Here is a 121,896-nt window from a genome sequence, read left to right as displayed (position 1 = left end):
GTCAACACATCATCTTCAAAAACTGTCTGTTCACTTGTTACCTAATATATCCCACCCTTTGGCAGGTGCCATTGAAACAAGATAATTAATGTTACTCACTATCACCTGTCAGTGGTTTTAATGTTGAAGCTGATGGGTCTATACAACACTAAGGACTAGAAGCGGAAGCCAGTATTACACAGCACTCCTCAGGGCCATTTGTTGTAATATGCAAGACAGGATGGAGTGACAGGATTGCATAATGACAACCATTCCGCAGTGACAATTACAATCTGTGACCAAGACAGACCTCTGTTGCACAAGACAGTTCAGAAGCAGTGCACAAAGGCACTTAAGGCCAGTATGAGTGACAGTATTTCATGAAGACATGTGGGAAATGATGCAATAACTCTCCAAACTAGATGCAATTAGAGGAGGGCATAAAATCAATTGTCCCAAATGCAGCAAGCCACACTGGACAAAGAACCTCAAAACTGGATGCGGTCATAGCCAGTGCACAATGACTTTGAAGTTAGATTGGCAGTCATCACAATGATTTCTGTACCCTCCATATCTGAAGATAATAGCACAGTCCATAGTCCTGAACAGGACACAGTTATTTAATGGACAGTCGGACAAGATTAATCACTGGGTTTGGTTTAAGACTTTCAGCCCAGTAGGTGATATTTTATTATGGTTTTTCAGGAAATGACAGCTGTCATTCATCAATGATTTGTAGTTTATGACACTTTATTAGCAATAACTGCCGTCTCGTTATCTCCCGTCTGCAAGTCCCTGGACTGTGCTACCCCCTGGTGGTGATGCGAGATGAGGCCCATTTCCTGTTATTATCCCCAGCGGAAGCTTTGCAGAGTAAGAGCGAGCGCTCGTTATTCGTGCGCTGTGGCTTCCCGAAGAAACCTCTGGTATTTGGGTCCTTACGTGCACGGATTTGCAGGACGTCTGCTTCGATTTAATCCTAGCTGGCCGGAATTGTCAGGGCGAGCCTCGGAGTTTCCTTTCCCTGGGCTGAACTGAGAGAATGTCCTCGTCTCTCTTCATATACTACGGATACCGACAGTCTTGATCCGAACAGTGATCTTTGCTGTGAATCAACGAAGCTGGGGATAGAGCTGCGAACGCGACTTAGCAGTCGCGATGCATCGGGTGACTCCCTTGGAGGAAAAACAGGTAGGTCCTTGCATGTCTGAATTATTGTGTTCGGAGCCCGAAGACGCCGGATCTTGACTTGTGTTATAACAAGGGAGCGCGGGCGGGGCCGTGCCATGAGTGTTCCTAAGAATCCGCTGCACACCACAAGTGGCAATTTGGGAAGTGGTCTGGAGCGAGTGGAATCGCCGGAGTGTGTGCGGTGAATGAAGGTTTACTCTTCCAAGTGGAGTTTTAACTGAGGACTAGCGTCATATACCAAACTCTAATGTAAGTGCAGCATTAATATTTCTTACTAACTGCCCTTTTTAACTTAAGTCTATGATATATTGCAGAAACAGCCTTGCACGATGTGAAAGAAAGGTTAGGAAATGCCGGCAGTTTGTTTATCGCTGTTGCACTGATCTTTTCACGCCGTGTCCTCCGAGCAAGCAAGCGAGTGGGGTCTTCCAGAACAAACGTGAGCCAGTAGGGGCTCTCTCATTTTCCAGGGAAGAAACCCCCGAGGTGGTTGTGGTGGAAGAGTGTTTTTTTTTTTTTAAGGGAGGCGGTGAGGACAGCGACAAACTTGAGCTAGACAGGCCCCGCAAAAATCGATGATACGCGTTTAAGGCTGCGAAGCGACCTTCAAGTTATAAAGTCGGGGCCGTCTTTGGGGAGAAGTTGTCCTCGCTAAAGTGAAATAGTAACCCACTCCAGGCAGACAGCGCTTTCATAATTGAAAACCTGATGCGCGCCTTCATCGAGATGTAAAAAGAAACGCGTTAACCTGCACCAGACACATTCCAACATGTCACTGTGGGAGTTAATCATGAGACATGAGTTGGATGAATTCAATTAGCCCGTGCATTGACTAGGGTGGCAGCACAGGGGCAAAAGAAGACGCACTACAACACCCATTCTGCCAAAGCCTAATTGTCTTGACTGAACTTTTCATCGGAGGTTGATTTTTGTCGTAAATCCTCAGTTAGTTTCTCTTAAGTTTCTAAATTTCGAGAGAGGTTTAGAAATACCCAGCTGAAGTCTTTCCACATTTCCCGTTAGCAGGATATTTTGTTTCTTCAGTGCGTTTGTAAAGTGTCTTATTTCACTCACGGTGCTCTTGTGATCTAGAAACTCAAGAGTATAAGGTAGGACAGCTCTTTGTTATCATAATACATAAAGTGCAGTTGATTCACACATCAGCTGGTAAAAGCCAGAAGCAACAAGCCATTCTGATCAAATGGTGCCAGAGCATAGTCCACAACCTGTCTATAGTAGGCAACAGCTACACCATGCTGATGGTAACAGACTTGGGGCCAAGGAATGAACAAGCTCTGGACAAGAGAACAGTCGGTAACAGGGCATGCTCATGCATTCATATCTAGATGGGCTGTTTACAGTTTACAGTTAACCTGTCCTGCACGTCTATGCTGACAACACTGGAGTTCCAGCTGAAGAACCTGTGAAGAAATAAGGAGAATGTGCATTCCACACACACACACACACACACACACACACACACTGCCAGGATTTAAACCCAGTCTCCCGCCACATGAAGAGAGTTATGAGCGGTGTTAAAAATGGAAGAGCCGCAGGAGAATGAACATAGCAACTCACCTTGGGGCTCTTCTGTCAACAAACAAGTTGATGATATTAAGTAAAAATAAATGCAAATCAGAAAATGCAAATATTCACACACTGGCATTTGTATAATAGAAAACATGACCACTAATAAAGCAAGTGGTTCAGTTAAGGCACAACAGAGGCCCTTGTTAAATGTGGCTAGAATGAAATCTTTCATACTTAGAACCCATTGAGGAGGTTTACTTGACAGTTATGTTATAAACTTTCTTGTAGAGGTCTGAAGAAAAGAGCCATAAAGCCGAATTATCTTCTAATTACTAGATAATCTGGAATAAAACTAGCAGCTGCAGTGTCCTTCTTGGAGTACAGTATGACTCACTTGTTCTAAGGCTTTGTTTACACTGCAGAAGTAAACACAATTCTGTTACTTCATTTCTTCTTCTGACTGCTTATACATAACTTGCATTTGTTCCTTGAGTTTTTACAGACTACAGTATGAAATAACAACGTATGTTAAAAATGGAAAAAAGACCTTAGGCCTATGACGCCATATTTATATCTGAGTAATGAAGTAACAAGGAACATACATAAAGGTGATAATATGAAAGCAGGAGTTCATTTCATTTTTTTATTGTTCAGTTTTAACCATCATCATTGGTTTAATGAACATTTTCATGGATTGTCCAAGTTACTCAGTTGCATGCCAATTTTTTTTTTCTTCACTGTCCATGGTCTTCGGCAACCTTTGGGATAAGACCCATTCTGACACTACTTCCAGCTATATCTTTTTTTAAGGCCAACTCTAGGTCTCATCTACTACACCTCCAACTTATTGCAAGGTTTCATCCAGTCATCTTCTGCCTTTCACTCCATATTCCTAAACCTCCTTAGTCTGTTTCACTTCAGCGCTAACACTTTTTGCTTCCACACAAGTTCTTACTCTTAACTGGAGCTTTCTCTGACACTGTGACACTCCACACATCAATCGGATTGTTCTTATCTCTGTTCTGCTAAGCTTTGCCTTATGCTCCAACTTCATCAGCCATGTCTCATTCTTATAGAGCATACTACCCCTCACACCAACTTTCATAAACTTTAAGGTTTAATGAAAGAGTCTCTTTTAAGTTCAAATAGAGGGTATCTAGAATTACTTCCATTTCACTATCTCTACTGTTCTATCATGTCCATCTGCATGCGGCATGTTGCTTAAGTAGCAGAACTTGCTTACTTTCTCCAAGACAATTCTATTTTAACTCTGTGACCTGGGATTAGAATAAGGTCACCATCTCTCTTGCTAGTCATAAAAGACATCCCAATGAGGTTGGTGTCAGGATTGACATCTGGCCTTAAATATTTTTACAGCATTATCCCCTTGATGGTTAGATACAAAGATTCAGCTTTTATTCAAACAATTTTTAATTTATGGAGAATGGCAAAGTAAACAAGTAGAAACAAACAAAAACACCCACCCCCAGATCTCCAGTGAGCTCTAATGACAAAAGAGGCTTTCAGTGTTTTCTGCACACCTTCTAATTATCTACAGATTGACAGGGTAAACCTTTTGTGCTTGTTTGCACTCTTACCTGTAAAGCTGTTCAAGCTACTTGGTTTACTGTACAATATTTACATTATTACCATAGTAAATGGTTGTTTTCATTCCTGAACAATAATTGATTTCACTTTTTTTTGCTTCATTAAGAAATAGTAGCTAAGATGTAAAACCTGTTTTGAGATACCTGTTATTTAAAATTCCCCTGCATTACACTCCCACATCATATCCAGTCTTATCGCATTCATTTCTTTAATGATAGCATATAAAATATTAATAATCAACAGTCTCTGGCATGTTCTATTTTGTACTTTGTTTAAGGAAATTAAGCATTAAATGTTGTTAGTTTAGTTTAACTAGAAGCAATTCATGACTATGACCACTGTGATGATAAAAAATACCAGTCGTTGTGCAGATGCTTAGCAGAAAAGGAAGTTCTGCCAGAAATGTTTAAGCCAGTTTCATTGAATAGAAGGTAAATGAACTCACTCCTCAATTCCTCCCAGAATGTTTGTGGATTTCCTCCAGCTGTTCTGGTTTCCTGTTGCAATCTAAGGACAGGCTTGTAGGATAATGGACAACGTCGAATGAGCCTGTGTGCTTGACAGAGTATTTAAGTCTGTGTGTGCCCTGGGACAGGCTGACAGAACCTTCTTACTGGATGGATGATTGCTCTTACAATTCCAAAATGTTCTTGTAAGCCATGGTAAGACTTCAGGGTGAATTGACCAAAATCAGTTTTTCAAGCCCTAGAATACCCTAGAGGTCTTTTGTCTCCTCTATCATACTGTCAGTTCTATTTACTGCTGTCATTTGTGGTAGAAATCGACATCTTAATTAAAGAAAGAAACGTATCCTCAACCAGGACAAGTTTGAAAACCATTTTTTCAGACAGTAATGAGACAGGAGAAAGCTTGTCCATCTGTGTCATTTATTACTCTTGTAGCACCATGGTGAAGAGGGAGCACTTATCACAATAGTCTGTTACAGAGTGGTCAGAATGATCAATGGAACAGAGGGTAGAGGTTCATTGGTTTACACCCAAATAACTTCTATTTTATATAAGTTTTATTTTATTACATCCTTATTCTTCCTATGTCTTTAGGTTTAGCTTCTATAAATTTCTATGTATGTGACAACTGAAAATTCTTGCTTAAAGGACATCTGATGATTTCTTAGTCATCTTTTAGTTCATTTTGTTTATTACATCTTTGTCTTTGTTGTTCACTTGACCTTTGTCTGGTTTCCTGATATGCCTGGACAAGTTTCTGACATTTTTTTTTAACCCTTAATGTTATTTCTTGGGGTGGCGCAGTGGGTAGTGCAGCTGCCTCGCAGTAAGGAGACCTGGGTTCGCTTTCCGGGTCCTCCCTGCGTGGAGTTTGCATGTTCTCCCAGTGTCTGTGTGGGTTTCCTCTGGGTGCTCCGGTTTCCTCCCGCAGTCCAAAGACATGCAGGTTAGGTGCATTGGCGATCCTATATTGTCCGTAGTGTGTGCTTGGTGTGTGGGTGTGTGTGCCCTGTGGTGGGCTGGCACCCTGCCCGAGGTTTGTTTCCTGCCTTGTGCCCTGTGTTGGCTGGGATTGGCTCCAGCTGTGACCCTGTAGTTAGGATATAGCGGGTTGGATAATGGATAGATGGATGTTATTTCTTTAAGATGAATGCTGTGTTACCCTAAAATTATCCTCTCACATTATTCTTGATATATTTAATTTTTACCTAATTTTTTTCCTCCTCATTTTTGAGCTTTATCTGGGAAAAGTGTAATTGACTACTGTACTTTGAAATTGACATTGTGTTAAGATTAATTTGCTGGCAGCCATTTTTGAGCAGTTAGTTTTTTTTTTTTTTTTTACATGGTATTTACTTGTATTTTATTGTTAAAGTTTCAGCAAAAGCTAATGTGTTATATTATTCAGTGGTTAGTTTTGGGAAAGATCTTTGTTTGTAACAGGGCTGTGGAGTTGGTACACAAAACCTTTGACCTCGGCTACCTAATTTATGGTACTGCCGGTTGACTCTGAAGCCCTCCCCAAAAAAAAACCCACCTTCAGTTTCTTGAAAATTTTTCACGCAGAACAGCCTTTTTCCTTCAAAAAAAAGACGTTTCTTGCGACAGAGAAAAAATTTTGAATACACAACTGCAGTGCCAATACCTTGCAACACGAGTGAACAGAATAATAGGTTTCAGCTGTGCTAATGCAATTGGAAAGATTTACCTGATAAATAATTAGCATGTAACCGTGACTAATTCAGGATGAACTAAGGGGTTTTGCCATTAGGACACTGAAGGAATAGATGCTGAAAATGGGGCTTTGCAGCCACACGTGAACAATAAGTTACAAATAAGTAATTTCAGTCTGTAATAGCCATTATACAAACTAGTAATACCTTAAATAAATAAATGCATTATTTACATCACAATTTCTGGGTGACCCCAAACCATTGAACGGTAGTATATTTAGTATGTTAACTTGAAAGCACTTTATTGCTGCCAACTAAATCATGAGGGTACTTTTTAGCACCCTAACCTGTTAAAGTTTGGGTTTAAAGGCTGTAGTGATGCTGTTTTGGCTTTTTTATATTATTTACTAAAGAAATGTGAAATACTGCATATCATTAAACAAAAGACAATACTTACAAAATGAAAAAGAGGTTATATTTTCATCAATCGGTTAGATGAAAAAGTTTATTTGCATTAGAGTATGTGAAATTGAAAACTTATATTACAATTTACATTTAGTTGGAGTTGTTACTTTTTTTTCAGACTCCAGTAACCCAATAATTGCTTCTGACTCAGATTCCACAACCCTCGTTCAAAAGCATAGTTACAGATGATTAAAACAAATAAAAGCATGATTATCTTCCTACAGTTAGGTCCATAAATATTTGGACAGAGACAACTTTTTTCTAATTTTGGTTCTGTACATTACCACAATGAATTCTAAATGAAACAACTCAGCTGCAGTTGAAGTGCAGACTTTCAGCTTTAATTCAGTGGGGTGAACAAAACGATTGCATAAAAATGTGAGGCAACTAAAGCATTTTTTTAACACAATCCCTTCATTTCAGGGGCTCAAAAGTAATTGGAAAAATTAAATAACTGGAAATGTTCATTTCTAATACTTGGTTGAAAACCCTTTGCTGGCAATGACAACCTGAAGTCTTGAACTCATGGACATCACCAGATGCTGGGTTTCCTCCTTTTTAATGCTCTGCCAGGCCTTTACTGTAGCGGCTTTCAGTTGCTGTTTGTTTGTGGGCCTTTCTGTCTGAAGTTTAGTCTTCAACAAGTGAAATGCATGCTCAGTTGGGTTAAGATCAGGTGACTGACTTGGCCATTCAAGAATTTTCCACTTCTTTGCTTTAATAAACTACTGGGTTGCTTTGGCTGTATGTTTTGGGTCATTGTCCATCTGTATCATGAAACGTCACCCAATCAATTTGACTGCATTTAGCTGGATTTGAGCAGACAGTATGTCTCTGAACACCTCAGAATTTATTCGGCTGCTTCTGTCCTGTGTCACATCATCAATAAACACTAGTGTCCCAGTTAGGGCTGCACGATTAATCTTTTTTTTCTCATGATAACGATATTTATGACCCACGATCAGTTAATAAATATCGTTGCGATTTTACAGTATAAAGACCAAACTGTTTTTTATGGGCTGAGTTTACGGATTGGACTGCGTCACTATGACGTTACTGCGTCTAGATTGCAAGCGCTTTCTGAAGCAGTAGAAGTCAATAGCAGCAATAACAGTCAGTCAGAATAAACATATGATGGCGGAGCAACGTGAGGAAGGTGCAGAAGTGCGATCGTTAGTTCCTAAAAAGGGGTCATACTCAGTTGTCTGGAACTATTTCGATTTCGAGGAATGTGATGTTGATCAGGTACGAGTCTTGTGCAAACTTTGCTCCTGTTCCGTCCAAACGTCCCAAGGTAACACAACAAACCTCATCAACCACCTTAAAAGCCACCACAAAGTACACTATCAAGAATTTCAACGACTGAAGGCACAAACAGCAACAACAAAAAATTACCAGCCATCCACAACACAGACAACAATATCAGGGACATTGTTCAACGCAATACCATATCTGCCTAGCTCGCAAAGACACTGGGAAATAACAGAGGTGATCACGTACCATATAGCCAAGGATATGTGTCCAATAACCACCGTGAGCAGTGAGGGGTTTAAAAAAATGATCGTAACACTTGATAAAAGATATAGCATTCCCTCACGCAACCATTTTTCCAATGTTGCGCTGCCCTCGCTGTATGCGAAATGCCGAAAAGAAATAGAAAGAGAAATTCTCAGGCTCAGCCTTGAATATTTTGCTGCCACGACCGACTTATGGTCAAGCAAAACTGTGGAACCGTATTTGAGCTTGAAAGTTCATTTTATTGACAGCGAGTTTGAGATGAAAAGCAAGCTATTGCAAACTTCGTTTTTCCCACAAGACCATACAGCGGAGTTTATTGCAGTGGGCCTCAAAGAAGCGATGTCCGCTTGGGGCTTGGTGGAAGAAAGACTTGTGTGCATCACAACGGACAACGCAGCTAATATGATTAGGGCAGCATCTGTGAATAACTGGCCGAGGCTACACTGCTTTGGTTACAGACTTCATTTACCAAAGGAATAATCGTCATTATTAATCGTGATAAAAATTTTGAGCAAAATAATCGTGATAATCATTTTTTCTGTTATCGTGCAGCCCTAGTCCCAGTGCTACTGGCAGCCATGCACGCCCAAGCTATCACACTGCCTCCACCGTGTTTTACAGATGATGTGGTATGCTTTGGATAATGAGCTGTTTCACGCCTTCTCCATACTTTTTTCTTGCCATCATTCTGGTAGAGGTTGATCTTGGTTTCATCTGTCCAAAGAATGCTTTTCCAGAACTGTGCTGGCTTTTTTAGATGTTCTTTAGCAAAGTCCAATGTAGCCTTTCTATTCTTGAGGCTTATGAGTGGCTTGCACCTTGCAGTGCACCCTCTGTATTTACTTTCATGCAGTCTTCTCTTTATGGTAGACTTGGATATCGATACGCCTACCCCCTGGAGAGTGCTGTTCACTTGGTTGGCTGTTGTGAAGGGGTTTCTCTTCACCATGGAAATGATTCTGCGATCATCCACCACTGTTGTCTTTGCATTGCTGAGTTCACCAGTGCTTGCTTTCTTTCTCAGGATGTACCAAACTGTAAATGTTGCCACTCGTAATATTGTAGCAATTTCTAAGATGGGTTTTTTTCCCATTTTCGCAGCTTAAGGATGGCTTCTTTCACCTGCATGGAGAGCTCCTTTGACCGCATGTTGTCTGTTCACAGCAAAATCTTCCACATGCAAGCACCACACCTCAAATCAACTCCAGGCTTTTTATCTGCTTAATTGATAATGACATAACGACGGACTTGCCCACACCTGCCCATGAACTAGCCTTTGAGTCAATTGTCCAGTTACTTTTGAGCCCCTGAAATGAAGGGATTGTGTTAAAAAATGCTTTAGTTGCCTCACATTTTTATGCAATCATTTTGTTCACCCCACTGAATTAAAGCTGAAAGTCTGCACTTCAAATTTCTAGGCGCAGCCAGGGTGTTGAGGGGGTCCGGTTTGGTGGACTCAGGATTGGGTCACTGCTTTTTGCAGATGATGTTGTCCTGTTTGCTTCATCAGGCCGTGATCTTCAGCTCTCTCTGGATCGGTTCGCAGCTGAGTGTGAAGCGGCTGGGATGGGAATCAGCACCTCCAAATCCGAGACCATGGTCCTCAGCCGGAAAAGGGTGGAGTGCCCTCTCAGGGTTGGGAGCGAGATCCTGCCTCAAGTGGAGGAGTTCAAGTATCTTGGGGTCTTGTTCATGAGTGAGGGAAGAATGGAGCGTGAGATCAACAGGCGGATCGGTGCGGCGTCCACAGTGATGCGGGCTCTGCATCGGTCTGTCGTGGTGAAAAAGGAGCTGAGCTATAAGGCAAAGCTCTCAATTTACCAGTCGATCTATGTTCCTACCCTCACCTATGGTCATGAGCTATGGGTTGTGACCGAAAGAACGAGATCGCGAATACAAGCGGCTGAAATGAGTTTCCTCCGCAGGGTGTCTGGGCTCTCCCTTAAAGATAGGGTGAGAAGCTCAGTCATCCGGGAGGGGCTCAGAGTAGAGCCGCTGCTCCTCCGCATCGAGAGGAGTCAGATGAGGTGGCTCGGGCATCTGATTAGGATGCCTCCTGGACGCCTCCCTGGTGAGGTGTTCTGGGCACGTCCAACCGGGAGGAGGCCCCGGGGAAGACCCAGGAGACGCTGGAGGGACTATGTCTCCTGGCTGGCCTGGGAACGCCTCTGGATTCTCCCGGAAGAGCTAGAAGAAGTGGCCAGGGAGGGGGAAGTCTGGGCATCTCTGCTCAAGCTGCTACCCCTGCGACCCGACCTCGGATGAAGCGGAAGAGAATGGATGGATGGATGGAAGTCTGCACTTCACCTGCATCTGAGTTGTTTCATTTAAAATTCATTGTGGTAATGTACAGAACCAAAAAAGTTGTCTCTGTCCAAATATTTATGGACCTAACTGTATATGCTTTTTAGTTTTCCTCCACACAGGGACTAATGGAATCTGTTTCTGATTACATAGTTTAACAATCATATGGTTTCCACTATATATTACCCCCAAAACTCATTTAATAGGGTAGACAGATGACAACATCAGTAACAGGGTTTATGTGAGATGTGTTAGTCAAGACAACAAACAGAAGCCTTCATAGTGCAATGTTTTGCAGTTACATCTTGCTTTGTTACTTACTTGCTTGCTTTGTCTGGTACCTTTGTCTAGAGTTGTTTCCTGCCTGTTACCAGGCTGGGATAGGCTTTGGCTTCTTATAAGGCAAAAAGCATCTTTAAAAATATTTTTGTACTGCTTTGCATGGCTCAACAATTTTTACAATTTTTTTTTATTTGAAAATTTTGGTTACTTCCAGTGGTGTAGCTAAGGTCTGAGCCAGAAATAGAATATAAACCTGTGAGCATCCACTGGTTTCATAACTGTCTGATGTGAAACACTGAAGGGTGAAGATTTCAGGTGCAGCATATTTATATATATATATATATAAAAAAAAAAAAAAAAAAGGCAAAGCACCTGACACTTAACAAAAAAATATGGCCCTTATTCTGTTTCATGTAGTATAAAGTGAATATTCTGTCATAGTATAATGTTTCCCATAATCCATTTCAGGGTCATAGGAGACTGATGCCCACCCCAACTGTATCAGGAGCAAAGCAGAAACCAGTCCATTGCAGGGTCCACTTACTGACATGCCCACACTCACACTAGGCAAATTTAGAATCATTTTAATGTTTAATTGCTAATATTGTAACCTGAGATCAAGCACAAGTGGAAAATATATTTTTATATTAAACAGGTAGTATAAATCTGGAGCAAAGTATACTCGTACTCTTGTAGGCTATATTGATATATTGATAATTGGATTAATTCCTACAGACATATGCATATAAGGTGCTGTAATAATTAAAAATAAAAGTAAAGTCAAAATGGAAAATGCTGTTCTCCTTACATCACTGATTAAAGTGCTGTTAACTAATAAAGTATAAATTTCAGTAGTAGCTTAGTAATAACAGCCAGAAATGATGACGATCATACCAAGCACAAAACATATCTCCAGTAAAGCTATAGAACTATTATAAAACTATCTATACTGTAGTATGAGATGGTAACAGTACAGCATATTAGCTTTTGGTCAAAACTGTCTTGCCTGAAGAAGGGGCCTGAGTTGCCTCGAAAGCTTGCATATTGTAATCTTTTTAGTTAGCCAATAAAAGGTGTCATTTTGCTTGGCTTTTCTCTACATTCATAATGGCTAACACAGTACAACACCCTAGTACTACAGACAGTCAAAACTGAGTGAATAGAAAATTTTGCATTTCGAATTTTACATGCAAGAGTGCATTTAGTTGTTTGACTAAAATATTTTTGCATGTTGTTCTTATGCTTAATTGTTTTAACTAATGTCATGCACCTGGGAAGAATTACAGTACATAATTTGCCAATTCTTTCAGTCACATGCCTTAAGAAATATGCAAATTGAAAACCTGCAAGATGAAAATATTTAGAACCACACTCTTTTGTTCATGAGATCAACATTTAGAATGTTTGTTTAAAATAGCTTTATGCAAGTTAAAAAAAATACATATAGCACTAATAAAAATGGTTTTCCTTAAAGAAGTAGACCAACCCTATCTACTTATGAGACTGACATGTAATGAACTAAAGCATTTTTTTGTTTAAAGGAATACACCCTCCAAAAATATTTTATTTACATATTATTCCATGTGTTTTGTAGTAACAGTCAAAAAACGATTAATCTCATGTTTGAATATATTTGAAAATTATTTTAAATTTGAATATTCAGACCTTATTTTTATGGTAAATCTGGCAGCCCTAATGTCCGTTATCCGTTTGTATGGTCACAACTTGCAAAATATGTACATTTTTTGCTAAAATATTATTAACGGTTACCTCCTAAAAAGTCTGCATTTAATTTCAACATTTTGCGTTGCTCTAAATGAAAACGAGAGATTAAAAAATGTTCTTGACTGAAACATGTGTTGTAACAAACATTTAAACAAAATATAATTTTTGGGTGGAGTATTCTTTACTTACTGAAATATACGGTGGGTAAAATAACAGAAAGAGAAAAAATATTGATAAAGGTTATAATAAGTAAGATATTTCTACCAAGTAGCCAGAAATTTGTATTTTAAGACTTAAAAATGAGAGAGTCACGTGTTTGTTGGAGACTCTGTTGTGTTTAGAGTTGAATAATCCAGTGTCCATCCTACGGACTTCTGGATGGCTAAAAATGATCCTAATAGGCACAAATTAATTTGAAACACATTCCACAACTTATAGCAGGGCATATTACTACACTAACTCAGTCAACATATTCATTTTATGATACGAGATAAGAAAACCCACACACATAAGGACTCACAAACATGCCCACTGATGTGAGTCCAGAGTGTAGCTGAATGTGGGTCCCTCAAAGGATGAGAAAGCAATGCAGACCACTTAAAAAGTAAATTTATTTTGTATTTTTTGATATGTGATTCTTTTTTTTTTGTTTGTCCCTTTTGGCTTTTATCAGCACTTTAAGAAAATATATTTGTTTTGTGGTCCAAAGGTTTTACTTTGTAATCAGTATTGCTTAGTTATAAACCTGTAGCATTCCAAGTAGAAAAATTAAGTATGTTCCTTCTATGAGATGTATTTTATTGTCATTAAAATTGTAATTAGATTGCTTTTGAATCTATATATTGTGCTTCTAATCCTTTAGAATGAAATGTTATGTTGTTCTCGGCATTAGCAGTACTGTTTGTGAAGTACATTTTACTTTAAGCTGACCCCAGCCAGTTCAGTAAAATAGAGAGATGCACTCTTGTTAAGTTTGACATTAGGGAAAACTTTAAAAATGTTGTTTGCTACAGGGATACTGTCATTTTTGCAAAGCTAATCATTATAGTTAATACTACTGGGAAAAGAAAATCAGCTCATTAAAATAAAATTTAAAAAATGACTGTTATCCCGCAATCTGGCCTAATGTTAAAATGTTGGACTTGAACCCATAAGACATGCTTGTGCTTCTATTGCAGAAATGTGGAAGCAATACTAAACATATAGCCTGCATAAGGATGGCATTCAGTATGGATTCTGTATTTTCATGTACAGTATGATAATATATAAAAGGAAAGAAACATAATTAGTTCAAATTCCATTTCTGGTAACTGGCCACTTCACCAAGTAGTTTAATGCCTCTAGCATTAGAGAATATGCATGTTATAAATTTTACTGCTCATTTCAAATAGGTTTGAATAATGTTCTCTATAAAAGAGACTATATCAAACAATGTTCAACAAACTGCAGAAATATTAAAACATTTTGGTTTACATGAAGATGTCGCAGCTTTCCTTATTTCAAAAGCTGCAGCTTAGTCAGTTTCAAACCGAAACTGTACAAACCTCAGCTGTGGTTTTGCAATTTCACCATACCCACAGGCATTTTCAGTATTGCACACATACAGCTTTTTGTCTTTAGAAGTTGTTGTATGCCTAAAAGAAAAAGGACTTTTTTTTGTTTTGTTTAAAGGCAGGAAAAGTATTGGCAGGTATATTCTTTTCTGTTGCTTGTTTACCTTTAACTAAATTAAACCCTTTTTCTAACCACTATCACTTGGTGGCTTCAAGGCTTGGCTACTGGTTATATTATGAAGTGAATTTTGTAAGATATGCTAAAAATAGCATTTAGTCAATTTTTGTGAAAAACAGCAAAATGAATACTGTTTTTGTTCCTTTAAGGGAATAAATTGTGTTTTTTTTTTTTACCCATTAGTCCACCGTGCCGATTATGCTTTACATAGCATAGTGTGTTAATATATTATGAATGGTGTATATTGTATACTATCACTGTGCTTAATTGCTTAATTTTCATGATGTGTGCTTGTTAGAATTATTGGTGGTTCCAAGTTTGACTCAAGCATGGCGTGTACAAGAGTGGCCTTGATTATAGATTGTCACTCCATCTCAGGTTGGTTCCTGCCTTTCACCCAGTACTGCCAGGATAAGCTTTAAACGCCTCCACCCAACAAACCAGCAACTGTGAAATGCATAAAATCAGAATGATGTTATTTTATTAACAATTTCTTAAGTTAAATACTTTCTTACAGGCTACAGATGAAATTTTTGAACAGAAAAATATTTGTGCTCATTATATAGGAGTACTTATAATGTTTCATATTTAGTAAATTACGCAGTTCTAGAAATTTCAGCTTAGTTACACCACTCGACAATGTTTAAAAAAAACAGGAAACATATTTTAAGTAGTGAGTTGATAATAGGATGTTAAACTCCTCTTGTTATATTAAGAAATCGGTTTATTTGAAAGCGTCACTGTTTGCGCCATAGTTAGTAACAACTCAGTAGGTGACAGTTTTTGTTTCTGAATTTGTCTTGATTAAGAGGAATTGTCTTAAGGTGCTGGCTAATAATAAAGATTTTGTGTCACTCTCAGGCAGTGGCATTTCAGCATTAGCAAAGAGCACTTTAAGTTATATTAAAAGAAATCTCTCCTCAGAACTACAATCTGAAACAGGCTTTTTCCATTTGTACTGGAAATGGCATCCTGTAGCCAAGTTTGCCAAGATGATACTTTGGTCCAAATTTTATCTGTTTTATGTCTGACTGCCCATTGTTGTTTTTAAGCAATTTATATCTGTCCATTTGCACTAAACAAACCATGTCCAGATGTTTGGTGCTGTAGATTGTACTGTTTATCCTGCAGCTGGTATTTGTTCATTAGCAGCAATACATGTTTTTATATACCAGTTAAATGAGACAATGACACGGTGGGTGGGTTTTTGTAGAGAAAGGAATAAGTTTTTCAAGAAGGTATAGCACTGGGATTTTTCATTTTGTATCATTAATCAATTATTATTTTGTGTAGTCAAGCCTTAATAGACACTTGTATTAGCTCTTACATACACCACTTTACAGTTTGGTGGATTTTACCGTCCTTTTTCTATTTATGTACATACAAAGCAAGCCTTTTTGAAATAACAATTCAATTAAAATATACTTTATTCTCCAAAGCTCACAAGCATTTCCAGAAAGGTCCATCAGGTCACATTTCCATAAACACCATAACTGCATTACGTTTTCTATGTGGTGTTAAAAAACAAAGTCTTAAGCATTACTGACCAAACTAGTGTTCTCTAGTAAGAACTAGAAATTAAGGTAAGTCTTGGTAAACATCTTTTTTTTTTTTTTTTTTTTTTTTTTTAACAAGTTAACCTAATATGCAGCACTATTTGGATCTTTAGCATGTAGAAAATGAAAAGTAAATGTGTTTTAAAATTGTCATTTGTAAGGGCATACATTTTATGTAGCTGATATTACTGTTGTAAAGTAATTTCCCAAAAATGTGTTGCCTACTGTTGAACCACATTTACCTTGCTGCTTGTTTGTATTGACAAAAACATCTAGTCTTTCTTCTTCACTAGGATCTACTGTATTACACGGTGAGCTTCTGGATGTTTTTTCTTTGTGCTTCTTGAAAATGATATAATCTATAAATCAGTGTGGGAAAAATCTTTTTTCTTCATGTGGCGCTATAGGCACATCTCAATTGTCTTTACCGCAGCATGAGTAGTTACGGGTTACTTTTTGATTTTCTTGGATTTGCATTAATTAAACTTTACATTCCAACTCTAAAAAATGGATGGGTGGAATTTAAAAATACAGCTGTTATTATTTTTCACTTCAGCTTCCAGTTAACTTTAGAGTTACTTTCTAAATACTGCTTTAAGGTGGTTGATGTCGACCAGTTGGTATATTTCTGCCAAGCTATTATTTTACTTTTTGCAAATGGACCTGGAACGCCCCATATGATCCTTTACTTTGAAATGCCATTAAGTAGAATTTTTAGTTTTACCTCTCCTTTATTGTCAATTTATCATATACTTTGTTTATGTTATGTTAGTATGATTTCTATTAAATCTTAGCTGAAGTGTGTAGATCTCAGTAACACATATACAGTGGTATGAAAAACTATTTGCCCCCTTCCTGATTTCTTATTCTTTTGCATGTTTGTCACACAAAATGTTTCTGATCATCAAACACATTTAACCATTAGTCAAATATAACACAAGTAAACACAAAATGCAGTTTTTAAAAGGATGGTTTTTATTATTTAGGGAGAAAAAAAATCCAAACCTACATGGCCCTGTGTGAAAAAGTAATTGCCCCCTTGTTAAAAAATAACCTAACTGTGGTGTATCACACCTGAGTTCAATTTCCGTAGCCACCCCCAGGCCTGATTACTGCCACACCTGTTTCAATCAAGAAATCACTTAAATGGGAGCTGCCTGACACAGAGAAGTAGACCAAAAGCACCTCAAAAGCTAGACATCATGCCAAGATCCAAAGAAATTCAGGAACAAATGAGAACAAAAGTAATTGAGATCTATCAAAATGGTAAAGGTTATAAAGCCATTTCTAAAGCTTTGGGACTCCAGCGAACCACAGTGAGAGCCATTATCCACAAATGGCAAAAACATGGAACAGTGGTGAACCTTCCCAGGAGTGGCCGGCCAACCAAAATTACCCCAAGAGCACAGAGACGACTCATCCGAGAGGTCACAAAAGACCCCAGGACAACATCTAAAGAACTGCAGGCCTCACTTGCCTCAATTAAGGTCAGTGTTCACGACTCCACCATAAGAAAGAGACTGGGCAAAAACGGCCTGCATGGCAGATTTCCAAGACGCAAACCACTGTTAAGCAAAAAGAACATTAGGGCTCGTCTCAATTTTGCTAAGAAACATCTCAATGATTGCCAAGACTTTTGGGAAAATACCTTGTGGACTGATGAGACAAAAGTTGAACTTTTTGGAAGGCAAATGTCCCGTTACATCTGGCGTAAAAGGAACACAGCATTTCAGAAAAAGAACATCATACCAACAGTAAAATATGGTGGTGGTAGTGTGATGGTCTGGGGTTGTTTTGCTGCTTCAGGACCTGGAAGGCTTGCTGTGATAGATGGAACCATGAATTCTACTGTCTACCAAAAAATCCTGAAGGAGAATGTCCGGCCATCTGTTCGTCAACTCAAGCTGAAGCGATCTTGGGTGCTACAACAGGACAATGACCCAAAACACACCAGCAAATCCACCTCTGAATGGCTGAAGAAAAACAAAATGAAGACTTTGGAGTGGCCTAGTCAAAGTCCTGACCTGAATCCAATTGAGATGCTATGGCATGACCTTAAAAAGGCAGTTCATGCTAGAAAACCCTCAAATAAAGCTGAATTACAACAATTTTGCAAAGATGAGTGGGCCAAAATTCCTCCAGAGCGCTGTAATAGACTCATTGCAAGTTATCGCAAACGCTTGATTGCAGTTATTGCTGCTAAGGGTGGCCCAACCAGTTATTAGGTTCAGGGGGCAATTACTTTTTCACACAGGGCCATGTAGGTTTGGATTATTTTTTTCTCCCTAAATAATAAAAACCACCATTTACAAACTGCATTTTGTGTTTACTTGTGTTATATTTGACTAATGGTTAAATGTGTTTGATGATCAGAAACATTTTGTGTGACAAACATGCAAAAGAATAAGAAATCAGGAAGGGGGCAAATAGTTTTTCACACCACTGTATGTGTGCTTATATTTTTAAATATTTCATGGTTATGTACGTCGGTTGCTGATTTATATTTATAAATCTGTATAAATCTCTGAGCTTGATAAACATGATGTAGAAGTAACAGTTTGCTTTTACTTGAACTGTGTGGGAATAGTTTTTTAGACCGGTAGGGGGCTGTATCTGAAGCTGAAGTGATTTGGCTGCATAATATATTTTTGATGTATGGGGAAAGTCATTGATGAAGACTTTGGCCTTCTTCCAATTTCTGTTTCACATCCAAGGGCAGATGCATTTATTTATTTTTTTTCCAAATCCTTCAGGTTTTTTCTAACAGTTGTGAAATGTTGATTGGGGGCCATATAATAAATACATTTTGAGAACTGCAACATATTAGTCATGCTATTTGCAGTTTATTCTCTTTTATCCTTATATGGACATTTTAGTGGTTACAGAAATTTTTATTCTTCATGAAATTATTTTTTAATGGAAGTTCTGAAATTTGTTTTGTCACAGGTAATGCTGGACCTTCTCATTTATAGTCTTGTCTTTTTCTGTTAATTTAAAGAACTGAAAAATGAAAGATTTTGCTCTTTTCAGCACAGTATTTAAACATACAGTAATATTAGGGAACATTGTGTAAAATACTCTTTATTGAAAAAATGAGTAGGAAAATTAATCCTGCCCTCTGTCTGATGTTTTTATAGCAGTGTTCAATTTCTCTTCATGTGTAATCTCTATAGGGAGAAATTCCTTGAGAGTAGACTTATGTTCAACAGATGATATCATTAGGTACGATTAATTACTTACAACATTGAAGGAAGTTACTTTGCCGATGATTTGAACCACTTGACTGAACATGTTTACACTAGTCAGTTGCATCCCAATTGAATACAGGTAGGCTATAAAAGCATTGTACTCCGATTGCATTTACATTAAATTTGTCTTTAGTAGACAGGTAAAATTCCAATTGCATTTTTCCATGCAAAATGCAAATTAGCAATCTGTTTCATGTATTTTATTGATAGCCCACAGAAAAAAAATCTGTGCGACATATTATTAAGAGTAGACAAGAAAGACAGAGAAGGTTCTATAATGTTTGCAGCTGTTGCAGTACTGAAAGTAGCAAGTGTGCTGCAGTCAGTCTGGATGCATGAACAGGGTCAAGATTGGTGGGATAAAATCCGTTTGGATCATTCAATGACTGTGATTGGCAGTCCAGTCTCTGTAGGCATTGCTTCAAATATTTCTATATTTGCTAAAGACTACACCCTTGAAAAACATGAGATTTCAAAAGTATGTGCTGTATCTGTCAAAGTGTGTCATAATTGCATTATGGTGTCCTGCCACTGGAGATGGCTTTGATATCCTATCCAGTCTTTATGGAGCAAGCAAGCCATCAGTAAGACAGTATGTTGGGAAGTTTTATGCTCTTCACTCAACACTGTAGGAGACATACAGTATATCATTCTCACAACAGAAGTGATCCGTGAAATTGTAGGTAGCTTTGACAGGAGGAAAGTTTCCATCCAAGAGTAGTAATTTTCAGCATTACCATTGAGAGTCTTTTGTTTTAAAAAACATTCTATATTTATTTGATTTAAAGTCAGTCGAATGAAATACCTAATGTTTGGCCAGATCTGTTTCTGTTCAGGTGGGGGTTGCAAAGAAACCATGAGACTTGGAATTTCTGTGAGTGTGTTAAAGAACTGTTTTTATACCATCAATGTTAATTGTGATTTTTTTTTCTGCTTTAAAACATTATATCTAAAACATTACAATTTGCAGAGCAATTCATCTTGTAAATCCAAGATGAGGCAGTAAGCAATAATGGTGCAATAATTCAACGAGATCACACAGGTAGCTGTTAAAATATAAATGGTTAATTATGATAAAGAAAAACAATTATCATTCCAAAGTTAGCTGGAATGTGCTGGAGTGTGGTGTGTGTGACTTGGCAATGCTCCTGGATTTAAAGAGTAGTATTTGACACTGCTGAGAACTACTTTCTTGTATCTGTGAACTTTAACCTTGTTTAAACATATTTATGGTGCAATTTATTTGCTTACACATTGACACTTCCTCTCTTTTTTTTTTTTTTTTTTTTTTGTCTTTTTCTAGTGCAAGTCCTGACATGCCAGATTTAAATTTTTTCCCTCACAATTGTAAACTGAAGCCCATTACACAGAGGACCTGTTGGCGAAGAAGAAGATTCACCTCTTCATATAGCACAAGACAATGGATGAATGTTCAGCTGGCTTTGAACCCTTCATTCATTTTAAATGGGGCTAGAAAATTCAATTGTTTTTAGAGCTTTCATAGGTCAAGTGCAAAAGACAGCTTATTCATATTTAAGGTAGTTTGTTTCACAACTGATAATGAAATGCATCATTTGTGAAATAAATTATCATTTGGCATTAGTATTACAGCTACAGTTTTGCTTTTGTGCATTGTTGCACATGTTGTTGCTTGACAGTGTCATAATAAAAGAAAAATTTGCAAGAAGTGAGGCATGGAAACAGGTTCTTCCTGGTCAATGAAATCAAAATGAGGACTGCCCAAATTATTTTTTTCTCCTGATGAACTGCTGCTGATCTATCCCTGGGAGTAAAGTTCAGTTCCGGAATTCGATGAAAATATTACAGTGTGACGTTCATGGCAGCTTTTTCTTTGCTTGCTCTGCTTTCTCTATCTCTTCTTAAAAAATGGGCTGACAACTAGTTGACTCTTGTCCTGCTCAGAAATGAGTTCCAGTCTGTTGCGGGGCAAGCAGTTCTACTGCCGGGAGTGGGCGCTTTTAAAACTTCAGCATTGGCTGGAAACTCGATCTTCCGGCCGTGTTGCAGGAGTTCTGGTAACAGGAGGGTCAGGTAGTGGAAAAACAGCTTTCTGTACAGAGATTCTCTGGCCCACTTCTGAGACAGGAAAAAGTGTTCATCTTGCTTCCCGCTGTTTGGCTTATCACTTCTGTCAACAAGAAGATACCAGAACATTACATGTGCACAGATTTATTCTGGGACTAGTTGAGCAACTTCGTCAGAGTCCATTATTGCAAGGGTACAATGAAAAATTAGAGGATCCCTCTGTGCAGGCGGCTTTGGAGCCAATCCAGTGTGAAAGAGACCCTGATGAAACCTTTAAAAAGTAAGAAAAATTATACCTTTTTCTAATGCACTATTAAGTATTTATATATAACTTGCAGTTAATAGTTAGACACGAAAAGTAATAATTTCCTAAATATCTGAAATATGTAGGTATTGTTATTAGAAGTAGTCTTTTTAGTTTAATTCTGTTGGTTAAATTGCCAAATTAATAAGCATTTGATCTAGATATGTTTTAAGTGACTCACCCATTCTAAAATACTTGCTTTGTGTGATTTCATGGAGTTGCCATTGGTAACATATTTGTGTAGGAGTTAGAAAAAAGTGATGCCAACCTAGTATGAAAATCTTCGGTTAGTCTGGGATGATGTATCAGTAAAGGGTTTCTTTTCACATGGAAGCTGTGAGAGAGTTTATAGTCTATAAAGTCTTAGTAACTTTCAATATTATAATTTTCCTGTTAAATTCCCGTATCCTGTGTATAAATACAACGGATTGTAGTGTTCTAAAAGGCACGGATCATCATTTCAGGTAAGCAGATTTACAACTGACAGACTATATTGTTTAAGAGCAAAAGGAACATTGTACCAACTGATCACACCTTATAATGACACCAAAGAAATGTGTCTTTGATTATATATCTTTCTCATCTTTACTATAAATTAAAACCAACAAAACTCTGTTATCTCTTTAAGACTTCTTACATTGATCTTGAACCTGTTTTTGTGTAGATGGGGTAACTCACCAAATTGTACACGTTAAATCTTACACAAAATCATTTCCTTCTTTTGTCTCTTCCTCCACTATCTCATGACCCTGGCCCATTCCTTGCCTTAGCTTGCCTCCTGTCATGATCTGACATTTATTTTTCATTTTCTTACAGTTTCTTCTTGGCCTTAAAAAGTAATTGAAACTTTGTTTTAGAGGTTTTAGAAGTCAAGGAACCTAGTTGACACATTGTTTTTTGAATCAGATTTGTTTTTAATGGTGTTTAGAAGTAAATTTGTTTTCCGAGGTGCCATCTTTTTTTCATTATGGGTTCTGCTATGTCTTGTGCCTGTAGTTCTGACTGCATTCACAGGTTGCCAGGTGATGTCTCGTGTCCAGTCATAAAGTGGCTTCATTATCCAAGTTTCATACAACCTAATACCTAGTGTTTTTGTTTTTGAGCATTTAAATGAATCTGTTTTATAAAAATGAATGTCCCTCAACTAAGACTTGTATATAAAGTTTTGGCTTTGTCTCTATTCATTGTTTTTGGTTCCTGACATTCTTTCTATACTTTGTTACTTTAGGATTTTTGTCTCATGTCTCATGTTTGCTAAATCTTGTCTTAACCAGTTTTGATCTTGGCTAGTTTATTATTTTACAATCCATCTTCTGATTCAATCTCTATTCAAAATGATTACTGCACTGTTCAGTGAGTACACATCCAGACTCCGGACTTTGCAGTAAGGCAGCTCTAAACGCACTCCAAAGATTCACAAGCACTTCTTCGGGCAAAGGTGGACATAAGTTTCCAAGCCACAGTGTCTCTCTGATAGCTCCTAGGATAACTGCAACCCTGAGGCTTCTTTAGCCCTCAAAGAGCTATACAGGTATCTAATGTGAATTTGCCATTTGCTAATATCCAAAAGATTTTAGGGAAGTATCTGGGGATCCATGCATAGCGCTGTGCATATAACTTAGATATGGAAAAAAGTGGAAATGTTCATACGCACAAAAAAATTCAGATGTATAAAACCGTGTGTAAGCCAACTTTCACGCACTTAAGATCCATAAATCCCTGTCAGTGTGAAAAGTAACACATGTGCCTGCCGGCCCACCCCGACTCCTTCCAGAATTTTGTATATTTTAATATGGAAATCAATATAAATATTACCCTCCCCGTTCAGTGTTTGGTTAAAAGACAGTGACAAAAGCATATGGGAAAAAAAGAATTTCAGCAAAATATATTATTTGTTGGATTAAGCAGTGGTATAAACAACAAAAGGAAGTTGATTGAGTGATACAGAGTGGCGGAGCAACTCGGAATTTCAAGTTCAGAAAGTCGCACAGTGCCCGAAATAAAAAAAGGAAGTGGTCAGATATCAAACTCACTGTGAAAAGGCGAGTCATAGCCCAACATCTGAATGTCTTACAGAAGCGTATTAGGGTATAGAGAAAAGTAAAAAAATAGGGACAAAGTGGGGGAAAAAAAGGTTGAAATGTCCACTTAAATCTCGTAGTTTATTTTGTCATTAAAGTAGAACGTCTTACAATCAATGTTAAATTTACTAGAGTCTCTCAGATCCCATAGTAACTAAAGTAGCACATTAAATGCTGGTTATTGTATTAAGTCCGAAAATACCATTTTTGGAATTGTGTGTGTGTGTGTGTGTGTGTGTGTATGTATATGTAAACATGATAACTGAGTACGCTTTCAGTTAGGTCAACTAAATTTTGCATACAAGTATTAGGTACAAAACATAGATTTCTGTCTACCTTTGGGTTATTTCCATTAACCAGAAGTGGTACTTTACCTTTTATTCATGCAGCTGCAGAGTCCGATTTATTCAACTTTAATTTTATAATAATTGTTCAATATATTATTTGTTGTTGATGGTTCTTTAATAGATAGATACTTTATTAATGTACATAATGTAAAAATATAATCACTCTCCTGTGGTGTAATTATTAAATATCCATCTCCATATCTAAGTATACGAGAAAGTCTAGGGGAGACCACTCATGATTTTTTTCTTTTGATATTGGATAATGTTTTGTAGATTAGCTAGAAACATTCTTTCTTTATTGTAAGTTTAGAAACTGAGAGAATAAAATGTTAAAATAGTTGAGGAATGAATATTTTTTCAAAGCACTATGTATGGTATGTTAACGAATATTTATGTATGCATACACTAGCATTCAAAAGTTTGGAATCACCCAGAAATAGTCATGATTTTGATAGAAATCAATACTTTTTTATCAAGATACTTTTATATTAATTTACAAATATAGCCAAGACATTACTAATATTACAAATGGCTATTACCGCTAGAAATTATTAATTTATACTTTCTTATGACGGCAAACCCCATTTTCAGCACCTTTTAATCCAGTGTCCTAATGATAAACTCTCTTAGCTCATCATTAATTAATTATGTCTAAATGCTATTTGGTTATAAAAGAAACTTTTTAACTATCTTAGCATAGCTGGAACCTGTTATTGTGTTCAATAAACCAAGGAAGTTGCCTTTAATGGGGTTGCAAGGTACTAGCATTTCTAAATTTCAGGTCTGGGTTCAAAATTGACCCAAACAGATTTCTGAGGAAGCAGTTATTTTGTGAATTGGAGGTTATTCCATGTCACAGATTGCCAAGTAACTGTAGATTTCCTTCAGAAGCATCCAGTAATATTTTAAAAGTAGAGGGCAAACTGGACCAGGATAGGAAAAGAAAGTGCCTTCATGCTCAACTAAAGAGTGTGTAGTTTGAGAAGCAAGGTCCTCAGTTGACAGGTTTTTAAAATCATGTATGCCAGAGTATCATCTGCAGCAGTGATCTCACACACATCCTCTTCTCCCACCTGTGCAACCACCACTAATTCAACATTTATTAAACCAAACTTGTAAGAATGAACTTGGGAAGCTAGACTGTGGCAAAAGGTGAAATAAATCCTGATTGTATACAATCAGTTAAACAAATGAAGGAAACAATAAAATGTTTGAAAAGTATTAGTTTTTTTAATACTGAATTTGGTCTTCTGTTCTTCCTTTGGAACTGTTGTTTTGCTGAGTTTCTAAAATCCTTGTAAAACATTTTCTAGAGAGTGAACAGATGACTGCGCTGATTCATAGCACATCCTGTTATAAATTATTCATAATTCATTTGGCTCAGGTTGATTTGATCACCTTCTTGAAGAGTTAGAATGCTTCAGTGGATTGTTTGCTTATTTTTAGAAGTGGTTAAAGTACATTTTTGTGAACTGTTATTATGTAGTTCAATATAATGTAATTGGTTGAATTATTTAGAGTCCGTCTATTCATACTTTATCTTGGTTCAGGTTGTAAAGTAGGAAAATTAACAAAAAAAAATTCTAACACTTTGTTAAACCAAAATAATTTTATAGTTTTGATGAAGGTATATATTTTTAGATAAGTTTACCTTGCATCAGTTGTATAAGGTCTTTTTGTTTACTTCACGTCTACAGTGTATTCCCACTTGACAATTTTATAATGAAGTTTCAGAAACTTTACTCTTCCAAATGTTAACTGACCCAATTCCATTAATCTTATACTGCAATTACAGGAAATAGTATGTGAACCCTTTGGCATTACCTGGTTTTCTGCATGGATTGCTCATAAAATGTGACCTGATCTTCATCCAAGTCACAAGTATAGACAAAGAAATATGCTTACGCTAATAATTCAGAAGGTATTAAAGTGTTTCGTGTCTTTTTTGAACACACCCATCAAACATTCACATTGCTGTGGAAAAAGTAATTGAACCATTAGATTTAATAATTGATAAAACCTTGTTTGGCAGCAGTAGCTTCTATTGAGTGGATCTTATTGCTGCATATCAGACTTGTATAACATTCAGGAGGAATTTTGGACCATTCTTCCTTACAGAGCTGCTTCAGTTCAGCCATATTCTCGGGATCTGTGGTATGAATGACTCTCTTCAGGTCATTACACACCATCTCAATGGGGTTAATGTCTGAGTTTTGACTGGGCCCTTCCAAAAGGAGGATTATTTATTTATTTATTGAAGTAAGATAGTTAGGAAACTAGTTAGGAAATTGTTATGCTGCATCACCACTTTCTACTGAGGTTCAGCTGGTGGACAGCCAACCTCATACAGTATTATCCTGTCAGACACCTCAATAAGCTTGGGAATATAAGAGCAATCTGCCAGGCCTTGGGCAGCAAAGCAGCCCCAAATCATAATGCTCCCTTTACTGTATTTTTACCATTGTGATGATGTTTTTATGTTGGTATGCAGAGTCCTGTTTATACCATATATACTACTGTGTATTTTTCTGAAACAATTCAACCTTAGTTTCTTCAATACACAAAACATATTCCCAAAAGTGTTATGGAGTGACTAAGTGTTGTTTGGCATACTTCAGGAATGCAGCAATGTTTTTTTATTTTTTTGGAGAGCAGTGGCACCTTCCCTGTTCAGTTTTTGCATATGGTAGACTCGCGAATAGAGATGTTAGCCTGTTCCACTCTAGAGTTCTTTTTTTTAATTCATTGAGCATTCTACATGTCTTCAGAGTTATCTTGGCTGGAGTAGCCATAGTACTAAATCATCTCAATTTATATATAGTTTGTGTAACTGTGGACTGATGAATTTCTGAACTCTTAAAAAAAACTCTGAACCCTTTCCAGCATTATGCAAATCAACAATTATTGATGGTAGCTCTGAGACCTTTTACTGAGAAGCTTCTTTTGAATAGCAAACTCAAAATTTTTGGGTCTTTTTTTAATTGTCAAAGTTTATCTAAACCACACCTCTAATCTTGTTTCATTGATGCCAAACGTTACTCTTTAACAATCTCTATATGATAATGTGTGTTGAACAAACAGGTATCGCTAGCTAAGTGGAGGCAAGGTATGCTCCAACATGTGGCGAGAGGTACAGTGACCCGAAAGGAGCCTGGCACGTGAGTGAGGATGGCCCTACCTGCCCCCCTACTACTTAGGTCATGCCTTCCCTTCCCATCAGCCCGCAGCCTTTCTCTCAAATTCTCGTGAATAAATTGGTGCTCCAACCGAACTATAATACACAGGGCGATGAGAGAAGGTGCAAAATCAACCAGAATGTTCAAGCAAATTATAGAAAAAAGCCTGATCTAAATCCATTAAGTAGTTCTCTGGTGAAAAGCAGACAGACAGACAGACAGACAGATGTTGGATTTTTATATCTATATATAGATATAGATATAGAGAGATGTAAAAGAACAGTACAATAAGTTGTGTGTAATTAAAGTAGAATGCGTTTGAACATTTTTGTAACATAGATTAAGATCAGACTGTATTTAAAGACCAATTTATACATAAATATAGGGTTTACATACATTTACATGCCAGTGTATACTCACAGAAATCCAAGAGGTGCAGAGTTTTCCCACAAACCGTGAATGTGTGATGGGAACTTTCCATGATTGAGATTATTTTGGTTTGGTTATGCCTGGATACTGTATGCTTTGTTTCTTTGGTTCTAAAACCACATTCAGTAAGGTTGATGTTTCTTTGTCATTAATTGCTTACTGTATTAGGGCAGTCAGGTTGAATGTCACAATTCAAGTATAATTTGAATGTGTGTTTAAAAAATATTAGACAACAAAGATGAAAAGATACAAACCATTGCAACTGGGACGTCACAAGTATGTTTCTTTGTGTACTTTTCTTATTTTTTTTTCTGTTGCTTGAGAGAGTAGAATGACAGTACCTGACCTACACAGTCAACACACCACTTGTATTATTGTGCAGGCTTCCATGGTTCAAGGCTTCCACAATCCCCTTGACGTGATCATTGACAGTTGCTGCATTATGAACAGTGCCCAGGGAGCTAATGTCTTTAATTTGTGTACAAGATTAACAGTCATTTTGCCATGCACCAACTTGCACCATAGTTCAGGTGACAGAATTCACCAGGCATATCACAGTTGTTCAGTTGTGCAATTCCTTACGCATCAGTTTCATTGTTTGTATCAATGTATAATGACCACTTCACACTGCCACTATTATTGCTTAATTCAATTAATGGTTCAGTTTCAGTTTGTTTTAAAACTGTCTTTATTGCTTCTTGTTTATATGCCAGTTTTGGTTGAAGACTCTGCTCCAAACATTATTTCTCATGAGCTCCCTTAGAATGGCAACCTGCATGGAAATAGTCATGATTTTTACAGCATAACATTTTTTTTATCAATTAAATGGCAGCAGAATACTGACCTGAGAGTTACTTTGACTTTTCACTGTAAAGTGGATTGTTAAACATCACCCCGAGGCTGGCTTGGGGTTAACTGTAATTACATAGAATTCTGAGCCCAAGTCATGCTTGGGGTTAATGATAAGAGTTTTAAGACATTGACAGAGCTTATTTTAGTTACCTCTGCCATCATACAGTTTAGCTGTCTCCTGACATGGCAATCAATGCCTGAAACAATGAGGTTAAATAGAAAAAAATATTCAGGTCCACCTGTATTACATTTTTGCTTAAACTGTAAAGGAGAGAAATCCCATATGTTATTCCTTGACCAGTTGCTGCTTCCTGCACTGTAACATATCAAGTTGGAGTCTGTCATCATGCGTGTGTATTTTTTTTATCCTAGCCATGGAACTAACTACAATTCACATTTTTTGTGCATTACTTTAATATTTTGTTCTACCTTTGTTGATGTGGGAGTGTCCCAATAAACACTCAAACCAACTGAAGCAATGTTCTGTATAAGTTGCTTTAAATACAGGCATCAACTAGAAAAGTTATAATAATGAAGTGGTAATACTTAGAACAGTTGCAATGCAACATTTACTATATTATTTTATTTGTAAACCAAGTAAAGAAGGTGCTGTACTTTATATAAAAGAAAAATAGCTAGGGAACATTGCCTTTTGGAAGTGAAGCATAGATGGAGAAAATAAAATGACTAATAACTGAGTTCAGCGTGTTTGAGCACTCACAATTGATTTTTTTGTCTTGGTTTCTTAAGTGAATTTGAGGTAGAAGGAGGCAATGAGCCGGCTACACTTTCCTTTAGATTATATCACTTTATACTTGGACTAAACTTAATTTTTGTGAAGGGTTATGTTTCAGTTGTTACATTCATTTGAAAACTGCAGTTTTCACATCTGTCTTTAATTGAAATGTGCACGAGTCAAACACTTCATGCTTTACAGACAAGAAAAAGCTAAAAACTAAAATGGAAAAAAAATGGCACATAAGATAAGCATGCAGCACCCAGAACATTTAAATGGTGTTTGAATATGTTAACATATGTGCTTATTTTTAATATGAATAATCAAATGGCAACCAACTAGATTACTTATATACAGTAGACCCCCGCGAAGTCACGGTTTCAATGTTCGCGGAAATAATAGATCGCTATTTGGAACACATGCATTTCATGTGTGTTCCGTTTCTACAGTAATCTGTGTAAACACATTTTTAAAACAGAAACTTTTTCATATTTTAGTAGTAAACTAGCAAAATACCCGCGCTTCGCAGCGGAGAAGTAGTGTGTTAAAGAGGTTATGAAAAAGTAAAGGAAACATTTTAAAAATAACGTAACATGATTGTCAGTGTAATTGTGTTGTCATTGTTATGAGTGTTGCTGTCATATATATACATATACACATATACACACACATATACACACATATACAGATATATATACATATACACATATATTTTTTATATATATATTTTTTATATATATATATATATATACAGTATATATATATATATATATATATATATATATATATATATATACACATACATACATACATACATACATACATACATACATATACACACATAGATGCACTTACAATAACATAGAAATCAATATAAACAACATTAACATCATTATCATATGAGAATATGAAGTAATATATAAGAAGCACATTTCATATAAATATAAATTATTAAACAGTAAAATCTTCTTCTATAATTTGCTACCGTGGCTTTTCGTTGGTCTGTCCAGGATTTTAAATCACATGTAGCTTGCAAACCGTTTCACGTATTGACTTGAAATGTGGTACACATATAATACGTCACGTCTGCTATCCGCTTTATGGGTGATGAATGTATTACTCTTTTTATGTTTATTTTATTTTAGAATCAACTCCTATCTGCGCACACCAGGGCGGCCGTGGGCAGATGCGTATGGTGTATTCACTCCATGTTATCGTGCATTGCGCTGTCACTGGTATTTTGATAAAAGAATTTGAACAATATATAAGAAGCGTATAAATTATTAAACAGTAAAACATTAACATTTAAGAAGTAAAGTTACATTGAGTACTACTGCAGTGCCTTCGGGTATACCTCATTTTTTCTTTGCCCATTACATGCTTAAATGTATACATTTTTTGGTGTACCTACCCGAGAACACGCGACATATAACCGACCGTGGGAGAAGCATGGATTTTAAACACGCGTTGAGTTCATCTGCTGGTCTCCCTCGTGGAATAACTGGTAATGTTTGACTAAAATCTACAGCGAGTAAAACGACATTACCTCCTTTTTTTTTTTTTACGATCTCTGAGATCTTGCTTTTTTCGGTTCAAGGCTTCATAAGCTCTTTTATGTTCAATGTTGTACTTAATAAGTACTAATTATCCCAAACCATCATCTTTGAATGTTGCAAGACTTTCACCTTGTATGTAGATCGGGGTAATTACATTCATTGCATTCCTAGTCTGAATCACAATCTGATTGTATGGGTGGTTACCTGGCACTGTAGGGTTGCCACCCGTCCTTTAAAATACGGAATCGTGCCGCGTTTGAGAATTAAATTGCGCGTCCCGTTTTGAATCAATACTGGACGGGATTTATCCCGTATTTTTTTTATCATTTTTTTTTTAAAGCAGCGTCTCATGCAAATCATCCCACACGCATTTTATGAAGATGCCTCCTTTCCTACTTTTGATTGGGTAATACTTGATGTCATCGTTAGTTTGATTGGTGTTTTTAACTGTCCAGTGAGGAGGGCGTGTCTTTTAAGTACAGTCTGCAAAGTGTTGGCACTGAGATGTTGCGTCAGCGCCATAGTTGAAGCCCCTAACGTTGCGGTCAGCAAGTCGGCTAACATCCGCCATGTGCCGTCTTTCAGTTTCGAGAAGCAGATCATAGAATGGTTGAAACTGTTGCCCCTAACGTTGCGCCACGGCGTGTGCTTCGTTTATACCTCGTGTCTTCTCATTAAACTTTTATCTCGCGAATATGTTATTGCAATCCGCAGCGGGAGCGTTTCTATAAACTTAATTTAAAGTTACGTTTTACACCGTGCTTTGTTTCCCTTATGAACATGCTTGTATGCTTAACTCGCTCCGTTCTCAATTGTTTAATTAATTTTTTGCTCTTCGCTGTTTGCGGCTGTTCCTCCATTTCCCCCTACTTCGTTCTTTTATCTCGCGAATATGTTATTGCAATCCTTAACGGGAGCGTTTCAGTAAACTGATTGAAAATAGTTTTGCATTTACCTTTTTAGTAAAAGGCGAGCTTTTAAGCCTGAGAAATCACCCCGTAAATGCACACGTTTAATTGGACATGTGTTAATATGTATGGTTACACAGTATTAAAAGACAGTGAACAACGTCAGTTACCTTTCTTCCCGCGTTTGATAAAAGGTGAGCTTTTAAGCCTCAGAAATCACCCCGTAAATGCACACGTTTAATTGCACATGTGTTAATATGTATGCTCACACAGTATTAAAAGACAGTCAAAAATTAACGTCATTTACCTTCGTTCCCGCGTGTGACTCGTGCTGTAAATGTCTTCCTTGTTTTTAGTTCACGTGATTACGTAGGAGGCGTGATGACGCGATACGTGACTCCGCCTCCTCCATTACAGTGTATGGACAAAAAATATGTTCCAGTTATGACCATTACGCTTTGAATTTCGAAATGAAACCTGCCTAACTTTTGTAAGTAAGCTGTAAGGAATGAGCCTGCCAAAATTCACCCTTCCACCTACACGGGAAGTTGGAGAATTAGTGATGAGTGAGTCAGTGAGTGAGTGAGTGAGTCAGTCAGTCAGTGAGGGCTTTGCCTTTTATTAGTATAGATGACAAAGTGTAGGCATAAACTATACAGTGTATGAAGCCTGAAGTCCAAAGATCAAGTAAACACTTTCACAAAAGGTTCAAGGATGATACAACAGCTTCCGTGGCGTAGCGGTAAGATTTGCTGACTTATAATCAAGAGTCCCCGGTTCAATCCCCACTCACTCCTATATTTGCCGTTTTCAGTAGTGAGCTCCTCATTTTGTTAATATTATACAGTACACACATACATTTGGTTTGCGTCTATAACACACGGTGCGCATTTATAGGACTTGTGAAAGTTAGTTTTTTTTTACTTCTCTCTAAATCACGATCACGATACATACTACCAACCCCCACCCAGGGATCTGACACTGTTATTTTTCATTTGAAATGGAATAACTGGAGATTTGAGTGGTGTTTTGAAACAATGGAACTGGACATTCTCTCATCTGGAGGGATAAAAGCTGACACACAAACGCTGGTGAATCTGCCTTCTTCATATTTCACTGACACTTGATTTTTTTTTATTCAGTTTTACTGAGTGTTCCTGCTCATGCTGAATTAGTGTGCACCTTATGGTGTATGACGTCAAAAAAACACAGACGTAGGTATATATGATATTTGGAATTATTCGTTTTATGACCTGTATAGTACATTTCAGAAAACTTTGTGGCACGGATGCAACATTCATATTATTCATATTCATTTGCATAACATCTTGCGGTTTGTAATCAGTGACTGCGTGTTTTTTTCCCCTATCTTGCCAGTCCCCACATGTTGCTGTATGCTGTTTCTTTTGTACTCCAGGACATGCAGAGGATAGAATAGTACAGAGCAGTAAGTTCAGCGCTATATGCAATCATCAGATTCAAATGTTAACTGTTCACACACACGCAAGGATAGTCTTTCCTACATTTACAACGTGTGTACCTGTTACAATGTACACGCTTCTCTCTATGCTGTGGTTCCTATTACACACCTGAAAGAAAGAGACAATATATGTGAAAACATCATCGCACTAATGCAAAATTATTTGAAAATGAACAGCGTCAGATCGGGTGTGGATTTATGTTGGCGCTATTACTGAAAGAAAAAAAAGATAAACATGTGCGTTGATCCTGCAGCACTGAATAAGCTCACGCGCTGTAACATCCCCCCCAAAAAGAGCAGCTTACTACTGAAAACGGCAAATCTAGGAGTGAGTGGGGATCGAACCGGTGACTCTTGATCACACTTGGTTTGCGTCTGTACTTGCGCTGTTTCCTAGAGTCAGATGGGGGGGTTGGGGGGGTGGGGGCGGTAGTATGTATCGTGATCGTGATTTAAAAAGAATAAAAGTAAAAGAAAAGTTAACTTTTAGAAGTCCTATAAATGCACACCGTGTGTTAAAGACGCAAACCAAATGTATGTGTGTACTGTATAATATTAACAAAAAGAGGAGCTCACTACTGAAAATGGCAAATATAGGAGTGAGTGGGGATCAAACCGGGGACTCTTATATTAGCCTTGAATCTTTTGTGAACGTGTTTACTTGATCTTTGCACTTCAGGCTTCATACATTATATACAGTAATCCCTCGCTATATTGCGCTTCGCCTTTCGCGGCTTCACTCCATCGCGGATTTTATATGTAAGCATATTTAAATATATATCGCGGATTTTTCGCTGCTTCACGGGTTTCTGCGGACAATGGGTCTTTTAATTTCTGGTACATGCTTCCTCAGTTGGTTTGCCCAGTTGATTTCATACAAGGGACGCTATTGGCAGATGGCTGAGAAGCTACCCAGCTTACTTTTCTCTCTCTCTCTCTTGCGCTGACTCTCTCTGATCCTGACGTAGGGGGTGTGAGCAGGGGGGCTGTTCGCACACCTAGACTATACGGACGCTCGTATAAAAACGCTGAAAGATTATCTTCACGTTGCTACCTTCTGTGTGCAGCTGCTTCATGAAGTGACATGCTGCAAGGTGCTTCGCATACTTAAATCAATACGTGCCCTTTGAGCTTTTTTCTCTGTCTCTCTCTCTCTCTCTCTCTCTCTCTCCCTGCTCCTGACGGAGGGAGTGTGAGCTGCCGCCTTCAACAGCTTTGTGCAGCGGTGCTTCGCATACTTAAATGCCAAACAGCCCTATTGATTTGTTTGCTTCACTCCTTTGAAGAGGAAGATATGTTTGCATTCTTTTAATTGTGAGACGGAACTGTCATCTCGGTCTTGTCATGGAGCACGGTTTAAACTTTTGAAAAAGAGACAAATGTTTGTTTGCAGTGTTTGAATAACGTTCCTGTCTCTCTACAACCTCCTGTGTTTCTGCGCAAATCTGTGACCCAAGCATGACAATATAAAAATAACCATATAAACATATGGTTTCTACTTTGCGGATTTTCTTATTTCGCGGGTGGCTCTGAAACGCAACCCCCGCGATGGAGGAGGGATTACTCTAGTTTATGCCTACATTTTGTCATTTACTACTAAAATATGAAAAACGTTTGTATTAAAAATGTGTTTACACAGATTACTGTAGAAACGGAACACACATGAACTGCGTGTGTTCCAAATAGCGATCTATTACTTCCACTCTAAAACTCCAGCAGTTCAGTCACTCCCAGATAATCAAACAAGGCATGATCTGGGAAAACTTAGTGAACATTCTGCGGCGGTGGGGGATGGAATAGCTGGCTGCTTGCTGCTCGTGTTAATGGGTACATTTAGAAGACAAAAGAGAGGTGAGAACGGTTTTAAGGTGGGCCGGATCTACGAGTTTTTTCATAGGCTCTGGTAATTCTAGTGTTAAACAACTTCTTGGAGCTTTTAACATGTGTCCCGTGTATCTGTCTGTTGGGTTTAAGGGGCAACAACGACCCTTGGCGTCCACACACCATATCATTTTTATGTGCTCGGTTTCAGTGCAAATTCAGATTTCTAGTTATTTCAGTTATGAGATTCTTTAAATAATATAAAATTGTGAAAATCATGTGCAAATAGACAAAAACACAGATAGATAGATAGTAAAAGAGAACAGAGAGAATAAAGTAAATTGAATAAAAAAGATGAACAAAATATTTTGTTATCCAGTAAAAGCTGCTATAAGCCTGTACTGTACTACTTACAAGTACATGTCCACTTTTTGTAGCTCCCCTAGCGTTTTTTTTTTTTTTTTTTTTTTTTTGCCTCTGGGTCATATCCTTGTGTTTGGCTGCAAAGCATTGATTAATTACACTGTTATGCCACAGGGGATGCACAAACCAGTGTGTTTCTTCATGCTGGTCCCAAGCCCGGATAAAGGGGGGAGGGTTACGTCAGGAAGGGCATCCAGTGTAAAATTTTGCCAAATCAATATGCGGATAACAATACAAATTTCCATACCAGATCGGTCGAGGTCTGTGTTAACAATGGCCACCAACAGTACTGTTAGCCAACAGGGTGCTGGCGGAAATTGGTCTACTGTTGGCTGAAGGAGAAGAAGAGGGGGGAGACGTGTCCAGAGGCAGGAGGAGAGGAGGAAGGTAAAGAGAGTGGAACTGAGGGTAGGAACTTTGAATATTGGCAGTATGACTGGTAAGGGGAGAGAGTTAGCCGATATGATGGAGAGAAGTAAGGCCAGGTGGATCGGAGGTGGATTCAAATTGTTCTGTCATGGTGTGGATAGGAGGAGAAATGGAGTAGGGATTATTCTGAAGGAACAGTATGTCAAGAGTGTCCTGGAGGTGAAAAGAGTTTCACACAGAGTAATGATTATGAAGCTGGAAATTGGAGGTGTGATGATGAATGTTGTTAGTGCATATGCCCCGCAAGTTGGGTGTGCGATGAATGAGAAAGAAGATTTTTTGGAGCGAGTTGGATGAAGTGATGAACAGTGTACCCAAGGGACAGAAAGTGGTGATTGGAACGGATTTCAATGGACATGTTAGTGAAGGGAACAGAGGAGACGAGGAGGTGATGGGTAGGTATGGTGTCAGAGAGGGATGAAGAAGGTCAGAGGATGGTGGATTTTGCCAAAAGGTATGGACATGGCTGTGGTGAATACATATTTTAAGAAGAGGGAGGAACATAGGTTGACGTACAAGAGTGGAGGAAGATGCACACAGGTAGATTACATCCTATGCAGGAGAGTCAATCTGAAGGAGATTGAAGACTGTAAAGTAGTGGCAGGGGAAAGTGTAGTTAAGCAGCATAGGATGGTGGTCTGTAGGATGATGTTGGAGATCAAGAAGAGGAAGAGAGTGAGGGCAGAGCCAATGATCAAATGGTGGAAGTTGAAAAAGGAAGACTACAAGGTTGAGGTTAGGAAGAAAGTGAAACAGGCACTGGGTGGTAGTGAAGAATTACCAGAGAGTTGGGAAACTACAGCAGATGTAGTAAGGGTGACCGCAAGAAGGGTGCTTGGCGTGACATCTGGACAGAGGAAGGAGGAAAGGAAACCTATTGGTGGAATGGGGAAGTACAGGAGAGTATACAGAGGAAGAGGATGGCAAAGAAGTGGGATAGTCAGAGAGATGCAGAAAGTAGACAAGAGTACAAGGAGATAAGGCGCAAGCTGAAGAGAGAGGTGGCGAGGGCTAAACAAAAAGCGTATGATGAGTTGTATGAGAGGTTGGACACTAAGGAGGGAGAAAAGGACATGTACCGATTGGCTAGACAGAGGGACCAAGCTGGGAAAGATGTGCAGCAGCTTAGGGTGATAAAGGATAAAGATGGAAACATACTCACAAGCGAGGAGAGTGTGTTGAGCAGATGGAAAGAGTACTTTGAGGGGCTTATGAATGAAGAGAACGAGAGAGAGAAGAGGTTGGATGATGTGGAGATAGTGAATCAGGACATGCAATGGATTAGCAAGGAGGAAGTAAGGACAGCTATGAAGAGGATGAAGAATGGAAAAGCCGTTGGTCCAGATGACATACCTGTGGAAGCATGAAGGTGTTTAGGAGAGATGACAGTGGAGTTTTTAACCAAATTGTTTAATGGAATGTTGGAAAGTGAGAGGATGCCTGAGGAGTGGAGAAGAAGTGTACTGGTGCTGATATTTAAGAATAAGGGGGATGTGCAGGACTGTAGTAACTACAGGGGGATAAAATTGATGAGCCACAGCATAAAGTTATGGGAAAGAGTAATGGAAGCTATGTTAAGAAGTGAGGTGATGATTAGTGAGCAACAGTATGGTTTCATGCCAAGAAAGAGCACCACAGATGCGATGTTTTCTCTGAGGGTGTTGATGGAGAAGTATAAAGAAGGCCAGAAGGAGTTGCATTGTGTCTTTGTGGACCTTGAGAAAGCATATGACAGGGTGCCTCAAGAGGAGTTGTGGTATTATATGAGGAAGTCGGGAGTGGCAGAGAAGTATGTATGAGTTGTACAGGATATGTACGAGGGAAGTGTGACTGTGGTGAGGTCTGCGGTAGTAGTGACGGATACATTCAAAGTGGAGGTGGGTTTTACATCAGGGATCGGCTCTGAGCCCTTTCTTATTTGCAATGGTGATGGACAGGTTGACAGACGAGATGAGACAGGAGTCCCTGTGGACTATGACGTTTGCTGATGACATTGTGATCTGTAGCGATAGTAGGGAGCAGATTGAGGAGACCAAGGAGAGGTGGAGATATGGTTTGGAGAGGAGAGGAATGAAGGTCAGTAGGAATAAAACAGAATACATGTGTGTAAATGAGAGGGAGGTCAGTGGAATGGTGAGGATGCAAGGAGTAGAGTTGGCGAAGGTGGATGAGTTTAAATACTTGGGATCAACAGTACAGAGTAATGGGGATTATGGAAGAGAAGTGAAACAGAGAGTGCAGGCAGGGTGGAATGGGTGGAGAAGAATACCAGGAGTAATTTGTGACAGATGGGTATCGGCAAGAGTGAAAGGGATGGTCTACAGGACGGTAGTGAGACCAGCTATGTTATATGGGTTGGAGACTGTGGCACTGACCAGAAAGCAGGAGACAGAGCTGGAGGTGGCAGAGTTAAAGATGCTAAGATTTGCATTGGGTGTGAGGAGGATGGATAGGATTAGAAATGAGTACATTAGAGGGTCAACTCAAGTTGGACGGTTGGGAGACAAAGTCAGAGAGTTAAGATTGCGTTGGTTTGGACATGTGCAGAGGAGAGATGCTGAGTATATTGGGAGAAGGATGCTAAGGATAGGGCTGCCAGGGAAGAGGAAAAGAGGAAGGCCTAAGAGAAGGTTTATGGATGTGGTGAGAGAGGTCATGCAGGTGATGGGTGTAACAGAACAAGATGCAGAGGACAGAAAGAGATGGAAGAAGATGATCCACTGTGGCAGCCCCTAACGGGAGCAGCCGAAAGAAGAAGTAGTAGTTGTCAAATGCTTTATGTCATCTGATTCCGTAGAAATTCAGTCATCCATTCATGTCAGGTAATTTGCACAGTAAAATTAGGTTGTATTAACTTTAGTATAAAATATAGCAAACACTTGTGGAAACGGATAATAAAAACAATAATGGAAAGGAATAGTCACATTTTCATTGTAAAAACACTGCTGCAGGTATGCAGAATGTAAAAAATGAAACACAAAAACCCCTTTGAACTGAATACATTTACTGTGAATTGGTGCCAAACTTATTTGCAAATATGTATACCTCCTTCTTGTAGCACTGTCCCTTACTATTAGATTAGAACATGCTTTACATAACATATATTATGCATATCAAAAATCATTCTACACCACAGCAGACACCCATTTCATTTGTACAAAGGCACAACAAGTGATGGTTATTCACAAGAAGAACAGAACATAATCCCAAAACCCGCCCACACATCTGGCACGGTAACTGAGTGCACCTGTATATACTGTATTTACACACAGAAATCATTTGTAAAGCACATAAAAATAGTAAGAAAGTAAACAGACAAAGAGAGGTATATGTTATTTATGAGTATATGTCTGTTTTTGCATGTAAATACATATATACCTACATTTCTTTTTTTCTCTCCGCTGAAGTTACTTTTTCTATTGCTGTTGGGATAGATTGTGACTTTCCATTAGAAACCAGATGCAGGAAAGAACTAAATTAAACTTTTAAACATTTACAATAAAAAGCAAATAATACTGCACCTCAAAGACTATATTCACACTTTTTCAGTTCCTTGTAGTATTTCAACCTCATCATTGCACAGGGTATGTGCGCCATACCAGTAAAATCAATTATGTCCCATTCCTCTCATTTATATGACTGCAAAAGGGCAGAAACCAACAAAAAAATAAACATTTTGTATTAGCATTTTTTGTGGAGGTGAAGCAAGCCAATAGGGACCTGCACCTGGCTATTCCCTAGTAAGGGAGCACTGCTAGGTGCTGTGCAGGAAAGTTAATTTTTTCGAGCTCTGACTTCTGCAGAGCACTGTCTTCATTGACCCTTCCTTGAACGACCAAGCAAGGTAGTAGGTTTTCATAATCGATCAGTGGAAAATTAATGTATCTAGTTATAAGTAATCAAATGTATGTGCACATTATTTGCTAATGGCATATTTTACATAGCATAACTTTGTGTCACTAAATCAGTCACAACACTGCTACATGTAAGGATACTGTATGTCGGACTCACTGCTGTGCTGCCTTCAGTGGGATCATATATGAGAGCCAATACTAAAGCAGGCATTGTAGTAAACAGAACACCAATACCATTATACACCTCTTACAGATCAGCAAAATATTTGCTTGGGGGGAAAAAAGTGTTTTTTTTTTTTTTTTCTTGGAGAGCTGTAAATTACTTACAAAACTGGCAGACAAATGCATGCAAATGCAGTGCTTGAAAGCAAAAAAAAATATTCATAGTCGCACAATAAAAACCTAACATGAACATAACGTTTTATATTAACTAAACCTGAGAATAATGTTATTTAGGTTAGTCCCTTAGGCTAGACAAGGGGAAAGTGCACATTAAATGTGCATCTCTTGATACATATAGGTGTTACTCTAGCCTACGGGGCTAACCTAAATATTATTGTGCTAAAAGGAAATCGTCATAGATATAATGAAAATATCAACTTTTAGAATTAGCATAAAAGACAAATCATAAATGTATATTTTTATGTGGAAGCTGACAAAATCATAAAAGTAAATATATAAGGGGAAAGTTAAAATTTAGGGATTACAAAAGATCTTTTTGATTTTAGGAATGTTTAGATGAGTTCCTGGGTACTCAGGGTATTTTGGAATGGTGTGTTAGCCTTTGGTTTCCATCAGATCATAAAATCAACCTTTATCTTGGAGAACACCCTTCATAGAATACACCAGTTGCAGAGCTGAATAAAGCAACAAGAATGCATTACAAAGGAAAAAGCATTAAAATTAACAATGTTGAATACATGATAAACTTATAAGAAACAAATTTAAGTGTGCATAAGAAAAGATTAAATGAATAGGAATTTTGAGTAGATGAGCAATGCAAAATGAGAGTGTAATGAGTGATTGCACTAATATGCAGGAGCCAAGCTGTAATGAGGAGGAATCACACTTCTTCTGCACAGCTGAAGTTCCTAAAAGAACCCATTTTATTTGTTTGAGCTGTAGCACATTGCTAGATATTTATTTACTGAATTACTTGTCTCATGAACAACAAGGACAGATCTTTCTGTAGAGATGAATATAGGCCACATAAGGTAGTGAATGTGAGGTCATACTGCCTGAGCAGACCGCTTACTGTAGATTTTGAAAAGAGGTTTACCAAGCACCTTACAGAGCATTGTAGAAGGAAGATTGTAAAGAACTTGTTTTACCAACAATCATAACATTATGCATGCTTCCCAAGAGACTTGGGCATAACCAAGAATAGCATGTTTCAGTAGGCCCAGAAAAGTAGCTAAAGCACTATTCTAGTGTCCTGACTAATAGTATTGATGACAATAGTGCTGTTATCTAAGGTCATGCACGTGTTTAATAATAGGTCATTTTTAAATTAATTTAGAGGCTTTAAATTATGGTTAATGTTTATAGTTTTAATTTCATAATGAGATATTCAGATTTAAATATTATGATTTTGCCTATTGTGCATTATAAAATTATTCCATTTGGTGAAATGGAAGGGGGAAAAAAAAATCTGCATCCTCATATATAAGTTAAAATGGTCATGTGAATTATCTGAATTTCAGAAAAAGTTGTTTTAATGATTACGTGAAGTAATGAGTTTTGTGATTTTTCTGATTTTAACATAAGACATACTTGAAATGCTTTCTTCAAAAATAAAATTTAGAGTTCCTTGAATGGTCAGGCAATTGGGTGAATAATAAAAAAAAATGCTATATATCTGCCAATATGTTTTAGGACTATACCAATCACCAGTTCCACGTCATTACAATTCACCAACAAACATGAAATTATGTATCCTTCTAAAGGGACCTGGGCATAACCAAGAGTAGTTGATTCTGATTCAATTACTGATTGTCTTTACATTTTTTACACTACATATTTCCATAATTATCCATGTATAAGCTCTGAGGTCATATAAGCATGGGGATCGTGACAGATGAGATTAGACAGGAGTCCCCATGGACTATGATGTTTGCTGATAACATTGTGATTTGTGGCAAGAGTAAGGAGCAGGTTGAGGAGACCCTGTAGAGGTGGAGATATGCTCTAGAGAGGCGAGGAATGAAGGTCAGTAGGAACAAGACAGAATATGAGGGTTGTCTGGGTTCTGCGCGGAATTTTATCATTTGTTGAGTGTCATTCTGTCGAAACCTGTTCTGCTGTGTAGAGGGATTATTCAAGTGGTTGCATGTTTTTGTTCAGATGTTTTGCTCCCTCTCTTCCTTCAGAATGAACATGAGAAGCAAACAAACTGAGAGTGCGCACCCGGCGCTAGCGGCGAAGCTCCCGACTCCGTACGTGTGTGACTTTCGAGTGATGATTTTTTACGACTTTTCTGATGGTTTAATCTGCTTGGTGGAACGCGCCATGTTTGCCATCTTTTTCAACATCGATGGTATTGTCGCGTCAATTCCGCTGATGGAGAGGACAACTGTGACCTCTGAGTGGTACACCGCTCAGTGCCTGCCTGACGTTTTTTCTGCGATGGCTAGAGGCTGGTCCAAGAACTTGCGAAGGCACTTTTTGCATCATGACAATGCGCCAGCCCACACGGGTAATGCGACGAAGCATTTCATTGAAGACAGTGGTGTCAATGTTTTGAACCCGCCACCCTACTCGCCTGATCTTGCACCATGTGACTTTTGGCTCTTCCCGAAGGTGACAGAACCCCTGCGAGGCCACAACTTCGAAACTCGAGAGGAACTGATTGCAGCTGTCAAAGAACAGCTGGACAACCTCCCAAAGACAGCCTTTCGCGAGTGTTTTGCGCCGTGGGTCAGAAGAGCCCAAAAGTGCATTAATGTTGGTGATGAATACTTGGAAAAAGTTTAAAAAGGATCGAAGTACATGAGAAAAATAGAGAAAAAAAATCCTTGGCTACTTATTTCGAGTGATTCCGCGCGGAACCCAGACAACCCTCGTAGAGGGTTAGAGCTGCCAGGGAAGAGGAAAAGAGGAAGGCCTAAGAGAAGGTTTATGGATGTGGTGAGAGAGGACATGCAGGTGATGGGTGTAACAGAACAAGATGTAGAGGACAGAAAGATATGGAAGAAGATGATCCGCTGTGGCAACCCCTAACAGGAGCAGCCGAAAGAAGAAGAAGCCATGTATAAGCTTTATGTTTCATGTTAAAGTGTTTCTTGGTACTTTTTCAAATCAAATAGACAACATTCAGCGTTAATTTTTTATGAACATTTTGCTCAGTGATGATCATATTAAATTTGTTAATAAAATTCTTTAAGTACTTTTTTTTTTTTTTTTTTTTTACTAATAAAACATGCATGCAAAACATTTAGTTTAAAACACGATACATATGCATGTAGTATATGCTGTACCTTTGCCATTAACAAAAAAAGCTTAAACAAGAAACTTTCCCTAATAACACTCCACAATTCTAATGAAATAAAATGTTCCTAGGATATTTACCAAGACTTAACAGGGTTGGCAAGTTTACATTAACCAGCCTATTTTGGCTCTTAAGCTAACAAGCCTATTGTTTACAAAGCAGCCAGGGCAGATTCTTTTTGTCAATATGGGCATCACTGTTTTTTTAAGCCTATTTGTTCCTCTTCTAATTCAAATGTGAGCTGCCATACACTGGATGACCACAATTGTACGTGGAGAGTTCATTTTTAATTAAAGAGCAAATTGAGAAGGTATGAACTCTCAAATGGAGCTTATCTTTTGGTCTGAGTGCAAGATGTGCAGCTCTAGAGAGTACAGGCCCCTTTTCTTTCACTCTAAGTCAGGGGTTCTCAAGGTCGATCCTGGGGGCCCACTGTGGCTGCAGGTTTTTGTTCCAACCAGATTCGTAATCAGTGACAACAACTAATAACCCTGATCTCAATTAATTATCTGGTATTTTTTTTTCTTTTCTCGTATTCTACATTAAGAAAGCACAGCAGCATGATTTTTACATTTATAAGACATTTAGAAATATTTCTGCTTTTGTTATTGATTTAAATGCTTAACTCTCTTTTGTTGCTTTCATTATATTTTACCCTTTCTCAGTGCAGTATCCCCCCCTTCATTGTATCTCAGTAATGACAATTAAAAACGGGACAGAGCAGACACCCAGGTGATCAACACTGAATCGTGAAAGGCTGCAACTACTTTAGCATCAGACCCTTTAACTAGTAAATAATGGATTAATTAAACAATTAGAACACCCGGAAAAACAGAATGAACATCAAGATGAAAATATTGCTACAAAGAAAAAAAAGTTATTCCCATATAACTGCTTAGTACATTTTAATATTTTTTATTTTATTTTTTTTTTTTTTACCAAACTTAGTTTTCTAATTTCTATAGTGTTCCCAAAACACAGAACTTGTTAAATAAGAGTTCACTTAATTACCCCAGGAGTCCAATTAAAAACAGAAGCTGGTTGGAACAAAAACCAGCAGTCACAGGGGGTCCCCAGGACCGACGTTGAGAATCCCTGCTCTAAGTAGAGTTGAACAACGTATTTCCCTGTCTGTCCTCTCAATGCACAGGACTTCTCTTCAGATTTCTGGTCTCAAGTTGCCGCTCATCTTTCTTTAATGTGAAAGCTAATACTTCTGTCTTCTCTCTCCTAAATAACTCCTCTTTTACTACATGCCACCTTCTGAGACCAGAACTACATGCTTACTTACATGGTTTGCATACAGGAGCACTTCTATAATGCTTAGAGAAGCACAGGCTAAAAATTGTTTCTTGAGACAATTTGAAGACTCATTTAATTGGACTCTTGCAGTTCGTGGTGAGAAGTGTTTTCTTGTACATTGTACTTTATTTATCTGAATATTTTACCCTCCTTGGTGGTGAACAGAGCTTCTCCTTTAGTTGGTTCGTGATGTCACCTTAAGTGAATCACAGTGCATTACCATTTTGGATGATTGTTTCCTAACTTTCACAGCGATTTAAAGTTGCATAATACACTGTATGAGTAGCGCAAGGTTTGGGTCACTTTGAGAGCCAACTGACATAACATGCTGAAAATAAGAACGGAGCACTATTCATCAGTTTCCATGTCCCCCTTTTGCAAATTCACAGTGATATAATAAATCAGTTTAATTCTCTTCAAGATTAGATGCTACAATCCATTTAAACCCCATATATAGTGATTGAGGGATCTAAATGGTGGCAGGGGATCAAGATTGCTTGGCAGTCCGCCTGTCAATTTCAGTGGCAGTTGAAACATTAAACTTGAAACCTGTTCTATTCATGTCACACATTGAAAAACATCATCTGCATCACATATAGAAAAAAGAAAACCCTCTCTTCGTTCTGTTCAGATGTGGCTTGGCTCTGTCAATTATTTTGCTTTTTTTTTCTTTGCTTCTTTAACTTGAAAAAGCACTTAATGTTTGATATTAAGAACTTAATGATGATATGCACGTGGGAGCAGTGTTGTCTTTTTCAAAAACACAGACTATGCACTGATGATAATAATAATAAAAAAGTAGTGTAATCAGTTTAACTAAGATTTACTATCACATGTGACACACTCCCCCGGTCCAGAAAGTAATTGACATTGTTGTGTGATATTTTTCCTTGTTTCAGACTGGGTCCCAAAGCTACAATGGTTGAGAAAAACTGCTTTTGGCGTGTGTTTTACATATATTAAATACCTTTCTTACTATATCATTTGTGCAAAATTTACTATGCTCACTGCCATGATGCCTGGCAAGCTCTTTCTAAATGTGTCTTCTTTGAAGTTTGCTAAAATTTTCTCCTTTCACTTTGCTTCTACAGATGGCCTACATTTGAATAATATGGCAGGCCTCATTTTTCCATAAGGTTGCTGTCAGTGCTTTGGCAAAATGGGGGACACTTTGTGTTAGAATGTCCCACTTGCTAGAGCACCAATTTTCAACCGGTGTGCCTCAGCCTACCAGGTTCACAGGTGTGCTGAAAGAATTTTTAAAACAAATTAATGAAAGGCTTCTTGAAAGAAATACGACACAAATTTTTTACCATTTTATATTATTTATATTTCATTATTTTAAAACTATACACATACTATATGTGAAATATAAAGCAATAAATGTTATAAATGCATGAAAATATACAAGTTTACATGTCTGAACTTTTTAAAAAAATAAAAATTATTTTGTATAATCAATTTAAGTGAACTTTTACTTCAGTAACACAGTATATACTTTATATTTGTATTGTGTGCACACCATGCTGTGTAATTATTATTATTATGAACACATTAAGTGTCCATATTTATCCCCCACTACACCGTGGCTGAATCTGATCATGCATACACACATATACAAAGTATAGGCACCTGATACTTTACTGCTGTACATTATGTCCTTGAGTAACGTACGTAATTGTCATCACAGTGCATCCTAAGAAGTGATGTAAGTTTTTCTAAATATAGTATCGTTATCAGTGCAGTATGGAAGCGTATCAGGGCCACAGAGAAGAAAAAAATAGCGACATAGCGAAGGAAAAAAGGTCTATTTCGAGATTAAAGTTGAAATTATGATTTTAATCTTGAAATTTCTACTTTAATCTTGTAGTTTGTTGTGATTAGAGACAAAATGTCTTTGGTCTCGAAATAGACCTTTTTTTCTTCTCTGTGTCACAAATTCGCTTCTGCAGTGCTGAAATTTATTGTGTATCCAATGTTTTCAGTTTGTATGTTTAGAAACTTTTATAGATGGTGAAATGGTTTAAGTTGTGTAAGATTTATTTAATTTGAACAGTTTAGAACTTTTGACAAGTGCATTCACAAATAAGTAATACCCACATTTTCTTTTGACTGGTAAGAGTTTTTTTCTTTTTTCAATTCAATAGCATCCCATTTAACATGGACAAATTTCTAATAAATAAAGAACATTAGAAGACAGTGAAGGAAATGATGCTAGTACTTGAACAAAAAGCCTTTTGAATTTTTTAAAACGCTTGTACTGGATAAGACTAATCAAGCAAAAAAGACGGACTAAATTTATAACAGTATCCGTAAAAGCACAAGAAGCAAGTTACGCAATTACAGAAATTGTTGCTAAAAAAAAAAACTGAAATCGCACACAGTTGCAGAATCTGTTATTTTACGAGCACGCTGTAAAATGGTAAATATCATGTTTGGGAAAGAATATGAAAAGGAAGTCTTAAAAATTCCAATTTCAGTTAACACCATTTATCGACTTATTCGGGATTTTTCCCAAGATGTTGAGTTGCAAGTGATATCTCATATTAAAGAAGTAGATATGTTTGCTGTTCAGCTAGACAAATGAACTGATGTCACTGGTAAAGCTTGCAATTATGAGAAGCATTTTTTCTTTCATGTCATATGTATTATGGATAGATGTCTTCTCTACATATTTGATTAAACTATGTATTTTAAGGGAATTTATTTTAGTATGGTCACTGAATACTGCCTATAGAATTTTGTTTTGTTAGTAACACCTGCGATTTATGGTTTAATTATAAAAATACCAAACTTAAAACTTTAGTAGTTATACAGGAGCTTAGTATGCTTTTTTTTTTTTTTTTTTTTTAAAAGAGATGAGAAAAAAAATCTGATTTGGCCGATCCAGTAACATGATATCAATGATTGTGTTGCCCTAAAATAACCTGATCGGAGCATCTCTAGTTTGTTGTGTTATGTGTTGTCTCCCAAAATTGATACCAGTCTTCAACATTTCTTACACAGTACTTTCTTTTGACGTACATCTTTTTGAATTCAAAACACTCCCACACACACAAGGTGTGTCATCAAGATGTCTTTTTTTATTTTCCAAAATTCCACCTTAATGTTTATACAGCCAATGTTACACAATTCTTTGTTAATTTTTTTTTTGTATATTTTATAAAGCTTCCCTATTTTTTAACAGCAAAGTGTTTTTTGTGCATTATACATGTATGAGTAATATTAAAATTCAGGTATTTTAATCCTTTCACTGTAATTAATTCAATGCCTGGAGTATAGCAGTCTTAAGTTTAAAATTTTTTTTTTTTTGTTTCAACTTAATTCTTACAGATAAATATGAAGTCTACAGGTCTATGATATATGTCTTGATATCCCATTTTAAAATTAGATTGCAAGTAATACACTGAACAAAATATTAATGTTTTGTTATAAATTGTGATCTTTACTTTATTGATTATTAAAGTTTAGCTTTGTATATCTGTAGTTTGCTAACAGTGTCAGCCAGGAAAACTCAAATTCTCCAGTCCTCAATCATAAATACCTCTCTCTTGCCTAAACAAGTTTAGGGCAGGACCTGCAACCTGAAGAGAGGAAGGTGAAAAAGCAGTATGTGGTTACGAAATAATGGCATTTACAGTCAATGAAGGAGAACTGAGAGGAAGGCATGCACACTGTTCGCCAAGCTAATCTTATCAGTCAGGTGTTTCCTAGCAGTCAGTTACTGATGTAGTTTAGGAAAATGGCAGATATATAAAAAAAAGCTGTAAAATGAAATAATTTTGCATGATTCAGACTGAAGTGGGTTTTTGTTTGCATGAATCATCTAATAGTGATGGAAGTGCACAAGGTTCTGAACCAAAAGCAGTAGTTAAAATTGTTTATAAACACACTTAATATACAGTATGCATATGCAAAATCCAGTGAAAACTAAGCAGTACTCTGCATAGTGCGCAGCAAAGATCACACTGTGAATGATCAATGGATGCTGAAAGACATAGCAAATTGTTTACCAACCATTAGTTTAGTATCTATTACAAACAGAATGTATTACATTACTTAGTTAAAGGGGTGTGGGACAGGTCATACACTTTAAAGGGATGAGTAAAGCTATGGCAAAAGTTTTTTTTTTGTAACATTGTTTATGAAGCCTACTGCAATAGGTGTTGATCCCACACATGTATGTGCTGCAGGGTGTCACACTTGGGTCACAGAATTGCACAGAAACACAGGAGATTGTAGAGACAGGAACTTTATTCAAACACTTCAATCAAACATGTCTGTTTTTCAAAAGTAAAACAAGTTCAGTATGCAGTTAGATCTCAATTAAAGAATAGACAAACATCATAGGGGAGCACAATGAGAGCGGGACCCCCAACAGGAGCAGAGGATGTCTGGGGGAGGAGAGAGAAAAAAGCAATCGGCCAAAAAGGACAGGTGCTGTTCAGGCTTTAAGTAACCGTAGCGCGAGAAGCATATCACGTGACAGAGCAGCTGCAAGTAAGGGAGCAATGTGAAGGTAGTCTATCAGCGTTTTTTAAGAGGGTTTTTTTGAGGAGTGGCCGTGTCTTCTAGGGGTGTGTTCAACCCCCCTGCTCACAAGGGATTGGCAGTGGTCATGAGCTGGCTGCTCAATGAATGTATGGCACTGAGTGATCAGCTTCTGCGTGCTCGCAAATGGCACTGGGAAACAACTATAGCCGGTTGTGGCGGTTTAAGGGTTCAGAGGAGCAAAATGGAAAACACAAGAACACTCAGCTGGAGATGCATCACAGTCAATCAGCAGCAAGGAGAAATGAATAATGCTGTAGCGGTCCGGTGTCACTAAGATTCACACCATCGAGAAGACGGTGATTTACTTTTATCGTGGAGATTCCAGGGACACACCCAGCTTTGGCCCGACCCGCACGCACTCACAAACAGAGACAAAAACAAAGCAAACCGGTAAACAGCAAATAAAGAATGTAATGAAAACAAATGAAAACGATACCACCCCTGTTCCCCTTACGGAGATTACACTTTAAATACAACAAAGCACAAAGAAAACACACACAGTAAATCATGAAAAACGTTCATGTAAAAACTTCAATGGATGAAATGTAATGATGAAAATAGACAGTCCAGAGATCCGCATGTTGAATGGGAATGTAAAGATAGTCCTACCGCTAGTTCCTGAAATGGTGAAGATGGGTGGACGGGTTCAGGAGCGCTCTTTTCTTTGCAGGATGGCCATGAATCCACTTACAGCCCTTATGTACACAGCCAGACGGCAGACATTTCAGACGCCAATCACAAAACGATCCAGGACAAAACGAATAAGTACAGGTAACCCAACAGAAGGCAGACAGACAGGAACTTGAAAAACAAATTACAATAACTTTTTTTTTTTTTGGCTTTTGGTCACCGGCCCCATTTTTAAAAGCCGCACTGACATCCTTTGATCTCAATAGCCCCAGGACCCTCAGCAGAAGACCAATCGGAGCCACTGCAGGGACTGCTGGGAGTTGCAGTTTCAAATTCTATTGGCTACTTTCACCATCCCAAGCTGCGTTTTCCTCTACAGTTGCTTCCTGTTCCCTCTAAAGTAGAGTATTTCCATGAAAAAAGCCATAAAAATTGCGTAGGATATTTGCGGTTTCCGCTAACAATTATTAGATAGGTTCTAAGGAAAAATCCATGAATGACTGAGGACGCGAACTCTGAACCGCGACTTCGCGGGGGTCTACTGTATATTTATTTATGTGTTTTGGGGATACAGTAGTCTGGGGTTGGGGGGGTCAGATGTTATTCTCAAATGAGAATACACATCTGGGAACAATTTGCTTAAAAGTTTATAGTGAATAGCAGAGAAATCCTCTGCTGCAAAGGCAATGCCCACAGGGCTTCTTTCTAAAACATCCACCCATTACTCCAGGAAAAGAAACTGCATGCACACAGATAACCAGGTTAAGGTAAATAAACCGCTTAAGGCAGAATCCTGGTTTCTTAAAAATCTGGTTTGATATGTGTAAGTAGTCTTCTGGAGTTTTTCTTAGTCATAACACACCAGAATCATTTAATCGTGTGAGAAAAAGAGTCAAATGTCATCGACCACTGTGAATCAGAAAATATTTTGTAGGTTTCTGTTACCGGATGGCACAGAACACACTCTTTTCTACTGGCCAGTGAGATTGAGCCCTAAAGGACCCAATGTGTGCGTTTCTTGCCCTGTGCTGCTGGAATTGTAATAGTGTAGGTATTTTTACTTCAATAAGTATTGCGTTAGGTTACTTGATACCTTTAACAAGTAATCGGACTATACATGTTAACTTTTAACGTGTTACCGTCCAGCTCTAGAGATTTTGTTACTTAGTTTAGCAATGTATATTTAGCTCATCTACATAAATTTAGCAATTTGTTCAATATTGAGACAGATTATTCCACCTTCTGGCTGAAATTATGTAATTGCCTAAAAATTTAGTGGACGGTTTTACCCGTGGCTGCTGAAAGCGTGTGCGAAGCAAATACATGTGCAGGCTGATAGAGTGCAATTAACATATGCAGACTACAAAATCATTAACAGTAACCCGGTTAAGAGTTTATATAGACAAATAATTGGGTCATTCATGGAGAAGTCTACCTCTTTTAACCAGGTTCCTCGGCTGGCCTATAACCTGATTTCTCTAATTGGAATAAGGGTTTACATGGCATTTTAGTAACCAGATTACTATGAGCAACCCTGCTATTGAGGTGCATATAGATGCACCTACTGAGACCAAATAAAAAATGGAAACTGCTGTTATAACTACAGGAACTCAGTAGCATAAGGTAACAGAAGCTTAATGATTAATTTGTACATTGTGATGAGCACTGCAACAGAAGAAACATGCACACCACTTCAGTTGCTTTTCTCCATGCATTTGAGAAGTGCTTTTGTCTGCTACAATAGCTTTCTGTCGTTTTGATTATTATATCTCTATATGGCGTAACAACAGCAAATCGATTGTAGATAAACATTGTGGTTTATGTGTATACTATATCTCAAAGCACTGCGGCTATATTCTGGCATAGTATGTTTGCATTTCCAAGTAGACAGTAATTTTAATTTAGTTATTTGTTTAGACGTGCAGTCAGAAGGTGGATGTTATGCAGCCATATTTTTGGTTCTACTGGTGGTATTAAACATATTTACTGATTCAGATTTTTTGAGTACTAAAATCTGCATGACCTGTGGCTCTTTATCAACTCTGTTGACGGCAGTTCTTTTCTTTTTGATGGGCTGTGAGTTGTGATGTATTGTTTACTTTAAATGCATTTCCTGCAATTCTTTCAACCTTACTTTGACTCCTACACTATTGCCATAACTAAGAGACAGAGAGCGCACACAGCACTTCAAAATGTGAAAATGTATTGTTCACTTTTACCACTAATTCCTTCGAGTGTCAATGTATGATCTGAACGTTAGAAAAATAGGTTGCAATAGATTATTATTATTTTTAATAAATGCAGTGTGCTCTCCGCACACGCGACAACCATTTATATGTTTAATAGTGTTTTTGTTTTTTTTATGTAGCTGGAGACGGAAGTGACGTCTTCCAGGCCAGAACCGAAAGCAGGCATAATTTCCCCATTTTTGATCTGCAGAGATAACCAAGAAAGGATTATTGTGCCCCAGCACCCTCTGGCCTGGCATGCAATTACCTTCACCTGGTCCTTTTAAATGCCTCATAATCGCACGCGGGTGACACTATAGATAGATCATCATAATCTGAAGTTTGCTCTCTGTCAGATCAAGTTAACGACATCAGCATTGCTATCTGCAATTCAAAACCTTCATGGATTGAATTGATTTAGAATTGTGACACTAAAGTGAAGTATCTAATTGTCCCCACCCGGTTTTAAGCAACATTCATTTATGGATGCTTCTTGAAATATATATTATGTGTTTGCCTCAGCAAGATTAAGCATACAGTAGCCTGTTACTCTTTATTCCACTTACATTCAATATCTAATATACATATTTATGTAAATTATCAAGTGTTTGCTATCATACTAGAGTGCAGAAATTGGAGAGGAGTATTTGCATCACGTTTGGTTTAAGACACTGTAAACGTTGCCTTTTTAACAGTGGTATAGACATTTGGCATTTATTATTAGGAATGCCAGGAATCCATTCCATGCAGTTAAACATAGATGAAAGAAATATTTGCAGTTTTCTGCATTACATAAAATGAATCAAGAGTTAACATGGAGATTTATTTGGTACTTCTAACTCTTCTTTCAAAATACTAGAAGTACACAGTATGAATATTGCCATCAGGTAAAATGTTTTTGCAGTTTTTAGGTTTTATCTCAAATGGATTAAAAAATAGTACAGTAATCCCTCCTCCATCGCGGGGGTTGCGTTCCAGAGCCACCCGCGAAATAAGAAAATCCGCGAAGTAGAAACCATATGTTTATATGGTTATTTTTATATTGTCATGCTTGGGTCACAGATTTGCGCAGAAACACAGGAGGTTGTAGAGAGACAGGAACGTTATTCAAACACTGCAAACAAACATTTGTCTCTTTTTAAAAATTTTAAGCTGTGCTCCATGACAAGACAGAGATGACAGTTCTGTCTCACAATTAAAAGAATGCAAACATATCTTTCTCTTCAAAGGACTGCGTGTCAGGAGCACAGAATGTCACATAGATAGAGAAAACAATCTCTAGCAAACAAATCAATAGGGCTGTTTGGCTTAAGTATGCGAAGCACCGCGGCACAAAGCTGTTGAAGGCGGCAGCTCACACCCCCTCGTCAGGAGCAGGGGGAGAGAGAGAGAGAGAGATAGAGAGAGAGAGACAGAGTTTGTTTTTCAGTCAAAAATCAATACGTGCCCTTCGAGCTTTTGTGCAGCATGTCGTTTCAGGAAGCAGCTGCACAAAAGATAGCAACGTGAAGATAATCTTTCAGCATTTTTAGACGAGCGTCCGTATCGTCTAGGTGTGCAAACAGCCCCCCTGCTCAATCCCCATACGTCAGTATCAGAGAAAGTCAGCGCAAGAGAAAGAGAAAAGTAAGCAATCTAGCTTCTCAGCCATCTGCCAATAGCGTCCCTTGTATGAAATCAACTGGGCAAACCAACTGAGGAAGCATGTACCAGAAATTAAAAGACCCATTGTCCGCAGAAATCCGCTAACCAGCAAAAAATCCGCGATATATATTTAAATATGCTTACATATAAAATCCGCGATGGAGTGAAGCCGCGAAAGGCGAAGCGCGATATAGCGAGGGATCACTGTATTTTACAAAGTGTAGATGTGTCCAGTTCATCACCCAGTAGACATTTCTTGGAAGTTTGCCTTAGCTTTGGCAGTATTGTTGTGTCAAGTCAACCACATGACATGAACCTTTTATCTCATAAAGTATGCCATTTTATTCATCTTAAGGAATAAATATTGAGTGTGTTTGTATGTCAAAAGTTTTAGAACACCTCAGGTTTTTCAACTTTTTCAGAAATGCATGCAGTTTAATGTCTTAATGTTTCATGAAATCAAGGCATAGTACAAATAAACAATGGCAAATAAAACAAATAAATCGAGAAATCATGAAGTGTACAAAATTTTATTCAAACTTTTGATTCATCAAAGTAGCCACTTTTTGTTCATATAACAGCCAAACTGTGGTAACCCTTTTGATTCAAAATACCAGTCACCAACTCTGCCTCCAGTAAAAGAACCACAGACCATCACACTTCTTCCTCCACGTTTTACATTTGGTGTCACACACTGAGGAACTATCCTTTCACCAACTTGACAGCATATAAACACCCTGTGTGATGAACCGAAGATTTCAAGTTTTGACTCATTGGTGTATAACAATTTCTTCCAGTCTGAAGTAGTCCACAGCTAGTATTTCAAAGCCCTATTTTGTCCTTTAAGGAATGGCTTTTCTTACTGCCACTCGTCGTGTCAAACTTGCAGCACAAAATCTCCTCTTCACATTAGAAACTGAGACTTTTTTGACCACTGGTAAGCAATGCTTGAAGCTTTTGTGCTGTGAGGCACCTATCATGCAAGCTGGTGACCCTCAGAAACTTGTCTTCTAATTGGGTTGTGACTTTGAGTTTGTCAGATCTCTTCAAATTCCTTTGGACTGTGTAGGACACCATACTCACTGACACTTTTTTTTTTTTTTTTTTTTTGCAGATTCTATAAATGAAAGGCCTATAGTTCTAAGTGTAGTAATGCTCTGTCTCATTTAATTTAATTGCCATTATCACTGGAATTTACATCTTTCTACAGAGTAATACTGTGCAAGTAGTACTTCAAAGAGTGTAGTAACACAGTCTGTTCCAACTCTTCTTTTGAGGCACAGAGGGTTTTCAAATAATGAACAGCAGTTGGGACACTTATGCAAATTGTTTGTTTTAACTTGCAAGGCTTAATTTACTTTAATTGCTGCAAACGTCTGTAGGTATTAGTTGTTCTCTGAATGAGGAGTTCTAAAAACATTTGACAGGTAGTATATGTGTTGTATATATTTTATCAGTAGCACACTGGTTACCTCTGCTGCCTTAGGTATCCAACATTCTGGCTTCATATCCAGTGCTCAGTTGTTGTCTCTGTAGAGCACACATGTCATACTCCAGCTTTCATCTAAAATCACCAAAGATATAAAAGTTAGGATAACTGGTTACAGTTAGATACCTTTGTATGTGTTTGTATGCACTCTGTGGTGGACTGGCATCCTGTCTAAGGCTGTTTCTTGCCTTGTGGTGAATGCTGCCGGCATAGGCTGTGGCACCTCTAGTTAATAACAATTAAACAGGAATGAAAAATCAGTTGTTTTTGAGAGCAGCACAAAACATTTTCACACAGTATTATACAATATCTGATTCACACAGCAGATTTAAGAATGCTCCGCCAAAATTTCAGAGAGATGTCACTTTTTTTTTCGTTCATCTCTCTTGCTAATATGAAATGGCACAATAAGAAAATAATTTGAATACTGTAGCTGTACCCACAAATATCAATTAAAATTGCATTCTTTGTAAAATATCATTTTTATGCTAGCATTTCCATTTTTACACATGGAACGTGTAATATTCAAAAAAGAGTTGATTATTTATTGTTTGCCCTTTTCTGATACAGAATTAAGGATGAGTGAATACAATGACTATAAAAATACAGCATGATTTCTCAGTTGTAATAAATGTGAGCTGTATTTCTTTGCATCTTGTGACAATTGTGTTCCTGTAATGCTTCCTTGCCTATCCCTTACAAAAAAAAAAAAAAAAAAAACAAGATTCCACAATTAATCAACAAAGGTATCTGTTTGTAAAAGAAAAAGGCTTGTTCTTCTTATGGCAAAAAACAAATATGTCCAGTCACCTCTGACTGGTTTGTCTTTCACATAAAATTCTATTACTGACTTAAGTGTGAATGGCAGTCCTGTTTTCTCAAAAAATGCTAATTAGATTGCCTGAAGTTAGATGTACTAACAGGATTACATCTTATACCTTATATGCAGGGTATTTAAACTTAGACTTATTTTGACTTATTAATTGCTTTGTGATACTTAATATGACTAAACGTTTTACAACGAAAGTAGTTCTGCATAGTAGTGCATTGTGCAGTCATCTATCAAACCTATCATAGTTTTTCTTTGTCATTAGCGTTTTGTGTGGAACTGTATCATATCTTGTAATAGAAGTATGTTACTGACTCCACCAAACCAACTTCTGACATTTTGTGGTAGTGGAAGTTTAGGAATTTACACAGTATTTTCAGTGCCTTTATTTGTAGAGTGCTGTTTTGTGCATTTTAAAATGTAACCACTTTGGATAACTTACAATGTGCTGTTTATATTTGGGGAATTTTTGTTTTTTTAAGCTTTGTTACCTTTTATTAGTGTTTAGTTATTTAGAAATTTAGTTTCTGCTCTGGGATTTGCAGCATTTACAGTTAGGTCCATAAATATTTGGACAGAGAAAACTTTTTTCTAATTTTGGTTCTGTACATTACCACAATGAATTTTAAATGAAACAACTCAGATGCAGTTGAAGTGCAGACTTTCAACTTTAATTCAGTGGGGTGAACAAAACGATTGCATAAAAATGTGAGGCAACTAAAGCATTTTTTTAACACAATCCCTTCATTTCAGGGGCTCAAAAGTAATTGGACAAATTAAATAACTAGAAATAAAATGTTAATTTCTAATACTTGGTTGAAAACCCTTTGCTGGCAATGACAGCCTGAAGTCTTGAACTCATGGACATCACCAGATGCTGGGTTTCCTCCTTTTTAATGCTCTGCCAGGCCTTTACTGCAGTGGCTTTCAGTTGCTGTTTGTTTGTGGGCCTTTCTGTCTGAAGTTTAGTCTTCAACAAGTGAAATGCATGCTCAGTTGGGTTAAGATCAGGTGACTGACTTGGCCATTCAAGAATTTTCCACTTCTTTGCTTTAATAAACTCCTGGGTTGCTTTGGCTGTATGTTTTGGGTCATTGTCCATCTGTATCATGAAATGCTGCCCAATCAATTTGACTGCATTTAGCCGGATTTGAGCAGACAGTATAGTATGTCTCTGAATACCTCAGAATTCATTCGGCTGCTTCTGTCCTGTGTCATATCATCAATAAACACTAGTGTCCCAGTGCCACTGGCAGCCATGCACGCCCAAGCCATCACACTGCCTCCACGGTGTTTTACAGATGATGTGGTATGCTTCGGATAATGAGCTATTTCCACGCCTTCTCCATACTTTTTTCTTGCCATCATTCTGGTAGAGGTTGATCTTGGTTTCATCTGTCCAAAGAATGTTTTTCCAGAACTGTTCTGTCTTTTTTAGATGTTCTTTAGCAAAGTCCAATCTAGCCTTTCTATTCTTGAGGCTTATGAATGGCTTGCACCTTGCAGTGCACCCTCTGTATTTACTTTCATGCAGTCTTCTCTTTATGGTAGACTTGGATATTGATACGCCTACCCCCTGGAAAGTGCTGTTCACTTGGTTGGCTGTTGTGAAGGGGTTTCTCTTCACTATGGAAATGATTCTGCGATCATCCACCACTGTTGTCTTCCGTGGACGTCCAGGTCTTTTTGCGTTGCTGAGTTCACCAGTGCTTGCTTTCTTTCTCAGGATGTACCAAACTGTAGACTTTGCCACTCGTAATATTGTAGCAATTTCTCGGATGGATTTTTTCCCATTTTTGCAGCTTAAGGATGGCTTCTTTCACCTACATGGAGAGCTCCTTTGACCGCATGTTGTCTGTTCACAGCAAAATCTTCCACATGCAAGCACCACACCTCAAATCAATTCCAGGCCTTTTATCTGCTTAATTGATAATGACATAACGACAGACTTGCCCACACCTGCCAATGAAATAGCCTTTGAGTCAATTGTCCAATTACTTTTGAGCCCCTGAAATGAAGGGATTGTGTTAAAAAATGCTTTAGTTGCCTCATATTTTTATGCAATCATTTTGTTCACCCCACTGAATTAAAGCTGAAAGTCTGCACTTCAACTGCATCTGAGTTGTTTCATTTAAAATTAATTGTGGTAATGTACAGAACCAAAATTAGAACAAAGTTGTCTCTGTCCAAATATTTATAGACCTAACTGTACATTGGACTTCCAATACAACCGAGTCCTGCCACGTGCCTCAGCAAACAAAAAAAGTTAAAAGATTATTTCCACAATGAAGAGGAAAAAATGCAAGAGACACAATATTTGAACTGTATAACCTTCATCAGATGTATCACTGAAATATTGTTTCTCTTACCTTCTTTCTTCTTCAGCGTCGAAATAACCTTTTAATTTTTTTCTTTAACAGTAATGTAAGAGAATCCTAAACCCAGTTACAAATGTCATGGTGAAATCCAACATGTTTGGTTCAAACAAAAACCATGCATTTAAAAATGTGCTGACATAATTTAAAGTTTTATTGTAAAGTAGCCACTGTACCTTTTGAAGACCAGTAATAGCAAATATTTAAAAATTATGGTATCTCTTGTCTTGTGTGCACTTTCAGCTACTTTCCTCAGTTATTTCCATGTGTGTAAATGTTTCTTCACCGTTGCTCCCTCTCTCAAGTTCCTGTAAAGCGTGCTTCTCAGACTCTGTCATTTCTTTTGAGACTCCTTTCTCACATCCCGTCTACTTTTATACATGCTGTTTTTTTAAGGTGACTTTCTGCATGCTTCACATACTGTTTCTCTTCCTTGTGTGTCTCACTCTTGCACTTTCTCTATTGCGTCACCAGAGCCAAACAGACCAATCAAATTGCTCGGAGGGACTGGACACACAGACTTTAGTGTTTTATTATATAGTAGATGTGGCATTCAAATACCAAAAATACTACAGCCTTTAACCTTTACATTGGCTGTCAGAATAGAAGCGATCAATTGTTTTAGATCTATTATCTTCAAATGCATTGTAATGCATTCTAATTTTTTGCAATTTTGTTTTTTAAAAAATATTTTTTATATTTTCCCCAAATATTTACAAAACATGGTCTGACAGTAGTAGAGTTGCTGCAAGACTACTTTCCGAACTACAGTTATCCCACCTTTGCATTCCTGTTGCAGACACACATTTGTTAATTTCTTTTTTAAACTGACTGTTTTAGTAGCTATTATTGGTTGATACCTAATGCAATACCCAATTTTATCAATAATTTGAGGAGAAGTAGCTGTGACTGCAAGGTTGAATGAACTGTAACTACATGTAAAATTGACAGGTTTTAAGACACTCATAGGTTATAAAACAAAAAACTAGAATCTAAAGGGGGGTGGAAATACAAATATACATTTTACTATAATTTAGACTATACCAGAAATAATTCTCAAAAGTTTTGTAGAAATAAATGCAGTGGTTTTTGTGTGATGCTCAAAATGACAGATAATTTTGTAAAAGTCTGAATTAGCATAAACCAACCTAATTTTATGTGTTCATAAGAAATGTAATGATTTACTTCAAGAGGTAGAAGTTCATAATAAACAAGAATATTTGCATCAGACATTAAATATTAAAATGTGTGCTTCAATTGTTTAAAATGTAAATATTCTCAATTATAATAGAAATTTGTCATTTTCACCATCTGGTAGAGGTGCATAGAGGCCTAGGTCCCTAGTAAAGGGTTGTAATTGATGGCCGGCAGCCCAACCCGGCCAAGAGTGGTGGCTCTGAGACTAGAGATCTACACTGGCAATCGGAAGGTTGCCGGCTCAAATCCCGTAAATGCCATAAAGGGACTCTGCTCTGTTGGGCCCTTGAGCAAGGCCGTTAACCTGCAATTGCGCTTTGAGTAGTGATAAAAGCGCCATATAAATGCAAAGAATTATTATTATTATTAAGACACCCAAGAAGTGGAATGATGGAGAAGACAGCCTCTTTAAGGCACTGCTTCCCCCAGAACACTAGCTGGCAGCTCCCCTAGATTGCAGCGGTGCCCTGGATTCCCACAGGACACTATGGGACTTAAAGTTCTTTATCTCAGCCATGTTTGGTACCAGGGGTGCTGTATAAATGGAGGAACCATATGGCATGCAGTTTCCACCTAACCTGGAAGTGCTTATAGACTATTATAGATTATTATAGGATGGAAGAACAGAAGCATTTCTGCGTTGGCCACTATAAAAGGACTTGCCAGCATCACAGCAACGAGCCAGAGTTGGAAGGTGGAGGACAAAGCTTGCAAGGAGGAGTGGAGACGAAGAAGAGAGAGAAAGGACTGTGTGTCATTATTTGGTTCTTGTAGAGCAACAGAAAACACTTTTTCGTAGTACTTTATGCAGTTTCACATGAGTTTCACCTTCTACAACTGCTACTTTTAGTTTAGTCATGGATTAATCATGCTGCTCATTTCAGATTTCATGGTGACTTGTAAAAGCATTAATGTCAATGAAGCATTAAGCAAAGCTACATAATTTGCATTTTATTTATTTTGATGCACTTATTAGCTGTCTAATTTTTATGTGGTTGGCATAGTAAAGTCTTGTTATTGATATGTTTTGTCCCGAGTGCTTTTACTGTAAATAAAAAAGGTTTTGTTGCATTTTGTGTCACATAGTTTTTGTTATACATTATTCTAGATGGCATCTGTAGGAGTAGGAATTAATGATGCCTTACAAATATTATAATAGTCTCTGTCCAAACAAGGCACTTATTTAGTAAAAATCATTTTCAAGTAGTTTTTAATATTTACTTTAGCAGAACAGCAGAGTTTGCCATAAATATGTAAAACTTTTTTTTTTTATACAAATAATATTGCTTTGAATGTAGTCTTTGTGTGAATAATGCAATAATAGATAATTGTGCTACTTTAAACATAAAAATGACCTGCCTTTTCTCTCTCTCTCTCTCTCTCTCTCTCTCTTCAGAGCTGTATTGTTACCCTTGTTGGATCTGACACCTCCATCACAGAGCCTGTTGCTGCTTGCAGATTCACTAGATGCTGGGCCAGTGCCAGGAAAAGGGGAAGGTCATATTATTGGGAAAAGCAGTACAATTGCAGAGCTGCTTTGTAGCCATCAGCAGCTGTTTCCATCATGGCTACTTCTTGTTTGTTCTGTCCGCCGACAGAATAAGCCTGTTAGTAAGATGTTCTCAGGTAAGTAATAGTTATGATGTGAACATAGTAGTATAATAATATAGAATGTGTGTTTGGTGTAATAATGTGGAAGATTATTAACAGTGGTGTACAAAAAATATTTTTTGTTCACTTCTGGGAACTTCAGAGCAGCTCTTTATTAAGTTTTTTACACTGATTTCATATATAAAATCGGAATTAAGCTAGCAAGTCAGGTTTTTGAAATGCACATCATTGACGTTTTGACACTTTTGAATATCAATATAATATATCAACACGATATCTGGAGTTTGGACTATGTCCCACCAAAATTATTATGATGTGTTTATTCTGAAAACAAACGAGAAGACGAAACCAGAGACACGTTAAAGTATATTTATGTCAATTTACCTCAATATAAAAGTGAGGTCAGCGTGCCCAAAAATGTTGGAGGCAATCGCTTTTGCACTTGTACTGCACATCTGTCTCTCTTTGCAAGAACCAACAGTAGTCACCCATCATGCTCTAAGTGAATTTTCCATCACCTTTATATCTTGATGAAATCTTTCCCTATACTCATCGTTAACATCGCCCAGATTTGGTGGGAAAAAAAGTCGAGATAAGAATGTAAAAAATGCATCTTCAGTGACATTCTGGCTCCCATAAGCTGATATGCTTTCAGCAGGTTCTCCACAAGCTCAGCATCATTCTCTGCCCTGTGACTACCAAGAAAATTCTGGACAACCCGCACAAATGCTTCCCATTCTGTTGATTCAGTGGGCTTCAGTTTCCTTTTTGAACTCATCGTCAAGCATCAGTTCATGGATTTCAGGACCAACAAAAACACCTTCCTTAATTTTGGCTTCACTTTTCTCGAGACCAAACTAATTTCTTAAATGCTGAAAAGCATTGCAGTTTCTGTCCATCGCATTGACAAAATTTTCAAAGAAATGGTGAATCTAACGAGCAAAATGTCCTGACATGCAATGTTATGTTTAACAGTAAAACTTCTACCTACTGCACCGTCATGTCTGAGTTGTGTAATTATGCTTTAGAGTCATATAAGACCTGGTAATCAGTAACATATTTTTTCTGCTAATTAAAAATTAATAATTTTTAAATAAAATTCATAATGACAAGGTAAACAATTCACAACTATTAGTAACGTGTGGCAAAATCATTTATCTCAATGGCATCCCTAGTGGAATTACTGGTATTTATCAAAATGGTTATCCGCCTTTACTGTCCAGTCACCCTAGTTGTTTAAGACCTGAAACATCATAACTAAAAAAACGGGATGTGCTGGACGAAAACGGTTTTCAGATTTGGAGTCGGAAAGTGAAACCTGTTAAAGTAAAGGTGAAAGGCTCCCAGTAGCAAAATGCTTGTTGATCAGTGTAATCATACATATCATGTTCTATTCCTGGAGGGAAAGGGGGTGCAGGAATTGCATGCTGAATTGTTTAGAATTCATTTCAGTTGATCTGTGGTGCACAAATTAACCTTCATCGGGTAAGCATATGTACAGTGTATGTGTGTGTTTGTAATTGTTATAAGGGGTAGGAAATAATGAAATCCAGCTTTCATCCAAATGCTCATAATTTAACATTTGACCTCATTATTAAAATTGTAACATTCCCAAACCCACTTAACCTGGTTCAGGGTTATGGGAATTTAGGGAATATAAAGCAGACGTTAAACCTGGACATGGCCAGGGCCTGCTTGTGCACACAGCCAGAGTCACTGAGACAATTTAAAATTGCCAATGAACCGTATCTTTATTTATTTATTATTTATTTTTTTATTTTTTTATCAGTGCTAACACGAAATGCCAGTCTTTAATGTACATTAATTAAACTGGCCACTTGGACCAACATAACTGGAACGAAATCTATTTTTTTTAACTGAATTAAAACAGTAATGATCAAAAATAACCAAAACTTTTTCCATATTTCGTTTATCCAAGTGGGATAGAATTTAAAATATATAGTATTTATGTTAAATATACTACATTATGATAATTAAAATAGGTAAATACATAGTGATACATGTTTAAAGGATCATTTTTAATTTCTTCTTCAGGATTTCGTAAACTATGTCTGGATGATCTACGCAAAGCCCACATAGTTCGTGATGTGCAGCAGTACATACTGTGGAGACTAGACAAGGAAGGAGCACTGCGAAGACACCTGACCCGGGAAACAGCTGACATGCTGAATCAGTTGCACATTAAAAGCAATGGTTGCTTTTTGTTCCTTGAACGTGTATTAGATGGAGTAGCTGACAATTTTGTTGCAATTCGTGAGATTCGAGATATTCCTGGAACTTTAAATGGTCTCTATCTGTGGTTGTGCCAAAGACTGTTTCCTAGAAAACTCTTCTCTAAAGTACAGCCCTTGTTGAATGTACTACTAGCTTCTCCACGGCCCTTAATACTGGATAAGCTCTTTACAGCAGTGTGGACAAAAGATACTACACTTACATTTACTGATTTTCAGCATAAGTTAGAAGCACTGTCAAAATTGCTTGTAGATGGGCCTTGTGGCTCTAAACTTCTTTTCCATGGAAGTTTTGCAGAGTGGTTAACAGATGTCAAATACTGCACGCAGAAGTACCTGTGTAATGTGCCAGATGGTCATGCGATGCTAGCAATGTCTTTATCACTACGAAGTTTGTGGTTATCACCAGAAGGTGTGTGTGAACTTGCATCCCACCTTGTGAATTCCAATATTCATCAAGATAACCCAACTCTTCTTGCCTTGTGGATGGTGTGTATTGATGTCCCTCCTTTTTCTAGAACTTCTGACATTCCAGAGCCATTTCTTCCAGCTCCCATTCAGCAGGAGGTACTTCAGTTGCTTGTTAAGGCTGGAGTTTACCCTTCATCTTCCAACTGTAGTCACAATTATACATTTGATGTTGGGTGTGCCGCTAGTGGTGGAGTAATACGAAAGGCATTGGAGCGGGAGGATTCTGTTAGAGTTCTTTTGGAAAATGGGGCCAGTGTGAACCAGGTAGATCCAGTGGATGGCCGCACCTTACTGGCCAGTGCATCTCATGCAGGTTCTACAGACGTTGTTTCACTCCTTCTGTCCAAAGGAGCAGATCCTACAATCCAAGACTACCAAGGACAAACCCCTTTAATGTTAGCAGCAAGACAGGGACATGCCCGAGTGCTGCAGTGTCTGTTAGAGTGGGCTCAGAAAGATGGAAGGAGGTTAGATCTAGTTGATCATGCAGATCGTGAAGGGTGGACAGCATTACGTTCTGCTGCATGGGGAGGACATGCAGAAGCAGTAAGGATACTTTTAGAAGCTGGAGCTGAAGTAGATGGTAGTGATTCTGAGGGAAGGACAGCCTTGAGAGCTGCAGCTTGGGGTGGACATGAAGAAATTCTTCAAACTCTGCTTGACCATGGTGCCCAAGTAGATCATCCAGACAAAGAGGGCCGTACTCCACTAATTGCAGCAGCCTATATGGGTCATTGGGAAGCTGTTGAATTGCTGTTGGATCATGGTGCTGTAGTTGACTTACAAGATTCTGATGGTCGTACTGCACTTTCTGTAGCAGCACTTTGTGTGCCTTCAGCAGCAGGACGTGGTTATGGAGAAGTAGTAAGCCTATTATTAGAACGGGGGGCTGATCCAGGACATAAAGATCATGATGGAATGACTCCATTGTTACTGGCAGCGTATGAAGGTCATGCAGAAGTTGTGGAACTGCTCCTTGAGGCCGGGGCAGATGTAGATGAACCTGCAGGACCCCAAGATGGTGGAGGCAACAGTTGTACTGCTGTAACACCATTGCTTGCAGCATCCTCAATGGGCCACAAGAATGTAGTATACACACTTCTCTTTTGGGGTGCAGCTGTTGATGCAATTGATGGTGAAGGCCGCACAGCTCTTAGTCTGGCAGCAGCTCGAGGAAGTGTGGAGGTTGTCAGGATGTTGTTAGACCGTGGTTTAGATGAGAATCACAGGGATGATTTGGGATGGACTCCACTTCATGCGGGAGCATGTGAAGGTCATAGAGGAGTTTGTGCAGCCCTAACAGAAAGAGGTAGTGTGGCTAGAGTCACTGAATTAGACAACGAAGGTAGAACTCCTCTAATTTTGGCTGCTCAGGAAGGACACCTGGATTGTGTAAAGCTTCTTCTAGACCGTCGTTCACTTTTGGATCATCGAGGCTATGATGGGCGTTCTGCTTTAAGCGCAGCAGCTTTAGAGGGTCATGCTGATGTTGTTGAATTGCTGTTAAAGCGTGGTTCGAATGCTGATGTGAAAGATGCTGAAGGCAGGCCCCTTTTATATCTGTTAATGCTGGAAAGAATCCTCAGTGTTGCCAAAGTTCTGTTGGAGAAAGATAATATTCCATTGGAGTCTAAAGATGCAGAAGGACGGACAGCTTTGCATGTGTCGTGCTGGCAAGGGCACCTGGAAAGCGTAAACTTGTTATTGAGTCATAAAGCAGATGCTAATGCTGTAGATGCAGAGGGACGTCCACCGTTACATTCTTCAGCTTGGCAAGGCCACGCAGCCGTTGCTCGACTCTTAATTGAGACGGGGAACGCCAATGTAGATCAGGCTTGTTCTCAACAGGGAGCTACAGCATTATGTATTGCTGCCCAGGAAGGTCACACAGAGGTTGTTCAGATTCTTCTGGAGAAAGGGGCAAATCCTAATCATGCCGACCATTATGGGCGTACTCCGATCAAAGTTGCAGGTAAAAGGGGCAATAGTAAAATTGTTAAAATGCTAGAAAGTTATGGAGCCCCTACTTATTGTGGTTTTCTTCCCCCTTCCCCTCTATCTCAACAAAAGATAACTTCTACTTTAAGAACTCAGTCTTCAGGAATCACGTCTACAAGCTCAGGAAGCCCTGGGGGAGCATCTGTAGAACATAAACCCCCTCCTTCCCTTCAGCAGTATCCTCAGGCTACCTCACCTTCAGGTTCTCCTGAATCCACCACTGAAAGGTCCAAATCTCTGGTAGTATCTGAAAACTCTCTTCAGAGTTCAAAGGCATCATCTTCTACATACCACTCTCTCGCCACCGCACACACAGTTCCTGTGGACAGTCTAAGTTTCACCCAGCAAATCCAGCAACATTCATTGCCACGCAGCCGAAGCCGTCATTCCACTCTGGTGTCCCCAAACTCAACCTTGCTAAGTAATGGTATCAAATCCAAAGGGAACCAAAAAAACGTAGACCTGGGTGCTATTGTTGCTTCTTCTAGGCATTGGATTAATACACCTCTTTCTAACCTTGGCCTGGAGCAGATTACCACAGATGGTATAAAAAAGAGTCCTACAAATAAGATTGGGGTGATCCCAAGCAGTGTTTCAGAAAAGGTAGAAAGCCCCCAGCATACTGGAGGAAGATGGAACTCTGTTATGGCCTCTTTAGGTGTAACTCCCAAAAATGACAGTCCTTCACATCCCTTGAGAACAAGAGATAGTCCACCTTTGGGGTACCATTTGTTAACAGAACCTACTCAACAAAAAAATGGAGATGAAATTAACAAGCCAACCATCACATCTCCTCTGCCCCCAGCCTGCACTAACACAAGGAGTCCTTCCAGTGCCTTGCTGCCTAAGCCTATGATTGCCATAACAACATTGGACCCTCAACTAAACCTCAAGCAGGCTATCAAGCTTCAGTTTGAAGGGCCAACCAGTGCTTTGAACTACAAGAGAGAGACACCACTTTGAGGGTTAGTATTAAATAGTATTTTTGTAAACTTTTTTTATTTATGGCAGTTTCATTAATTTTGACAGTTTAGACAATTAAACTTACAATTCTTGTGTAGCACAGTGCTGCTGTTCTTTTTGAGATCAGCTAGGTTTTCCTCATTGTCAGACCTATGCTATCAAGTGTAATGGATTTGTTAAATTCTGTGCTCATTGTGTGTGTGTGTGTGTTACCTCCTTACAGTTTTTTTTTCTAGTTGAAACATTTTTTACTTTTAGTTTTTAGCTTTTCATTCTGTTTTTAAGTTCTTTTTATTTTGTTTTTTCACCATGTTCTAGTTTTAGTTTTTATTTAGTTTTAATTTTACAGCAATTACCTTTTAGTTTTTGTCACATTTTCTTAGCTTTGTTTTACTCACCAAAAATGTTCACACAGGTATTGTTTTGCAAGTCTAAAAATAGTTTTCTTGATAGTTGTCAAACTATATATCATTCATATTGCATACCTGTCAGCTTAATAAATACAATTTTCTTATGATAATTTGACAGTTTAAAGCTTCCAGTAAAATTAGAAAATGCAAGAATCAAATAGTAGTATGCTCTGATGTCATTTATTACTTTAAGTTTAAGCATATGGTTATTTAATTTCAAAATTGCTTTGATTTTTATTTATGTGATTCACCTTGCGAGCAGTAAAGTCACTGCACACAAATATTTATTTTATATTTTTTATATTTGCTGATACTGATTATGTCACCTTCAAATTTCCAAACTTTGAACCTGCATTTTTCTTAGTGGAATTAATTCAAACGTTGGTATTTTTTTTTTTTTTTTTTTTTAAATATAGCTGAAGTCACTATTAACTGTGTTAATAACAGTAAGTGAGATGAAAGTTTTTCCATGTATATAGTGCATTTCTATAAGCACATTAATATCCAATACTGAACATCTGTTATAGCAACATCTCAGATCATTCACTTAATAAGCAACATGAAAAATGTGAGCCTAAACTGGGTGAAATACATACAGTATATACTCACTGGCCACTTTATTAAGTACTGGGATGGACCCTCTTTTGCTGTAAGTCTTCATGGCATAGATTCAGCAAAGTGCTGGTTATATTCCTTTGGGATTTGGGTCCATACTGACATGATATCATCATTCAGTTGCTGCAGATTTGTCAGCTGCACATCCATGATGTAACTCTCCTGTTCCATCACATCTCAAAGGTTCTCTTTCAGATTCAAATCTGGTGACTGTGGAGGCCGTTTTAGTACAGTAAACTCATTGTTGTGTTCAAGAAACCAGTTTGAGATGATTTGAACTTTGTGAAACGGTCCATTATCCCGATGGAAGTAGCCATCAGAAGATGGGTATACTGCAGTCATAAAGGGATGGACATGGTCAGCAGCTGTGGCATTTAAACAATGCTCATTTGCTACTAAGGGGCCCAATGTGTGCCAAGAAAATATCCCTACACCATTACACTACTAGCAGCAGCTTGAACTGTTGACAAGACAGGATCGATCCATGCTTTCATGTTGTTGACATCAAATTCTGACCCTACTATCCAAATGTTGCAGCAGAATTCGTGACACATCATACAAGGCAACTTTTTTCCAATTTGCTCCTATCCAATTTTGTTCAGCCCTTGTGAATTGTAGCCTCAGTTGCCTGTTCTTAGCTGGCAAGAGTGGCACCCGGTGTGGTCTCCTGCTGCTGTAGCCCATCTGCTTCAAGGTTCAACATGTTGTGTATCCAGAGATGCTCTTCTGCATACCTCGGTTGTAACAAGTAGTTATTTGAGGTACTGTTGCCTTTCTATCAGCTCGAACCAGTCTGGCCATTATCCTGTGATCTCTGGCATCAAGAAGTCATTTTTGCTCAGAGAACTGCCACTCCCTGGATATTTTCCCCTTTTTCAGATCATTCTCTGTAAACCTTAGAGATGGTTGTGCGTGAAAATCCCAGTAGATCAGCACTTTCTCGAGACCAAATGCAATGAGTTGCTCCATGTGATTGGCTGGTTAGATATTTGAGTTAACAAGCAATTGAACAGGTATACCTAATAAAGTGGCTGGTGAGTGTATTTTGGCAATTGAGAGTGCTTAATGACACACTTCTTATATCCTTTTGTAAAATCAAATCAGCAGTTACACACACTCAGTCCAAATGCACATAGGGAGAACATGCAAAGTACATACAGATACTAACCAGGCATCAATCAAACCTGGCATAGCAGGCTGCTTAATGCTTGTGCTGTTTGATACATTTTCAAAACTAAAGACTAACATTATTGAAAATTAAAATGATGACAAAAACTATTAATAAAAAATATTTTGTAAACTGAAATAAAACTAAGTTAGCTGAAAAGACTTAACTAAAATAAAATTAAAGTATTTTTTGTAAATTATTATTTTTTGCCACAGTTGCACTTATGCATGGGATATATTTGTTCTTTGGGGCGGCACAGTGGTAGCGCTGCTGCCTCACAGTTAGGAGACCTGGGTTTGCTTCCCGGGTCCTTCCTGTGTGGAGTTTGCATGTTCTCCCCGTGTCTGTGTGGGTTTCCTCTGGGTGCTCCGGTTTCCTCCCACAGTCCAAAGACATGCAGGTTAGGTGCATTGGCAATCCTAAATTGTCCCTAGTGTGTGCTTAGTGTATGGGTGAGTGTGTGTACCCTGGCGCCCTGCCTGGGGTTTGTTTCCTGCCTTGCAATCTGTGTTGGCTGGGATTGCCTCCAGCTGACCCCCATGACCCTGTAGTTAGGATATAGTGGGTTGGATAATGGATGGATGGATTTGTTCTTTGTTTTTCAAAGAAATATTCTTGTCACAAAACTGGCAGATCAAAGCCCCACCGCCCATATTACATATTCATTTAAAAACACACCCATTTTTGTACATTTTTGCCTATTTTTCAAATTTTCTATTGTGTTTGACCCCTCAAAATGAAGACACTTGCTTTCCAGAGCCAGATACTTATGTAAGCAACGCATCAGTATTGTGGTGTGGAAGAGTGAAAACAGTTTTATGAAAACGATGCAATACTCATGCTTTGATTGGTTCATGCTTATTTTGTGGACCTTCCCTGATTAGGTTCTGCTCATTACAATGTCTGATTGACTAATTGGTTACCCTTTATAGAAGATAAAACAGTTTCCAATATAACAAACATAGAGTTACCTTCAATGGTGCTTATTGTCCTGCTTACCTTTATGCATCTAAATTGAGTTTTGTAAAGTTTGAATGCTGCATATATGCATAATGGCAAATTATTTACCTGTCACCACTGTTTTGCAATAAATCGCTAAGCCGGCAGTGTTACTGTTGTAGTGAAATTTTCAGAGCCCCATGAAAATCAGATTGTAAATAACTCCATTGAGTTCCTCTTAAATATTTATTACTTAAGCTTAATCTGTTCAAAAGTGAGGAATGCATGTTGCAGCAAATTTAATAATATGCACTTAACGAAGGAAGTCTATGACTTTAAAGTTCATAATGGTCTGTTTGCCTTCCTTTGTTAATTGCCTTTTTCTCAACCTTATGATTGCAATAGTACAGTACAATATTGTCCAAATTATGCTCCAGAATAGCTTTTATAAAGATAAAAGGTTTGTAAGTAGTCAACAAGAAGTTGGAAAATCTGTGGGAATTGTTTGCATCAACCTTTAAGGCTTAATTAACTACCATTGGTGCAGAAAAGCTGTAAATTGTTTGCTAAAAAATACCTTGTAGCACTGCCACATAAGGAGTGTATTGAAATGTTTAGCTGTGTATGTTGTATTGTATCTTGTCTGTCTTTTGTGTGCTTTTCGTCACTGCCGGCGGCTTCCACTCAGATTCAGGTGGATGAGCCTTTCGCTGTTCAGGATTGGGAGTTGCGAGGGAGTGATTGACAGCACTGCCTTCATGGGCGGGATCTGGAAGGCCCGACAAAAAACACCGTTCCGGTTGGACAGCCAATGAAGGGTCGGAGCGCCGAAATTAAAATCAGTGAGAAGGAAGTGGTTGAGGGGAAAAAAAAAGGAATAGTCGCTTTACATTACAAGCGATACAGGACGGACCCTATTGAAAAAAAGTTGAAATGTCTCGCCCCGAACACAGGGACAAGGTTAGTGAGGTAGCCACTTGCACACTTTTTTTTTTTTTCTTCCTTAAGACTGTCCCTAGGCTTTGGAATTGCTGATTTCGGAGGTTGAGATCTGTGCCTTTTTTTAATTTTTTTTTTTTTTTACTTTCGGGATAGCGGAGTCATCCATCTTCCCTGAATCCATCTCAATCTGATTGCCCTTGTTGCATGATTCTCCTTCCTTCTTGGGCAATAACCCTTTAGACTGGATTCGTGTAAATACAGTTGTGCTTGAAAGTTTGTGAACCCATATTTCTGCATAAATATGACCTAAAACATCATCAGATTTTCACTTAAGTCCTAAAAGTAGATAAACAAATGAGACAAAAATATTATACTTGGTCATTTATTTACTGAGGAAAATGATCAAATATTACATATTTGTGAGTGGCAAAAGTACAGTATGTGAACCTCTAGGATTAGCAGTTAGTTTGAAGGTGAAATTCGAGTCAGGTGTTTTCAATCAATGGGATGACAATCAGGTGTGAGTGGGCACCCTGTGATATTTAAAGAACTGGGATCTATCAAAGTCTGCTCTTCACAACACATGTTTGTGAAAGTGTATCATGGCACAAACAAAGGAGATTTCTGAGGACCTCAGAAAAAGAGTTGTTGACGCTCATCAGGCTGGAAAAGGTTACAAAACCATCTCTAAAGAGTTTGGACTCCACCAATCCACAGTCAGACAGATTGTGTACAAATGGAGGAAATTCAAGACCATTGTTACACTCCCCAGGAGTGGTCGACCAACAAAGATCACACCAAGAGCAAGGCGTGTAATAGTCGGCAAGGTCACAAAGGACCCCAGGGTAACTTCTAAGCAACTGAAGGCCTCTCTCACATTGGCGAATGTTCATGTTCATGAGTCCACCATCAGGAGAACACTGAACAACAATGGTGTGCATGGCAGGGTTGCAAGGAGAAAGCCACTGCTCTTCAATAAAAACATTGCTGCTCGTCTGCAGTTTGCTAAAGATCACGTGGACAAACCAGAAGGGTATTGGAAGAATGTTTTGTGGACGGATGAGACCAAAATAGAACTTTTTGGTTTAAATGAAAAGCGTTATGTTTGGAGAAAGGAAAACACTGCATTCCAGCATAAGAACCTTATCCCATCTGTGAAACATAGTGGTGGTAGTATCATGGTTTGGGCCTGTTTTGCTGCATCTGGGCCAGGACGGCTTGCCTTCATTGATGGAATAATGAATTCTGAATTATATCAGAGAATTCTAAAGGAAAATGTCAGGACATCTGTCCATGAACTGAATCTCAAGAGAAGGTGGGTCATGCAGCAAGACAACGACCCTAAGCACACAAGTCGTTCTACCAAAGAATAGTTAAAGAAGAATAAAGTTAATGTTCTGGAATGGCCAAGTCAAAGTCCTGACCTTAATCCAATCAAAGTGTTGTGGAAGGACCTGAAGCGAGCAGTTAATGTGAGGAAACCCACCAACATCCCAGAGTTGAAGCTGTTCTGTACGGAGGAATGGGCTAAAATTCCTCCAAGCCAGTGTGCAGGACTGATCAACAGTTACTGGAAACGTTTAGTTGCAGTCATTGCTGCAAAGGGAGTCACACCAGATACTGAAAGCAAAGGTTTACATACTTTTGCCACTCACAAATATGTAATATCTGATCATTTTTCCTTAATAAATAAATGACCAAGTATAATATTTTTGTCTCATTTGTTTAACTGGTTTCTCTTTATGTACTTTTAGGACTTGAGTGAAAATCTGATGATGTTTTAGGTCATATTTATGCAGAAATATAGAAAATCCTAAAGGGTTCACAAACTTTCAAGCACAACTGTATACATCTATCTGTCTGTCTCGAGTGTTTTGTTTATATTTATGTACTGTATATACATGTGTCTCTCCTGAACAGGGGGGTGTCTTTTGTTTCTTCAGGTCACATTGAAAGTTTTGTGTATATTTATGTATATATGTGGGGTTTGTTGGGACTGGCCATCCTTTCTAACGAAAAGTGGGAATTTGGTGAGTTTTAGGCAAGTGTCTATGTTATTTGATGGGCATTTGCTTGAGGGACAGTTAAAGAGGACTTTATTTTGTTTTTGTTGTTGTGAGTAAAAGTGTTGAATTGTTAATTTTACAAACTTGGATATATTTAAACTATTCTCCTGTGTTGTTTCACAAATGTTTCCTTTTGTTTTCATCTTTGCTTAATACTAAGCTTTGATGGGAGAAGCGGCAGAACAGCCAGGTCCAATGTTTTAATAAGAGCTCAAAAAATTATTGTTAATATAGCATTGCCTTCTTTAAGCCTTGGGTAATCCTTACAACCTTTTTGTGTATCTTTGATAATTTCATTGTTTTTCTGTTTTTGATAACCTAAACTATTTTTAACCTTACACAATTTTACCACTTACCTTTTGTACCATTCCAGGTTCTTCACTAGACTTGAACTGCTTAACTTCCAATAAATATTGGAAAAGTTAGATAGATAGATAGATAGATAGATAGTTAGTAGTGTTCTAAACCTTTTTACCAGTAGTGTGCATATACACATAATACAGATTAATAATAACAATGGAAAAATCCCTAAGCATAGCTTACATTACAGTTAACTAACAGTTTTTAAGTCTGTGACTGTTATAAGACAGACTTCATTGCTATGTTCAGGTGGCAAGGAAGGCGAGAAAAGCAAATACTCTACAGAGAAGAAAAAGAACATGCATTACATGTCTCTGTTTACACATACTGTAGGTGTAAATCTAACATTAAGCAGAAAGGCTGCAATAACGTTTCACTTTTTTATAATAAAGTAATAAAATCTTTTTTTTATATTTTATACATAATTTTATGCACTAAACTCAACTCTGAAAGTAACAAGTACTGGTACTGAACACAGCTTTTTATAACTAAAACAAGATAGCAATATAATGCTACATGATGTAACATAATACTAAGATATGGTGAGAAGGTCAGTCATCCGGGAGGGGCTCAGAGTAGAGCCACTGCTCCTCTACATCGAGAGGAGTCAGATGAGGTGGCTCAGGCATCTGATCAGGATGCCTCCTGGACGCCTCCCTGGTGTGGTGTTCCGGGCACGTCCAACCGGGAGGAGGCCCCGGGGAAAACCCAGGATCGCTGGGGGGACTATGTCTCTCAGCTGGCCTGGGAGCGCCTTGGGATTCTCCCGGGAAGAGCTAGAAGAAGTGGCCGGGGAGAGGGAAGTCTGGGCATCTCTGCTCAAGCTGCTGCCCCCGCGACCCGACCTCGGATAAGCGGAAGAGGATGGATGGATGGATGATGTAACATTTACATACATAAACACAATAAAAAAACTGACTGAATCATTAATTCAAAATAAATAGATAAAATCATGTTAATATAACGCTCTGTTAATGTAATATTTGGTGTATAGCCAGTTGATAGTTGGGAATGGGATAGGGGGTTGGAAAAAGATGTTAACTTTTCTGGAGCAAATAATCTTCTATGGGTTGACATTAAAGTAACTAACTGTTCAGATAACCAAGAACAAATGCCAGTTCTTCCCATCTTGAGCATTGTATAGCATTATAAGTACAATAGTGGAAGGTGTTGGTTTTCTTTAATTCTGATTGTAGCAATATTTTAAAAGTAAATTGATATTTATATTTATATAATGTTTGAATAAATGGATTTTTCTTACTGAGTATTAGATGATTCATGATTGCATCTTCCTGACCTTAAACCTTGTCACATGGTAGATAACTAACCAAGGTATTTCTGATAACATTAAACAGATGTTCCACCTCCGAACTCTCCCCCAAAAAAACACATATTCAAAAAATCATTTAAAATTATTAAAAAGTCTGAATTAGGATAAACCATCCAAATTATGGTTGTTCATAAGAAATGTAATGGTCATGAGGTACAAATACATAATAAACAAGAATTGTTGCATCAGATATTTGAATTATATTAAAATGTTTGCTTTTTCACCATCTGATTGATGTCCATAAAAAGATAGATCCTTAGTTAACACTAGAATTACCAGAGCATATGAAAAAACTCGTAGATCTGGCCCACCTTAAAACCCATCGCACCTCTCTGTCAGCGTCTTTTGTCCTGTAAATGTGCCAACAAAGACAAGCAGCAAGCAGCCTGCTATTCCATCCCCCCACCAAGACAAGCAACAAGCAGCCTGCTATTCCATCCCCCCACCACCACAGAACGTGCACAAAGTTCTCTCAGGTCATGCCTTGATTATCTGGGAGTGAAGTGCTGGAGTTTTAGAGTGGAAATAATAGATCGTTATTTGGAATACATGCATTTCATGTGTGTTCTGTTTCTACAATAATCTGAATAAACACATTGTTAAAACAAAAACGTTTTTCATATTTTAGCAATAAATGACAAAATGTAGGCATAAACTATAAAATGTGTGAAGCCTGAAGTCCAAAGATCAAATAAACACTTTCACAAAAGGTTCATGGATGATGCAACAGCTTCCGTGGCATAGTGGTAAGATTTGCTGACTTGTACTCGAGAGTCCCCAGTTTGATCCTGACTGCCTGTTATATTTACCGTTTTGAGTAGTGAGTTGCTCTTATTGTTAATATTATACAGTACACACATACATTTGGTTTGCGTCTGTAACAGCCGGTGTACATTTATAGTACTTGTAAAAGTTAGCATTTTTTTTCCCCCACTTTTATTCTCTCAGTCACAATCACAATACATACTACCACCCCTACCCCCCCCCCCCCCCCAGGGGTCTGACACGGGTACTTTTTATTTGAAACTGGGAATAATTGTAGATGTGAACTGGAAATTCTCTGATCTGGATGGATAAAAGCTGACACACAAATGCTGGTGAATCTGCCTTCTTCGTATCTCACTGTCACTTGATTTTTTTTTTTTATTTAGTTTTATTGGGTGTTCCTGCTCACGTTGAATTAGTATGCACCTTATGGTCCATGATGTCAAAGCCGCACTGACAAAAAAAAAAAAAGACAGTAGGTATATATGATATTTGGAATTATTAATTTTATGACCTATATAGTACATTTCGGAAGACATTGTGGCACGGATGCAACATTATTTGTATTATTCATATTCATTCACATAACATCTTGAGGTTGTAATCAGTGACCGCGTGTACCCCCTTCCCCCCAATTCTTGCCAGTCCCCACATGTACTCCAGGACATGCAGAGGAAAGAATAGTACAGAGAGGCCAGTTCAGCGTTATATGCGAACATCAAATTCAAATGTTAACAGTTCACACACACGCAAGAACCGTCCTTCCTACATTTACGACATGTGTACCTGTTGCAGTGTACACACTTCTCTCTATACTGTGGTTTCTATTACACACCTGAAAAAAAGAGACAATATATGTGACATTTTGAAGAAATCATTTTATGACCTGAATAGTACCAATCAGAAAACATCATCACACTAATGCAATATTATTTGAAAATGAACAGCATCCGATCGGGTGTGAATTTATACTGGTGCTGTTAGAGTTAGATCAGAAGGTGGGGGGGGGGTCAAGGGAGAGTGTGAATGTGACTGAGTGAATAAGACTGAAAAAAAGCTAAGTTTTAGAAATGGCATACATTTACAGCTGATCTGGCGCTGTTCATTTTCAAATAATATTGCATTAGTGCGACAATGTTTTCTGATTGGTACTACAGTAATCCCTCCTCCATCGTGGGGGTTGCGTTCCAGAGCCACCCGCGAAATAAGAATATCTGCGAAGTAGAAACCATATGTTTATATGGTTATTTTTATATTGTCATGCTTGGGTCACAGATTTGCGCAGAAACACAGGAGGTTGTAGAGAGACAGGAACGTTATCCAAACACTGCAAACAAACATTTGTCTCTTTTTCAAAAGTTTAAACTGTGCTCCATGACAAGACAGAGATGACAGTTCCGTCTCACAATTAAAAGAATGCAAACATATCTTCCTCTTCAAAGGCGTGTGCGTCAGGAGCAGAGAATGTCATAAAGACAGAGAATGCAAACAAATCAATAGGGCTGTTTGGCTTTTAAGTATGCGAAGCACCGCGGCACAAAGCTTTTGAAGGCGGCAGCTCACACCCCCTCCATCAGGGGCAGGGAGAGAGAGAGAGAGACAGACAAAAACAAACATGCAAAAATCAATACGCGCCCTTCGAGCTTTTAAGTATGCGAAGCACCGTGCAGCATGTCGCTTCACTAAGCAGCTGCACAGAAGGTAGCAACGTGAAGATAATCTTTCAGCATTTTTAGACGAGCGTCCGTATCGTCTAGGTGTGCGAACAGCCCCCCTGCTCACACCCCCTACGTCAGGATCAGAGAAAGCGCAAGAGAGAGAAAGAGAAAAGTAAGTTGGGTAGCTTCTCAGCCATCTGCCAATAGCGTCCCTTGTATGAAATCAACTGGGCAAACCAACTGAGGAAGCATGTACCAGAAATTAAAAGACCCATTGTCCTCAGAAATCCGCGAACCAGCAAAAAATCCGCGATATATATTTAAATATGCTTACATATAAAATCCGCGATAGAGTGAAGCCGCGAAAGGCGAAGCGCGATATAGCGAGGGATCACTGTATTCTGTTCCAAGACTGCTGCTTCCCCAGCCCCTTCAATGTAATAGTAACCACAGCACAGAGAGAAGTGTGTACATTGCAACAGGTACACATGTCGTAAATGTAGAAAGGACAGTCCTTGGGTGTGTGGGAACTGTTAACATTTGAATCTGATGATTGCATATACTGATTACAAGTGCAAGAAGGCGTGCAAATGAATATGAATAAAATGAATAATGTTGCATCCGTGCCACAATGTTTTCCGAAATGTACTATACGGGTCATAAAATGAGTTATTCCAAATATCATATATACCTATGTCTCTGTTTTTTTGTCAGTGCGGCTTTCACATCATGGACCATAAGGTGCATACTAATTCAGCATAAGCAGGAACACTCAATAAAACTGAATAAAAAAAAAAAAATTCAAGTGACAGTGAGATACGAAGAAGGCAGATTCACCAGCGTTTTGTGTGTCAGCTTTTATCCATCTAGATTAGAGAATTTCCAATTCCATTGTCTCAAAACACCACTCACATCTGAGCCACAATGGGTGTAACGTTTTAGTCCGGTGTCCTCACGTCTTTGTTTTCATGGTGTGCCTGCATGTAGTTAACCTGTTTCTCTTTTTTTTTTTTTTTTTACTTGCAGGTTTATACAAGTCTGGTGAAGCTATTTTCGACTTTGGTTCAGTGCTGAAATGGGGGATGATTGTACCAAATTATGCTCATACGTTACTCCAATATCAAGGACAATCAGAATCTTCTTGTTTACCTTCTTCCCCCTGGCAGAGGGGAGGAATGTCAGAACCTTGGATATCCATGGGGCTTACACATGTAGTTTTTCTGAGAGGCGCTTAAAACTTTATACTGTGTCTCATGTTTACATTTCATTTATATCCTTTATCTCAAGCACAGGGTTCAGCAGTTTCCTGCCAAAAAGCACTGTGCCCCTTTTGTACAGTAAAGGTATTTAGCCTTAATTTAACATGCCGTATTCATCCTAACCTATGAATGTGGGATTCACTGTATATGCCATTGTGTGTGTTTAAAAAATGTGGGGATATGACTTGGGTATTTGGGTGACAGCTTTCATTTTGCAAAATAATCCTGACACAAAATGTCTTTTGTTTGTACTCTGTTGGTATATTTAAGCTTATTGCCACATTTATAAACTTTAATTTTTGGCTTTTGCAAATATTTCAAAAAAAGCATTAGCATTAAAATGACAGTGTCAGAATGGAGGCTTAAATAATCTGCCAGCAAACTGTGAAAGCAGACCAGGAAAACTTTATATGAAAGATTGACCTAAATTTATCATGCACAGAATGCATAAAAGTGATTGCATAATGAATGTTTCATAAGAAACAATAATTTGCTTCTCCTGTAGCATTATAAAAATTTATATTGTGCAAAAAGAAGAGTGACCTAAATCCTGGTGAGTGTGCTGCTGGTGTCCATTTTACAGTCATAATATTACAGTATGTTGCATTAATATTGTAAGTAAAAGCACCAGATCCTGTTATCCTGTATTGCACTTACATCTGCTTCAGCCCTTTGTCATTGCTATGGGCTGAATAAGCAGAAGCCTTATTAGACAGTAATGCATTATGGTCTGTATAACAAGTATCGAGTGACTTCAGCAGTGAAAGCAGTGAATATAGCCTTGAGAGAGAGAGAGACATTTTTTTGTCCCCATTGTGGCAAGACTTAAATGTAGACCTAAAGTACTTTGTTTTTTTGCATGACAGTTATTTGCATTAAATTATACTGTATATCCCCTGCATTGTAAGGCTGACTGCTTGAATTCAGTTTGCACGCACTGAAAACATCTGCTTGGTGCACAGATATTTTAGGTTAATATGGACTGCACAATTATTACTTCATGAGAGGGAAAAATTATTTTTAAAAAAGAATAAAATATTTTAAGTAGAAAACATAATAGACAATATAATGAAGCAATCCAATATACTGTAATCGGAATTATGATTTTTTTTTTTTTTTGGTCTCTCTTCATTACCCAAGTAAACTAAACATTTTAAATCCTTATGGCTAAGTGGGCGGAGACTATTGTGTTCATCTTGTTTATGACAAATAAGATTGTCACAAATGCTCATGTAGAGTGATTACTAAATGCACATTCAATAAGTTATTTTCTGGCACAATTCTATTATTTGCACCATATGTAAGATTGTATATAATAAAGTAATGGCTGGCCTTAAACTGTAATGTTGTAAAATTAATGTTCATCAAGTATGTGAGCACTAACTTAAATATATTTATGTTAATTTTTTATACATGCATTCCGATAAGTGCTTGGATATGATTGTAGCAAGATAATCCTTTTCATTTATCCTTACTGTATTAGAATTTATACATTAGGGTCTGTCAAATCCTTTTTCCTGTCAGTGTGGTGTAGGGAAATGGAACATCCTCTGATTATAGTTATTTCATATTTCTTTTGGTTAATGGAAATGTTTGTTGTTTACCCTTCTAAGTACAAGATTGTATGAACATTTTATTGCACTTTATTCAGGGTTAAATTCAAGACAAATTTGTGTGCCTTTTAAGGTGTATTTCTACTTATTGATTGAATGATACTTGATCTTTTTATTATTAATATTTCTTTGTTACCATTTTTATGTACCTTTTTGCCGCCAGATGTTTATTTTATTATTTGGTTTTGTGTTACTTTCCCCTTAGTAGTCTTAGCTTGAATATCTGAGACACTTGGTGATTTAAAAACAAAAAAAAATGCAATGAGAGAATGAGGATGAGAGAACAATTTGGTTAAATGGATAATAAACTTTATATGTTAAATTGTTGCATTGTATAAACAAAATTATTTTATGCAGAAAACAAATGTGGAAACATCAAGGTTATAACCACTATACAGATCTTATTATTTCAATTTTTTTTATATTTTAAGTACATATAATTATGTGAAAATTGCCTACTCCAGAAAAGCACTTTTTCATTAGCAATTGATGTATAGTATGTGCAAATAATTCTTTATTCTCACCACTGAAAAGCACATGAAATGAGGCAGTTTTGCATTAGCTTGATCAAATATTTAGGAAATATTCTTTGGAGACCTGTTGTTTTGAGATTTGGTTTTATACTGTAGAAGATGTTATGAGTTTGTGTATGTATGTTTTTTTTTTTGTTTTTTTTTTACTACAGTATAATGAACATGGAATGATTTAATGATCTTTTTAAATTCAAGACTGTTGTTCTTTGGCCATTGTTAAAAACATGCCATGGTCTCCCATTATTTAGTCCCTTGGTTTCATTTAAGCATACTTTTTTTTTTTTTTTTTTTTTTTTTAGGGAGAACTGGTTTAATATTATTGAACAATGTTTCCCAATATGATTGAAAAATATAAAATTAAACATTGGAAATAAATATTTTAGTTAATTTTTAAAAAGTTAAAAAAAAGTTTTTTGATTGTGTTGTTGTTAAACTACAACCTCCCAGATGCCTTCATTTTTTGAAGGTAAATACAAAAGATTGATTCTGCTAGCAAATAGTAATTCTGGCATGGTTTTATAATATCTGTGACACTGATACTAGAAAAGATAGTGGTTTTGTGGAGCTTTTATAGTAAAATAGAGGTTGGACAAATAATGCAAATATGCCTAATAAAGCTTATTTTCAATCATCGCCACACTGCCTTTACTTCAGAAAGCTGAAGTTATCCATTGTTGTTTTTCTTGCACTGGCTGTTATCTCAAGAGTTGAAATTTTGGTCATCGTTTTGGATTATGCACCATTTGAGTGTAAAATATGTGTTTTTATGTTTGTGCGTGCTTGTGCATTAAGTCCACAACTTTAGCCTCTGGTTCTGGGCTGGGTACATGTTCTTCATTGCTCCCAATCATAGGTTAGAATTCTGTTGCTTTCCAAGTGGCAGGCACCTTTCTACATCTGCCCTCACCAGCACAGATTACCCCTTTGATTTCATGGCTTAAATTCAATAAGTAACTGGATGACTGAAAATTATTTCTAGCTTAACAGTGTAGAGAGTATTAAAATTATGTTTTTCATGGTGTTAAAGTAGGCATTTATACATTATTTTGAAACGGGAAAATCTGGTACAGAATTACAAATGTTGCCTTTATAATATAAGCTGATTTACGTCTACCTTGAGAAACTCTGGTGGTTTCCCATTCAAACTCTTGCACACTAAAGTGCCTTAAAATATAAAATGATACTGCCTATCTCCAGCTAGGTCTTCGGAAAATATCAGATTTATTTAACATGCATCGTGATTGCCTCATGTGAAGGTCAACTACAGTATCTCACAAAGTGAGTATACCCCTTACATTTTTGTAAATATTTTATTATATCTTTTCATGGGACAACACTGAAGATATGACACTTTGATACAATGTAAAGTAGTCAGTGTACAGCTTGTATAACAGTGTAAATTTGCTGTCCCCACAAAATAACTCAACACACAGCCATTAATGTCTAAACCGCTGGCAACAAAAGTGAGTACACCCCTAAGTGAAAAATGTCCAAATTGTGTCCAAAGTGTCAATATTTGTGTGTGGTCACCATTATTTTCCAACACTGCCTTAATCCTCTTCCACTCCTCCATGACGACATCATGGAGCTGGTGGATGTTAGAGACTTTGCGCTCCTCCACCTTCCGTTTGAGGATGCCCCACAGATGCTCAATAGGGTTTAGGTCTGGAGACGTGCTTGGCCAGTCCAGCACCTTTTACCCTCAGTTTCTTTAGCAAGGCAGTGGTCGTCGTGGAGGTGTGTTTGGGGTCATTGTCATGTTTGAATACTGCCCTGCGGCCCAGTTTCCGAAGGGAGGGGATCGTGCTCTTTTTCAGTATGTCACAGTACATGTTGGCATTCATGGTTCCCTCAATGAGCTGTAGCTCCCCAGTGCCTGTAGCACTCCCACCACCATGCTTGACTGTAGGCAAGACACACTTGTCTTTGTACTCCTCACCTGGTTGCTGCCACACACGTTTGACACCATCTGAACCAAATAAGTTTATCTTGGTCTCATCTGACCACAGGACATGGTTCCAGTAATCCATGTCCTTAGTCTGCTTGTCTTCAGCAAACTGTTTGCGGGCTTTCTTGTACATCATCTTTAGAAGAGGTTTCCTTCTGGGACGACAGCCATGCAGACCAGTTTGTTGCAGTGTGTGGTGTATGGTCTGAGCACTGACAAGCTGACCCCCACCCCTTCAACCTCTGCAGCAATGCTGGCAGCACTCATACGTCTATTTTCAAAAGACAACCTCTGGATATGACGCTGAGCATGTGCACTCAACTTCTTTCATCGACCATGGCGAGGCCTGTTCTGAGGAACCTGTCCTGTTAAACCGCTGTATGGTCTTGGCCACCGTGCTGCAGCTCAGTTTTAGGGTGTTGGCAATCTTCTCATAGCCTAGGCCATCTTTATGTAAAGCAACAATTATTTTTTTCAGATCCTCAGAGAGTTATTTGCCATGAGGTGCCATGTTGAACTTCCAGTGACCAGAGTGTGAGAGCGATAACACCAAATTTAACGCACCTGCTCTCCATTCACACCTGAGACCTGTAGGGAAAATGGCTAATTGGGCACAATTTGGACATTTTTCACTTAGGGGTGTACTCACTTTTGTTGCCCCCAGTTTAGACATTAATGGCTGTATGTTGAGTTATTTTGAGGGGACAGCAAATTTACACAGTTATACAAGCTGTATACTGACTACATTGTATCAAAGTGTCATATCTTCAGTGTTGTCCCATGAAAAGATATAATAAAATATTTACAAAAATGTGAGGGGTGTACTTACTTTTGTAAGATACTGTATATAAAGATCTGATGACTTCATATACTGTATACAGAAAGAGCTCGCCATGTCGGTATTCCCATTTCAAAATGCCTCCTTGGATTATAACAAATACTGCTACTATACACCCTTAATTTCCAGTCATTCAGACAAACCTATCCAGTACCAGGTAGAACTCCCTTTTCACTCTAGAATAGCCCTTTGAGTCACAAATTCAACAAGGTGCCTCAAATATTCCTTAACATGTCCATATTGTTCCTGTAGGTTTTTCAGTCAAATGTGTTGTGAACCTGTCATTCCAGCTTGACCCCAAGGTTCTCTATTGGATTGAGATTAGCATATTGTTCAGGTAAATGGAAATGTAAGTCATGTTCATGTCCCATGTTCATGAATCACCCTGAAATGATGTGTGCTTTGTGACATGGTACATTGTTTCACTGGAAGCAGCCAAGGGTACCCAATAAAGGGATGCACACATGGTCTCTAGCTGTGATTAGTTTCATGGTGGCATTTAAGTGATACTCAACCGGTGTTGATGCCAAAGCCTGACCTGATGTTATCAGTATCTACTCTAGTCGCAGGAGCAATGCCAGCTAAGAGTTTAGAGCCACTTCTTCCTGTGCCATACCCTTTGACCCGAATTTGAAGTACATTGTTTACCAGCCAAAGCAACACTCTTCTTATGGTGTCTCGAAGAGCTGCAAGTGATGGAACAGGCATTTGGAGCTGACAGATTAGGTCATCACTCATTTTGATGACACCACTTCTCAAAAGCAAACTTAGAGTATGTCTCAACATGGGAGACTTGAACTAAGCAATCAGATTTCCACACTGCCCATACCGAGTCTTTGAAATCTGTGCTAACAGAATTATGCCACTATAACACTATGGATAATAGCAGATGGAAGAGTTCTCACCACCAACTACTTTCATATTGTATTGGTCTAATATTTGAAGGAAGCAGAAAGAAACATGGCAGGAGTTGCTGTGCCATAAATACCCTAAGTGAAGCATTTGACTCGACGACGAAAGGAGTGTCATCAAAGTTAGCCCCCTTTGAACAGTATTCTGCTGTTCATAGGATCACATCAGTTATACTCAAGAATAAAGCTTACCATCCAAGAACAGAGGAAGACTTGCCATTGAAGTAGATGTCATAAAATAACCTTGCTTTTCTTGTAGCAGCCACTACAAAAATCAAGTGGATTCATCATCATTAAGAGCACAATTCTAAAAGGTGCATGGCCTCCTGTACCAGTGCATTTTGATCCCGCATAAAGACTTCAAACTTGCACATACTTTCAAAGTATCCTCCAGTCTATGGTGCACAAACTGTTTACTGCACTTAGACTACTAAGAAAGATAGTTCTGTGGTACGCCCCGTCCATCATCTGCCGCCTGAGTAAAAGCACAAACACACTGCCCAGGAGAACAGCTTTATCAAAAGTTAGGGGCATGCTGTGGTACCCCATGTTACAAAGAAAATTAAAAAGCACTTGGCTCTGATGTAAAGTGAGAGCACTTAACTTGTGCACTGGTTTGATTGTGAAAAAGCTGAGCGTTAATTAACAGGAGCTAGTTAAAGCACCAGGTTAGCACTAGCCACGGGAAATCACAGATTGAACATTAAGTGGCAGGAGAGCTTTGTGGAGAAAAGAAAGAGTATTAAGTGACAGGAGAACAAGGACAGAGCAGTAAGGAACGTTCTGCATTGAACAGAGGAGCTGTGAGCAGCAGGAGAGCAATGGACGAAAGAGTTCTGGACCCCAAAGAAAGCTGTCGGGAGATGGCCACATCTGCTGAGCATTTTTAAAGTAGTAGTGAGGATGTGATAACTTTCAGAAGGGTCCAGCCCTGAGAGGAAAGTGGTTTGAGCTTAGCTGCGTGCAAAGCCAGAGAAGCTGTGCGATGGGTGAGTCTGGAGCAACAGTGGCTGTGTGGGAAGTTGCTGGGGTGTTTTCTGAGAGCCAGAGGATGAGGGATCCAAGAATGTTTTTATTCAAACCGTGTGAGCGAGGCAGTTACCAGGGTGCATGTCTGGTGGGACCCTGAAGAAGTACTGAACTTACATGTGGGTTCTCTGTTTTGTGAGTCTCACTGGAGAAATGCCTGCATGGTTTGACTGCTCAATTAAATCACTCCGTAGGTTTTAACTTTATTTAAGATTTTAATTTGCTCTGACATCTTCCTTAAACATATTCGTTTACACAAAAATAAATCTGCACCTTTGCACTGTTTTGTGCCATGAAAACTGTTGTCTTCCAGAGTGATTTGCCTAGTCCATCCTTGGTAGTTACTTTCAGTGTTCCAGAAGATGGACGATGCCCATGGCTGTGGGGAGCAGGGCATCATACATACAGGTACACACTAGCAGCTATTACTGCAAAACTTAAAGAAACTGAAACACTAGGAGTGAAACTAGTGTAACAGTAAAAAAAAAAAAAAAAAAAAAAAAAAGTACTTGAGAAAACTTAACAAAAAATCTGGCCTGTGGAGTACAAGAACAAGAAATCTTCAAACTAGAGATAATAAAAAAATAATACATTTTATTTATATAGTGTCTTCCCATGCTCAAGGCACTTCGCAGAGTTTTAGAAAGAATGGCAGGGTATACAGTATTGTACTAAACCAGATAAAGAAGAATAAGACAGTAAATTCAGAGAAAGGGTGTCGCCTCCGTCCATCCATCCATTGTCCAACCCGCTGAATCCGAACACAGGGTCAGGGGGGTCTGCTGGAGCCAATCCCAGCCAACACAGGGCACAAGGCAGGAACCAATCCCGGGCAGGATGCCAACCCACCGCAGGACACGTACAAACACACCAAGCATACACTAGGGCCAATTTAGAATTGCCAGTCCACCTAATCTGCATGTCTTTGGACTGTGGGAGGAAACCAGAGCGCCTGGAGGGAACTCACGCAGACACGGGGAGAACATGCAAACTCCATGCAGGGAGGACCTGGGAAGCGAACCCAGGTCTCCCAACTGCGAGGCAGCAGCGCTACCCACTGCGCCACCGTGCCGCCCTCCATGAGAGACGTAAATTTGTTCGGTTTTTGCCAAGTCTCCGTTAAACACAGCATATCAAGTTTGGTGTCAATGGTGAATTCTGATAGCACCAATGCTTTGCCATTAAGAGATCTCGAGTTAAACAATGAAATATTAGATAATGAGGCTTCTTTTTGCACAGAGCCGAGATTGGAGTTTATTTTCACATAATGTAAATTCGGCACACTGACACTTCTATTTCCAGGGCCATGAGTAGGACGGCATATTCCTGAGCAAATGCCGCTGATGGTCTTTTCATTCACAGCCTGGCGGTGGCAGCGGCGGCCTGACCCGCAATGTACATATTTCAGGCGTCGCAAAATACCATTGTCTTTTAGGAAATTCAAGTCAGACCATTTGCTCTGGACAAACTGTTTAATATAAAGGAGTTTGTCACGAGAGTATTTTAGCATGATACTGAACAATACTTATCTGACAGAAGTGGAGAAGCAGCACAGCGGAGCCGTTAGCGTAGATGAGCGGCGATAGCAAAGCAGCAGAAAGCATAGCAGGAGGAGGTAGCAGGATTTGGAGGTTCCAACAAACAGCCATAAACAGTAACGCTGGATATTACTGGTGTGATCACCCTGGAGCCACAAGCCAGGTGGGTATAAACATCAGATCGGTTCTTAGTCATAGAGCACAGTAAAATGAATCGAGAGCAGACCAGCATAGCAAATATAATCAAGGAGACAAACATCCCAGGCTCCTAGATTGCCAAGGTACAAAGAAATGTTCGTAGGTCACGTCCCATGATCCATAGATTCAGTTGTTCCCAGTCAAAGTAAAGTCCATAAAATCTGTAAAAATTCATCCAAATCCATACAATTCGAGTCAACTGTATCCACGAACTATCCATACAAAATAAAGGAAATAAAACAAGCGTAAGAAAGTGTAGGATTAAGGCAAATTTTGCGAAAGTGTTGTTAACAGGGTGGAGCGGCAACAGCATACGTGCGCCAGCGTCTCCTCCATGTAGAGATGGTTTATTTAAGGTAATTTAATTAGCCAAATTATCCCAGTATTCTATGAAATAGAATTAGCAAGGCATATATTTTTAAAGGATGTCTGCTTCAAGCACCTGATCTTGTAGTTGCTGAAGAAATATTTGTCATTCTATCTTGAATGCTTTTCTCAACAGTTCCAATTGTGTGTTTGATTCAGAATCAGAAATAATTGGGGGGAAAAGAGCAAACATACATAGATAGGTAGATACTTTATTAATCCCCAAGGGGAAATTCACATACTCCAGCAGCACCAAACTGATAAAAACAATATTTATTAAAGAGTGATAAAAATGCAGTGCAAGTTAAAAAATGCAAGGTGGAGAGTGCGAGGCAGGTATAACAGTCAGTAACATTGTATAATGTCGTTTACCCCCTGTTGAATTGAAGAGTGTGGGGGAGGAACGATCTCCTCAGTCTGTCAGTGGAGCAGGACAGTGACAGCAGTCTGACGCTGAAGCTGCTCCTCTGTCTGGAGATGATATTGTTCATTGGATGCAATGGATTCTCCATGATTGACAGGAGCCTGCTCAGCGCCCGTCGCTCCTCTACAGATGTCAAACTGTCCAGCTCCGTGCCTACAATAGATCCAGCCTTCCTCACCAGTTTGTCCAGGCGTGAGGTGTCCCTCTTTATGCTGCCTCCCCAGCACACCACCGTGTAGAAGAAGGCGCTCGCCACAAGCGTCTCATAGAACATCTGCAGCACCTTATTGCAGATGTTGAAAAACGGCAGCCTTCTAAGGAAGTATAGTCGGCTCTGTCCTCTCTTGCACAGAGCATCAGTATTGGCAGTCCAGTCCAATTTATCATCCAGCTGCACTTCCAGGCATTTATAGGTCTGCACGCAGTCACCTCTTATGATCACAGGGTCCATGAGGGGCCTGGTCCTCCTAAAATCCACCACCAGCTCCTTGGTTTTGCTGTTGTTCAGTTGTAGGTGGTTTGAGTCGCACCATTTAACAAAGTCCTTGATTAGGTTCCTATACTCCTCCTGATGCAGCCCACGATAGCAGTGTCGTCAGCAAACTTTTGCACGTGGCAGGACTCGGTTGTATTGGAAGTCCAATGTACAGTTAGGTCTATAAATATTTGGACAGAGACAGCTTTTTTCTAATTTTGGTTCTGTACATTACCACAATGAATTTTAAATGAAACAACTCGGATGCAGTTGAAGTGCAGACTTTCAACTTTAATTCAGTGGGCTGAACAAAATGATTACATAAAAATGTGAGGCAACTAAAGCATTTTTTTAACACAATCCCTTCATTTCAGGGGCTCAAAAGTAATTGGACAATTGACTCAAAGGCTATTTCATGGGCAGGTGTGGGCAAGTCCGTTATTATCAATTAAGCAGATAAAAGGCCTGGAGTTGATTTGAGGTGTGGTGCTTGCATGTGGAAGATTTTGTTGTGAACAGACAACATGCGGTCAAAGGAGCTCTCCATGTAGGTGAAAGAAGCCATCCTTAAGCTGCGAAAACAGAAAAAACCCATCCGAGAAATTGCTACAATATTGCGAGTGGCAAAATCTACAGTTTGGTACATCCTGAGAAAGAAAGCAAGCACTGGTGAACTCAGCAACGCAAAAAGACCTGGACGTCCACGGAAGACAACAGTGGTGGATGATCGCAGAATCATTTCCATGGTGAAGAGAAACCCCTTCACAACAGCCAACCAAGTGAACAACACTCTCCAGGGGGTAGGCGTATCGATATCCAAGTCTACCGTAAAGAGAAGACTGCATGAAAGTAAATACAGAGGGTGCACTGCAAGGTGCAAGTCACTCATAAGCCTCAAGAATAGAAAGGCTAGATTGGACTTTGCTAAAGAACATCTAAAAAAGACAGAACAGTTCTGGAAAAACATTCTTTGGACAGATGAAACCAAGATCAACCTCTACCAGAATGATGGCAAGAAAAAAGTATGGAGAAGGCCTGGAACAGCTCATTATCCAAAGCATACCACATTATCTGTAAAACACGGTGGAGGCAGTGTGATGGCTTGGGCATGCATGGCTGCCAGTGGCACTGGGACACTAGTGTTTATTGATGATGTGACACAGGACAGAAGCAGCCGAATGAATTCTGAGGTGTTCAGAGACATACTGTCTGCTCAAATCCGGCTAAATGCAGTCAGATTGATTGGGCAGCATTTCATGATACAGATGGACAATGACCCAAAACATACAGCCAAAGCAACCCAGGAGTTTATTAAAACAAAGAAGTGGAAAATTCTTGAATGGCCAAGTCAGTCACCTGATCTTGACCCAATTGAGCATGCATTTCACTTGTTGAAGACTAAACTTTGGACCGAAAGGCCCACAAACAGCAACTGAAAGCCACTGCAGTAAAGGCCTGGCAGAGCATTAAAAAGGATGAAACCCAGCATCTGGTGATGTCCATGAGTTCAAGACTTCAGGCTGTCATTGCCAGCAAAGGGTTTTCAACCAAGTATTAGAAATGAACATTTTATTTCCAGTTATTTAATTTGTCCAATTACTTTTGAGCCACTGAAATGAAGGGATTGTGCCTCACATTTTTATGCAATCGTTTTGTTCGCCCCACTGAATTAAAGCTGAAAGTCTGCACTTCAACTGCATCTTAGTTGTTTCATTTACAATTAATTGTGGTAATGTACAGAACCAAAATTAGAAAAAAGTTTTCTCTGTCCAAATATTTATGGACCTAACTGTATATAGGCTGAACAGGACCGGAGAAAGCACAGTCCCCTGTGGCGCTCCTGTGCTGCTGACCACAATGTCAGACCTGCAGTTCCCGAGACGCACATACTGAGGTCTGTCTGTAAGACAGTCCACGATCCATGCTACCAGGTATGAATCTACTCCCATCTCTGTCAGCTTGTCACTAAGGAGCCGAGGTTAGATGGTGTTGAAGGTGCTAGAGAAGTCCAGAAACATAATTCTTACAGCACCACTGCCTCTATCCAAGTGGGAGAGAGATCGGTGTAGCATATACTGTAAATGATGGCACCCTCCGCTCCCATCTTCTCCTGGTATGCGAACTGCAGAGGGTCAAGGGCGTGGTTGGACCTCTGGCCTCAGGTGGTGAAGCAACAGCCGCTCCATGGTCTTCATGACATGTGACATCAGAGCGATAGGCCAGAAGTCATTCAGCTCACCAGGATGTGATACCTTTGGGACTAGGGTGATGCAAGGTGTTTTCCAAAGCCTCGGGACTCTCCCCTGTTCCAGGCTCAGGTTGAAGATGCGCTGTAGAGGACTCCCCAGCTCCAATGCACAGGCCTTCAGCAGTTGTGGCAATATTCCATCTGGACCCACTGCTTTGCTGGCATGAAGTCTGTTCAGCTCTCTGCTTACCTGCACTGCTGTAATTGTGAGTGGGGATGTCTTTCCTATGCTGGTATCAGCAGAAGGATGGGTGGAGGGTGCAGTACTCTGAGGTGAGAGTTAAGGTGGTCAAACCTGTTAAAGAAGTTGTTCATCAGGTCTGCTCTCTCCACGTCTCTCTTGATGGTGGCACCCCACTTCAAGCTGCAGCCAGTGATGATCTTCATCCCATCCCACACTACCTTCATGCTGTTATTCTGCAACTTCTGCTCCAGCTTTCTCCTGTACTGCTCCTTCGCCGCTCCGAGCTGGACTCGGAGTTCCTTCTGCACGCGCTTGAGCTCATGCTGATCACCGCCTTTAAAAGCCCTTTTCTTCTGGTTCAAAAGGCCCTTGATGTCACTTGTAATCCATGGCTTGTTGTAAGCATAGCAGCGTACTGTTCTTACTGGAACTACAATGTTCATACAGAAGTTGATGTAGTCAGTAGTGCAGTCAATAACCTCCTCAATGTTCTCACTATGTAATCCCTGCAGGATATCCCAGTCCGTAGTTCCAAAGCAGTCCCTCGGAGCCTGCTCTGCCTCAGGGGACCACTTCCTGAATGTGCGTGTGGTTGTAGGTAGGACCCTCACTCTTGGTTTGTAGTGAGGCTGAAGTAGAACCAGGTTATGATCTGCTTTCCCAAGTGCAGGCAGCGTGGTGGCGCTGTATGCATCTTTAACATTTGCATACAGTAGGTCAATAGTCTTATTTTCCCGGGTGTTACAATCCACATACTGGGAGAAGGCGGGTAATGTTTTGTCCAGCGTCACATGGTTAAAGTCTCCAGCGATTAGCACAAGCGCCTCAGGGTGCTGTGTTTGTAGTTTATCAACAGCGCCGTGGATGATGTCACACGCTATCTCCACGTCCGCCTGAGGAGGGTGAGGAGGGATGTAAACAATAACAACAATGACGTGTCCAAACTCTCTGGGCAAGTAATAGGGATGCAGACTTACAGCCAATAGTTCGATATCCCTGCAGCAAGTGGAGATTTTGACGTTTACATGTCCAGAGTTACACCACCGTGTATTAACATGGAGAGCGAGGAGTCCTCCTTTCTGCTTCCCGCAGGTATTTGCGTCTCTGTCCGCTCTAACTGTGCTAAACCTGGGTAGCTCCATGTTAGCATCTGGGATGCTAGTCATTAGCCACGTTTCACAAAAATACAACAAACTGCATTCTCTGTAGTTACTTACATTTTTCACCAGCACAGCCAGTTCATCGATCTTATTTGGTAGTGAGTTCACATTTCCCAGGATCACAGAAGGCACCGAAGGCTTGTATCGTCACTTCCTCGCTAGCCACTTAGCCTTTAGCTTAGCGCCAGCTCTGCTGCCACGATGTGGCCTTCTTAACTTGTCAGGTAAATAGGTAACCACACCGGCACAGGCCTATGTTTTCAGCGCTTGAAGTTGACTACCTGAATAGACGAGTCTCGGCATGTAAAAATCCATGTCCAAGTAGTTAGAAAAGGTAGAAATATAAAGTCGTACACGGAGCTGCTGGAAGGCTGCCACTCACAGCGGCGCCTACCATTATCTATGGTCCCAAAGCAAGTAATTTTGCCTCAGAAAATGCTGATAGAGTGACATCGACAAGCAGATTGGAGCAGCGCCAACTGTTCTGCCTGCCCTGTACTAGTCCCTGGTGTTGAAGTGGGAGTCCAATATAAAAACCAGTCACTCTATACTTGTCCTCGCCTTTGGTCATGAGCTCTGTAGGTAATAAGATCATAAGTACAAGTGTCAGAAATAAGGTTTCTTTGCAGGGTGGTTGGGCTGACACTGCATGATAGGTGAGAAGCTCTGCAATGCAGGAGACCCTCAAAGGAGAGAAGCCAGTTGAGGTGGCTTGGAAATGTATGGATCCCCCTGAATCCCAGCTGGCTCTCCCTGGAGCTGCTCAGGACACATCCCTCTGAATGGAAACCTTATGGCAGACTCGGGACATGCTGGAAGGATTATATCTTTTGGAAGGCTTAGGAATGCTTGAAAATGTCCCAGAAAGATTTGGGATCCTAATCAGGGAAAGTGTGTCAAGGAGATGAGATATTAATGTCACTAAAACTTGTGTTTCTTTCAATGTTAGCTTTTTAAAACCGTTTCTCACTCTTTGTGTGCTGGCTGCATGATGGTTCTTATTTATAAAGTGGACTGCTTTGACCACTGACTATTAAACAGGTCAGTCTACCAGCCACTGGTGTGAAAAAGCTTTCTGAATTTCCCTCAAAGTAGCGCCACTGAAGAACATCAAAAACCTAAAAAATATGCAATACCGACGGACTAAGCAGCACGTGGAAATGGTTAATCTCTGATGATGGTTTTTGAATGAGTTTTTTGAAGTTGCTAACAGTCTGGCTAATTATTATCAAAAATATTGCATAAGTACTGTTGGTTGGAAATTTGCAGTAATGGGTCTGAAAGTGTGGTCCCTAAGGGTTTGCAATGTGACTTTTTGAAGTGCTCAGCTACATTGGTCTGCTATATAGACATTTATTTATAACTGCCAGGCTGCTGTGCAACATCTGCACTGTAACATGAACAGAGATCCATGAGGAACAGTAATACTACCATGGCACACATCATTTGACTCTCTTGTGAACAGTTGTTAGCTTTGAAGTGCGTAGACACATGGAGAAAGTTCACAAACAGCAAATTAATGGGGTTCATGAACAAGTGAATATTTTTAATTAATGAAAGGAAAACTGTATGCCTTCTTTTGCTTGTTTTCACTTGTAGCTGCATTTCTCTAACCATAGCTCTTTTAGTAAGCTGTTCGCTGATAAAGTTACCAGTATTATATGTATATGTCTTGCCATATACTATAGTAAGGGTCCTGAAATTTAAAAACCGTGGATAGCTATTTAAAACTATGGCAAAGATACCACAATTTCTACTTTTTCTTCAAATGTAAATTTTACATTTTAATCCTTTTTTTTAATTTAATTTAATTTAATTACAACAAAAAAGGACAGCTAATTAAACAATGAGATCAATTAGAAGTAAAATGATTGTGAAACTGACTGGAACAAAAGCCTGCAGCCCAAGTGGGCCCCCAGGTCTGAAACTTGGTTGCTTTCACCGCCATTTGTGCTGATTGTGAACTTGTGGATACAGAGGAATATTTCAAATGAAACAGCAAGAGAAACCGTGAAGGGCTAACAGTTACTAGGCTGCCTGTTGCTATCCCACCTTCATGGCTGAAGGGTTTTTATGGATCAATGGCTGAAATCCAGGGATTTGAAATGCAAATCCAGCATCAATGGATTAGTGTGTGTGTGTGTGTTTTTTTTTCACCCACACACAAATACTTTTAGCAAAAAAAATGTGTGTACTTGTGCAGTGAAATTAAGCTAACAAGTAACTTGATGGTCTGCTGTATGTTTGACCTTTGCAAATTGGTACCTGGCCTGAACTCCTTTAAACACCACTGACTTCTGAGAAACAGTTTTTTTTTTACTGTAATTATTTGATGGTATTTTGATTTCATTTAATAAAAATGAATAGAAAGTGAATCTATACACTGCTTAATTTGATTTTTTTTCTGAAATTGATGAGACTGATCAATTTCACTATTCTAATAAAGTGAAATGTTATTTTCTGTATTTTGCAAAATGTCTTATTTGTTTATAAATAAGTGGGGGCCTTTCTTTTTTCCTGAAGAGAAATAGTAACAATGGTCTATTATTTAATAATAGAAATTAGTTTTTCATGTAGGAGCTTTGAAAAAAAGTCATTGTGTGAAACTGCATAGCCATTTCTGTATACATTAGCAGAAAAGGACAGTCTAGTGACATTGCTGTATTGAATTGTGCTAGTAGAAGAACTCAAAACTCCAAGGACCATCATAGCAGGGAGGTGACAGGCTGGCCACATTGCTTCTTTGGATCCGAGTTCTTCCCCGAGTGGTGACACTTGTCCACTTTTTAATGGCTGCACAGTTTCATGCCACCATTTTTTTTTCCAAAAGTCCCACATGAATGAGTCCTTCAGGTTAATGAAGGATCACAAATTGTGAGTGCTGCTGTTTAACCTGCTCTTTCCGTAAGGTGGAGCAGCATGTCACATTGATGTTCACATAGTCACTCAGACCTACTTTTTCACTTAAGCTTTATGAGTGTGTCATGCTTAATCTAAATATACAACTATATTTTATAGTAAAATAAGTAGAAGATATTCTTTATAATTCTGTTTGAAGGAGTGAGATATTCTCATGGGCTTTGTTCAGTTCATTCAAAGCGGCTCATCTGTTTTGGGCTTGTCTGTTTGCAGCAAACTGATTCTCTGCCTGGACTCTACTAGTGTGCATTCCTGATGTCAAACCGTGGACTGATGCTTACATTGAAAGGAGCTGTGTCCATGCCAGTGTGACTATCCTCATTCACTATTAGAACATTATGTAAAGATTGGGCCAATGAGAACACTGATTTTTGTCATATAGAAAATAAGGAACAGTAAGTCACTTTTTTTTCGATAAACTTCACTTTTTTCTTTTCCATTTCTATCCAAATATGTAATCTAATGAGATCCTTCATGATGAACACAGCAGTGTTCCGGTTTCCTCCCACAGTCCAAAGACATGCAGGTTAGGTGGATTGGCGATTCTAAATTGGGCTTGGTGTGTTTGTGTGTGTCCTGCGGTGGGTTGGCACCCTGCCCGGGATTGGTTCCTGCCTTGTGCCCTGTGTTGGCTGGGATTGGCTCCAGCAGACCCCCGTGACCATGTGTTCGGATTCAGCGGGTTGGAAAATGGATGGATGGATGAACAGGTGACTTAAAATTTAAACAGTGGGTAAGATATTTGTAGGTTATTTATTTATTTAATTGAATGGACTTTTAATTACTGTTGAGTGGGCACCTCAGGAGAAGTGGATGCTTTATTGTTTTATTTGCTATTTTCATTAATGTGTATAGTAATATTAATGACAGTAATGAAGTTGAATTGTTATTACATCAAGTCAGTTTAGTATTTTCTATTCTATTTTCACATGGTATAAGTTACAATTTATAAAAGGAACTATAATATCTCACAAAATCTAGAAAATCTGTGTTAATCATATTCTCATGTTCATGTCCACAACTGACAACCGGAATACCAAAATCAAAAAGGTTCTCATCAATGCTAGTCATCTAGGAAAACTAATTCCACAGTCACAATGGAAGTTTTTTTTTCTTTCTGGGCCATTCCATGTCAAATCAATCAATGGCCCATGCACTTCAGACTCGGAAAATTCTGGAAAATTAACCAGGTGTACCCATGTTAGTCAGGACAAATCTTGTAATTTTTTTTGATGTAAGATCAATGCTTTCCAAGATACAGCCAGTTTGCCGAGGGGACTGGGGTGTTGATTTTATCCAGCCTCATTTTTTCATCAAATTTCACAGTTCAATAGCTCAAGAACTAAACCACCGAGCAAGCTCAGACTTTGCACACTGGTACAGTAATTGGTATAGTATGTGATGAAATTAAAACATTTGGTCAAGATGACCCTGCATGGTCAATGCAGTACCTTGAAACTGACAAAAAAATAATTTGAGGTTTTGACTTGGCTATGTTTAGGCCTTAGGCCGGGGTTATACTTCACGTGACGTGACGCATGCTGCAGTGGACGCTCCTGCTACGCAAGCGTTGTACTGTTTATACTTGCGTGTGTACTTTACATAAATCTGGAGGAATCCACCAGATGGCAGTACGAGATATTATCAAAGTGAGAACAGGTTCAGCGTCGCTGTGTTGTGAATTGCCTGGAACACCCATTAAATTCCGATGACACCTTACCGTAATATCTCTGAAAAGGATGTTTAATGATTACATCCATCAGTCCAGGGATTCGTCCATTTCAGCTAGCATTGGGCACGAGGCAGGAACAATCCTTGGACGAGGCATCAGCTCATCGCAAGGTGAATATAAGCACACACATACACGCTGGCGTCATTTTAGTGTAACCAAATCTGTATATATTTGAAAGGAAACCCAGCAGGAAAACATATAAACTCCAGGCAGGGAATATCAGCTACGTGACTCCCTGCAAGACAGCAGCACTAACACGCCACCACCGTGTCACCCCCATGTGTATCATTATTAACAGTTTTCATTATTTAAACGAAAATTACCGATTTATCTGTAAAATTTAACATAATGCATTTCATCATGAAAGTGATATCAAGTATAAATCTAAGGATTCTAAATGTGCAGAGAGCTGGAATATCATACATTTAATGTGCTCAGTGTGGCGAGTTATTGCTGGCGATCCACTGCTGTCAGGACCGGAGGAAGCCCTAGAAAAAAAGACGGCACAGAAAACGGTATGTGAGACTTTTAAAACGTATCATGTCATTACGATCGGGAATATGCGATGCTTGAATATAAAATCACCACAAATTCATCTGTATGTCGGCATTTTCCTTCACCACATTGAACCATTTATCAAACATCGAAGCGCGCACACCAATCTTAGGCTCCGCAAAGCGGCTTTCTGTCACATGTAGATAGTAAACAGAGACTCTGACGTCACATTCCAACTTTTAGCACACACTGCACCTCCCGACTTTTTGCTGATACTGCAACTCCCACACGCGTTGCGTTCATTTCTGAGGACCTGCTCAGAGGATGCATCAAATGAACGCTGGGAACGTGTGGCGGCCATGATGCGGGCGCGTGCGCGTTCTGAGCGTGAAGTATAAACGAGGCCTTAGAAACACATATTTGTAACCAACACAGATCTTTGATTTTTTTTCTTTATTCAGATAACTATATAGGCTTTCCGAAAAAGGAAGAATCAGAAAAGTAATGAAAAGTTTGAGCAGCAGACCTCTCAAATCCAAAAAATCATTTTGGATTTCATTTCTAGAGCACCCTAATGTCATGTAGGAATGTGCAGATAATTTTTAAAAATACTTTTCATTTATTCTACATTGTCCCTTTTTTCTCAAAACACAAACCTTACTTTTCTTATGCAAATCTTTAATGTTTATTTTCCATCCTAAACATACTGTAGGCTGAATGCCCCATGTTTCAATAATGGTAATCAGTCAGTAAGTTATCAAAAATATCAAACTTTTGTTCATATCAGATGACGATGTCCAATCTCATGCTGCTGAACAGAGATTGCCAAAATTTTGGCCCCATGGCCAAAAGAGTACCTGGACCTCGAGAATACCACTGTTAAGAAGATGGCAAACTCCGAGTCAGCCGGGTGTCTGGTGAAGACAGTTGATTGACTGTCCGAATATTCACCACTGAAGCTTTAGCTGAGATCCTGCCCTCTCATGATCACACTCCTGATGGGTTAGATGTGTCTCTCACATTAGACCAGTGTGCTATTGGAGACTATGTTGGGTGCATGTATGATGAAAAATGTTGGATTGGTGTGATTTGTGACAAGAGTGACAAGAGTGAATTGGAATCGGACATCATGACATGTTTCATGCACCCAAACTAGCCCTTTCCATTGGCCACCTAGATATATTTGTTGGGTGCCATTACAGTGTATCATTGCACTGCTTAGTGCACCTAAGTTCAATGGGGGACAGTACTATCTGGCTATCAAAGACAAAGATATCCTACACTCTGCACTTCGATTGAAACAGAAGTGGAATGGGTCACATTCCTGCTGCTGCAATACCAAGATGTTAACATTTCATTATAACTAGTATTGTATTTAATGATAAATCGAGCAGCTGTTGTTCATGTGTTGTGCTTAATGTGCCTTTGGTGATTCTTTTTTTTGTATTAATCCTATGCCCAAGTTAGTGATGAGGAGCTTGATGATTATCATTACTGACAAATTGTGAATTTAACCCATGTTTAGAAAGGAAAATAAAGATTTACATAAGGAAAGTAAGACTTGTTTTTGAGAAAGAAGGGATCATGTAGGATGCAGTAAAAATAATTTGAAAAATGTCTGGACATTCTTGCAGTGCATTAAGCTGGTCTGAAAATTAGACCCAAAAATATCTTTTTTACATTTGAGAGGTTTGCTGGTCAAACCCTTATGCGGCTTCTGTTTGTTTACAGTATAACCTTTTTGAAAAGCCCTATGTAGGTATTCAGTCATGGGGAAAATGTCAGCAGGCTGTATCAGATAGAAGTATGCTTTCTGAAAGCCTAAACAAATCATGGCAAAGCCAAAGATGCAAAATATTTTTTTTCCATTTTTGAAGGACTGCTCTTACCAAGTGGTGTTATCTGGACCAAACATTTTGTTACGTACTATACCTATAAAGTTCCCATCATGCAAAATTTGAGCCTGCTAGGTGGTTTAGTTCTTGAGATATGCTGTTGTGAAATTGATGAAAAAATAAAGTTTTGTCAAATTTGACACCCCTCTACCCTCACAAAATTGGCTTTATCATGGAAAGTATTGATCTTGCATCAACATAATTTTACAGGGTGTCTCCTGGATAACATGGCTGCAAATGGTATTTTTACAGAATTTTTTGAGACCGAAGTGTGAGGGATTTCTGAAAAAATCGGTTGATTTGACATGGAATGGCTCTTCTAGATTTCTTTTTGGCAAGATCCTTTAATAAGATTTTTTTTCTTTTTTTGCTCATTTGTGTTCAATAGAGAGAACTGCCAAGCTTGATGGTCACATTTGTGACTCACTTGATCTCAAATAGCCTTTTAATAAGAGTTTTCTGTTAATGAATTTTTACAAGAGACACGAGGACATGTAGCGACTGCCTGACTTCTGAACATGTCGCAGCAGGCTGAGCCCACCTTGTCTTATGTACTGTATGTTTCTACAAAGCATGTTTACTGTACTGCTGACAGCCCATTGTAATTAAAAAATCAGAGAATAAGTCACGTCAGTTAAACAATAAGGAGCACATACTTAACACAGCCGGCTGGCGCAGATACACAAACTGATTTGATCAAACCTTACGTGTGCTATTTCAGTTTGTAGAAGCAATACATGCACATGAGCTTACACATATCGCAGTGTGCTGTTGCTCGGCTCGCTGCCCAGTTGCTTCTGCTGATACCCAGCTACCCTCCACCGGTCTGGGAACTGGCCAACCAGTATGACAAATAACAGCAGCATGTAGAACTTGTAACAGGAGCCATCATTGGGCTAACATTTTCAAATTGTACACTTTTAAATCTCTGGTCGCAGTCCTGCTCACACACGCTTGCTATATGGATTGGTAAACATGAAATGGTGGGAATTTTTTGGGATGGACGGACAATCAGTGTTTTGATTTCCCAGCCACTCCATGTGGGTGCTTCATCACATGATGGTTGCCCTACTGGAAGTTTCTCCATCTCCACACAGGGTCTCACCCAGAGTGACCTCTCTTACTATGGCCTTTCTCTCATGATTGCTGAGTTTGACCGGATCAGCAGCTCTAGGAAATAGAGTGCTTGTTCCAGACTTTTTCCATTTTAAAAATTGTGGAAACTACTGTACTCTTGGGAACCTTTAGTGCTGCAGTAATTTTTTTTTTGTATCCTTCCCGTGATCGGTGTCTCTAAACTCCTCGGACAATTCCCTCTAACTCATGGCTTGGTTGTTACTCTGATTTGCATTGTTAACTATGGAGCCTCCTATGGACCTGCGTGGGCCTTTCCTAATCATGTCCAATCAGTTGGATTGATCCCCGGGTGGACTCCGAACAAGTGCAGAAACATCTCAACATTGATCAGCAAAGACTTTAATTAAGTAAGCTATTCCGAGTTTATGTTGTTGTTTTGTTACAAACTGGATATGCTAAGTATTTACAGAATAAAGCAAGTGTTTATGTGAGTCTGATGGGTAAAAATTCGTTCATTTTAGTTTTAATATTATATTATTTTCTAATGTTCTGCTTATTAAAAGATTATTTACTAATAGGCACACAGGTAGGGGTGTAATGGTGGAACACTTAAACTGCCCTTTAGCATTGCCTGTTGTTTGTTTGCATTGGTGTCTGCTCAGACCGTCATTAATTGTCAGTTGTTGAATGCCATTAATAGAGCAAGTGGCAAAGAAAAAGTGAATTAAAAAGAAAATGACAAGACTGAGTTAAGCAAAGAGGGAAAAAAAGTATTTCATAAAAAATTCAATCTAACACTATTGTACTTTTCTGAATGCAAAATCAGAAGGAAAAGGGTAGCCAAAGAAATACTAAAACTCAATTGTGAAAAACCTGAACTTGAGAGCCAGTGCCCTAGTGCATGGCTGCCATGTAATCTGCCAGTGAAGACAATCCCACTGCAGCTCTCTGATTAGAGGAAGGGGCTCTGCAAAACGGTTACATTGCCCATGTTTTTTCAATGGTAATGAGGGTCTACTTACCTGCACTTGAAAGGTTACATTTATTTTAATTTGGAGGAAATTTCTCACACCAGGAAATACCAGACCTTTCAAACAAACAGCCCAGAATCTCTAAAGTAAAAGCTTTTCAATGAGAAGACAACAGAAAAGATGACGTCTGTCTCTACTGAGACTGCAGTTAAGCCAGTGTAGCCTGACCCCTGCTGGCCACGCATAGAGTTGACTCTTCGTTTATTTTTCTGCCTGAATGGGATGAGTCGTTTAAAGATGCATTTGTGTTTCTGTTACAAAACTAAATAGATTCAAATACCAATTTCATTAATAGGGTCATCATTTACAAATTGATTAACATCCAGTTCATCAAACTAATTTTGAGGGCTCCTGTACACTTTAGAGGAATTATTATAAAACAACACTTGAGGGACTCGTGTGTGTTAATGACATCCAATCAGTGAGTACAGCTAACCCAACAAGATGAAGATGGGCTTAGCAAAACAAATAAAAAGGATATTTACCTGAAACTGCCATTAACTTGTTTTTTTTTGCTAGCATTAGCAGTGCGCTGCTCAAGACCAGCAAGGATTAAACTTAGCAATATAAGGAGCTGGCAGTACAAGAACATTAGCTTAGAAAAAAAAACATGCCTCTTGGTACAGTATTATAGAAATAAAAATACAATCCACAAAGGAACTGAAAACAAAACAAATAACTAAAGTGGTTGGTGAAATTGTCAAAATACATTGAGGAACGTGTATTTAGTTTTCTGCAAAAACAAAGAAAGTGCTTAAAAAATGTTCTGAAGCCTCGGCCACACATTCTCGTCTCCCGTTGGTCCCAGTAGTCTCATTTGCCTCCTTCTCTGCACCAATCAAATCTCTTGCCTTAGTCTTAGTATCCTTAATCTATAATAATAAAAGGAAAAGCCCTCACTGACTGACTCACTCACTCACTGACTGACTGACTGACTCATCACTAATTCTCCAACTTCCCGTGTAGGTGGAAGGCTGAAATTTGGCAGGCTCATTCCTTACAGCTTACTTACAAAAGTTAGGCAGGTTTCATTTCGAAATTCAAAGCGTAATGGTCATAACTGGAACATATTTTTTGTCCATACACTGTAATGGAGGAGGCGGAGTCACGTATCGCGTCATCACGCCTCCTACGTAATCACGTGAACTAAAAACAAGGAAGAGATTTACAGCACGAGTCACACGCGGGAACGAAGGTAAATGACGTTAATTTTTGACTGTCTTTTAATACTGTGTAAGCATACATATTAACACATGTGCAATTAAACGTGTGCATTTACGGGGTGATTTCTCAGGCTTAAAAGCTCGCCTTTTACTAAAAAGGTAAATGCAAAACTATTTTCAATCAGTTTATTGAAACGCTCCCGTTAAGGATTGCAATAACATATTCGCGAGAGAAAAGAACGAAGTAGGGGGAAATGGAGGAAGAGCCGCAAACAGCGAACAGCAAAAAATTAATTAAACAATTGAGAAGGGAGCGAGTGAAGCATACAAGCATGTTCATAAGGGAAACAAAGCACGGTGTAAAACGTAAGTTTAAATTAAGTTTATAGAAACGCTCCCGCTGCGGATTGGAATAACATATTCGCGAGATAAAACTTTAATGAGAAGACACGAGGTATAAACGAACCACACGCCGTGGCGCAACGTTAGGGGCAACAGTTTCAACCATTCTATGATCTGCTTCTCGCAACTGAAAGACGGCACATGGCGGATGTTAGCCGACTTGCTGACCGCAACGTTAGGGGCTTCAGCTATGGCGCTGACGCCACATCTCAGTGCCAACACTTTGCAGACTGTACTTAAAAGACACGCCCTCCTCACTGGACAGTTAAAAACACCAATCAAACTAACGATGACATCAAGTATTACCCAATCAAAAGTAGGAAAGGAGGCATCTTCATAAAATGCGTGTGGGATGATTTGCATGAGACGCTGCTTTAAAAAAAAAATTATAAAAAAAATACGGGATAAATCCCGTCCAGTATTGATTCAAAACGGGACGCGCAATTTCATTCTCGAACGCGGCACCATTCCGTATTTTAAAGGACGGGTGGCAACCCTACAGTGCCAGGTAACCACCCATACAATCACATTGTGATTCAGACTAGGAATGCAATGAATGTAATTACCCCAATCTACATACAAGGCGAAAGTCTTGCAACATTCAAAGATGATGGTTTGGGATAAGTACACCATACAACATAAAAGAGCTTATAAAGCCTTGAACCGAAAAAAGCAAGATCTCAGAGATCGTAAAAACAAAAAATAGGAGGTAATGTCGTTTTACTCGCTGTAGATTTTAGTCAAACATTACCAGTTATTCCACGAGGGAGACCAGCAGATCAACTCAACGCGTGTTTAAAATCCATGCTTCTCCCACGTTCGGTTATATGTCGCGTGTTCTCGGGTAGGTGCACCAAAAAATTTATACATTTAAGCATGTAATGGGCAAACAAAAAATGAGGTATACCCGAAGGCACTGCAGTAGTACTTAATGTAACTTTACTTCTTAAATGTTAATGTTTTACTGTTTAATAATTTATACGCTTCTTATATGTTGTTCAAATTCTTTTATCAAAATACCACTGACAGCGCAATGCACGATAACATGGAGTGAATACACCATACGCATCCGCACACGGCTGCCCTGCTGTGCGCAGATAGGAGTTGATTCTACAATAAAATAAAATAAACATAAAAAGATAGTAGACGTGACGTACTATATGTGTACCACATTTGAAGTGTATAGGTGAAACGGTTTGCGAGCTACAGGTCATTTAAAATCCTGGACAGACACACAAATTGCCACGGTAGCAAATTACAGAAGAACATTTTACTGTTTAATAATTTATATTTATATGAAATGTGCTTCTTATATATTACTTCATATTCTCATATGATAATGATGTTAATGTTTATATTGATTTCTGTGTTATTAAAACTGCATGTATGTGTGTATATGTATATATATATATATATATATATATATATATACTAGCAAAATACCCGCGCTTCGCAGCGGAGAAGTAGTGTGTTAAAGAGGTTATGAAAAAAAAAGGAAACATTTTAAAAATAACGTAACATGATTGTCAATGAAAGCCCGTTTCAGTCAGTAAGTGTTCTGTGTGTGTTTATGTATGTGTGTATATATATGTAGATGTGTATATGTAGATATGTATATATATGTATATGTATATAAATGTTTATGTGTGTGTGTATATTATATATATAATATATATATATATATATATATATATATATATAAAAAAGACAGCAACAGTTATAACAATGACAACACAATTACATTGACAATCATGTTACGTTATTTTTAAAATGTTTCCTTTTTTTTTCATAACCTCTTTAACACACTACTTCTCCGCTGCGAAGCGCGGGTATTTTGCTAGTCACAGATAAAACAGGAATTCCTGCCCAGTTCCACTTTGACATTTGATATTCCACAGTAAATGCGTCACTTACTGCTCAAACACATTTCATAAAAATCTTCAAGTCCTGCATTCATGCGCGAGGATGTGGGGAAAGTCCACACACGATACGCTACACCTACTACTGATAAGTGGTTATTGGGTAAACTTTTTATTATTGTTATTTTTCCTCTTTCATGATATGGTCTCCATTACTAATAGTGTAACAAGCACTGGGGTTCCTTTCCATCATGGCTCAGGTTCAGATACTGTGTTTGTTTATTTAGTTAATATTTTATGTCAACAGTGTTGATTATTTAGTTTCTTTGTGTCAGTATGTATTCTGTTGTGTTTTGTGGGTGATCCCCAAGAGGTAGGACCCCCTACCCATCATTGCAGGGGACTGCCATCATTCCTATGAAGACTGAAGAGAAAAAGAAAAAAACACACACACAGTCCGTTGCGGTTCATTGTGAATGCCCTGGTTCTACTGAGTTCTCCTCTGTTTTTGCTCTTTTGATATTCTTGTGATTTACTCGATGTGTGTGATCTTTTGCTCTGTTTTTTGACCACTCCTTGGATTTTCCATTAGGACTTTGTTCCCTTTTGGGATTGCTTTCTGTGCCGTTGTGCTCCTCTGAGCTTATTTTTTGTTAGAGCTTTTTGTGAAAGTGAAATCTTTTATTTTTAAAGATTCTTGGTTGTCCTTTGTGTGACTACCTGGGTTGGATGGGTTTTCTCCACTGGTGTGCATTATGTGTATTTTTTTGGGACTCTGGAGTTTAGGAACCCTCTAGATCAGTGTTTCTTAAACTTTTTGATATTGCAGTCCACTTTTCCCCATACAAATGTCTTTGTAACCCACCAAAGGGGATGCCCCTTGGTAAATAGAGCGTGGTCATCAGAGTAGTGGCTGTCTCCTTGGTGGGTAGAGTGTTATAGTCCGAGCTTTTGAAGCACAGTCATCAAAGTGGCTAACCACCAAAATCCACTGCCTTTATAAATAGTAACAACTCATGACCCACCAGCGGCACCCCATGACCCAGCGGTTGAGAAACTCTGTTCTAGATCATAACACACTAATAATGAGGTAGGGAAGATGGGGGTCTCCACACAGAATGAGCAGCACCTAAACAAACGGACACATTTATTGTTTTGTTATACAGCAGCAACGGTTTAATCCTTGTCTAAGCAACTGTCCCTGTTCGGGCCCTGAAGAACACCTCCTAAAACAAAATGTACCTTGACCCCAGCGCATGTTACCTGCACATTGGATTATCTAACTCTCAGTCCTAGCACATTGGCCGATGTGTGGCTGACTCCTTGTGATCACTCCAGCATGTGTCTTCTTCTTCTCCTGGCTCCATACAGCCACAACAAATCTCCCTGATCTCTCCTCCAACATGTCCACTCCATTAGCTCCATCTACCCCCCAGTAGCTCCTTCCTCATATTAGTTCTTGTTTCTATCTCTTCTATTGGCCCACTTGTTAGTTGCAACGCTCCTGTAGGAGTTTCCTGATCCCCTGCAAAGAGTTTTCTAGAAGATTGTGGAAAGGATTTCCGTTTCAGTCTGGAATAGTCACTTTAAATTCAGGTGGAAGGTCCCATCTTGTCAGTAAGTGCTGAACATTACCACATTAATACTTACACACGAGAGCCCAGTGAGTCACTCACATGGAGTATTTCTGGATCACACTGGAGGAATGAGTTTGCAGTGGCACAACTGACGACCCATTTCTGCTTTGCCCACCTACTGGAAATGTATGAATAATAGTGCCATTACTCGCCCTCGTCTCAATCTGACCCGATTATAAACTCCAGCAACAGTGGATTTTGATGTCATTCGATCATTTCAGCTGATAGGAGTCAGACCAGTTACTCTTTGCTGTCTATTTGTGGGCAAATAAATAGGAGTTTCCATGTTACTCAGTTTATTCGCTGCCACAGGACACAGACTTGTCCCAGTTTGTTAATTAGGGACCATTGGTGTAAGATCACGTTCACACTGGTGAATGAACAAAATTGTTTTTAAATGAGTATATTTACTCAATGAGTTTAGTCATGACATGATTGTAGATAAGATGTATAAACCAGTCGTATGTTTATAGCCATCCAGAATTTATAGGTGTTCTCCACCTGGCAGGATAACTTACCTTGACAAAGGTGTCCTTTTCAGTTCCCTTCACTGTGTCACCCCCAACTCGTCCCTCTACTCTGTGTTCACTGGAGTACTGGATATGTAACCCCACTCGTTATCTTGTGATGTTGACAGCAAAGTCTTGGCTTACAGGAGACTCTCTGAGGTTACAGCCACCGCCATCACTACAGGGTCAGTGATTCAGGGAGTGTTTTATGTTGCATTTCATGCCCCCAGTCCAGTACCAGCATCTTCCCACATCGTCCCACCTGAGCTATGCTCAGAAATGTCAAAAGGACTAAGATGGGCAACACTATTACATTGTTTCCCTATTTTGGCTCCTCCCCTTTCCAGCCTAATATGCTCTTATCATATAAAATAATGTTCTTCAGACCCCTTTAGTGCCTATTCTCATTAAGAAAAGAATTCTTATTTCTGTCATGATATGTCACACTTGCTCCCATCTTGTCACGTAGTGAGGTACAGAGTAGGACTTAAGGGGACCTTCATATCTCGTCTTGACGTTATTTTGGACATTTTAGGAGAATAGGCTGGACGAGCTTTTTGGGCTGAATGGCCTTTTCTTGTTTTTCTTATGTTTGCCCCATTTTTCAGTGATGCCTGGAAGGGTAGCCCAATCACCACAAAGCCAATTATAATAGATGGATAGAACTTTATTTGTCCCCAGTAGGAAATTTGTCTCTTTACTGGAGCTCTTTAAATAAATTTATATATTACATAAAGCAATGGGGGGGTTTGCTGGTAATGTTGGGGATACTCTGGTCATGAGTTTAATCCAAAAACAATACCCACCCTCACTTGGTACCAAATTAAAGGACCATTTACACTTCTGGACTGACTATGGCACTTGCTGGGACTTCTGAGTGTTTGTGGGGTGCCCGTCAGTTTCATATTACTCCACTAAGACTGTTTGCTTCAAGATGTACCCTCAGCCAAATCTTTATAGATAACGTGTAAAACACAGCTGTTAGAAAATGTTGGAGACAAAGAAGGATAAGTCAAGTCAAAGTGAACTTTATTGTCATCTCAACTATATAGAAGTATACAGATAGACGAAATTGCAAAGCTCAGGGTCCAAAGTATAGAATTAAAATTAAGATTTAAATTTAAAATTAAGACACAAGAGAAGACATTGTGCAAAGACAAAGAAGTAGCAGCAACATTGACATGTAGTTAGCAATATGAACAATAATGCAATGTATGATATTTGCAATCTAGATACATAAATATAGTCAAGTAGATATGTAATATAATAAGTAATAGATATAGATAATACAGAAATTATCAGTGTATGATAATAGTTGTTTAAGACGTGTAAACAATGACAGGCCAGAATGTTTCACAGCAGAAGGATATCAAGAGTGTCAAAATACTTAAAGGTCAGTATGAGATTTTCAGTTCTTTTCTACATGCACACTCGTCTTTACAGGACAGTGGCTCGCATGTATAAAAGTTCTGTTTTTAGAGGTGGTTGAGGCCGTGTGGAAGATCCCAGAGGGCAGCATGGTGTTAAGGAGTCTGACAGCTTGGGGGTAAAAACTCTCCTGCAGCCTGGCAGATCTGGCTCTTCTGCCATCCAAGAGAAGATACTGCAGCATAAGTGTGAAAGTCCATGTAAGGGGTGTAACGGGTCCTGCACAATGCTGCAGGCCTTGCGGACACTGCGTTTGTAAAATATGTCCTGTAGTGAAGGGAGAGGCACCCCAATAATGTTCTCTGCTGTCTTCACTATCCTTTGCAGGCGCTTACGGTCGGATATGTGGCAGTTGCCATACTAGACAGTGATGCAGCTGCTCAGAACACTCTCAATGGTGCCTCTGTAGAACATGGTGAGGATGGAAGGGGGAAGTCTTGCTCGCATCAGCCGCCTCAGGAAGTGTAGTTTCTGCTGGGCTTTCATGATTAGTGATGAGGTGTTATGCGTGCACGTAAGTTCCTCAGTTATGTGCACACTGATGAACTTAGTACTCCTAACAGTCTCCACATCTAAACCGTTGATGCTGAGTGGGATGTGGGCAGGATGTGATTTTGTAAAGTCCACGATTATCTCTTTTGTCTTGTCAACATTGAGAAATAGATTGTTGTCTTCACACCATGCAGACAGCCATTCCACCTCATCCCTGTATGTTGTTTCATCATCCCTGCTTATCAGTCCCTGCTTACCGTTGTATCGTCCGCAAACTTGATGATGTGGTTGGTGTTGTGCATGGCTGTGCAGTCGTTAAGTCAGCAGGGTGAAGAGCAGTGGACTAAGCACACAGCCCTGCAGTGCTCCAGTGCTGTGTGATGATGCTGGAAGTGTTGCAGCCTATCCGAACTGACTGGGGCCTCTCTGTCAAGAAGTCCAGGATCCAGTTGCAGAGGGTGGTGTTCAGGCCCAACCTGCTCAGTTTTACAACCAGCTTTGGAGGGATGATTGTATTGAAGGCAGAGTTAAAGTCTATGAATAGCATCCTGACATATGTGTCTTCTTTATCCAGATTTGTCAGGGAGAAGTGAAGGGCAGAGCATATGGCACCCTCAGTTGACCTGTTTGAGCGGTATGCAAACTGAAGAGGGTCAAGGGAGGGAGGGAGATTAGTCTTTATGTGTGACATGACTTACCTTTCGAAGCACTTCATGATGATAAGAAGTTAGAATCGGCCCAATCTAACACTGAAATAACAATTAATGCACTAAAGGGACATTTGACCTCTGCCTCACCCAGAAGTGTCAAATGGGTTCCCACTCCTTCCATCAGGACAAATCCTGTTTTCTCCTTAAAACACCCCTCCTGTGGTGCACTTCAATCTTCATTGCTTGCTCCAAATTTCCTTGTTAACTTTACACCACATCTTGAGCCGCTTTCATGACTAATCATACCCAATACGTAATTACTTTATGGTCAGATATTACAGCGACTCTGTCTAAATGATTTCACTGTTCAGAATAAATTCCAGTTACACATGATATGTTACTCGTAGGGCCCCTGTAACATAACACCAGATGTTTCTATGTCCTTTGATTCTGACTGCTACGTCCGTCTTATTCTGGGACCAACAATGGCGTCCTGCTCAACAATTACTCCACCTTTGACTTTCACATCTCAGCGACAGTGAAAGGTTTGTCCTTCCACATATGAGTTATGTTTATTTCATGTACTGAAGCTCTGTCTAATTCTCCACTGAAGGGACTGTAAAACATCTCTCCTCCATGCTCTTACCGCAAGTAGTTTTAGTAATTGCTATGAAGGTTCTGCTTTCATCATGGCTGCTCAACCCCTCATCCAGTGTATCCATGCTGACATCTTGATTCTTACTTGTTCTCCTTACCCCACACAAACCTGTCATTGTTCAAACTGCACCTTCTGGATGTCCAAGCGCCTCATGATTCCACTCTCGGAAATCTGTGTGCCCCACAGCAGGTAGTGCCCCCTTGAGACTCAGCTTATGGTTACCTTTGCGATATGGCAACATCTTTGGTGACCCCAGGTTTCCCTACATACCTGACCCTTTGTACCATACTTATTTAAAAGGTTACAAGGCCAAGCATCCCAAAATGCTCCTGGGCTGTCAGATTGGTCTTCATAGTTCCCTTCTGAGGTTCTTTGTCTCCATCTTGCTGGTTGGTGCTGGTAGTGTATATAAAATGTTATCTTGTTAGTTTCTCATGAGAACGTCTTCATTCTGATGCTCCCTGAAAACCCACTTCCTCTTAACTTGTGCTAGCTTTAGTTTAAACAAATTTTTTAAACATGATGTTTTCATTTTTTAATTTATTAATTAGTCTTCCCACCAGTAATTTCATTCTGTGCTCACCCATCTGTCGTCAGTAGGGCAGATGTTTATTTTCATAACCCATCTTGTCCTCCCTTGTGTGGTAAAGACATCAGTTTGTAATTAGGTTACGAAGTCTCTGGTCCGCCTCGGCTTGTCCTCTTTGTTCTGTCTCAGGTTGCCAGGGTCTCACTACTTGGGTGTCTGATCAGAATGCCAAGCAGGCTGCCCACCTGCTAGAGATGCATGCTGATCTCAAAGACAGAAAACAGTTATAGTATGTATATGAGAAAATGGCATACAAATTTAAAATGATCTTGGGCCATATTTGCTTTCTGTGTGTTCAGTAAGACGTATTTTTGAGTTGCTTAGCACCCCTAAGATGAAGCTCATCTTTGCATCTTTTATACTCCCTGTCATGGGAGCAGATGGTAGGTGGGCTTATGGTTTACGTAACTCTGTACTAATGAAGTGCTTTCTTAATAGAAGGAGGAGGAAGTATGCTATGGCTTAGACTGGGACATATGGAGGTAAATGCAGCTTTGTCCATCACTTGGAAACACGACAGTGGAGCTTATACTGATGGAATATGGGGAGTGTTTGTTAAGGTGAATGGTGCAGGTGAGGGTAGAGTAGAGGATACTTTGCAAGCAAAGGGGTAATAAAATTTTTAAAGAATACATGGATGGCTGGCAAAATCTGGATATGTCACATCTGCTCCCAACTTACTATGGTGGGTGGCGATCGCGCGCCTCTTCATTGGCTATGAGTTGCCAAATGCTGACAGAAGAATAGCATTCTGTCGTATTTACAGCCCTGCTCATCCCTTTTTGAAAGTTTAACAACTACAGTTTTTCTCAGCCTTTGTAAATTTGATTCAGCTTTTCTGTATTCCCTCCGTACTTTAGCTTTATCAGACCTGCCTGTCTGCTACATTGGGTTCCTTTAAAAGTGTGTCGACACAATTCTGAGATTCCTTCTGAAGCCAAAGCTCAGCCAATAATATCTAGTGGCTTCATTAGTTCCAAGACCATTAAAAGGTAAATAAGGGGACCTTCTTCTACAGCAGTGTGCTTGAAGGTAAGCCTAATGAGGAGCCAACTTTGTAAAAATGACAGAACAGCATTGTAAGGAGTGCAGTTAAGGATGTGGGGGGAACTATGGATGTCTTCATTTCAACACGCCAATGGGTCGTGAATTGTTTTTATTAATAAATGTAGTGGGCCAATCTTTGGGTTGCTGCTCTGATGATCGTGCTGGAAATACCAAGAAGACAATGTCTCATATGTTCCTGTTTGAATATGCTTGTTGCGCTTACTACAGGATGTTCACCTTTTTGTATTTAACTACTCCAAAGTTGCTTGGGCCTTGTCATGTTTAAAGATGAACTTTCACCCAAGGTTCTGCTTTTTAGTCATCTTAAGGAGGTTCTCTTGCAATATTTGCTTGTACTTCCCACCCTCTAATCTAACCAGATTCCCAGTCCTTGATAATGAAAGGCAGCCCCACAGCACAATCCTACCACTGTCATACTTCACTGCAGGTCTGGTGTTGTCAAGGTGTAGGCCATGTTATGGTTTTACCACATGTCTCTCTTTAAACTTTGGTGTAAAAGCTCTGTCTTAGTCTCACCTGACCACAAAACCTTTCCACCAATTTTGGCAAACTGTAGGCATGTTTTTGCAGTAATGGCTACTTTTGTGACACCACCTCAATACAGGCCAGGGTTACACAGAGCTCTTGATTTGGTTGACTGATGCACCTTTGCTGTAGTCTCAGCCACTGACCTCGGCAGCTCCTTCAAAGTGGCTTTTGGCCTCTTTGTGGCTCCTCTAAGTCTTTCTGTTGGTCCAGACAGCTCTGAGGGACGATCCTTTTTAGGCAGCATCTGGGTGGTCTGATGTATTTTCCACTTCCTGATAACTGAATCAGCAGTGCCAATGAGACATCCAAACATTCAGATATATTTTGTACTTTTTTTCCTAAGTTGTGCATTGGTATTATTTTACCTCTAACATCTTTGCAATGCCCTTTATGTTCTCCGAAGTCCTTCACATTCTCCATTCCATTAATGATCCTTAAACTGTGGGGTGTTTATCCAGAGAATGTGGCTGTTATTGGAATGACTCACTAGTGGAGGCCAATCGTAAGGAAGTCGTGTTCTCGTTAGGTCACTGCTGTGTTCAGACCGGGATTGGGCGCTTACGCAAACAGCATATTTCATTTTTCTTTCTTCAGATTCTTTTTTAAACATAAAACAGTTATGTATGAAAAAAATACTTTTGAGCTTCAATGATAAAAAATATCACAAGGAACACAATTTTAACTTTGATTTGTAATTCAATAAAATTAGGGAATCAACCGAGGGAGGAAGACTTTTGCAAAGCATTTTATTGCAACCAAAAACATTATATTGTATTAAACATTTCCTCACGTCAAATCTTCAATTACAGTATGTTTGTTTTGAAATACAGTATCTGTGAATTAAATATGAAATTTTTTTTTGCTTATTCTTTGGTAAAAATCCATTGTTTTTCTTTAACTGGAGATCTTCCTCATCGCTCCTCTCCCAGAAGTGGCTGCGCCTTTCTTGGCTTTAGACAAACCGTTGCAAACTCAGTCGCTGTAACTCAATATTGTAGGTCAGCATTTGGTTTCTTGCAGGTCCTGGAAAGGAGACGACGGAGTTTCTGACTTCAGCCTCCTTTTAGCAAGTGGATTGTATGCTTGATTGGATTTCAATGAGAGGATTGATTTGGCCCCTTGAAGATTTTCCACTTTTTCTTGTACTGTAATTATCCATAGTGTTGGACATTTTCCTTGGGTCAGTGTCTTATTACACGATGAAGCAGCCGTTTTCTTATACAGAGACTAGCAAGACTAGCAACTGTACCTTTTGTGGTCTTTCCACTCCTGAAAGTCTTTAGCTCCTGAGGTAGCCCAGCATGTACAAGCTGACGCCGTCTCCTCCATTTTCTATTTGTCATTTTTGCTCCTGACCTCTACTGACTCATTTAGTTATTTCTATGTGTCTAGTCTCTTTTCTATTTTAGTACACAATTAAAGATTTGGACTTTTTGATGTGGCCTTTATAATGTAGCCACTTAAAAGAATAGTCCGCCCAAAACTGATGTTGTTTTTGTTTTTTTAATGTTATCCCATGTAGTTTATAGTGATGGCTGAGAAAAAATGTACACAAGTTTCATTTGAGGAACTGCATAACAAAAATTCTGATTGAACAGGACAGGACCCAATGCTGACCAACACAGAGGTGAAAAAGAAAACAAATTCTCACATGACGTGTTCCATAATCTACACCTGTTTGTATGCTTGTAAGAGCCAATTTTAGAAAGTTAAAGTTTTGAGTTAAACTCATATTAATGTTTGCTTTATTTGAATAGAACATAATTTCTTCTATAGTCATAGACAATGGTATAGTCTTTTTTCCCCCTATAAGTTAGTAAGAGAGAGAATCTTCTTGCTATAACTGAGATACAGTGAGATAATAAACTCAGTTGTGTTTAGAGCAGGTCCCAGTAAAGAGGGAATTGATAAACCCATTTTAAGTTTAGAAATGGGATAAGCATACAGTTTTCTGACCGTTTTGAAATGGTTCAGAAATTATAAGAAATTAATAACGATTTAAGTTGTAACAAGATTAAGCTCAGAACTACATTTTTCTAAATATAATTTTCTCCTTTTTTTGCTATTTTAATTTTTCTTCTTTTTTTTTGTGTGAACTGTTTTACTTTAAAATTTTAACTAAACTTTTTTAAAATGAAGATATTTTGTCTGTGGAATCATTTCTGTGCGTCAGGCCTTTGTTGAATCCCATTTTTTGAGTTAGAGCTGCAGAATTTTGGAAACTTTGGGAAAACGCAGCTACAATGCTCAAAACGTAAGTGTGCAAGTTACGTAAGCTGGAAAGGCGTATTCCAATAATGTTGTGCTTTTGTACTGAAGACAGGATTCCTGACCAGTGAATGACTAAAAGAGGCAGATCTTCAATTCATACACATGCCATTATGGGAAAGCATTTTTCCTGTTTATCTGAGATTTCTAGGAGTAAATATTAATAATATTTTAGCAAAAAATACATGCATTTTGCACATTTTGAGCATACAAATAGATAACAGACAGGTGGATTATGCAACAGGGTGGCACGTTGGCGCAGTGGTAGCACTGCTGCCTCGCAGTTAGGACACCTGGGTTCACTTCCCGGGTCCTCCCTGCGTGGAGTTGGCATGTTCTCCCCGTGTCTGCGTGGGTTTCCTTCCACAGTCCAAAGACATGCAGGTTAGGTGCATTGGCGATCCTAAATTGTCCTTGTTGTGTGTGTGTGTGCCCAGCAGTGGGCTGGCGCCCTGTCCGGAGTTTGACCTTGTGCCCATTGTTTGCTGGGTTTGGCTCCAGCAGACTCCCCATGACCTTGTAGTTAGGATATAGCGGGTTGGATAATGGATGGTGTGGTGGGACGCTCCTGCTGCATATGTTCCGGGGGCTGTCACTACAAACTACACATAATAAGTAACATAAAAAAGATCTCTTTGGGGGGGGGGGGGGGTATCATTCCTTTAAGTTTTATACAAACAGTAGATTCCTGTACCTACAGCTTAGTACTATGAAATTTGTTTGCGTGATTTCTTTCTCAAGTGCTTCTTAGTTTATCTTCATAGCTCTGAGAATCTCCTATAATTTTCTGCATGTTGTTATGGCCGTCTCTTTGGGCCCGGCTGACTCCAAAGGGCTGAAGAGAGTTGTGTGTAGACCCTTATGAAGGGAATCAGTCCAGTGAATCAAGAGTATTATTTTAAAATAAGTTCATCACACGGGGACACAGTTTGAAACTTGTTAAGGGTAAATTTCACAGAAACATGAGGAAGTTTGTCTTTACACAGAACCATAGACATTTGGAATAAGCTACCAAGTAGTGTGGTGGACAGTAAGACTTTAGGGACTTTCAGAACTTCACTTGATGTTTTTTTTTAGAAGAATGAAGTAGATAGGACTGGCGAGGTTTGCTAGGCTGAGTGGCCTGTTGTCTTCAAGATTGTTCAAATGTTCTAACAGTAAAGTCCAACAAGAAATAGCTGGCAGCCCAATGCCTCAATGCGGAGGGTCTGGAACACAAAAAAACTGCGTTATTTTAAAAAGACAAAGCATGCATAACCTAAAATACTCCAAAATAAATGATAGCTTTCTCTAATTTTGTTTTTGTGTTTATATCTTCATTTAAAATCCATAATACTTCAGCATGTAACCAAAAAAAAACACAGTTTGACTTTTCTGTCCTGATCATTATGAAGGGCACATTACATACATTGTTGATAAACCGCAGCCCTCTTGCATCGAACAAAAATGCATTTGAAAGATTTCCTCAGAGTCCAAATCGGGAATTTGTAATCCCGTTACCACAGAGTGCTTATTTGGTAGGATTCCTTCTTAGCAGGCTTTCATAACGATTCGTCTCTTCATTTTCTCTTAGTTTGTTTTCTGGCAGGATGCAGGATAGAAACAAACCCTGGGGTCAAAAAAAGCTGTCTCTAAATAAGACAGCGCCTAATGTGTCATCTTCATCTTCCAAACTCTTTAGGGGGTCAGATGGCGTCAGAGTAGCCCATGGCAGGCAGTGTGGCCAATGAACTTCACTGTCATCACTGGAGAGGAGCAAAACAGTTTCACCAAACTGACACCAAAATTCATTGTGACCTTGTAATTGCTAAATGGAAAACTCAATAAAGATTTTTTTTTTTTTTTGCAGTTTTAAAGAGCTGTTTTTAGAATGGAAATGAGGAATACCGCTGTCTAAACCTCATTCACACGTCAGTCAGTCACAGTAAAATCAATTCTATTTATGCCTCTCGTTCACTTCACTGTGGAGGAGTGCTGTATGTTTCTTATAAATGTGACATGCTGCATATTTTTTGCATGAAAACAAACTAAAAGGCACAATTTTTCATATCACTGTGTTTTCTCTACAGGAAAACTCGATAAATGGCGAGTCACTGGCATCACACACCCGCTGCCATGCAGCTAACTGGCAGCCGCCTTATCCTAGTTGAGGATATGCACACTTCTGGTGATCTTTTAAAATATATTTCTCACTTGAGAATTTTATTTAAATACTAGCAAAATACCCGCACTTCACAGCGGAGAAGTGGTGTGTAAAAGAAGTTATGAAAAAGAAAAGGTAACATGCTTGTCAATGTAGGCTTATTTTAGTATTGAGAGTGAATTTGATAATTGTAAAAAGTTTAATTTATGATTGTAAATGTTGTGTATGAGAAATTCACATTTTTAGGATGTAAGGATCTCTTTATAAACAACGTTTGCAGTTCTGCCCTTGGGCTGTAAAATGACCAAGCTGTCTGCTGAGCTTACTCTTGAGCATGCAACGTACAGTTGGCCATGTGAGAAGCAATCTTGTGTCAAGTCAATGCTGACCTTTTTTAGAGTCTGGCCCTGTGACTTATTTATTGTCATAGCGAAGCAGACCCTTACTGGAAATTGGAGGCGTATGAATTGGAATGGGAGGTCAGAGGGTATGAGAGGAATAAATACAGTCTCCCCTGAGCCAGGTCCAGTGAAGACAGTTACCTCAAGGAGGTTCTTGTGCAGAGATTTGATCTGAAGCCATGTTATTCGGGGTAAACTTGCACTGGTTGAGAAAGGAAGTATGAAGGAAGCCGAGAAGCGGTGGAGCAGGGAATGAAAAGCAGAAGTCAGCACCGGGAAGATGTATGTGAGCAAGTAAGGAAGCCCAACAATGACAGCCTTGAAGGGATGGAGTAAAAGAAAAGGCAACAGTCACGAGGAGGTAGACGTGAGGAAGTAAGGAAACCCAACAATGTCAGCCATGAAGCTGTGGAGTAAAGAAGAAGGGAGCATTGAGCACGACAAACAGATGAGGAAAGTAAGGAAGCGAGTGAGGAGCCCCATGAGCACGGGATGTCGTTAATGTATATAGGCAGGGAGCCAATCACGTGGTAGGTGGCGTGGACAGCAGCCATGCAGAAAAAGGAAGGGAGACTGGGGACAGCACTTGTGAGTGTCTGCCATGAAATAAATCCTCTTAACGGAAATTAGGAATGAAACCGCCAAAAGGAGAGGTCAGTTCCGAAAGTTCCTTACTGCATAATGATGAGAACTGCCAAAAAGAAGACGTTATTTTTGAAAGTTTTTTATGGGGCATGGTGCGAAATGAAACCTACTTAACGTTTGTAAGTACAGTGTAAAGGATGAGCATGGGAAATTTGGGCTTCTTACTGTCACACATGTGCGCATGGGAGGCAGCTAAAGGGCTTGAGTAAGGGCAGTTCCGAATCAGACCAGGATGTGGCAGAGGGCACGGACTCTTTTTCTCCCTTTCCTGCAGACCAGTCACGGGAGATTCCACCTGGTCCTCTTGACGTCACTTCCGGGACTGAGCCAATGGAAGAAGACCTTACCGGCTCCGGCCCCTGTGATGTCACGTCAGGGCTCGAGCCTATGGTTGAAGACTCTCAGGAGCCCAACCCCTTTGACCTCACTTCCTGTCTTCCCCTTTAAAAGCCTCCACCTTTTCCCTATTCCCTCAGTTCTGTTTTGGACTCAGTTTTGTGCACATCAGTGCTGTATTCATTTTTCGACTTTGCAGCCGGGATACCAATTATATGGGTGGCTGCCCCAAACCTTGCTATGGCTCTGTGTGGAGTTTGTGACACTACGTATATTGGAAGTCACAGAAATAGTGAGGAGGGGTTTCACATGCAGAATTAATGCATACAAACACATCAAGACAGGAACTTAACGTCTTTCTTCTTGTGTGAATGGCACAAGTTTCAGAGAAAGCTAAACCTGACTTATTTAACAAACCTTTTGTGCAAAGCTAAATGCTTGAGATACGCTACAAAGTTAGTGCGGATTGTTTCGCTCATCATTAGTAATAACCAAGGTTAATGATAATAATAATAATTAGATTTATATAGCACTTTTCACGCCTACTCAAAGAACTTTACATAAACAGAGCAGAGCCACTTTAACCACCACCAAAGTGCAGCACCTACCTAGATGATGTGACGGCAGCCATTATTGTGCCACTACGCTCACCACACATGAGCTGTAATGTGGTGAGAGATTGAAAGAAATTAGTGACGGGATGATTAGGGGGATAGAATGACTAGGCTTTGATGGGCAGGACATTGGGATAAACCCTGCTCTTTATGAAGGATGCCCAGACCCACACAGGGTCAGCACCTCAGTTTTATATCTCATCCAAAGGACAGCACCAGTTTTTAGAGCAGGGTCCTCTTCTCTGCACTCGAGTGTTAGGATTCACCCACAGACCACAGGGCAAGCGTCCCCCTGCTGGCTTCTTCAAACCTCCTCCAGCAGCAACCCAGGCTTTTCCTGGTTGGATTCCCAGGCCCAAACATGCTTAGCTTCTGGTGGGTTCTTATTTAATCCCAGCCCCGGCTTTCACTGTGTACCCCTTGAGCAAACCATTGCAATTATATCTTGATCTTGGGCAAAAGTGTTAAAAAAAACATACTTTAATAATAATAACATTGACAAGACTGTCCTGGTACCGTCTCATACACACCCTCAACAAGATGCCAGCCCATTGCATGGCATATGGGCACCCATACCAACTCATATCTGACAGTTTGAAAAGCTAGTGCAGGGGTTCCCAACCCTTTTGATGCCAAGGCCCCCCTAAGAGACTTACCTTAGGCTGAGGACCCCCTAGATAACACCATCCAAAAAAATGACATATCCCACATGTCTATAATAAACTACTATAATGACCTACGACCTGCTAAGTGTACGTACCAAAACTATATAAAACAAGGCACTGCTTATAATAAATAAATAGATTAAACTCGCCCTGGGCCTAATGAGACTTTTGGGCATGGATGTTCTTGCACACTCTGGGATGCAGCTGGATTAAGGACAATCTCAAATCATTTTCCACATGTACAGTAGACGTTCTGTTTTTGGATTTCAGTACTTTCAATGCAGAAACACCAGCCTCACACAGGTATGTTGTAGCAACTGGTAAGAGGCATCGGATGGCTTTTTCGCTCAATACTGGGTATTCCTTTCTGAGCTTGCTCCAAAACTCTGACAGGGGAATGGCAGAGAATTGCATTTTCAAACTTCCATCATTGGCTATTTCAATTAATTCCTCTTATGACCTCAAATCAAGACAATCCTCTTCAGTTCTTGGCTCAGATGGATTTCTGATCCAGTTAAAATGACGATTGTTCAGCTTTGGGAAACAGTCGCTGAAGTATTCCTTCAGGTGTGACAATATCATAGGCAGGACTGTGTCTGCAGGCGCATTGGATGTTCCTAACTCCTGGTGAAGGAGCGGGAATGTTACAGTATTTCCTTCTTGTAGATTTTTCTCCCAAAGTCTGATTTTTTTGTATAAATGTACAAACTTTATCTTATATATTAAGTATGCTGTGATCGCGGCCCTGCATGCTCCAATTCAAACTATTTAAAAGCTGAAATACGTATATCGGCCAAATACACAAGCGTCAGAAACGACGACTGGTTGTCAAAACAGCTAAGCAAACTGGGAGTTGTCAGACAAGAGAGGTTCACGTGGCTCTTCGTGGAGATCAAACTCTCGGTGTAAAACTGCTCTGCGAGACATTCACCAGACCTCAGCTTCCTCACTAAGCAATTCCCAAACTATTTCTTTGGTCACCGGTAATATTTTCTCCAACTGTGTGAGCTTACTTCACACGGGCAAAAAATAAAAATAAAGAGATGCCTTGGATACCCTAATAAAAATAATTCTTTGCATTTATATAGCGCTTTTCTCACTACTCAGAGCGCTCAGCAATTGCAGGTTAAGGGCCTTGCTCAAGGACCCAACAGAGCAGAGTCCCTATTGGCATTTATGGGATTCTCTCTGAAACCATTGCTCGCTGTGTGAAGGGCTCACTTGTTTCACAGGCAGTGCTGCTTTCCTTTGGAAAAAATCAACATTAACTGGATTCTTTTGTTGTAGATGTCTTTTCAGTTTAGATGGCTTTAGAGATTTATTTCCTGACAAAGAACGCATTTCAGGCAATCAAGTCGGTCTTTTCTTAGCCATACTTTCTTCAATTAGATTTTGTTTTTAATATTTGATGAATTTAAAGTAGAACTACAAGGTTTTCTTCGCAATGTTTCCTTTTAAAAATGGTCTATCATTTTGTATGTTTTAGCATTTGGCGCACTGTGTCTGGCTTGCTGTGCTGTAACTCCACAATGCAACGTGTATGTCCTATGGTAGCTTTCGAGTAGCATTTGAGAAACGTGTTTATTAATAGGCGCTATTGGCAATCGCACTAACAAAGTGATGATGATATTATTAAAATATAAGGTGAAGTAGAAAATGCTTTATTATTTACAACTTTTTAAATAATAAAATTGTATGATTTTTATTTTCACCATTTCTCTGCTGACTCCAGGCTGGGAACCACTGGGCTAGCGTACCTGTGTGTCTTTAAGATGAGAAAGCAAACAAAGGTACTCAGAAAAAACCTTCAGACATCAAGAAAAACCTGCCAACTCCAAAGAGATGGTGACCAGGCCACCACCTGAGCTCTTTGTGCCAGTTGTGCCACCACCAGGCCATCATGCTGTCTTAAGAATTCACAAGAAGCAGAAAATTAAATTGGCCCTGCTTCACAATAAGAAAGTGCTCATTTATGACAAAAACACACATGTAAATGACATGAGAATTAAGAATAAGCTTGTTCACATTAGTCACCAGGTTTTTATATATACAGTACACACATATATATATATATATAATAATAATAAAATAACATGCAAGTGCATGTCTATTTAATATTCTATTTAAAATTGCTGAGAGTACAAAAGCTATGATTGAGATTGCACATTTTGTGTTTCCGTCGTTAATTAAATCAGAAGTAGTGCTTCTGTATGTTTTTCACATTCTGCTCCATTGCCATTATGAACACGATTTCTGACCTCACCAGATCCTGACACACACAAGGCTTTCTAAAACTTATTGTGATATAAAAACTTCTGATATTACCAGAATATCACACCTTCATTTTTTTATTTGGAACAATCACACTATTCTGTGAAAATGATATAATACTGTACACCTTAGTATTTTTTTTTAATTGTACTGAAATATTTTAATACAATTATGCATGCTGTCAGCTACCACAAGTTGTCCATCTGGCAACAGAGCAAGGCCTCTGGGGCTACTCAGTCCCTGAGTTATCAATGGTCGACCTTTTCCTTGAGGAGGATAAATCAGGACTGTGTGTTCCTTACTCCAGTCTGCCACCAGAACGTTACCTTCCATATCTATGCACACACCCCAAGGACAAGACAGCACAGGTCCAACATTTGCATTGAGGCCCAGGACCCTGATGGTATTCCAGTCAGGTCCCAGCACTTTGACACAGGCCCCACCTTCATCCTCTTTTCCCCTTTCTGTCACAGCTATTAGGCCTGAGGTCAGATTGCTACCCACTAGGTAAGGCTTATTGAAACCAGGGACTACAGTACGGTCCAGCCTGCGCCCTGTACTAGTTTCTAGCCGAAGAGCAGTGAGAGTGCCACGTCGCATGTCGGCTACTATAAAATCATCATGATAATTGACAGCAACTCCCCTTGGGGAATCCAAGTCATCCCGTCCTCCTCCAAAGGCCTGAAGAAGGCGGC

General features: G+C 39.0%; 2 protein-coding genes across 4 annotated transcripts in view; one reads left to right on the top strand and one right to left on the bottom strand.

Moving 5' to 3' along the window:
* Positions 1 to 661: 661 nt before the first annotated feature.
* On the top strand, positions 662 to 80,196 carry ankrd50l (ankyrin repeat domain 50-like). Of its 2 annotated transcripts, none has more exons than XM_051926164.1 (5): positions 662 to 1,170; positions 20,581 to 21,603; positions 60,851 to 61,080; positions 63,121 to 66,751; positions 78,029 to 80,196. In XM_051926164.1, the coding sequence occupies exons 2-4, from the start codon at positions 21,203 to 21,205 to the stop codon at positions 66,747 to 66,749; spliced, it is 4,260 nt and encodes a 1,419-aa protein (XP_051782124.1). In that variant the 5' UTR covers positions 662 to 1,170; positions 20,581 to 21,202; the 3' UTR covers positions 66,750 to 66,751; positions 78,029 to 80,196. The 2 variants fall into 2 exon arrangements, with proteins under 2 accessions (XP_051782124.1, XP_051782125.1); XM_051926165.1 differs by lacking the exon at positions 662 to 1,170 and adding an exon at positions 1,226 to 1,419.
* A 41,068-nt stretch (positions 80,197 to 121,264) lies between these two features.
* LOC114651236 (uncharacterized) overlaps positions 121,265 to 121,896 on the bottom strand; it is a 118,942-nt gene continuing 118,310 nt past the window's right edge. For both annotated transcript variants that reach the window (XM_051926183.1, XM_028801179.2), the window contains exon 2: positions 121,265 to 121,896. This exon is cut by the window's right edge and continues 2,584 nt beyond it. In XM_051926183.1, coding sequence (XP_051782143.1) covers positions 121,343 to 121,896 — 554 coding nt within the window. In that variant the 3' untranslated portion in view covers positions 121,265 to 121,342.

Source organism: Erpetoichthys calabaricus, chromosome 4 (assembly GCF_900747795.2).
Source record: "Erpetoichthys calabaricus chromosome 4, fErpCal1.3, whole genome shotgun sequence".
Lineage (NCBI taxonomy): Eukaryota > Metazoa > Chordata > Cladistia > Polypteriformes > Polypteridae > Erpetoichthys > Erpetoichthys calabaricus.
The sequence above is the reverse complement of the archived record's forward strand: the minus strand, read 5'-3'. Positions and strand labels throughout refer to the sequence as shown.

What these genes read in the sequence shown, in the direction of transcription:
- ankrd50l (XM_051926164.1), top strand. Translation starts at nt 21,203, where the DNA reads ATGAGTTCCAGTCTGTTGCGGGGCAAGCAGTTCTACTGCCGGGAGTGG. An exon ending in CCTGATGAAACCTTTAAAAA is followed by an intron (nt 21,604 to 60,850) that starts GTAAGAAAAATT and finishes CTCTCTCTTCAG; the next exon opens with AGCTGTATTGTTACCCTTGT. An exon ending in TGTTAGTAAGATGTTCTCAG is followed by an intron (nt 61,081 to 63,120) that starts GTAAGTAATAGT and finishes TTTCTTCTTCAG; the next exon opens with GATTTCGTAAACTATGTCTG.